The sequence below is a fragment of the Ornithodoros turicata genome, chromosome 7 (assembly GCF_037126465.1).
Source record: "Ornithodoros turicata isolate Travis chromosome 7, ASM3712646v1, whole genome shotgun sequence".
Taxonomy (NCBI): Eukaryota; Metazoa; Arthropoda; class Arachnida; order Ixodida; family Argasidae; genus Ornithodoros; species Ornithodoros turicata.
Window position 1 is genome coordinate 52,081,673 of NC_088207.1, and position 127,230 is coordinate 52,208,902.

The following is a 127,230-nucleotide window of genomic DNA, read 5'->3' on the forward strand; positions in this document are numbered from 1 at the left end:
AAACATGTAGGGGCACGTTTTATCTCCGTATCTAATATTCGACATACAGTGCTTTACTCTTTTCAAATTCATCATAAATAACCTCAGTAGTTATTCATTTACTGCAAACCTGTGTCCTTTTCTTCTCCTCTTCAAAATGCTCTCATAATACCGAATTGCCATTAAAGTTTGACAACCACGCTCAATAAACACAATCGAGACACTTTATACATAACGTCAATCAAACAGCATAGTAACGTGGTGCATTTCGAACGTGTCGTCTGTGTGAAATGAGTGGATAAGAAAGAGGTGCTTTTTAATGCTTTCGTCATCATTGCGAACCTTTGCACTTCTACGTATTCTTCACGTGATTTCTAGCCCGTGCATGTTGGCGTGGCACTGTAACATCCACCAAGGTGTGTTCATGGTGTATGTACACAGCAGGGGGAGACAGCAATCAAAACAAATATTACCCACACAGCGTGTTTCTTAGGCCGGTATAGACATACAAATAGAGTACGGACAACGGGAGGAGTCGAAGCGAGAGCTTGTCATTGGCCCGTCACTCAAAATACATCATTGGTGGCTCTTCGTTACGCAAGACCGTGCAGTTTGTGACCATAAAGTGAGACTAAAAATTTCGCGCGTGACGGCAACGTCCCAAACGGACGCCACCTGGGTACAGAAAGCATGTTTAATGCGTCCACTCGCGCCACAGAGTCGCCATGTGGCCTGCTTCAACCAATTGCCGCAGAGCCGGTACAAGCATGGCGGCTCGCCGCCATAGCTACGCCGGCTGAAATCACGTCATGGTTAGCTGCCTAAACAGAGAAAGCCTGCTTACTCGTCGGCGTGACGTAACAACTAAGAGTAAGCCAATGAGAATCGTGTTTTCAACAGCCGTAGCCAATCGCGAACGTGCTTTCAGCGGTCGTAGCAATGGAGACGAGCCACCGTCAGCCGTATCGGCAGCCACTGTCGTCTGCGAGTAATGAACGGCCTCGCGTACTAAATCGGAAAACAAAATAAAGCGCAAAACGGTCACATATTTTTCTCAAGACCGATTTTTCCGGAAAGCATGTTTCACCTTTAGTGTATAGGTATAAATTCGCGAAGTTAGCTGCAATCATTTGCGAGTTCTTGAACTGGCAGAATGGCGAATCGCCGTAGCAGACGATTTTCTGACTACATGTCCACGTAGCGAAGGAGGGAGAGGAGGCATTAAGCAGGCCGTCTGTATCTAGGTGGCGTTGGCTGCGTCACGTCATTTAAGCGATCAGGCTTTGTCTATCTATAGGTGGCGCTGCCTTGCGTCGATGACGTGTCTTGACTAATACCTGGAACGATCCTCCTTTTGTCATCTTGATGTCCGCACTCTTGATATGTATTGCTTTGTAAGCGGCCTCCTCATGTGTACACAGGCTCCATTCATGTTTCTTTGCGTGCAATATCTTCTTTCATGATGTATTATACAGATAAGTGTCGCGTGAAAGGCTTTTCAAATGTACAATGGAGTATATGCTATGTGTTTGTATATAAGATTATTTTCAGTAATAAACCGTGACAAAGAATGTTGCCCGCTTCCGTGAAATCTCTACTCACATTTTGCATCCATCGTACAGGGTGTGTCCCTGGTGTGTAAGTCGGTGCTGGGTATATATACAGCGGACCATCGTGCAGGGAGTCCGCTCATGCCGTGTACACACATGCATTTACGAGTACACCTGATTTCATCGCTGAAACATATGGTTGCGTTGTACTGTAGTTTTTCGTACTTAGTACATAGTACCAAACTTTCGGTAGCTATTTCCACGAAGATGCCTCTCTTTTTTCTTTCTTTTTTTTTTTTTTGTTCGTGGGGTGTGAGCTTTGTATGCCTACGTCACGGTAGACACCTGTGCTGGCTGAAAGAGTCCGCTCGTTCATTGCCCACTAGGCAGTGGTGTCACTAGGAGGGTGCGGTCCGCACCGGGTGAGGCGACGGAAGATGGTGACGCCCTGCACAAGTATCTCTCTATCTTTGGGGCGACATGAGGAGCCAACCCTCTGCAAGCACATGATTTTCCTTTTTTTTTTCTGTTGATTATGATATTGTCACTTATGACGTGCCCACTAGCATCCCGAAAAGGATCCATTATAGGGGGAGAGGCGACGCAAAGAGCTCCCGCACCGGGTGACGCGTATCGTACCAAGGTGACACCACTGTCACTATAGTCACGGGATAGGCTGTTTCCAGGCCCTTCCAGTGTTCATGAACATTCGCATTGAGGACCGACCCCTCGACGACAACGACAACGGTGTTTTCTCGCTGGTTGAACCGTTTTCAGTTATGGCAAAGACAGCTAACAACGACAGTGCACCTGCGTGCATCGCTGCCATTGTTCTTCTTGCACGTCGTCATGAAGAGCCTCATCGCATTTGTGATCCCCGGCACGGAAGCGTCTTGCGGCCAACTTCCACCTGCGGCAGGACGGCCGTCAGGCGCCCCCTTTCTCCTCCCCCCCCCCCACACACACACCTTTCCGTCTAGAAGCACTGTCTTAAGCTTGATCAATGTCCAGAAAAAATCTCGGCGCTGAGTTTACGTATGTGCCCTTCATCTTTGGCTGCGTAGACCACAATCATCATCATTAAAACAATGTTCTTGTTGATGTTGTTTGGCTGAAAAAAGATGTGGTAGGTAATTTATTCCGCCGCAGACAGTTGTGCACTTCAAAGGTCTGCCGAAAAATTCGAGTTGAAAATATAGAGAAATGGCGAAAATAGAAATACTCCAAATTCTACGGTGAAATTTATTTCGCCTCTCGGTTTATTGCCCAACCATTATGAACTCCCGGTAACGGCTCTGCCCCTGCTAGTCTTTCCACCACCCCTGCAAGCACGAAGCCCCCTGGGGGCATTGATAGGCAAAGTACTTCAAAATTGTACTTAAAGTACCAAGTACCTATAGCACCAGTTGTACTTTAGGTACAGTACAAAGTACTACACTACAAAAGTTCTTGGCTTTAAAGTGCTTTAAAGTACTCATCAAGTACATTACAAATTTAGATGGACGTTTCAACACTTGGTAGTGATAAAAGGTGAGGTAATAGTTTCGACTGTTATTTTTATAAAGCTTTTAGCTAGCATTTTTGCCAATAACCGCTAGCTAGAAAACATGGATAGCTTTTAAGATGAATCACTAATATGAATCGAAGGAAATTATTTTGCAAACAAGTTTTACGTTTGTATTGCCAATTACGTGCTTGAGTACTTGAAATGAATGTACCGAAGAAAAGTACTTACAGTACAATACAAACTACACAAATTGAAAAAAATTAAATACAGTACAAGTACTGAAAACGTACTTAAAGTAGTACTTGAGTACTTGGTACTTCAAGTTCTTCCTATCACTGCACCGGGGTCGGAAGAAGCTCTCAGTGAGTACTACACTTTATAGAGCTTTAGAAAATATATAATGCTACAACTTTAGGTATTGTTACACCGATGCAAATACATTCAGGGAATGGGCGTAACAGTACATCAATACAGATACTCTGAAGTATTATAGAAATACTATAGTACCACTAGAATTATAGTACTATATAATGCAATGTAGTATTACTGCCCACCATAGCTTTTCACTTACAGACGCAATGACTGCTTTGTAATTCACGGCTTTCGCTTTTCTAACCACATCCTTATATTATTTGCTCTGGATATCATGAAGTACATATCCTCGACGTACAAGAGTCGTCCAAGGTTGCCCGATACTTTTATGTCTTCAAATACAATGGAAAATTCGGGAAGCACCAAACAACGTCAGTTTTTCAAAGTATTCACCGTGCGCATCTAGACACCGCTGCCATCGCTGTGGCAGCTCCTTGATGCCTTTGGCGTAGAAAGAAGTGAGTGGCTGTCGTAGCCACTGCAGGACATCTTTCTGGAGGGCTTCATTTGCGTGGAACGTCTTTCCTCCAAGGTGATCGATCTTTAAGGATCCCAAACAAATGATAATATAGTTTAATAGGGGCTAAACCTGGGCTGCAAGAGGCACAAGGCAAAGCCCACCAACGCGATTCGGCCAGAGTCGCTACCATCAAAGGCGCCACGTGAGGCCGGGCATTGTAATGAAGAAGAATTACCCTTCCGGACAGCATATCCCAGGCCTTTTCTAGGGAATTGTGTTTCGCACGGCACCCTTTATCAATGAGTAGCAGTCCTGGGCATTAATTGTAACCCTTTGCTCCCTGAAGTCCATATGACACTCCCCATGCCCTACTCCGATGACACTCTGCATGTGCCAGAAGACAGTTCTGGTGGACTTCCCAGCAGACGGCGGCATCGTGCTCTTCTGTTGCGGCGGGTTAGCCTTATGTCGCCATTCAATGCTGCTTCTTTTTGTCTCTGGGGTAAAACAGTACATCCAGGTTTTATCAGATGTGATGATTGATCGCAAAAATTCGTCCCCCTCGATTTGAAACCGGTTCAGCAGCTGCTCAGAGACTGCCATGCGCGCTCCCTTCTGGTCATAAGTGAGGGGCCGGGGAGTCTATATTGCACAGATTTTACGGAACACACTGTAAGAAAAGTTTCCGTAATTTTATTGCACAAGTGACTGCTAACTCTGTCGCCGGCATATGCACTGTAACCTACATGTGCTGCACAAAATCCGTTCAGAGTTCACACTTCACAGTTCCGGAACGGACTTTCGCAGTTTAATATCCCTTTAATGTAAGTGTCATTCGTTTCGCTTATGGGAGCTGTACAGTGTGCACTCCAAATGAATTTTTGCAATAACTACGTTACGGCACCTATGCCGGCAACAGCGTTAAGAGTCACTTGTGAGTAAACTTACGGATTTTTTTTCTTCTTTTTGTATAGTGCAGTAAATGCTCGTGAATGATCGTCTCCACACTGTCGACACTAATCTTACGCTGGGCTGCAATATGTCTCGAACTGTTACTCGCCGGTTCTCCGAGGAGAGCTTGCTCAAAGCGCGAGATATTTACTGGAGTCACTCAGACGAACGTGTCCTTGTGGTTCATTCGCCACCATGTTCCGTCCTTCGCCAAACTGTCCGTACCATTCGTACAGTTTTCCCCTTGACATCGTTTTTCCCCACACCTTTTGCAAAATCTCAGCTGGTTTCATAGGGAACTTGATCAAATGATATGCATCTTAAGCGCTAGCCACTGCGCTGTAAAAGCCACATCGAGGCGCATTCGATGGGCTGTCCCCAATGCTGTCACTGCGGTGCTGTAGAAGATCAAGAGCACATTCTTCTCTTTTGCCCACAGTGCCAACCTTCCCGAACCGTACTCTCCAGAACCCTTAACGATCTGGACTCTCGCCCCCCTCTCTCTCACAAAATTGCTTGGTCCCTGGCCACATCCAGCCCACCAATGCTCTGCCCTCAAGGCTCTCTTCACCTTTCTGGACATCATAGGACTTCGATCCTTATTGTGGTAGGGGCTCATTCTTTCATTCCCCACATCACCACCAGCAATGGCGTAGAGTATCGCCCCTGGCGAAGAAACAACCCATCCATCATCTCACAATAAAGCTGTTGTTGTTGATTATGCATCGCCGCGCTACACTCTATAAGAAAAAAGGGTGTGAAAAGGTAGTAACTTCTATAGTTACCACCTAGGTCAACATATAGCCTCTGATAAAGGGTGTAAAGGGGTGGTAAAAGCATTTATCATATATTTATTTTTTGTTTATTTTTATTTATACTATTTTTAATTTTATGTACTTTATTCTTTTATTTATATATCGAAATTGCTACAAAAAATGCGTTCGCGCCCCCCTCACCGAACCAGAAATCGTAACACTATCATTCGTGGCAGAGAGTGAGGTAGCAGGTAGAACTTTGCAACCTTTTAGGCAAACATATGCGACAAAGATTACCTTCTAAAAGGTGTAACTGCTCCACCCTTTTTTCTAAGAGTGAGACTGCAATTTTACCCAACTACCCAATTTGTATTTATACAAAGTTGTCACAAAAAAAGATTTAAAAACACACGACAGCCTGCGTATAAGCTACCTGTAGGCTTCTCGGTCGCCCACGTGGTTCGAGCATTACTGAGAAGCAGAAAAGGAGAAGTCATCTAGACCTATTTCGCAAGCCAATTCCACACAGCACACGTGTCGCCCCGCCGCGGAAACTCAACATATTACTCCCGGAATAGAGATTTTTCAGCCATCCCTCGGTTTCTATCCGCCCGCATAAAACTGTCGCCTATCGATCGCCCGCTCGCGCGGGGTATGCTGGGAAGGATCGCAGTCTCCAACCTGCCACCGTCTGCCATAGACACAGCTGCCAGGGCCTAACCTCTGCTTACACTGTCACCATAGGAAACTGGTGAGAACGACATTCAATTCGCTGATTTTGTATCAGATTCATTTTAAAACCTCCCGCAGGAACCTTTACCTGGCATAGCGTCTACTGTCATCGCACCTGCTGTCTGGTTAGGTCTAATTCCGCACTGAGTTACCAGACCGGTTGACAGTGTTCTTGTCTGAGGTCGAACTAGTCAATAAGGATTTCCCTACGAGCGATTTGATGTGTTTTTGTGGTATTGTATGCAATCCTTCTGTCATGTTCATGTTCTGGAGGGATCGCTTTTGGATTCCCGGTTTATTATGTAATTATGGGATGAAAATACTTAATAGTGAACAGTAAAACGACCCTTTGCACATAAGAATCGAATGTGAGAACAATATATCTAGAACATGGACAACTCGAGAACAACTCACAAGCGAAGAAATATTACTAATTCAAATTCAAATGTCATCATTATGTCACTTCAGGTGTGATTGTTACGTTTTATTCTCTCTTTGGACGAGATGATAATGCTAATGTTTTCATAGTCTCGTTTTTCGCATTTTCATGAACCCTGTCTGGAGATTAGGAACAAACAAAAGAGAGAAAGGACAAAAATGAACAAACCAGGAAAAAAATAAGATGACAAGAAATGTGCTTCTATGCGGCCTTTCAAGTCACGAATATCTGGTATAGCATTCGCGTATGCCCTGAAGACGACGTGTGTCATCATGAGGTATCGTTCACAAGCCATACAGTAGTAACAGTATGTCTTGAAACGGTATCAAACCCAGGGATATTGCTCCCATTGATGATTGTGATACAATTATTGCAACACGTCCCCCTCCTTTTACTGTGGCGATCTGCCACCATTGGGCCGCAGGTCTCAGTCACAGACTACGTTGCGCTGTGGAGATGGTGATGACAGACGTTGCAGGCTTACTGCCAAAGAGTTTGAATAATCCAAATCGTGTGTGGCAAGTATACTGACCGAAAAGAGATCAACGTCTTGCGGTTTGGCTCGATGGCAAAGCCATCTTGAATGCTCACATACGCGCGCTTGGGCTAAAGGAGGATTATTGCAGCTCACTTTGCTTTCGTTCATTAACTTGACAGAGTTGAGAAACACCGGATATGCATCAAGAATGGCTCCTCTGCCTGTGGGTGGTTGGTCTATTATCAACCAGGACTCATGCCTGGGGAGAGCCCTACGACCGCCTCACGGAGGGGCTCCTTAGGCAGGTGATGACACGTTTGGATGCCGCTGGCCTTCCCGAAATGCCCGATGAAGATATGGGCACCGATGACTTCGTCGAAAGGACACAGCACCGTACAGGTTTCTTCCATTTCGTTGGTCATGTTTCACACTTAAGCCTAATCTGCTTACGATATGGCATGCGACTCGCAAGGAGTGCCCTTGAACTTAGCGAAGGGAGGTAGCCTTCGTTCTCAGTTTTTGTCCCTGCCCTGCTTAAGAAAGCTTAATGAGTAATACTATTTTAGCAGACGTCCATGATACGGTGATGGAGCAAGTCGCCCCAATGAAGTAAGGTATCACAGAAGATACCGCCATGTATTCTTGTTGCAGTGGCAGACGAAGACCTACTGGACCGTTATCGCAAGGAGGGCGATATCCTTGGTGGTCCATCTATTCGTGACCAAGAGTACTTGCAGCACAGCTCCCTGTGGGGACATCAATATGTTGCGGGTGAGAAACAATCTAAGACTTTACACAATGGCCTGATCAATGCGTGATTCTCGTGAATTCAGGTGGTGCAGGAGAGGGCGTGCAGCGGCTCAAGCCTGATGGCAGCGCGAAGAACGTACAAGTTGTGAAGACAGATGCTGTTCTTCCAGCATACTGCAACCCGCCCAACCCATGTCCAAAGGGATACACAAGTAAGTAGAGCACTGTACGCAAATAGCCATATGAATGAACATGAACTAAGGGTCCGTGTGAGAGCCAACCATGGTCGGCTGTGTCCGCACATGTGTCGATAAGTCGGAACAAATGGTGATAAAGAAGATATTATCTTGCAGGTGAAGATGGATGCCTAGAAGAGTTTGAGAACAGTGCCTCGTTCAGCCGCGAATACCAGTCAGCGCAGGATTGCATGTGTGATTCTGAGCACATGTTCGACTGCCCAGGGGCAACGAGAGAAAACGAGATTGACGCTCTGGCTCGATCAATCCACAACCAGGGCATGGTCTCTTCAGACGCCCTCGGACGCATCGTAGATCACATGGACGCGCATAAGGCGTCTCCGGTACGTACCGCTCCAAGGGAAGAGACCGTTACGAAGAAGGCTAACGAGTAGCAGGTGATGGGACTCGAAACTACTGTTTTCTGGTAGTGTCGTCCCTGTGAACATGCCAGGAGACTCAAATGCAAGGTCAAGACAGGCGCTATTACGCTACCCTCCAGGTAGCATCCAGATGCCACGCGCCACCTCTTGGGGGTTGGGGGGTTGCATTCTGGGGCTTAGTTGGTAGGGTGCCTTGTTGCTTTCCGGCAAGCGTCTTGCTCACGTATTTGTATGTACGTCTCCGATATATACAATATATCCGAGATACTTCTATACGCCAAAAGTCTTGTGCAAGCAGTGGCAAAGCAGTGCGTGGCGTCTATCCCGTCGCCCACGATGACTAAATCACTGTTCAGTTGTGAAAGTTGCGGCCTGTTCTGGTGCGCCTTTTGTCCTAATACCTCAATACGTGGTCACACTGAGCATTCTTGTTGTGTGGGGCGCTAGGCTACGAACTTGTTCACCAGCTGGCCTGCATCTATGCCATACTCTCAGTAAATGTAGATACGCGCGTTACTACTGTTCTTGCTGAGCAACACGTGTAAGTATTCCCATGTACTTCCAGGTGGAGGGACAACACAAGTCTGTTATGGCCAAGAAGTTCTTTAGAAAAGAGGTGAGCGCAAATCCTTGAAGATAAATAAAAGTAAATAGCATGGGGCACTTGTCCTAGATTTCAATCGTAATTTTTGTTGGCGTTACGATCACAGAGCCAGTCTCGGTGATGTGGGACATGCATCCAGAGAAGGTCTGGGGGCTTGTTCGAGCCCGGAATGGGACAAACATACCAAGGCCATCCCAGATATGGACCTTGCAATTTCCCGGTTGAGAGGGGCTAGTGGGTAGCAAAAAATGTCAGAGAAAAAAAATTGTCAGACACTGCACCTCATGTAGCCCACGGTGATGCCCGCCGGGCCAACCACAGACCTTCCAGGTTGAGATCTATAAGATTCGATCGTATATTGGGATTGTTACTGAGTGGCCACGAAGACAGTTCCAACCAAGACCAATCACTCGAGAAACACACCTACCCCTTCTTATCCGAAAGGTATTTCTTTATTCTACAGGACCATGAGCGTTTGCAGAAGCAGAGGCTCGAAAACGAAGCCAAGAGATGGGCGCAATCTAGCAGATTTGTAAGCACGTTCTTCTGCATGTGTACCAAGCTATTCTGATTTAGCGTTATAAGCACCCTCCAAAGTCGTTCTGTATTCGAGAGTGAATGTTTACGATCTCTCTTCTTCCAGGAGCGTAATCCATACCTGCAAGGTGAAAAGTTGCCAGTCGTCGCCAAGAAAGCGCCAGTGGCGCCACGCCTTTGATTTCCGTTTCGAATTGTAACGCCACATGTACGCGCACCATTCTATACTATATACTCGCTCGTTCGCACGTAAAATAAAGTTAATACTCGTTAATACCTGGCACGTGAATCCTCACTGGACCAGGAAACGTTAAGTACTCGTCTGAGCTGCTTGCTTTGGTCTATGTCATCGACACGGATACCTAGGATGGGAGCCGGAGGAAACCAGGTCCCAGGATTTTCATCTCGGGGGGGGGGGGGGGGGGGGGGGAGTTGGGGGCCCATAGAGCATATAGGTACCTACCGATGTGCAGTTCCTACTGGACCTAAGTGGTATGTAATGTTTAATCATGTATAGGTACCCCTCACTATCTACGAAGTTCACGAATTCATACAAAGGTGTCTTTCAATATAGCCTTTCAATCACAGCTTATTGACCATATCCAGGGTAGGTACCCATATCACTGGCCGCCGTATATCTGGTGACGCAGATGTATATTAAGCGTCGAAGAAGCTACTGGCGACTTGACCACAGGTCCACAGAACTTACTGTTTTGTTACACCGTAGTGTATGCGGAGCAGATGCGTATCAGAAATATTCTCTCACGGATCCAGCGGTCGTAAAATTCAGCCGTCGTAGATGGCAACAAATTACGCGGAGATTTAGGACGCCTACTTCAACATGTCAAGCACAGACTCACGTTTATCCAAGACTAAAAGCGTGCACCCTTAAAACAGACCTTCACCGCATTGCAGGCTCCTAGCCAACCATCATCCCGAATGATATCGTCCTCTACTCTGATTTGTTGAAGACTGGAGGTGGACGCCTTTTTGTGACACTTATGCAGTACATAATCGTTACAAAATGACCTACGCCCCCCCATTTTCAACAAATCAGGAGCGATAACGATGTCTTTCGGGATGATGGTTGGCTAGCACTGTGCGGTGAAGTTCATTTTTAATAGCGAATTCAGCTGGTCGTCTTCGTGAAGCGTGGTGTAGTGTACCGTAGTGTACCGGCGTGGGTTCAGGCTAGAAACGAACGAAGATCGAACGGAGGGACCAATGAAACGTGACGCACATTCGATTGAAGCGATCGCGTGACTTGCACACTTGAGAAAGCGCAACATTTTCTGCACGAAAACGACCAGCTGAATTCGCTATAAGAGTGCGCTGCTCTAGTGTTGCTGGCACACTCATTAGCCTTTCATTGTATATACGGACAGCCACAACATGATTTTCATGGCTGGTTTCGAGGGAGGAACGTAGGTGTTATGCCTATATGTATGTTTGCCTGGTATAGATACATTTCCAGACTGCTGTGTAAAAGCCGTGTAGTTACATGAGTATGTCGTAAAAACAGGATTAGCGGCAATATCTATCTCTAACCAACAAGCAACCATACTGGTCACTAAACACTCCGGAAACATCAAGAAATATTTGAGCTGAAAATCATTTTTCTTAAACATGCATCTCTCTCTTATACATATGTTTGCAAAATATGCATCATTGTCGCTATACAACTACGGTCGATATCGCCTGCACGTATTGGTGCAGTTCTGGACGCTGTGAAATTGGTTATCCCCTTCTAAGCACAAATGCTCCTTCCGAAACTCTTCGCACCTCCTCGTGAACGGGTTATAAAATGCCTTGCGTATCTTGAAGCTGTCAGGCACAGGCTGAAGGACCGCAACGCATTCAGCTAAAAAAAAGCGAAACAGAACATATCGAAGTACATCACACGCAACAGAAAATGCAAGTACCACAAAAGTACGGAGAAATCTCAACCAGGCAAGGGGGAACCCCGTTTTACCGGACACTCTTGAAACAGAACTTCACCGCATAGCACGCTGCGCGCCGATCATTGCCACGAATGATAGGGTTATATCGCTCCTGATTTGGAGAGAAACGGGGGCCTACGCCTTTTTGTGACAATTTGACATAGGATAACCGCCACAAAAAAGTGTCACGAAACGGCTAATTGTCACAAAAAGGCGTACGCCCCGCACTTTCCACAAATCAGGGGGATAACGGTATCACTCTGTACAACGGTTCGCTCATCGTGTCATGTGGTGAAGTTCACACACACGGCAGAACTTCACCGCATAACCCGCTGTGCGCCAACACTATAGCCACGAATGATAGGGTTATCGTTCCTGATTCGAAGAGAAGTAAGGAGGTCGTTCATCTTTTTGTGTCAATTTGGGTTGATAATCGAAACAAAAAGGCGTACGCTGCTTCTCTCTTCAAATCAGAAGCGATATCGCAATCATTCATGATAATGGTTGGGGCACAGCGCTGGGTTTTTAGTGTGTGCTACTACAGTGCGAAGTGTACTACACTCTAAAAACAGAACTTCACCGCGTAGCACATTATGCGCCAATCATTGCCACGAATGATAGCGTTATCGCTTCGGGTCTGAAGAGAGAAGGGGGCGTACGCCTTTTTGTGGCATTGTCACAATTGTCGAAATTGTCACAAAAAACCATACGCCCCAGTTTTCTCTTCAAATCAGAAGCGATAACCCTACTTCATATTTATGTTTAAAAAAAGTGGGGTTCGCTTGGCAATTTTCAAAGTTCAATTGAAAATAATAAATTTTTCTCAATTAAAATTGTCCACAGCCTTCCTAAATGGCGGCAAAAGTTAATTGCCGAAAGTCCCACAATCCTCTGGTGAGCGCGTCGCCAATTAGAATTTTAGGTGAAACACCCTGTATATATTTGTAGTTATTTGCATTGATGGCCACGAACTACTTCTACAGTAGTTTAACTATAACTACTAACTACTTTGCGATGGAGTAGTTTAACTGGTAGTTCAACTACTTTTCAGTGGAGGCAGTTAAAACTACTTCTTTAACTACTGTAGTGTAGTTTAACTACATCTATAACTACTTAACGTTGTCCATCAACACCAATCCCATTCTATAGCGTTCTTAGACCCCTAATTATGAATCACAAGCACTGATAAAAGTGAAAATTTAGTACACATGCACGACACAATTGCTCTGCACCTCCGTTCTCATCAAACAAGTAGCTCAAGGTAAAAGTCGGAAGCACAGTCATGCGGTAAAGCTTGCGGCAAAATCCGAAGTAGTTGGCGCCTGCAGTAACCTAACTACTGTAGTCAACTACTCGAAATAGTAGTTTAACTAGTAGTTGCACACTACATTTCTGCAAGTAGTCGATAACTACTTTTTAACTACAATCAGGTAGTTTAACTACTAGTTTAACTACATGTAGTTAACTACTGGCCATCACTGGTTATTTGTGCCCTAACCTATTGATGGGTCCGCTTGGCACTTGTAATTACATTCGGCTCTCGTGGCGAACCTCTTGTGGGCGGTGTACCATTTACCGTCGATAACGGGAGATTCGACGCACGCACGAAAGTAAGCGTCGTAGAAGAAAGACACTTCAGTGACGTCCGAACGGCGACAGGGCCTCACGTTCCAGCCCGTATGGCATATTTGGGAAACTGCAAAAATAATTTGCGTAAGTTTTTTTTTTTTTTTTTTTTTTCTGAAGAGAACGATATAATGCATTTTGAAAGACAAGGATCATCATCTGTATACGCGAAACAATACGTCTGAGGCGTGCACTCTTTAAAGTCTGGTCCGCACCACGACCTACTAGATTGCAGCCACCATGTCGTATTCGGCAAACCCAATGAGGGGCCCGTCCGCACGATCCACTAGGGGCGCTACTCATCAGCCCGCGAAATCTGCATCATGATTGGACGATGGAAATTTGAATTTTGAACGCGGAGAAACGGACGCACAATAACCGTAGCAGACGACAGCAACAGTCCCTATGGAAACGCGTGGAATGATGATAATCAACTTTAGAAGGAAGCATCTCTCGTCGTGGGACATCCACCGCTTGTACAAAAATGCTAAGGTAAGCTAAAGTACAGAGTACTGTAGATATTGAGGAAGCAATAACCGGGCCGATGATTAGCGCCACCGCTAGCTTCCAAATGCGGCGCTGGGAAGGGGTCCGTATGACTTGCGTTTCAATGCGTCCGTCAGCGTTGCGTCCGTCTGCGAAGCAACGCAAGCCCCCTTCGAAAGCGACGAACGCATAGGTTCGTAAAGCTCCATTTTTGGACGGAACGACGTAAGAAATGCCAGTCGTTGCCCTGGTAACCGTGCCAGCGCGCGCTCTTTTCTTTAACTTCACTTGACGTATAGTCTGCTGTTTGCCGTTTCTCGTACAGTATCGTCGCAAAAGTGCGGACGTGAATTGGAAGCCCGTGCGTCCGACACAGAGACACTGACGGACGGACGTATTGAAACGCAATAGTACGGACCATTTGACCACCAGAATTGACCAACAGAATTTGACCACCTTGGGTTCAGTACTGTGCCAGCAAGGGGAGTGCGATGCTGTTCTTTATTCTTTTTTTTATATTTAAACGTCGTTTAGGGTCGGCTAAGAGTGTGCTACGCAATGAAGTTCTGTTTTAAAGGCGTACTCGATAAGAATGCTTGAGACGTTGTGGACGACCGTCACTATGGTAATCGATATACACCTTTAGCAATATGCGAACGAGGTAAGAACACAAAGGCGTGAACGTTGTTCAGGAGAGTCGCCTTACTACCCTTCGTAGTAGTCCCCGTCCATAGCAATGCAATGTTAAGAAAGAAAGATAGTACGGGTCCTGGGAACTATGGGTGAAGTCCTCTTTTCTTAATGGTGTTCAGCACACCCGTCACACAGCGCTGAATGTCGGATACGTCGGCAAACCATTTAGGTCTGTTACCTCTTAGGGCGATTTTCAATCGTGGCAACAGAAATAAATCTGGCGTATAGCCAAATAAGGTGAGTATGCGAAGGGAGGGGGGGGGGTGCGTAAGTGACACAACCCCCTTTTCGGCCAGCATCTGCAGTCCAACTTTGACTGTGCGGGATCTAGCATTATCGCGTAGAAGAAACCACGGGCCTCCCTTTGCGTACTGAGAGAGTAGACGACACAGTCCCGCCCTTCTCGAAAACGTTTAAACCCGAAAAAGAACAATTCCCATATCTGGCCCGGCCACTGAGAACGAGAGTACGATATGGTACTTCGATAATGTTGGTTAGTATGGTGCGCCATTGGCAGAAGCCTCGCAGCAGGAGACTTCCACCAGAATACTTCAAGGGCACCACATCATCACCGTACACTTGTGTGGTGTCGCTCAGAGCCGATAGCGCGCGAGTGTAAGAAGCACCATGATGATCACTATCAATCAAGGATACTGGAATGGGATGTCTGGGAATGGGATGTCTTCACTATGGCATGAGTTTCTTTCAGTGATTTATCTAGACCCCCCTTACACCCCCCTAACAGCCCATGGTTTCTTTCGTTGATACCGTAGGTACACTAAATTGGTTCTTTGCTTCATCAGCGGGCTGATGATTTCAACACCCACTCATAACACAAGACCACCGTGTGTTGTTTTATCTGCCTTTGCATGCCCCTTACCAACGGGCAGTGCTCCGTTTACATCATTCACGAAACTTCAAATATGTGTAGTATGTATCAGTAATGATGGTGTATACACGCGCGTACGGGAATATTGGTTGTTCGCAGCAATGAATGAATTTTGTTTCGGTTGTGGCACGGTCGGGAGTTGGGTACATACCGATTGCTCCCTCGCACATTGTTTTGCATTCGGCGAGGTTTCGTGGTGGATAGGGAGCTGTAAGTGGGAATGGAAGGCATCCCAAGGGAAGATTGTCGTACCTGCGTAGAAGTGAGGTGCTCCATGTTGCTCATAGACCACAGCATGACTATGCAATACCATACCATACTGGAGGAGCTGCGACTATTCTTGCAGACGCCAATCCAACGCGTAACACACAATGTCAACAAGACGCGCGACGTGACAGCCCATAAACGCCGTCTATAGCTTTGGTTTGGCGGGCTCCATACGTCACTATCACTCATCCACTTACGAGCTCTCTGGAGGAGGGAAAGGGCTTGCAGAGTGTATGCAGATTCAATGTCCTCCCTCTTACGCTACAGGTCAGCTACGATAATAGTCGTTGCACAATACGAAAACTATATAGAGGACAGTTAGGACAGTTCTTCCTCTCTCACTTTGCTACACTTCTCTTAATGAGAATCACTCGCCATACAATTGTTACGTATACAATCTTCAAGCACGAAGGTAGCCGTTTGTCTATAGGATATAGCGTACTTTTCACAGTTGCCAAAGCTCTGGAAGAAGAATTGGTTCTCCCGCATGTGCGGTTCGCGATCTCGGCAGGGCGCCAGGAACGCATGGATCCGACACGGAGAGTCCTCTAGAAGATCACAATTTCAGTAATGACAGTATACGGTGCAGAATATGAGAGCAACGTCGGTACTTGGAATGGAGTCATGTAGCAACAAGTATTATACCTACCTCCCCAGGTTACATGCATGGCTACAAAAAAGAAGACCACGTTCTGCAACATTTCATATTTGGAAACAATTTTACAAAGTCAGAAAGAAACTTCAGCAGCGCTGTACACTCCCGGTTAATTTATTTTTATTATATTATTTATCGGGGTGACAATTGAATCGTACAGGCAGGGACCGTGCCAAAAAGCAACTAGAGATAGAGAGGTCTACCCCTACAGATACACTTCACAGCATTACACGTGCTGAAACAACAGGCATCCTGACTGACGCCGTTTTCTACTGTGATTTGTCGAAAAATGGGAGTGTACACCTTTTTCTAACACTTACGCAGTTACGTTAGTTGTCACAAAAAGGTGTAACCTCGCTCTCTCTCGTCAAATTAGTCGCGACAACTGTGTCATTTAATCACGACAGCGCGGTGGTGGTCAACCATTGCACAGGATGGTACCGTTACAACTTCTGTTTGTTTGTTTTTTTAAGCACAGGGAGAGGTTATGCGTAACGAAACTGCGTGAGTGTCACAAAAAGGCGTAGGCCTCGTGTTTTCAACACTTCAGAAGAATGAAAGATGTCGTTCGTTGTGATGGTTGGCCAGGATACTATGCTTTGCTTAATGAAATATGGCGTGAAGAGCTGCTGTAATTTACCTCGCAGAGCGTCCGTGAGGTGTGGGTAGCGTTAACTTCCAAAGTAACCTATATCGTCTCATCAGCAGGTATACAAGACCGAGACGCAGAACTATCAACAACTTATAACTTAGATTTATGAACATAACTACATTATCAACGCTTCCCTTCGAGCAATTTCTACTGTATTGATCAAATGCTTACTGCTCGCTTGAGGCGCTGTGAAGAAAGAGAAAGTTTAAATGTGACAGCGTTCGGCGTTACAAGTCTTTTTGAAAAGTCAGTGCCACACTTACTGCTGTCGGTGAACAAGAACAGCTTGGACTCGTCTAGAAAAGAAGGTGCGGACAGCTTAGAACGATACCATACATTGCGACGTTGAATCATAACAACTGCGCACACTGTGTTGAGAAGTGGTGATATCTTCGCAGCGTCAATCCTTAGTAACATGATCAATGTTCGACATTGTTGTGACAACGACGACAATAACAACAAATCGAGATCGTGTAACATACCAATGAGGCTGTAAGAGATGATGACAAAGATTCCGAAGATAACGCAAGGTAGAAGCCAGGTACAGCAGGCCAGACAAAGGTATGACAATGTGAACTTGAACTTTCCGTAATTTCTACAGCACGCGAGAGAAACAATTAAAAATTCGTGAAATCCAAGAAGAGCATTCTCACTACGGTTAAATTACAACTTACGTGTCGGTGCTCTCGAGAGGAGCTTCCGAGACCACATCTGGGGCGACTTCTGCATACAGAATGGAGAACACTTACTTCAAAGTAAGATGGCCACGCACACCTCTTCCCCAAACAGCATCGTCCTCGTTCCCTGATTTGTTGGAAGACGGGAGGCGTACGCCTTTTTGTGGCACTTCTGTTAACTGACACAAAAAGAAGTACGCTCCGTCCTTTCCATAAATCAGGTGCTGCGGCGGTTTCGTTTTTTACAATGTTACAATAATCCCTATGTTTTCCCTTTTTTCCCCTTTTTTCAATCTTATGTTTTCTACAATCCCTTCGAAGGGTTGGAGTCCTGGTTTGTGTGATCGATTAATTCAATTGTTCTATCGTTTCATCCATACAAATGTTGAATGTCAATGTATGCATTCTTGTTGGGTGACCTAAACCTGGAGATTCCAGTGTGAAAAGTATAGGTTGGGCAAAAGAACTGGGCATGAATGCCCGACTACATCCTAAACTTCAATAACGAACTTCACCACATAGCACGCTCCTAGCCAACGATCATCCGAAGTGACGTCATTCTTTCCCCTGCAGTTCACAACCACAAAAATGACGTACGCCCTCCGTTTTCATCAAATCAAGAAAGAGAACTTTTTCATTCGTGATGATGGTCGGGTACGTGCGTGCTATGCGGTGAAGCTCTGCTTTTAGAGTGCACACGCATGCAGTAAGACCTTTAATGAGGGAGATGCTTCAGAGACGACTAATTACTGCTGAGAGACCGGCTCGAACAACTTCCAGCAGATTGGCGTAATGAGCGGCAGGAAGCAGCGTATAATGTTAGCGGTAAAATCAACACACATGGACGAATACTATTCTGAATTCGGCCATATTATCGTGACTGTCTGTACGAACATATTGAGACAGGGGAAGTTAGGCTATAGGCTATAGGTGTTAAGACAGTGCTAGTTAATAGAGGGAAGCTGTAAAGTTAAAGATTGCGATTAATATCAATGGATGAACAAGACTCCACGGAATTCGAAGGTTCTGGCTTAATCACTCGCCGTTCGGGATAGTCGTTAAACAGTTAAGTGTAATATTGCTGATGGCTGTAAGATGCACAAAGCGCAAAAACGATAGAGTTGCATATAGTGCAGAATCTATCGAGAAAATCCTGACGTCATACCACCTATATCTATTGGGCGGACTGAAGGCCCAAGTGAAATGATTGACCTGTCCTCAATACATACACTTACCAATATCTTCGCCTGACATGGTTCTATGCTTTGAAGAGACCACTGTGCCTTCACAAGAAGCGAACAGAACATCAGCAGGAGATCACGCGAACAGGTCTTATTAAAAAATAGCGTGCACGCGTACTCTACAAATTGCGACGAAGAAAATGACATATACCGATTCGCAGCTCCATCGATATTTCTTTTTCTTTTTTTGGCGCGCCTTCGCACAACGGGCACAACGTGCTGAGGACCCTAAAATAAACATGGAGCGCCATCGACTACCCCAGCTTCTTCACCTTCACCGTGACAGAGTCGAACCCTCATGCAGAACGGTGTCTATATTATAAAAAGAGCATCAACAAGAATGGCCGATCTGTGCCCCCCCCCCCCAAACACACACATATAGTCGATGCCGTTTATCCCATAGGGAGCTTCCACCAACGTAATCCCAGGCACACAGAGTCTTCATGTGTATACAAACAACAACTGCAACATACCAAACCTCTACCCGTTCTTTCTAAACCTCAGCACTCGCGTTTCATGCCTGAGTGAAGCTGTTACATTTGTAAACGTGAACTGCAGTATTTTTAATCACTCGTAAACATTGCAATTCATACTGCAGGTTCAGGTTGCCACCAGAAAAATATCAATGATATCAGTCCTTTTTGGTGACCAAATGCGTCATCACAATCATAGAAGTTTAAGATTTATTTGCGGTGTTGATGATTAAAGTTCAGAGTAAGGGACGAAAATATAATGGTCTAAAAGCCTCCTCTCCTCCTCTTTCTCAGCGTGAGTAAGAGTGTCAATTCAAAAGACGTACTCGTGTACCTGCGTTTACATGGACGGAATACATCGACTGAAGGTTTCAGTTGACGAACATATAGCACGGCAAGATTCAGTCATAGCCTTCAATAATCAATTGTAACCATAAAATATAGAAACATTGCACACAATATTCTCATCGCGTAAATTAATAATTTTGCACCATTTCGGCACGCCGTCCTTTTCATAATCAGACAGCCGTCACTTGTATTCTTTTGGTTACACTTCATGGAGATCTCTTCTGAGGACGAGGCATCCGTCAGTGACGCATGGAAAGCGGCAGAGTTCAGTCGGAGACATTTGTCGTCAGAAATGCTCAAGCTGAGCGACTTATCTTCACTGAGTCGACTTCTCCTTATAGACCGTTTCATACATGCACACGATAGATCGACTTATTCAGTTAAGTCGACTCGTGTCGCCTTTAATTAAACGCAGCATCTAGAACGAAAAGGCGCTTACTCGTACAGGTGCATATTATTGTATAGGCGGTTTACCCAAAACGGATGTTTATTAAACTCAATCGAAGAAGTACTTTGATACGTGTATATTATCCCCGAAGAACATCGTCGCGTGCTCGGGAGAGGCACGTACTGGAGCAGTCCTCTAAACTGTCGAATTGGTTGTCGCCCCCGAGACACAGGTTTGCCGCGTCGAAAGAAAGGCATCTCTTTGTCACGGGGTCGTAGAAAGCTGAACGTCTCCGTTCATTTGGATAGACGTCCCGTAGTTCAAGTTGTTCGTAGCAAATATCTAAAAAAGAGAGAGAGAGAGAGAGAGAGAGAGAGAGAGAGAGGAAATTTTCCTTTAGCTTATGTATTTTTGACGCGCAATTTTGTTGCTCTAAAAAATGAACTTCACCGCGTAGCACGCACTGCGCCAACCCGTTGCCACGAATGATAGGGTAATCGCTGCTGATTGGAGGAGAGATGGGAGCGTACGCCTTTTTGTGTCAATTTGGATATATGATAATTGACACAAAAAGGCGTACGCCTCTTTCTCTCCTCGAATCAGAAGCGATAACCCCTAGCATTCGTGGCAATGGTTGGCGCGGAGCGTGCCATGCGGTGAAGTGCTATAAACAAAAATCACTCCTAAACTAGAACTTCACCGCACAACACGCAGAAGGTTACACAGCATATCGTTATCGCTATATACTGCACTCTAAAAACAGATCTTCACCGCATAGCACGCTGTGCGCCAACCATTGCCACGATTGATAAGGTTATCGCTTCTGATTCGAGGAGAGAGGGAGGCGTACGCCCTTCTGTGTCAATTATCATATATCCAAATTGACACAAAAAGCCGTACGCCCCCTCCTCTCTCTTCGAATCAGACACGATAACCCTCTCATTCGTGGCAATGGTTGGCGCAGAACGTGCTATGCGGTGTTAGTTCAGTTTTTAGAGTGTGATTTGTGGCAAGTGTCATAAAAAGCCGCCCGTTTTCAACAGAAGAGGGGGAGAGAAACGTGCGGGACGCCTGGTCGGCCGGCCAGGGGCGGGCTGTTGCGGTGAAGTATGAGGATGAGCACCCGCCGCACCCGCGAGCTCCGAACCCAGGGATTTCCCTACCCCCCCCCCCTGCATTTTTGCAACCCCCCCCCCCCCCCCTGGAATTTCTCAGGTGACCCCACCCAGCTCGGCCACCAACACGTTCTGGTAGAGAGTCCGGCGCAGCGAATTGCATCCTGTACTGTCAAACTTTGGCTGAACTTGGGTCAAACTTGGGAACCATTTGCGATTTGATTATGCATCTTAATGTTGAAATGCCGTTCATAATCAATCTGCATTCTAATGTCTGCGTTCTAACGTAATAACATGTACGAATAAAACGGGGAAGCTGTGCAGAGATGTCACCATTGTGCCACGATGCTTTCCCCCCCCCCCCCAGCAGTGAATTTCTGGAAAAATCACTGGCCGAACCTCGGCGCTGATCGCCGGTGAGGCAGACTCACCTACGACGTCGGCAAGGTGTTTGCCATCCGGACACATTTTCTCGCATTCCCCCAGTGTGCGAAATACGCCCCTGATCACGGAGTAGGAGTACCTGCGATGACCTTTCGGAACGGAGTACTGGCACCGCTTGGTGGTTGTGTTGAAATAGAAGACTGGATCTACGTCGTCTTTTTCGCAGCCTCGAACATTCCACATGACGTTACAAGTCCTATCTAAACAAAAATCCATTGATGTTACTTCTTCGTGGCAACACTCTAAAGACGTTATTTAAAGGTATGCACTCTACCGAAGACGTGGTTATACACTTACCAGGCTGTCGTATTGCGCATCGTTGGATACAATCCTTGAGGTCGGTAAGCGATGTGGGGGTTGCGTCCAGCCAAGGAAGACATCCCAATCCCAGCATGTTCTTCGGAAGGCATTCCGCTGTCTCAGCGTTGTAGAAATAATTGGAGGGCGTTCCAGCAACAGCTTGTCCCATTGCGAAACAGGGCAAGAAGAAGGCGCGTTCTCTACACTCCTTTACTGCGTCACAAATATACTCTGCGCTCATAAAACAGAACTTCACCACGTTCTCCGGCAACCATTGCCACGAAAGGTACACTCTTAGAAATGAACTTCACCGCATAGCACGCTCCTAGCAAACCATCATCTCGAATGATATCGTTATCTGCCCTGATTTGCTGAAAACGGGAGGCGTACGACTTTTTTTTTTGTGACAATTAGGAACAGCATAAATGTCACGCCTCCCGTTTTCAACAAGTCAGGGCAGATAACGGTATCATTCGAGATCATGGTTGGCTGGAGTGTGCTATGCGGTGAAGTTCATTTTTAAGAGTGTATGGATACCGCTTCTGATTCTAAGAGCGGGGTGGGGGGCGTGAGTCTTTTTGTAGCAATTTGGATATATGACAATTACAACAAAAAGGCGTACGCCCCCCCTCTCGCTCTCTCTCTCTTCAAATCAGAAGCGATAACCCTGTTATTCGTGGCAGTGGTTGGCGCACAACGTGCTATGCGGTGAAGCTCTGTTCCGAGAGTGTACGATACACTCTAAAAAGCAGAACTCAGAACTTCACCACACAGTACGGTGAAGGCTAACCATTGCCCAGAATGGTGCTGTTATCACTGCAGATCTGTGGCAGTGATAACGCGGGGCGTACGCGTTTTTGGGACAATTCACATAAATGCGTAAGTGTCCCCAAAAAAGGCGTACGCCTGCCATTTTCATCAAATCGGGAAAGTGAAAGATATCTTTCTGCATGATGGCTGGTTCCGAGCGTCTTTAGTCGCGGAAGGACCGGAAGTCTTCGTGGCACCGGAAGTTGTGACGGGGGCTCGTTTATGTTTACTCGAGAATGTCATGTATAGTGTAGTCCCGAAAGGCATCGTTGTGTCTCCCAGTTTGTCCAACACGGGAGGCGAACACCTTTCTATGACACATATGCAACTGGGACAATTGTCAAAAAAAAACGGCATACGACACGCGCTTCCCAAAAATCACGACTGGCAGCGATATTATTATCCCGTGCAATGGTCGGCCTTCTGCGTGTTTTGTGGTGAAGTTCTCTTTTAGCACTGTATGCAGTGTAGTGCAAAAACAGATACCTGCCTTCCGGAATGGGTATTCCTGTAAAGTAAAGGATAAACAAAGACATTAACGATCGATGCTGTAAAGTGTTTCACGACGAATCTGCCGCAATAGACATTGCAGCATGTTTCCTCCACGTTGGCAAACTCTAAAAACAGAACTTCACCGCATAGCACGCCTTGCGCCAACTGTTGCCTCGAATGATAGGGTTATCGCTTCTGATTCAAAGAAAGAGGGGGGGGGGGGGAAGGCGTACGCCTTTTTGTGTCAATTTTGATACACCATAATTGCCACAAAAAGGCGAATGCCCCCCTCTCTCCTCGAATCAGAAGCGATAACCCTATCAATCGTGGCAATGCTTGGCGCACAGCGTGCTATGTGGTGAAGTTCTGTTTTTATAGCGCAGTTTGAAATCTATATTTGCTAACGCCCATACCGCGGCGGACCCTTACCAGTTGTTGTAGTCGCTACATATTAAAGCAACGAGAGAAAGTCAGTTAGACGTCTACCAAGGTCTGCCTCCGTTTGTTATTTCCAAGTATCGATATTTAACGAAGCAGCACTTACGATCTGTTTTTGTTTGAAAGAGCTGAGACTCGTCTGAAAAGCGGAACGGCCACCTGAATGTTATCATTTTGGTTACATCGCGGTTTGAACCACGACCTACTAGGTCATAACGACCATGTCATAATAGACAACCCCTATGAGGAGGCCGTCCGCACGATCCGCTAGGGGCGCTACTCATCGGCACGCGTACTACATCACGATTGGACAATGGAAATTTGAATTTTGAACGCGCAGAAGCCGACGTACGACTAGCAGACGACGTACGTAGCAGACGACAGCAACAGCTCCTATGAAAACGCGTAGAATGATGGTGATAATCAACTTTAGAATGAAACATCTTCCGCGGGACATCCACCGCTTGTACAAAAATACTAAGGTAAGCTGAAGTACAAAGTATTGTAGAAATTGAGGAAGCAATAACCGGGCCGATGATTAGCGCCACCGCTAGCTTCCAAATGCTGCGCTGGGAAGGAGTGCCTATGACATGGTCGTTATAATCTAGTAGGTCTCGGTTTTGAACAGAACGCACGCTGCTCACTTAAGAAAGCGTACGGAATTATGATGAAGAAGATGAAGGCAAGGGGCAGTGCCCACGTCACACCCCACATGAAGCAGTAACGCCACGTCTTCGTCACAGGAAGTTCCTCCGGACTACAGATAAAGCAACGAGACGGATTAGGACTATTTATTCGGCATCCGACTGAACGAACACCGTTCGCATTACAGACCACATTCTCATTAATTTTATATTATGCTACGCACTACTGCGCGTATGTATTATTAATCAATCATGTGGTCACATGGTGATGTGCTCACCTCTCCACGAGTACCACGTCCCGAGCAAGCGCTTCTGCAATTTCAACCAACGCAATTTCGTTATCAGTGGTCTCTCGATCCGGGAGGAAAATTAATTTTACTCCCGGAAATTAATTAATGAAATTAAATTAATTAATTTCATCTATATCGAAAACTGTCGACATCCGTTTTCCCTCATTTTTGCTACACCTTACAACGGGCAGCAGATAATAGAGCACTAAAGTCACAGTTGAATTTCAACTAAACCGTGCATGGGAGTATTTGGTAGCGGGGTATTCACAGTGTATTCACTGACACGGTCAATTCACAATAGTGGCTATTTGCCAGTAATTTAAGCTCGGTCTGTGTGGCGCGGTCTAGGTGGGTATTCGAATGTTTCTATAATCAGCGTCAAGGTTTAATTTATTGACACATTTTCTTAATGAATATCAAATTATCACAGTGCATTGTATGTATTGGCATCGAGGCGGAAGACCATTGTCATCGAGCAGGAGGGCTACTTAAAAACACAGGACGTACCGATATCATTTTCCATGGTTCACAGAGCCTGGTAAAACACAAGTGTCTTCTTCTTCTCGGTGTGGCACACAGCCACGGAAGTTTGGTAGATGAGTAGATATCGATGTTGATGATAGTCTGTTTCTTCTTCTTCTTTGTAAAAGCCATATGGCACATACATAGCTATATATGGCCAAGGAATATTATGTGAATGACAACTGGTAGTGAAAGGGTGAAGGAAGGGTGAAATTGAATATTTGCAACCTTTACAAGTCGGCCCACGACGCAAATTCACCCACAGCGATAGCCGTGACGTTGCGCCCTCTGTGAGGCAGACAACGACGACCCTGACCCTGCGAACTCTTTCACTGGCACCACCACCAACAGAATATTTGCAACGGGAGTAGGTAGAAGAAGCCGACTCAGCGTCTGCATTGTGGCCAGGCAACAACAAATAGTAGATACAGATACAAGAACGGACAACGTACAACAAAAGATGGCTCCTCTTTCTGTGTGGCTTTGATTTATCGAGGGATGATAGTGTTACGTGTGACGCCTACATCGCCAACTTGAATTTACCTTTCCCGTTGACTGGAACATTGTTTTCTCCATTGATTTTTTTTTTTTTTAAATGGGATGCGTACGCCTTTTTGTTACACTTCTTGTTCTTATATTAACAGTCACACACACAAAAAAAAACTTTCGGCTTCCACTCTCCGCAGATCAGGAGGATGACGGTATTCGTATATCGGAGCGAAACGATAAGCTTTTGCGCAATGATTTGCCTTCAGTGTGTTACGCGATGAAGTTACGTTTCTAGAGTGCGCAGATGAGCAGACTTTAAAATGCATGTGCATACGTTCCGTAACACAATGCCGTGAAGCTAGCTTTCATTTTATGTTTCACTTTTCACCGCTGAGCGTTACGTAAGGCGAATGGCTAATAACAGGTCCTTAAAAACAGACACCGAAGAAATGCGTTGAGTATAGTGGCATTTTAACATTTACAAAACTTTGAATTCCATAAACGTGCGCATGAAACCTGGCTACACATTGCTTTCCATCTTTACATCAGACTATATGACCCGTTCCTTCGGCGCCCCTCACAATGTCTCTTCAGCAAATCAGTATCCAGATGCCATTGTCAGCAGGAGTAGCAGTCAGTCAGTGTTTCAACTTGATGAAGCGCGATCCGTGGCTCAGTGTGTCGATGATCCACTGAGCGTAGGCGGCCACGGGAACGTACACCCCTGGTAGATCTCCGGCGCAATTGATGCCGAAGGACACGATCCCCACCTGGATGTAGCTTTTCTTCTGTTTCAGCATCAGAGCGGAACCAGAGTCGCCCTGCGTGTACGTGACAAAAAGTGGAGGAGAAAATAAATAACAAGATTTGAGGACGATTAATGTAATTAGTTAATGCGATGACAATGCGTTAGCCTCTGATCTGACGTTCGTCTTGCTTCTAATTGCTTCTCGTACATTTCGACTAGTATTATAGAAGGTACGGGATCCACTGGAGAACGTTGCAGTTTAAACTGTCAAACGGCATTAGACACATACTCAGCCGCACGCGAAACCCTCGGAGAACGCACGACACAATCTGAAGGCGTCCAGAGACGAGGTGCAACTGACGTCGGCTCCAGCTCGCCGAGCTCCGCGATGGCTGCGCCGTCGATCCGCGCTTCCACGTGACGGAGGGCAGCGAATCAGCTTGCAGAGCGCAGCCTCGTTCGCTCTGCTCCGTTACATGCCGCGCTGTACACGGACACCTCACTTACCCCGCTACGACACCGGCTTTTCTTGAAAATCGGGCTCCTGATGCAACGCATTAAAACACCAAAGACTGGGCTTACCGCAACACAATTTGTAGAGACACATGTACATGACTCATCAAGAAAAACAAAACGTTGGATACCCCGAGTCATACCTGACAAGCGTCTTTGTCCCTTTGGTAGGCACACATCATTATCTTCGGATTAAAACTGTATTCCTGCAGTCGCTTCTTGCACTCACGTTGCGAAAGAATCTTGATGGTGGTAAACCGTAAATTGTCCGATGCTTGGAGGTCTGCAAACGAAGCAAAATCCAATTGCTTTGACGTAAACATGCATTCAGCACTAGCTCACTTTTTTACACACACAAAGTGCCACAAGGACGAAGATGGTTAATCTTATAGTCTCACGGGCCAATGGCTGGATTTTTTTTCTTTCGTCAATACAAGAGTTGACTCACAAGGCCCTACACTTTTTACACCCATAAACCCCCAATACCTTAAATGCCAGTGATGAGTATACCGGACCCAGTCCAAGAACAGTCTCTGTTCGAAACATCGGCATCCCCCGGCTTTTACTTGGCATGCTTACACTGTATGCATATCATTTATATATGTTGCAGTAACTTTTGAGTTCAAACGGCCACGCCTGCAGAGTGTTCATAAAAACCTTATACGATAAGAACGGGCATGGTCATGCATGCAAAACGCGAATACATGCGACAAACCCTGTTCACGTGAAGTGCGACTTACACCTGTTCGAGCTAGTACGTGCGGTCACTTGACATCGAAGCGGTGGCGGTTAGAGTTTTAAAGTTTTTCCATTATTTTAAATATCCTTATTTTTATATATAGCTATAAAGAAAAACAGATCATATGCTCTCTAAGGAGTAATCGCAGGTTGTGGTCCTCTCTAGCTTTATAGCTCAATGTCCCAATTTTACTCGCATGACCCTGAAATTTAATCCCAATCAACGCAAGTAAAACCTTAAACTTCCCATTGACTTGCATGCGTTTAGTCTGAAAGGGACGAACTCTTGCAATGCATCTAGTCCCCAAAAAGGGGCTAAAACTACTATCCTTCGTAGAGTGCAGTTCCTTACGTGCTCGCTCTACTCCCCAACCGGCAACGATGACCTTGTGACCTGTGAGGTCTGTTTCGTTCGTGTGGAGACAAGCAGGTCGCACCAGGAGACCATACTGGAAGGGCTTCTCCACCCGCAAGATGGCGATGTCATTGAAGAATGTGCTTTGATTGTAGCGTTCGTGGTGCACAGCGGCGACCACGCGTACTTTCATCGCCTTGGAGGACGTCGTAGTCACGGAACCAGAGATCACTTCAATGGAATCGAAGATCTTGCCGTCACTGCACAAAAATACTGGTATACGATATAAACAGGGTGGTCCACCAAACATGATAGAAATTCATAGTAAAAAAAAACGTAGCCCCCGGAGAAACATGCGGTCAAGGGATTTTTTTCTGCCAATGACTTTTGCCACATATTGGTAACATTTTTATTTAATTTCAGTTGACGGAAAGTTAATTTATTGAATTGAACTCCGAAATTTCCCAAGATAACCTTACGTTTTCTTTGCGGAAATGGGTTCCCCGTGGTCATTTTACTCAGTATTGCACAGAATCCCACTCGTAATGCCGAAATAAATTCGCCGAAAACTCGTGAAAATGAGCCCTTGGCTTCGCCTCTTTTTTGAAGGCTCATAGTCTCAGCGCAAAGCTGCGAAGAAAGGAGGTTACATTGACACGCCACACGAGGAGGAAAGGGTTACAAGCCTTACCCACGGAACATCTAGAACATCGAGAATCGGAGCTATCTTATCAAAAATGAGGTCACCCGACGGCTTGTAGCCCTTTCCCCACTCGGATTCGACGTTAAAGATGGATGGCATTTCGCGACACGCAAATTAGCATTTCTTTTTGTTTTTCTCTCTTTTTTTGTGTGTATGGAAGGGAGTATTCGACATGAATGGAGTGTGCTTTCCAATAATTCTTAAATACCAAAGAATCAGTTTTTGATAATATCGGTGTTGGTGACGTTGGTAACATTACTGTATAACGCAGTGAGCCGACGTCAAGACGTGCCAGGGCGTGATGATGGTTCCACCGCATGTTGCTGGTGTAACACCTTCCGTCATGTGCACCTGCAATCGTACCTGCGACCAATGACATACTCTTGTGATTTAATGAAGTTAGCCTTACAAGTGGATAATACAAGAGTCGTTGAAGGTTGACCGAGACTTTTTGGAGATGGTAGTCCAGAGCCACTCGGCCTTTGGCGTAGAAAGAAGTGGGTTGCTGTCGTAGCCACTGCAGGACATCTTTCCTCCAAGGTGCACTTTATAAGGGACCTAAACAAATGGTAATCGCTTGGGGCTGAATCTCGACTGTAAGGGGCATGGGGCAAAACCTCCTAGCGCTTTTCGGCCAGGGTTGCGACCGTCAAATTCGCTGTGCGAGACCAGGCATTGTCAGAAGAAGAACGACCCTTTCGGACAACACCCCAGGCCTTTTCTTGGTACTTGCGTTTCGCACGGCAGCAGTACCGCGTATTAATCCTGGCCCTCTTACTCCAAGAAGTCCACGTGGATGACACCGCGCATATCCCAGAAGACAGTTCCCATGGACTTCCCAGCAGACGGCTGCGTCTTGCTTTTCTGTGGCGGCAGGGGAGCCTTATGTCGCCATTAGATGCTGCTTTTTTGGAGGGTGAAATGATGCATTCAGGTTTTGTCACATGCGATGATTGATTGATTGATTGCAAAAAGTTCGTCCCCCTTGGACTGAAACCGGTTCGGCAGCTGCTCAGGGACTGCCATGCGCGCTCCCTCTGGTCACAAGTGAGGCGCCAGGGAATCCATCTTGCACAGTCTTTGCAGAACAGTAAGTGCTCGTGAATGACTGCCTCCACACTGCCGACACTAATGTAACGCTGGGATGCAATGCCCCGAGCCCACCGCTGCAGTCGGACGATCGTGTCCGCGCGGTTCATTCGTCATCATATATACCGTCCTTCGCCACTGTCTGCACCGTTCGTACACCCTTCCCCTTAACATCGTTTGTTCCCTATGCTAGGACAGTAATCTTTGCAAAATCTTGGCTGATATGACATTCTTCTTCGCGAGGAACTTGATTATTATAAATCGCTGTTCCACAGTTACAGACACACTGCTCCCGCCATGATTGCCGCGCTCGCTGCTGACCTGACAAAGATTACACTTCGTCCTCCGAAAGTTCTATTCAATTACATCTACTCACTGACTTTTCTCGAGCCTAAGTCTCGGTCAACCACGAACGACGCTTGTAGTAACCATAATGACGTAAATATTGTGAATGTCGTTAACTTTGACTACGTTGCAATTCGCTTTAGAAGTAGGAAACGGAGCTCACCATCCACGGGAATGCACCTTCCTCGGCTCTGCGACCATTGATGATGCGGTTCTCCAGTGACACTCCGCAATCTAACGTTTAAGTGTTCAGAACTTCAATGCTTTCGCTGAGTGTTTCAATTTATTTTTTTTAATTAGCCGTTTGTGAAGCATAACTTACGTTTTGGGTTTAATACGATCTTCTGTGCCGATACCTGTAACACGAAGAACACGTCCCCCGTGGCCATCACCGACACCCCGGAAACATCGGTGTGTGGCAATATGGCTTAAGAGAGTGTTGCAGCCCCGTAGTTCATTGCAGTGGCATACGTGGTCGTTATATGTATAACCAACTACTGCAACTGCTTCTTCGGCTTAGTTTATTAAAGGAAACCACACTTCTACAGATTTTATACTAGTACTTCAACAAAGTCGATATACTCGTTATTAGTTACAACCACCCAAGTGAAAAAGAAAAACATACGTATTCGAAGGAGGAACGTACCAATTCGAAGACATTCGAAGCGACAAAAAGGCTCGCGGCAACAACAAGGCAGAATCCCATTGCAGCCAATCTCTCTGCGGACTAGAAGTTGGAAACCATGGAAAGTCGACTTCTACGCTTGTGCATTTGCAGACAGCCGACAAACACACTTGTAAGGACGACATTCATGGGCGGCAAAGAAAAAGAAACTGCCTTTCGAACGGCAGGGGGAGCACAACAAAAAAGTCACGATTGGCAGACGACACTGACAGGCGACGTAGTTCGCAGACGACAAGCAACTGCGAGCATCTTGTTCCTATATATACTTCTTTATGCTTCCACCGTACAGTTGCGTAAAATATGAAAACAGCTTGTTGAAAGTTTCTGGGCAATGAGGGCGGGTAATAGAGTATGCAACGAATATCAATGTGATGGAGACGCGATGAAATGGAACCGAATGAGTTGCGCGAATTCTGGTTTTCAAAGGATATACTGTGTGCGTGCGCGGGGGATGGGGTATTGGTTTTATGCTGCATTTCATTTATTCACGACGTGTGCCACAAGAACGTGAATGTCACAAGTATTTAAAAACGCTGCTTCTCCAGTTGGACGCAGACCAACCAATAGAGGTCTCTGCATGCACCTAACAGACCATTGAAGATATATCATTCAGCTTACGCTTAGGTCCTCACATGACATCACATTTGTGATGTCGATAAGCAGGAAGGAGGAAAGGGTGTGAGGATCAGGATATATATGTATAACCAACTACTGCAACTGTTTCTTCGGCATGGTTCATTAAAGAAAACGCAGTTCTGTGGATTTTGTACGAATACTTCAACAAAGTCTATATACTCGTTATTAGTGACAACCACACAACTGAGACCAACGTTAAAAGCAAAATACACATATTCGAAAGAGGAACGTACCAATTCGAAGACATTCGAAGTAACAAAAAGACTGGCGGCAACAACAAGGCAGAATTCTGACTCAAGAAACCTCTTTCTTTCGTTTTGTTTTCTTTTTAACAAGCTAAACAGTGTTTCGTTCTTACTTATACTGTCTTACCAGATGCGCTTCTTAAGCGCCAGGTCTTGGTAAAGTTGACTGAAAAAAGTGTCAGCTCACTGACACAATAGCAACAGTGCCTCCCGGCATTGAAGTTGAACATGATGGCGATTGATGCTCTGGGACTGGAACACACAGAAGGGACGAATACATACAATGCATCAAGTGCCTAAGAAATTAATTATGAAAGAAGGAAGTCACTGAAAAGGTTAGCCAGCTGTATATATGACTCGAACTCACATCTTCTGATGATTACCGGTAATCCAGAAGATGTGGGTTCGAGTCCTACAGCTGGCTAACCTTTTCAGTGGCTTCCTTCTTTCATCATAGAAGTTGAGTGAGTCATCATTCCTCATTTGTGAGTCGTCAACCATGTTATTACCTGTAGCCGTACAAGCAACACGTGTAAGTCAACCGCGTGACATCATATTTGCATGAATGTTCGTTAATGGAAAACAAGCCTGATCCTGATTCGCAGCTGTTGCCGGACCACAGAACGCACGATTCTATTCTGTCTGTCTTACGCCCAAGAGGTGCGGTGGGCTTCGGCAACGAATGCGCTGTACTGTTCGATATAACGGTGTCTCCTTAATAAAATGAGGATGCGTTCGATATAATGGTGGTGTTCCCGAGACATTGTTGTACGTATGTTGGTGAAATCATTCAGAAGTACCACTGTCCTTTCGTTCACGAGACATTTGCGCGGGTAAGTAGGATCGAACCCGCACCCGTAGGTGTGACGCGGGTATACTCCCTCATTACACCCGCAAGCGGCAGCGTTTCTTTTTTTTGCGTGGGAAAGCAACTGACGTGCTAACAGCCGGTACAGCATGAGTCAGACTTCACTTGAACCCCATTCCGGCCTGCGGACCCTGTGGTGGTGCTTAGTAGAAATACCGGCGGACGGTGTTCGGGTCATCCCATTCCAGTTAGAGGGGGGGGGGGATGACCCTCGTTATGAACACGTTGTTTTCTGCTCTATGCGCTGTCAGGGTGGATCTCTTCCAGCTTTGCAGGATGGAGCGGTGTTCAACTTAACTTTATTGCGAGCCGTACAATCTGACACACCTTTCATGTAAATCTCCAATTATACTTCATCGCAATATTGTGACATGATCAGCTCTAGACCAAAATAAAATGGTACAAACGAGCTGATATATATACTTGGGAGCGGTAACATTTCCGGAACACTAAACAAACCTTTTGCTAGCCTAACTTACTAATGAGTATTGTCATTTGCCCCCGCTTTTATTGCGAAACACAGCCGCAAAGGCAAACATTTTTCCCACGGTGGTTCGACCTCACACTGAGCACCGTTGCTTCAAACTGTAATGTAATGTAATGTTGCTGTAATGTTATGTTCATGTTCATTTTTCGTTTTTATACCCCCGCTACTCTATGCCGCAAGGCGATGTAGCGTAACCAGCATAAATAAATAAAAAAAACAGCATTTCCTCGTGGAAACTTCTCCCGTTTTCTTTCAAGTCAACTCCATCCGGCAACATACCCTCTGGTCATCTCACAATATCGTGGTCAGACTGGACTAGAGTCACTAAACAGGGAGCAGAGTAGCGACAGTGAGCCACGCCGGCGAGCGAGACCGCCATTTTGGGACCAGCGCGGCTGCGTCGCCTAGCAACGGGACGCCAATCTCCCCGTTCTCCGCCGGAGAACAGCGCGCAGTCGAGCCAGCTCGATGGAGGGGACTCAACATGGACGGCGCGTTCTTATTGGAAGGAGAAACCACGTGACACGATCGGCCCAATCGCGGACACCGAATGGCGGCTCCGGCGCGGAAAAGGAATGCGATACTCTGTACCCTATTTAGCTACCCTAGACTGGACTAGCTGTTGCAATGTCAATCGCTTTACCTCGCACACTTTAAACGCAGTACTTGACCGCATCGCACGCTCAGAGCTTAATTAACCGTTATTAAGAACCTTCCTTATTAACAACCTCCATTAAGAACCGTCATTATGGATGATACCGTTCTCTTTTGTTATTCGCTTCGCAGCTTTGTTGTTTGCGAGTAGGAACTGCGTGACGATGCGCGTCGCGGGTGAACTGCGGATTTACTCGCACTGCATCCGCGGGTAGTGCGGGCTAGTAGCGCGGGTAGCGCCGAGCAAACAAGTCTTACGGCTTAGGCGGGTCCTTGTAACGTCTTGGTTAAATAAATGAAGAAAGTAATGGTTGACCCTCACCGTCTTGTCTGGTGAAATTCTGTTTTAAGAGTGCGGAATATGGAAGTAAAAAAAAATCTGTTTCCGTTATTTTTCTCGATGAGAACCGGGGAAAATGCAAAATTAATTAGTAAGGCAGGCTGGCAAAACGTTCATGTAATGGGTGAGGGTGATGCAGGTTACCAGGCGATACCTGCAAACGCACTGCAGGTTCGCCTTTACCCATTATCATCTTTAGGCGAAGTGAAGATCAACATTAAAATCGATGAAGTAAATATATTTTTTCAACGATTTATTTTTCCTCGTCACTCGTATTTGCTAATGTCCTAAGCAAGCCATAAAAACTCTGCGGGTCTAATCCTTTCAAAAGTTTCATCGAACGAGGACGACGTAAATGGTGTTTGATCCAGTTGTAGTAATGGTCGAGTCGGGTGTACACGCCTGGCATATCATTCATGGCGCAGCCGATGCCGTATGATACGATGCCCACCTGCAGGAACTTTCCCTGTCTTGTACGCGCAACCATAGGCCCGCCGGAGTCGCCCTGAAGAAGAGGACATGGGAAAAAGAGTTACTTCGTGAAAGTGGGACTCCGCAACAAAATCAACAGAATGGTTGTGGTATATCCGTAATCTATTACGAAGCGAGCGCTTCGCCTCTGTGAAGCCAGAGGGCGCTCAAAAGCATCACACGGCTGACATCATCCGGCATCCGACGAGGAAGAAAGAATGCAGGCTTCGAAGCAGACGACAATGCTGTGTGACGTCACGGAAACCGCCGTAGCATGGAGTTCTGTTTTCTGCTTCTCGCATTTCGGTTTCGGTTTGCTATTGTCATCATGTACGAATTACTCGCGCAAAATGAATGCGAATGTTGTATTCGGTATCGAAGGGGATGGTTCGTGTTCGGCATGAAGCTCGCCTAATTTTGTTCGAAACATTGCGAAGTCCTCTTTAACACGGAGAAAACGGCATATATGCAGGCAAGCTGGTGGACAGACACCATGCTAAATAAGCCTGAACACTGGGCGAACACTGAAGACGACACGTGCTGGTTGTGAGCTGTCTTGTCGTGTCGTCTTCAGTGTTCGCCTGCCCAAGGCTCAGGCTTATTTTTCATGTCACCGTATAGCAACAAAATAGTTCAGTAGTGCTGTTTGTCCGGTTATTCTGGTAGAAGAACGAAAACCAGCGAGAAGGCGGCAACACAAGAGGAAAGAGAAGACTGGATACCGCTTGACTTCCAACAGAAATAAAATACGAGGAAATAGCAAAAAAATATCACACATGTACATGGTGTGGAAGGATACTTGCCTGACAGGCATCAGCGTTGACACGATAGGCACAGTACATAAGTTCCTTGTGAAACCCTGCATCTCGAAATGCCGCCGAACAGACCGAGTTGGGCACCACTTTGACTAAGGTGTACTGCAATGTATCCGCCGTCGGCTTCATAAGACCTTCTGCAAGGTAGGAACAACAGCAACAACTACATGAATGACTATGGTATCAATCACCCCGTTTACACATATGCGACGAAAGCCTATCGTACCCACTTATCGCAACAAATCTTCTCCGACAGGGCCACATCGGCCAATCCACCGGTGCGAGGAGGTGCGATAACTCGATACGATACGCGCTTCTGCCTCATTCGTGTAATCGCGGCTAATGTAGATTATTATGTAAATTATTAGGGAGGAGACTTTAGCAGGGAGTGTTTCCCTCTGTCTCCTCCATCCTATGTGTTTGTGTATACAATGTGCGTATAAAATAAAATAAACCAATCAAGATCAATCAATGTAGCAATGTGATGTTGTTGGTCGTGTAATGGCTGAGGCACAGACATATCGACACTCTTGCCATCTCTGAGTATGTCAAAAATGCCTTTAGATTATTTTAGATTATAAGGGATTTAGATTATCTTAACTTGGTTTTGCAACAGGGAAAGCGAAACCTGAGGTTTTGTGACACAGTCACACGCTGTAAAAGGTCGAGTGTCTCCCGTTTTCACAAAATCAGGGGGAGAATGACGTCATCTGGGGTGATGGTTGACTAGGAGCATGTTATGTGGTGAAGTTCCGCTTTAAAATGATGATGATGATGATGACGACGACGGTGGTGGTGGTGATGAGGCTCGCCGTGGTCGATTTCACAGAGGTGGGCAACGTCACGACTAACGCCCTTGGGGAATGTGCGTCATGGGCCGACTTCTTCACCATACCTTATAACACGCTCTTAGCAAACCATCATCCCCCATCAATAACATCTTTCTCTCCGCTGACTCCTTGCAAACGGGATGCGCACGTCCATATGTGACACTCAGGCCATTATGTTAATTGTCACAAAAAAGTGTGTGCCCCGCGCTTTTCACAAAACGGAAGTTATAAAGGCACCGTTCTGCGCAATGCACTGTAAAAACTTGTACTTCACCGCATAACACGCTGCGCGCAGACCACTCCGCTGAACGATATGTCTATCGGTCTTGATTTCAGGAGACAGAGGGGCCCGTTCTGTGACAATTAACTAACTACATACTGCATGTAAGCGTCACAAAAAAAGTGTTCGCCTCCCGTTTTTAATAAATCAGCGAGGAAGATGATGACACCCGGAAAGATGGTTGGCTATACTCCCAGAACAGAACTTCAGCGCATAGCACGTTGTGCGCCAACCATTGCCTCGAATGATAGGGATATCGCTTGTGATTTGAAGAGAGAGAGAGAGAGAGAGAGGGGGGGGGGTACGCCTTTTTGTAGCAGGTATGATATATACAAACTGCTACAAAAAGGCGTACGCCCCCTCGCTCTTCGAATCAGAAGCGTAACCTTATCATTCGTTGCAATAGTTGGCGGAGAACGTGCTATGCGGTGAAGTTCTCTTCTGAGGGTGTAGGACCATGCTATGCGGTGAAGCTCTGTGTAACACGTTGCAGTTAAACAAGGCTTGAATAACAGATAAATGACCGCAGTTGTATGATATGAAACACTTTAATCGTGCTTCAGTTTCTCAGCCCAAGCACGAGTTTCTACGAATGGCAGAAGGACTTACCAGCTTTCATGCTGGTTACACCCCATCCTGCTACAGCCACGGGCACGTGAAACACGTCAACCGGATGGGATGGAATGCAAACCGGAACCGCGTGCTTTTTATCAAACGTGAACGGTTTCTTCAGCTGAAATTAGAGATGCAGTACGACAGAGATGACTATGTCTTGTCAGTCGCGCAGTCACACAGGCACAGTCGCAGTTATACGTGTGAACCACACTCTTAAAAATGAACTTCACCACATAGCACGTTCCTAGCCAACCATCATCTCGAATGACAACGTCACGGCAATTACGCACGGCACAAAATAGGCCCCGCCTCCCGTTTTCAACAAATCAGGGGCGAGAACGTTGTCATTCGGCATGATGGTTGGCTAGGAGCGTGCTATGTGGTGAAGTTCATTTTTAAGAGTGCAGGAACGGTCTGGTATACAGGGTGTTTCAGTTAAGTCCCCGGGCTAAGTTGTTTTTTTTAATTGCAAATACAATTTGAATTTGTATTTAAATAATGAGCGCCTCCCACTCCTTAAGTCGGTGCACAGCTTGTAGATGGTAACGGATGGTATGGTATGGTATATACTTGTAAAAAAGAACGTTCGGTGATTGGTGCAGCAGTTCGCAAATTATTTAGCCCGGAGATATATATGTGTATATATATGAAGGAAAGTAACATGATTCACGTAGTAAAAGATCACTGACTTGCATGATGGCGATGTCATTTTCAAACGTTGACGGGACAAATTTCTGATGCCGCAGGTATCTTTCGACTTTGATTGGTTTGCCTTTCTTGAAGTCCGTGTTCCCGTAACGTACTGTCACCTCGCCTGGTCCGCTGCCAGCGCTGTATACACCAAAAAGAAACGTCTGTCAACATAGTCAATACGATATTGGTGTTTACTGAAACTGTCTGCGAAAATCACTACCATCCCTTGGGTTCAGTTCACGTGGTTCAGTTGCAAGATACGGCCGCCATATTTTGATATGGCGCAAGACAGGCATCTGGCTCCCTCCTGGGCTCTGATTTTGAACGTCCTCCCGGACCAACTTTTAAGAGGAGGACAACCTGCCCATTCGAATGCCTCAATTGACATATCCCTGTTTGTAAAGAAATGACGTCATAGTATTCGACAGCGCCACCAATTTGGTAGAGCTGAACTACGCTCGAAGCTAGGGATGGACAAGGTCGCGCTGGAAAGCCACGGTCTTGAGGGGATTACGATGGTCCCTGAAAGGGACGCGACCTTCAGTCCTACTTTCCTTTCAATAGGAGGCAACGAACAAATGCTCATTCGTGGGACCCAGCTCTCCCCTTCCGATTTGTTACGGTTTCAGTCTGTCTACCAACGTCATGATGTTTCTCGGCTAGAGATCTATCGCGTTGCACAGTACCGACAAGAGGGGAGGAGGAAAAGCCAAAGTGTTCATCAATCCCTTCTCTCTCCTGAAGACTTTGGATTAATTGAGAAAGCCCTAAGAGTCTGGCATGAGAAAAACAATGCGGGAGCGACTGGGTCTCGCACGATCTAGATGCCGTTACTTCTGCACGCCCCTGAATATCTCACCAGTGACCCGGTGGAAGTACCATCCGGACCTCCCCTACCCCGCTAGCGAGTTTTCAAGGTGCAGAAGAGCAGCACTTATATGCAGAGGTCTGAAACCTGAGAGCAGCCACTGAGGGCACGTGGCCACGAAAAACTTGCGTGAGTAACCATTACATATAAATAAAGCTTTGAGCCTATAAGCCCCTCAGCTCTACGTGCTTGGCTCTGGCTACACACTTCTGAACAGCAGCTGTCCAGTGCTGGTATGGCCGCGTTCAAGCACTTATAAACACGTACACTATACATGCAGCCAAAGAGCTTCGGCTTTTTTTCTTTTTTCCTCTCAGATCAGACCAGTTACTCCGGATGTAAAACAAAGCAGAAGAATTGCCAGGTCTAACCGGATATTAGACGGTGTGGGTTCGACTAACGCCACCTACAAATACAGAAAGCTTCCTTGTTGCCTCATTTCACTGCTTCAGCCAACATATGCCAATCGTCGCAGACGACTTCATACACGGCTTTCTTTGGCTATCAGTGGCTTCCCATGCGGCTCATCTGCACGGCTTACGGCCATGATTGGCGGACTCATATGACTCGTTTGAATGATCATGTTTTGATAAAAAAAACCAGACGCTTTCAGACATATGTCGGCACAGTTCCCCTAGAAGTCGGCCCAGGACGCACATTTCCCCAGGGCGTCAGTCGTGACGTTGCCCACATACGTGAGGCCGACAACGGCAAGCCCTTTCACCATCACCACCACCACCACCTGTTTTGATGAACTGGATGACTCGACAGCCATTGCCGTTGCCTTTTCACCGATCGTTGCAACTGGACTTTGTGAGGCCCAAGTGTTTTGTTGGTTCTACTGTGTTTCATCAACCTCAAGTGCTACTACATTGGCAAAAAAAAGTCAATATACATACTACAGAGTGCAGTGTGCCGCCGTGACCACATGATATCGGGTAACGATACTCCCACCGCAACGTGTCGCTCCGGCAGGGAAAGAAATTTCCAGGTATACCTGCAGCGTTAAAGGAATGCCTGTTAGAGCCTACTCCAGCTGCAATATGTAACGAAGACCTCGAAGCAATCTTCCAAGATAAGGAAACAATCTACCGCGTTAACTGCAACGGTCACGCTGTCAGCACACCTGCAGTGAAAGCTCTTGCAGCTCTTAGTCGAAACCACTTTTACCCAAACGTATCACTCTCGTCACATTCAGGGCAAACTATACTGACATCACCTATAGATAAAGAAGGCCTGCGTCACAAGACGTGCTTTCGACAGCCATGGCTAGAGGGATGGGCTGCCTAAACCGCATGGCTGGCCACTGCGAGCCTCAGAAAGCCATTGTTCGGTATCGTCTACTGCGGCTGAAGTAGACGACATCGCGACTCCACGTATAGAAGAATGTGCGCGCACACTCTCTGCTCGAAAATCTACAGTCTAAGTCGACGGGGTCAGCTATAGAGAACCCGGCAGAATTAAGGGAAGAGAACCCTACAAATTGGTGCCCAACGTGGGGCCGAGCCACCCCCACTCCCCGAGCTTTCGAGATAAACTAGTGGCACTACGCCGTCAAGTTCTGTTTTAACAGTGCAGGTTTGGGGGCGTTGACTTTACTCACAGATACCTCGGGTGTTGTTTACCATGCAACCCCCAATAAACGGATTATCTCCCATAAACAGGAGGATTAGCCATCGTGTCGGGTACGCCACTAGAGGGCACTGCGGGGGCGTCGCCACTTGAAGGCGCTAACAGCATACTCCACGGATGATGTCCCTACTCTGTTGGGGATTATGGCTGGAAATAGCGGGAGAAAGGGGAAGAGAGATGCGAAGTAAAACGCTGCTCTGCGGTCGACGGCAGCGGCAACCAATGAGCCCCGTTATCATGCTCGTTATAGTCACGTGACCGCGATACGTTCGTAAACAACACCCAATTGCTTCCTATCTGTAAATGTATCCCGTGTGAAGTCAACACGGAACGTAGATTGCTTGTTCAGCATGTATATAGTGAGACGCAGTCTTTTGCTTCCGATACGTGAAGAAAAAGGAACCCAGTACTGGACGCTGATCAGCCGGCTTACCGCCCACGGGAATTGACCTTCGAGTGCTTCAGCGCCACCAATAATCCTTCGAGATGCGTGAACCTTGCCGCATCCTAGAAGATAAGCCAATAAGCGTTTAGCATACATTAATTAATGAAACCTTATTAGTTATTAATTATTCTGAATTGAGTCATTACTAATGAGGACAAACGCAATCTGTGAAAGTGATTTTTCCTTTTAGTGATCACAATGGTATAGTAAATTTACCAGCACAAATGACGCAGACAAAATTTCCCATCTCCACGTCGTAATGATGAAATAAATTGAATTGAATTGAAAAAGTAACTGCATCGAGGAACACACACAAAAACTGAACCAATACAAGAACGGAATATAAGTACTGTATAATAGTGAAATTTCCGTTCAACTAAGTACCCGAGTACGTCACCCGTTACGTCATTATTCGAAGTAGTATTTCGTGATTTATTTTCCATTTCATTTGCTACGTTTTACGAGGTGCTGCGTGATCATATTATTACAACTCGCCGACTAACGCACGAAAAATGACAAACATGCACCTAGCGATTCGGAATGATTATTAATGTGACATACCGCGTTCATTGAGAACTTGTTTCGCTGGATTGAGACGCCTCGCAACCACCTGCAGAAGGGACGTAAATCTTGGGTGTCACGAAAAAATGATCACGCGTGTCAAATCAAGAGCAAATGGCCGTTTACGCGCTATGAGTGTGAAGCTCTACCCTAGAAACGTCATCATGACGTTGGTAGACAGACTGAAACCGAAACAGATCAGAAGGGGAGAGCTGGTTTCCACGAATGGGCACTTGTTCGCTGCCTCCTATTGACCTCTACCCGAGAAACGTCATCACGACGTTGGTAGACAGACCGAAACCGAAACAGATCAGAAGGGGAGAGCTGGGTTCTACGAATGGGCACGTGTTCGCTGCCTCTTACTGAAAGAAAAGTGGGACCGAAGTTCGCGTCCTTTTCAGGGATCATCGTAATCCCTTCAAGGGCTTTCGGGCGCAACCTTGTTCGCCGCTAGCTTGGAGCGTAGTTCAACTCTACCAAATTGGTGGCGCTGTCGAACACGTCATTTGTTTACAAACAGGGAGATGTCTATTGAAAGAAAAGTAGGAACGAAGGTCGCGTCCCTTTCAGGGATCATCGTAATAGCCTCAAGACCGTGGTTTTCGGGCGCGACCTTATTCGCCCCATAGCTCCGAGCATATATAGTTCAACTCTACCAAACCGGTGGCGCTGTCGAACACTATGACGTCATACGTTTACAAACATGGAGAGGTCTATTCGGACATAGACGGAGTGTGTTACTTACCGCGGTAAGGAAGAAAACGAGTCCATAAAAACAAAGTCGGTACATGGTTCTAGAAAGTAAAAAAAAAGAAAGAAACATCACGTTCATTTGTATTAGTGCCCTAGTGTGACAAAAGACATCGTGTATTGGAGACAGTAAGATGCTCGGTGAATCGACGCGTTACTTTCAATGTTCCACTTTCTGGTTCCGCGTAGATTTGACTGATCAGTGTGATTAGTGATTACATAACCCATTGTCCACTTTCGGGCAGGACATGTCGCACACGTTGTCTTCTTTCTTTTCTCTCTCTCTCTCTCTCTTTTTTGTTTCCGTGTTAGCGTTTTACAAATGTGGACAGATGAAGAGAGGACAGCAGGGAGGAGTGGGGGACAGAGGGTTAGTATGCGTCCTGGGCCGACTTCAGGGGGAACTGTGCCGACACTCGCCTGCGGAAAGTCTTCGGAAAACCCAGGAAAAACCTCGGACAGCACAGCCGGTAGTGGGATTCGAACCCACCACCTCCTAGTCTTCAGCACGACCGTCTTGGCTACCATCAACGAGGCTCGGCCAAGCCGCTGATATATGACGGTGCGTTTTGTACCGCGCCGTGTTCGAAGTCGTGGTAGGGCGTACGCGGGCCTAATATGATGTCGGCCTACATCACCACATCCTGACAGGTCGCGTCCGAAGACTCTGGACGACTTGAACCTATACTCGCTATATAGTTCCTTCCGGATGCGAACACGTCGGGTGCCGCTTGTACTTTGCGGCGGAGGACATGTACATAGAGTTACCTCACATTGGTAATTAATCACCGTAATTAAAGTCTAGAACACGGCTGATATTAAATATCAATTATTCGACATCAACATTATCAATTGATGATAAATATACGACCGTTTTGTATATCAGGTACGAGAGACGAGGCAAAATTTTAGAAAGCCTACGTGCTGGTCTACGTGCTGAGCCTACGAACCTACGTGCTGGTCAACATTACAATATTAATTAGGGACTTCTCACGGGTGGTTGTCCTAAAGGGTTACCCTCTGGACAATGCTCGTCATCCACAAGGTCACTATAGAATCCCACATTCTACCGAGCATTCATTTTGAACCTCTTACAGTACAGGGAAGCCAGTCCGTGTTGAGCCTTCCGGAAGGCTCATCACGGGCAATAGCCTCCGTCTCGCAACATTTCTAAAGTACAAAAAGAAATCCCTGAACAGCGCATAAATGTCGAATCCATCTAGAAGCACTACGTACATACCGGTTGTTTCAACTCAGATCTTGGCAAACATTTGCGATGGCTTCGACAGCTTCTACTGGATACCATTGTCGTCGTCCCAATAGCTTCAGCTGCGTCGTTTTCCCGGAAACGTTGTTTGCTGGTTCTGTGACGCTCGCGAAGAATAAATCACGAGAGATATATATCACGAAGTTCCCTTTGAGTGCGACCGTATGCGTACGTTCCCTGCGAGCTATTATATAACGCGCACCTGATCACGCCCCCCCTCCCAGAGAATGGTCTTCGTGAAAAGGTTCGGAGATGAACGTGCGCGCTTCGAAAGGCGTGCAGTGTCTGTCCTTCAGCGAACAAACAATTGGGACGAAAATGCGAATGCATCTTGCAGTGATCATGTTCTTTCTCCTTCATTTTACTTTTCAGTTTATTTCTTTTTTTTTTTTTGTAGTTTAAGCCAGAACCGTACTTGCCACGGACGACACCCGTCGGCTGTGAACATAAAAAAGGGAGAGAGGATCAGAGACATAAAAGTGACAACTTAGAAGTTTACTGCTTGAAAGCGTCTATTAGCGTAATTAGGAGCGTCTTTAACGCGTTACACAGGTTGACTTTAGAGCACGTTAATGTTTCTCGCAGCAATTAGCTTCATAACTTTAAAACCCGAAACTGGGGGTACAAAAAAAGAAAAAAAGAACGACACCACAGACAAGGTCTGTTGTCGTTTTCTTTTTCTTTTCTTTTTTTTCAGTCTCGAGTTTTTACACACATCGCGCGCGCTCTGTGCGTGTTCTAGTCTATTCGTCTGGTTTTGGCGCGTTTAATTTCATGCACTCCTTGATTATTGGTCAATCTAAAACCAGTGAAGTGTATTTGCATTACCACTTCCATTTTCGTTTGGTTTCGACGTGATGAAACACCTCATCCCATCGCCATTAATGTAGTTGTTGTTGTTCCTGAAATGTTTCTGTTTTCCGTTTCTGACACCAGCCTTTCAATTTCGCGTCTCTGACACATGGATAACATTATATGAAATTGAGCAAAGAAGTAACATGGGCGAGCGAGTTGGGGTAATGAACTTGTAGGTACCATTTCCTTGAGTATGAGTAGTATACGATCCACTTGTGTCTCTTGTTTTCGTGTCTCCTCATACCACTCACCATTTGTAACAGGTCCTCAAACCTGAAGAAGTGCAGCCTACTGCACGAAAGTCTTGTTTTTAATGTATATAGTAAACAGCTGATGCTCTTAACCGTCTTTGTTATTTTTGTCTCCTCATACTAAGGAAATGTTACCTACAAACTTTCGCTGTTGTATAGCTGGTGAACATACAAGGGCGTCTCAGTTAAAACCCTGATTTATTTTTGTCGCGGCTGGTAGCAGCGAAGTGCAAAAAGACGTAATTCATTTCTGTAATGCAGTAATTGATTGGTGGACATGAGAGTGGAAGAGGGCGTCCTTTTGCGCTTCACCGCGACAAGCCGCGACAAAAAATATGTATAAACCGAAATCAATTAATTACTGCAACAAATGACCCGCTTCGGTGGCAGACTTTTCTCTAAAAGGTGTCCACTGAGGGTCCAAAAAGGGGTAGTACCCATTTTAATGACGACGGCGCCCTGCCTTAGAAGTCACGTTTTTTTCACGAAGCTCATTCGAATTTTTATTTAAATAATGAGCGGCTCCAACTCTTTCACACAGCGCGCAGGTTGTAGGCGGTATCGGACAGATACTTGCAAAAAAGAAAGTTCTTCGATCGTTCGCGAATTGTTTAGCCCGGGGATTTAACTGAGAGACCCGGTATAGTTTCAGCTAAGTTTCGGAATCGCTTGACCTGTACGAGGTCTTCCCGTTGTGTGGATATCTCTTGGTACGTACTCCTTCACGAGTTTTATACGGACTGGTTTTGCGGTGATAGCGGTAACGCTGGTGGTACAATAATTCGGGGCTTTACGTCGCGAGACAACTGCGATCAGGGCCGGCGATAGGGCGGGGGGGGGGGGGGGAGTAAGGCGACCGCCTTAGGCCCCGCGCTTGCATAGGCCTGCGCACAAAGCCCTCGATTACTTTTCTATTTTATTTTTTGTATCAAGTATGCATTTAATCGCACGCGCGATCTTCGACTAAAGCAGAAATGAGAGAAGAATATGTTATGTGCCATTCCGTCATGTGGTGAGAAAAAGTCCCACTTTTAAGAAAAATCCGCCAACCCTGCAAGCTATACCGGGGATTTCACATCCTTCTCTTCTGCTGCCATTTCCCGTACTGCTAAAATCTCCCATTGCAAAAATCTTATCGTTTCTTATCTTTTCACTGCTGCTGGTGTGAAACAGGCCCTGAGATGTGCCTTTGCCTCAGGCCCCGCACACCTAGCACCGGCCCTGACTGCGATGATGAGCGAAACACAGTGGTCGGGTCTGTGGATTTTCCTTTTTTCATCTTCTTTTTCTTTTTTTTTCTGTGGTGATAGAACTGCCATATACCAGCTCGCATGGAATTGTGGTTAGGATGACCGCTTTCCACGTCGAGACTGAGAGTTGACGCGGCTTCGAATTCCCGCACCGGCTGTGCTGTCTGTTGTGCACCGGCTGTGCTGTCAGGTTTTCCCTGGGTTTTCCGGCAGACTTTCCAGACGAATGTCGGCACAGTTCCCCCTGAAGTCGGCCCAAGACGCATACTAACCCCCCGTCCCCCACATCTTCCTGCTGTCCTCTCTCCATCTGTCCTATGTCTGTACGCCACTCATAGCCAGAGTCGCTTCGCGGCGCTAACATGAAAAAAAAAAAAAGCTGCCCTAACTAACTGGCCATAACAACCATTAGCCAAATTTAACACCAGCGTGTCATCTTTGTTTCTGTTTCGGCAGTGTTTCCGATAAAGGAGGAACGCGACAGGTGAGCGCCACGGCGTTACCATAGCAGCAATAACCACGTGACGTTGGAACGAGCAGCCAGCCGCATCGACACCGACTGATAGTTATGGCGCTGTTCTGGTGTATAGTGCGTTGTAAATAAATACTCGCGAAGTTGTAACGACGTTTTTGTGGATACCTTAGTACATAAATCGCACCGTATAGAGGTTGGCACGAGAGCATGGCACCCACGATCCAGACTGGCAGCGCCGCAGTCGAAAGGGATCGCAAGAAAGCCGGTGAACGCAGGTAAAGCGGAACACCGTTGTCCGGTTGTTTTTCCGTGTGTAGAACTACGCGTGCACGTGATTTCGTATTATGCACTCCACGCGTGTATTCGAGCGGAACAACAACAAAAGTCTTCTTTTCTTTTTCGTACCGTGGTGGCACGAGATTTGCCGCTATAACTTTACGTCGGTACATACACACTGCACGGTGACAGCGTAATAGACTTGCTGACTTTCACAATGCACACCACATAGTGTACATCGATTGAGCTTGCAGTGTACGCCACGCATATGACTATGCTGCAAGGAACACTCGGATACTTGCCAACTGAAAACCACTCAACTGTAAAAATGCTAACTGCACGATGTTTCCTCCGGACAAAGCTGAACATGAGTGCCTCCAGTACACCTCATCTCAATGTTCATAGACAGGGAATAATCAAATACGCCCTTTTGTGGACGAAAATGCAATAATAATGTCATTCAGCTAATTGTATAAGCAATTTGGCAATTGCTTTTTCTTTTCTTTTTCCAATACATACTTTCTTAGACACATAACACACACACACAGGATTTGACAGAAACTGCACATTGTTTTCTATATTGTGTTCCTTTTTTTTTTTTTTTTATGCCTCAGGTCTGAGCTGGTATGCAGGGTCCGCTACTGCAATACACTTCCCGACATTCCATTTGACCCCAAGTTTATATCATACCCATTTGAACCAAACAGGTAATTGAATTTTTGAATATTACATGAACGAGTAGTTTCATTATCGATTACGTCATGTTGACGTTTACACATTTTTTTATTCCACCACGCCGCAGGTTTGTTTCATACAAGGCAACATCATTGGAACGTAACTACAAGCATGATCTCCTCACGGAACATGACCTTGGCGTAACCATCGACCTTATTGATCCAAAGACATATGAAATCGACCCAAATGGTAATTTCTGTCGAATATAATTCAGAAATGAAATTGCTGGCTTACATATATGTTGAGATTACTGTTCACTTACACGTTAAAATGTAATGTGCTGATCTTCTCTGACCTAATGTGCGTGCCATGTTGGTGTGATCCAACAAGACAACCTATCTTGATATCTTATAGCACTATCGACAGCAGCATGACTTGAATGTAGATACAGCTGTTACTGACACACCCCTACTTAGCATGTTACATGTATATTTTTTGTGTTAGATAATATTATCATTTTTGCAGCCCAGGTTACTCTCCATAGCATTATTATTTTATGGTTTCTTGCACTATTGTAAGCGCTTAAAGTGTGCTGACACATTTAGAAAGCCATGTTTTTCATAGTTTCGTACATATAGTTAGTACACCTCTCAGGTGGTGCTTGTCACAATACATTTACAATTTGAACTGCTTTTAAGTGATTTCTGACAGCATCTTTGTTATTTCTTCATTTACTCGCTTTATTACGTCAAGCTACTTTGCACCCTGATGATGAAAAACTCCTCGAAGAAGAAGCTCTAACACCACAGGATTCAAAACGGTAATTTTTTTGTGTCACTTCAATACTAGGAGTACCCCGACACAGAAAGCAGAATAATGTTCACAAATGTACAGACAAGATCCTCAGAAGAAAGTGCCATTGTCTCTATGGCTTGCAGATCGAGGCATCACAATCTGGTTGTACCATGGTTGAAGAAGACAGAATACATTGCAACAGAATTCAACAGATATGGACAGACTGGAATCAACACAGAAACAAAGTAAGTGGATACTGCTAAGTGTCACGAAGGAGTCATGGCAGTTGGAGACAAGTTTTCGCACGACTCTTAACAGCTTTGCTTACTTCCAGGGTTGGCTACAATGTAAAGAAAATGATGAAAGAAGAAGACCTCTACATGGACCGAGAAAGCCAGATTAACGCTATCAACCGGACATTTGAAGAAGCTCAGAAACCAGTACGTACATTACTTGAGATTGGCAGCAACCCAGCGATTGGTAGAGCTTTGTAGAGCTATTAGTATTCTTGTCTAGCGCCTGCCAAGAGCTAGATCATAGCCTTCTGAGCAGAGCACCCAAGTAGAGAAATAAATCTAGAATCAACAAAACAAGCACACAAAGCACTTTACTTGCATTTGTTTTCAAGCTTTGAGATGAGTGTTCTGGTAGCTGACATTATCTTTGAATACCTTGCCAGACTGGGCTAGCTAGAGGTTCTGATTGTTGTCGACTTTCATCAAAAATACGTATAAAGGTTATTGTCTGGTAAATATGGCTTGTTAGTCAGTGAAATATCACTCGACATAGTTTGATGTGGCTGTTGTATTTCAGATTGAATGCCACTACAGCAAGCCTCACGTGAAGCCAGTTGAAATTCTACCACTGTTTCCCGATTCAGATGTGAGCAAAGTCTTAAATGCGTATTGTTATGCCTGTTTCTTCCACAAAATCCAAACACCATCCTAGAACACATTATTCTGTTGTAAGCAGCAATTTGTTTTTTGCAGCTGTGGAAGTATCCCTTTGCGCAAGTCATGTTTGATTCTGATCCAGCACCCGTATCCGAGCTTGAAGAGATGTCCCAGGCCATGATTAGGTGAGTGTTAGACCTGTCACCAGCCCAATTCCCAAAAGGACAATTCGCAATCAAATGTCTATGCAAGAGTGAAAGTGAGTCAGGCACCCATCCTATGTTACTGTTGGAGGCGCTAGCTCGCATATCACACATCTGTTGACATCTTTAGCATTTTAATCGTAATACCGGAAGCTTGCGTTACACATCACATGTTAGCACATTAAAGTACAAAGTAAATCATGTATCATTTCTGCAGAGGTGTCATGGACGAGAGCGGAGAGCAGTTTGTGGCCTACTTCTTACCTACGGAAGACACCATCCGCAAGCGAAAGCGGGACGCAGAAGAAGGCGTTGAGTACATGGATGATGATGAGTAAGTGTGCATACCATGTCTGTCCTGCACTTACGGCATGTATTGTAGACATTTGAAGAAAGTGTCCGTTCAAAATGCACAATGGCGGTTGCACACCAAAGTCCCATTTTCAGAACAGCATACTTGTGACGTGAGCAATTCTTTGTGGTGGTAATTTCTCCTGGAGGAGTATTGGGTGTTTATTATGTAGCTTAACTGTGGAGTTCCTAGATTGCAACACACACAGGTCTTACTTTGAAGAGCGCAACACTGCTTTCGCAGTGCACACTGGAAGTGTTGAGAATGAGTGTAACTGGTAGGTCTGTCTAAGGCCGAAGGTGTACATGGCTGCCTACACGTACAGACTAAGAGGTTGTAAATGCTGACACACAGCTCTTTTCAGGTACGAATACCGCATGGCACGTGAGTACAACTGGAACGTCAAGAACAAAGCTTCCAAGGGCTACGAAGAGAACTATTTCTTTGTCTTCCGCTCCACTGGAGTCTTCTACAACGAACTTGAAACAAGGTAGGTCTTAAGTTTCCTCCAGGCACAAATATTGTTGCTCAACAAAAAGAATGCAAAGGATAGGTTGTAGTATCATTGTGAGTTACATATTGTAACTCTAAAACAAAAGCTGCCAATAATTCGAATGGAGGCAGTTCTTTTACTGCTCTACACTCTCTGTTCCAAATACCGGTGGCTCCTGACCGGAGACTTTTGCTTCAATCTACATTCACTGAATCCTTCACTTTTTGACTGTTGTAACTTTTTTGTTGACAGGGTACGACTCAGCAAGAGGCGGTTAAAACCTGGAGTTCAGCCGAACAATTCCAAACTAGTCGTGCGGCATAGACCTCTCAACGAGCTGGAACACAAGACGCAGGTGGGTGTCATGGAGTAACTCTCTCTTCCATGCTCAATATTCAGATATTCGCAACGTCCACTGAATAGCTTTGAAACTTATTACCACGGGTAATGTCCATTAAACAACAACACCTCGATAAAACATGTAGTTAATGGAGCAAACAATTTCCAGAAACTGACTTGGTATCTGAGTGAAAGGAAGTTGTGAAAAATCGTTTACATGAATCATTAAATGTCATAAATAGGATGCAAATGAAAATTAACTCTTGTGTACAATAATAAAAAGTGGGCCAGAATGTAATTCAGTAGTAGTTAGTTGTACATCACAGGAAGCCCATATGAATTACTAGAGGCATGCTTGACTACAATGCCATTAAAAGCCTGTAGGTGCACTTTGAATTAGAATATGAGGGCAATTCTGGCTGCTGGGCAGGAACTGGTTAGTCTTAATACACAAGAAGAGGGGTGCCAAAGTGAACCATGTACAACTGTTTCCTTTCTTTGCAGCAACTCAGGCTAACTCAGTTGGAACCTCCTCAAGAAGAAGAAGAGGAGGAGGAAGAGGAAGAGCAGAAGAATGAAGAAGAAGAAGAAGAAGCAGATGAAGAAGAGGAGAAGAAAGGTGTGTACAAATCGCAGGCAAGCCTCAACAATAGATACCTGGGTAACAGTAACAACTGTGACGACTTGAATCTACTTGTCAGGTACTGGGCTTGCTGAGTGACCTTATTGTCTCCAGCTCATTAAGTTTCTAACAACCCATTATTGATTATCAGCTTAACAACCCATTATTGATTATCAGCTTAACAACCCATTATTTAATACTGCCTATTACATCCTTTCTTGTAATTTTATGGGACATTTTTAGTGTGGGGTATATTTTAACTATTCTAACAGCAAATTAGTCTTCAAAGATTATTCGCTTCGATTCTGATCTGAAACGAAAATACACTATTTTTGAAAAAAATAATAACCCAATTAGTACAGACTTCACCTGCAATGACAGATCTAAGTACAGCACCCGATTTTGCAAACCAAATCTTGGAAAGGCATTTAACCAAAGAAAGTCAGGCCCTACCCATAATAGAGAAGCCAATACTATAGTGCCAATTAGCATTGATACATTTAATCTAGACTACATAAGTGCCCCCATGGAGCTCCACTGCACCAACTCCAACTTCTCTGGTATCTCCGCAGAATCTGAAGCTGAGGAGGCAGAAAAATCGGAGGAGAGCGACGTGGAGAGGGGAGTCGGTCGCCGCTCAGCGAGCCAAAGTCCGTCTGCCAAGAAGTCCCGCAGTTCAGGGTCGTCGTCCTCTTCGTCATCAGCTAGCTCTGGGTCGTCCTCAAGTGAGGAGGAGGAAGAGGAGGAGGAGGAGAAGAAGAGGCGGGACGAAGAAGAGATCTTCGGAAGTGGGAGCGATAGTGACTAAACTGTGTGCCACCGACGTGGTACCTCTTTGTAAATTGGTTTTTAAAGTAAACAGGGATAAACTACAGCGAAATACCTGTGTACTTGAAACGTATGGAGTTGCTGTCCATACATCCAGAATGCAGTTCCTCGTGAACCGTTGTGTACCCGATCGCCAGTTACAAAAGTGAGCCATCTTGTGCATCACGCCAAAATATTCGTACATTTTGACTGATATTTTGAAGACATCTCTTTTCTTGTTCGGCATATAATGCCATTTCCAGGCATATTATGCACATGAGTGAGTGAGTGGTCTTGAACATCCACTGATGGAGCATTTGTGTAGGTGATGTTTAATATTTGCAGTAGTATCTCATCTGGTGAAGAATTTCAAGAAAGTATACTCCGAAAAGCAAATCAAAACTATAAGCACAAAAAAACGTACAGGGTCATGCAGTATGGTGCATAGTTGCCACTTCGGTTTTAGGGGCACACATTTACAATATATTTAAGCCATAAGGTGTGAAGGCCATAAGGATAAGAAGTGTGTGGGAGTTCATATTTCAATGATGGATTTCATGCGTTGTGGTGCTCCAAATGCTGATTGGGAAACAAGCTGCTGTTCATCAGAAGTAATGAAGATGGAGGACCACTTTAAATGTGCCCGTATCCGACTTTACAGTGCACCGTAGAAGTATGAGGAGAGAGAGAGACAGGTCAACAATTTATCGAGACCCCCCCCCCCTACAGTCCATGACGCCCCCAAAATCTTTGGCAAAGCCACCTTGCCTTTCTTTCACATGCACCTCTCATGAGGAAGGGGGCTGTCACCAATGATATATAAAGCTGTTGCAAAGTAACTGTACTAATAATTATTAACCCCAAACTTTTTTTTTTTTTTTTTGCAATGCACCCTGTGCTTGCAATTCTGGATAGAGTACTGAGATAGGCGCAAATCATGCAGAGAAAAGCATGCTGTATCTCAACATCAACACTTTTGAGGGTGTGGTAATCAGCCTTTTGGACATTTATTGGCCAGATGCATTTTCCTCAGCTTCAAGTATGCAACAGGAGCGAAGGCATCATCTGAGTGGACAACAGTTTCTTGCTCATCCCTGGAAGTCAAAGTGCACATAAGCAAATAATTAACCATTTTATACACACACACACACACAAAAAAAAAAAAAAAAAGCAATTGAAAGCTACATTTGTGTGCAAGGTAGTCTATAGTAAGCTCTTGGTCACTTGCAGTCCAGCTATTCTTGGCACATTTCAGTCACTCAAACAGCATTCATTCTTTCTTTCTTTCTTTCTTTTTTTCATTTCTTATTTTACCCAGCACAACAGCACCCTTTTACGCACAGTACTTTCAGCATATTTCATAAGGGGGCTTTTGTGCTCACACAACTAAACGTTTCTTGAACAGGGGGCAATCCAAGGTCAACGTCTCATATTCCCCACCTTCTCCGCAGACGTTTAGTCCATATTTTGCTTCCTGAAATGCAGTACAATACTTTACGTAATTCTGTAACCCTTGCAAGCGGCATGTGCTACGATCGACAATGACAATCACCATTTTCAGCATATGCGGAAGAATTTCTTGGATGGTCATTCCCAAGTGCTTGCCTGGATCCAGCCCTGGAAAGGTAAGTTCTGTGAGCAAGTATGCCAGATACTTTACTTTGGGTTGCTTGCATACGGTACTAATGGTGTACTAACTTATTGATCTGATCGATTCCGTCTGGTGCTCAGCAGCACAATGTTATCTTTGAGCATTTGACAGTAAAAGTGAATTGGCATTAGTATTGAAGCCCAGAGTTGTGTAAGGTACTTACTACATGCTGGCTATTTACAGGAGCAACATTAAAGCAATACAGTCAGAGTGTTCTACCGTTCAAGCATACATCATACGTGGTACTGACGTGGACCATCAGCACTTCATCTAAGATAATGTTGTACGTCAAGCATCATACCCATTGCAGCAACCTTGATGATGATTGCATGAATCCCGCTGTCAACCATTTCTTTCAGTAGTTTAGCTTGGTCCCGGTGCCAAAGGTATGCCAACATTTCAATGTTGAGTCGATTGCAGCTGTGTAAGTAACAATATTTAATTTCATGGAGTCTTTTTTACCCATTGTGCTATGAATTTAATTTCCAGAACTCTTTAATAAGACTACTCACATGTTCTGTACCCTTGCTCGTTGATAGTCGGAAAATATTGCCCCAACCGAGACAGCGTCATACGGGATTTTTTCCTACAGTTTCACAAAAGATGGAAGCCTTTGCAAAGGGTAGTGCAAGTGATTCATACTCTTTCTTCATGCCTAGTACTGCCAACAAAAATCTGCGGAACCTTTTATGTGTTGTAAAGTAATGTAAAGGAATGTAGAGAAGGAATGCATTGGAAAAAGAAAAAAAACTGGCTGCATCTTTGGGCATTGTGCCAAACACATTTAAATGTGATAGCTGTATAATGGAGGCACTTTTTTTTTTGTTGTTGTTGTTGAAAACACAGTATGGTGATCATGTGGTGGTGGTGGCAATGTCACATGGTGAAAGTGACCTATAAAGCTATCCACAGACCTACACGGTGGTTGGCCTTATCAAACTGTCGCTTCAGAACCTAAATCCTAAGAAATTAAACGTGTGTGCAATGTGTGTATCCTAACATCTCGCATAAATTCATATGAGTCCTCCATTTTGTCACCATCAGTCGCGCTGTGGTCACCACTTTGATTACAAGGTTTTCCTGTGATTTCTCCCAAGGGTATACCTCCACCGCTTCCGCGCACAAGGGAATGGCTTCATGTCCAACGGACTGATACATGTAGTTGTCTAGCTTTAGTACCTCCTGAGAAATTAAATCCGCAATGTGCAATCCGCTCATACCCTAACATTCCGCATAAGCTCGTACAAGTCCTCCACTTCGTCACCATCTGTGGCACTGTAGTCGCCACTTTGATTACAAGGCTTTCCCGTGATTTCACCTTGAAACAAGGGCACCTCCATCGCTTCCGCGTACAAGGGAATGGCTTCATGTCCAACGGACTGATACATGTAGTGTGTCTAGCTTTAGTACCTCCTGAGAAATTAAATCCGCAATGTGCAATCCGCTCATACCCTAACATTCCGCATAAGCTCGTACAAGTCCTCCACTTCGTCACCATCTGTCGCGCTGTAGTCGCCACTTTGATTACAAGGCTTTCCTGTGATTTCACCTTGGAACAAGGGCACCTCCATCGCTTCCGCGTACAAGGGAATGGCTTCGTGTCCAACGGACTGATACATGTAGCTGTCTAGCTCATCTGCAAAGTCACAGAATAGTTTTTACGTAATTTACCACACGCGTTACAGGGTACTTACCGCTGTCCCTCGGTCTCAAGTGTGCCAGACCAACCACTTCGTGACCATTTTCAACACATTTCATGAGATTAAAACAGCTGTCCTTGCCTCCGCTGGAAAAGAATCAGACGAAGATGGGTGTCTACGCTAACATGCATAGTTCGTTCGTACCCCCTTACCTTATTAAAGCAAGTACTTTCATGGTACTTTGTTTGTGATACTATTGTAGTACGTAGAAGAGCATGTACAAGTATCCGGCGCAGAGATTCTAAGTTAATGAAAACCAAAAAAAAAAAAACATCTGTTGTTCGGTGAAACTGAAAAGACACTCGAGGTCATTTCGTGGTGTATTGTCATTTAGAGTTCGTGGAATGAGAGAGAGAGCGTGTGTCCTGTGCAGATGTGCATAACAACACACACGCTACTTACGTTATGGAAACTTGCACGCTAGTCATTTAAAAATGGCCCCCCCTGTGGGCTGTTGTTGACATCGATGAAATGTCTGCATTACATGCGCAAGACATTTTAAAAGAACCTGCGATTTCATGTCTTTCGCGTATAATGACTGAACATACCGTAGAAAAATGTAATACGAATAAATTAAACGTTCTAATTTTTAAGTTTTTAATTCCGAGTGCTCCGGGCAAACATTTTGGGTGGACATTTCGAATTCGAAACTGTTGATATTACACGTCGGACGGTCGAAGTTTTTTTCTTGTGGTTCCCCTCCGTATCTACTGTTATTTTGTATCGTTCTAGTTCGACTGATTTAATTTCGGGGCAATTTTACGACAGAGATTGCGATCGGCATTTTCTGGACGCATGAATCCACGAGTATCCCCTGATCTTTCGTTGAAATAGCTCTAGGTCAGTGTACGTAGTAGATATGTTTACAAACATCGCCGAGCAAAAAGCTTGCGTCAATAAATGTGGCATGGTGCATGATATCAAGCCGGGATTTAAGAGAGCACAGCGATCGTAGCGTACCGCTTGCACGAATTTAGCTCATTCTGTCTGAGGAACGTTTCTCGAATCATTAGAAACGGCACGGTAGTTGATATATGTTGTATCTCCCGCGGACAGTGGCGTAGACGGAACGAGGGGGATTCGGAGGTTAACCGCCCCCCACCCCAAAGTGTACCGTTAGTAGTGCATTTGGGGAAGGGAAAAGGGGGTGGAACCCCCCTCCCCATGCAAAGTTCCCACAGAATCCCTCCCAAAACGTTTATTTCTGGCCGTGCTACTGTCCGCAGAAGGTACCTTCCCCTTAATTGTCATGGTTTAACTGGAACAAATAACGCATTAATTTCAGACCATGTCCTGGTTCAGCGAAATAGCTGGAAAGGCGGAGGATTTCTTGACAAAAGTCGACCAAACGGCTGCATCTGCCCTTCAGAAGCCGTTGTTGCCTCAAGCTACGTCAACGATTCTATCCTACACGAGGACTCCGGAATCGAGCCCCGCTCGAATGGCGAGCTACAAGTCTCAACTGTCGAGCAATATTTTAGGAACTCCGAAACCGCCCTTGCCATCGACGTCGAAAGCAGCCTCCACGACACCGCCAAAACCAAATGTCGCGAAGAAAGATGAAGACGAAAAGCTTTTCGAGTTTTTGAACAGCCCTGAACCCGCAGGAGTGTCAACGAGGAAGTCAACTTCGCAGCAAAACCTTCCCGTTGCTGCTACGAAGAGACGCGCAAGCTTGTCAAGCGTTGAGGAGAGTACGGCTGCTTCACAACCCCTGAAATGTAGGTAGTATCTGTTTACGCACAGGCGCTCTCTGCTAGAGGTGTCTGGTATGATAAAATCTACTAGGTATGCTAGCTCGGGTAAAGCCTTCTGCTTTTGTCTTTCTTCAAGCTACACAAAATGAAACCTCATTGAACAACGATGACAAACCCCCTGTCAACGAGGAGAAAGCGGAAGATCCGGACCCGGTAGCGTCTGGAGACTCCGCAGTCAAAACTCCGCCTGCAGGTGAAGACGCGAGAATGGAAAGCGCAGAAACCCCTAGAGACGGTGCTAGCCTGCAACTCGGCGCTTCTCAAGAAGAAACAAAAATGTTGCAGAAAGAGGTCACGTCCTTAAACCAAGAAATCGCAGCCGTGCTTCAGCGTGCAAAGAATGCTGAACTTGGTAAGCATACACAACATGCATAATGGCTGGGAACTGACTAGCCGACATCAGAGTTAGTGTCAGCTAGTCAGTCCCTTGAGCACTATCACCTAAGCATCCAAAACCAGCCTGCATACGTATTTCTGCGCAGCAAGAACTATTCCTCGGGGGTTATAGCATCATTAATGCGAGAATTTGCGCGAACTTAAATCGTGTAAATAAAAATTTAATTCATGGACTACACTTAAGGATCAGATCTAGTGCACAAAATGAGCGACAGATAAGTTCACGGTTTGGAACATTGCCCCCTCTGTTCTTGGCATCAACAGCTCTCATTTTGTGCATTCTGAACCCTTTTATAGCCACTCCGTGCCACTCCGAATTCAGAAAACTGCGTTTATTTTATTTAGTCCATGAAGAGAAGGTGCCTCGAGGATTCTATATGCGAAATTTCAATCTTGTTTTACGTAACGCTGCGCATTTCTGTCAATTTTTGAAGATCTGCTGAGCCTCCTCTCCCTGCTTTGTGTTTTCTCCAAGGTCGGAGCGGTAGGATGGTATGTCATGTGGGGCTCCGCTAACGGGGCGCAAAAAGTGAGCCCCTCCCGGAAGACGCGAAGGGCAACAACGTTGCCAGATGAGAGCCGGACGCTCCGTCGGAGCGTAACACGACGTCACAGTCCTAAAAAATAAAAATTACTTTTCTCTAGCTTTCGCGTCATGTAGAGCCAAAATATTTTGCAGGAATGTAAAGTGAGACAAGAAGATTGCAGTAATATGACTTTGGTGGGATTCTGAAGGCACAAGATTTAGTCCGTAGTAGCACTTTAACGTTTCCATGTACAGAAAAGAAGCACCTCCAAAATCGTCTGGACCACTGGAACAGCCAAGTGTCGTCTAGCGACTCGACGATCCGGGAGCTGCAAGCGAGGGAACGTGATCTGACAGCCGTGCTGGACGCAAAGGATGCACAACTGGCCGTTCTCAGGGTACGGCTGCAGGAAGCTGACCAAGAACTGACCACGAAGCGCCAGCTGGTTGACCAGCTGAGAGATGAAAACCAGAGGTAGGAGGAAATTCACCAATGCTTCTCGCTCTTTTGAATGCATGGGTGTGGTAGGCAGAACACACACACAAAAAAAGAATATGTATGCAATTTTGTATCATGAAATCATGTTGGCAGACACAATCTGCTGACCAGTCTCATCCGATGGGGTGAACAGTATCGGTGGGTGCCCTGATGCTCATCTTTTACAGGGTCAGTTAAACACACGCTTTGTAGGAGTGATGCATGAGAGATTTCTGGGAAATGTGTTGGAGGAAAACGGAAGGTTAGGCCCCCAAATGTGGCCAATGTTTCAGCATATTTCTGCCTGTTTCCCAGTCGATTGCAATATATATCCATGCTTACCACTACAATTCTTATTCCCCACCATCTGCAGTGTCTTATCAATGGTTGTCTCTGTTGATCAGTTTATCCAAGGAACAGACCGATACCAGCCAAGTACAGCGTAAAACGGTTGATGCTCTGCGAGACAAGTTGGCAGAAACGGAAGATGCGTTGAGGAAGGAACAGGAAAGCCATCGGCAGTTTCAGGTACGATCTCTCTGACATCTGGCTTACACAAGCATGTTTGTATAATAAAATCTGCATACAGAGAACTGAGTAAGGCATAACAAAAGAATTGATGGAAGGTGGACCTTATCATTCTTGATCACTTACTGTAGGCAGAAATGATGCAAAGACAGATAAGGCTTGAAGAGGAACTGAGGAACCTCTCAGATAGTCTCACTCTGACACAGAGGCAGTTATCAGATCAAAAAGGTAACGTAACTATCTCAGTGTCACAGTGTACAACAGGGGGGAAACTCGTAGTGAGCTAATATCACTCATCATTTCGTAGCTCAAAACAAGGACCTCACCAGTCAGCTTTCAGCATCACGAAGCAGCTGTGAAATGGCAAGGCAAGAGCTGGTAGACTACAAGCAGAAGGCACAGAGAATATTGCAGGTACGCATAAACAAAAAGTGTGTTATCGATGGGACAGCGTATAAATGCTAGCAAAATTTGAGACATTGGCTCATACGTATTACATAGGTATTACATAGATACGTACAAAGTAAAGAGTGACTGTTTGAGGTGTGAGGTCGCAACTTTTTGACACTGTTATGGCAAGTTTTCCGACTCCATATCTTTGCTACACTCTCTTTGATCCTTAGATCGATTGCATACCTGCCAAGTGTTGTACAGCATAACTGACGCACTATGTTTTGTTACAATGCTTGTTCTTGAGAACTACAAGATCTATGAAAAATTTAGACAATTTCTTCACTTGCACGTGTTTGATTTTGCGTATCTCACCGAGGTGTATCCACAAAACTTACATGGGTGTTATCAGAAATTTTGAATTTATCCTTTCAAATTCGTACATTTGCTTTCAGTCGAAAGAGAAATTGATTTCAAGCTTGAAAGACGCTGCGAACTCAAGCAGTCTGTCGCTCGACGTATCCGATGCGGATGTGAGTCGCGCAGCGGCAGAGTTGGAGTCAACGAATCAAGAATGCGAGCTGCTGAGGGAAGAATTGCGAAAGGCGCAAGCGCAGGTTGAGGCTGCAGTGTCCGACCTGCAGGACCAGGAAGCAACCTTCCACAAGGAGACAGAAGCACTGCAGGAACAACAGAGGGCGCTGCTAGAGGAGCTCAGGACAGAGCGAAGACAGCGTCAGGAAGCCGAACTTGACGTAAAGCAAAATGGCGAGGTGGGAAATTATATCTTCTGTTGGGGATGAATTCAAACGTGATTGCAAGTGCCAGAACCACAACGGCAAGGGACGAAAAAAAAAGGACAGACATACAGCACTGAACTTTCAAAAAATACTTTTATTCACAAGATGACAACAATTTATAGTCTGGTTTTCCCTTTGTTCAACAAACAGATTACACATGAAAATGTTTTCCTAGCTAATCTTTTATTAGATTTAAAAAAACTTTTTCACATGTAACCTGTTTGTTGACAGATGGAAAATCAGGCTATAAATTGTTGTCGTCTTTTCAGTAAAAGTATTCTGTGAAAGTACGGTGCTGTGTGCCAGCTTTTTTGTTTTGTTTTTGTCCCTTGTCATTTTTAAAGACTGCACTGATAGGTGTTACCAGTTTTAATCATGTATAACAACCAACAAGCCCGCATTCTCTCTTCGACATTCTTACACTGTTGGCAATGGTGTTTGAGCATTATATACAGAATTTATGCCAATAATTTCAGGCAAAAAAAACAGTGATTCCATGAAAGTGCTGTACCACAACCAATTGCAATGTAAACGATTCACGGTTCATCCTGTCACAGGTGGAGAGAAGTTCACTGTTATCCGCAGTTTACGTTGTTCTGGGATGAAGCTAGGTATTTATTTATGAGAGGGTGTCCTCAAAGAGTCCTCGTAAATTTTACCCACTGCTGTTGGAACTCTATAATGAGGTGTATGAACGCATCTTGTATGTGTATAACTTGTCTTTAGGATGCATAGATATGCTCTGGAGCATGCTGACATTGCCTTCTCACAGGAGGTGGCATTTCTGAAAGATGAGCTGCGGAGGACCAAGGACAGCCTTCAGCAGCGCCTATCCGAGCGCGACTCTGAAGTTGAGAGACTCCGAAAACAGGTATTCAATTAGAGTACCACTTGTGTGTAAATGCAGTTATTGGTATCATCTGTATAGTGTTAACTAGATAAAAGTCTTCCAATTTTTGCTAATAACTAAATTACAGTCACGTACTGGCTTTATAATACCTTTGCATTCACGGCTCAAAAATCCACGAAACTGTTCATCAACTTCTTAAAGAATCGTCTCATTGGGAACACTTTTGTGCTCACTAAAACGTGCGCCCCAGATTTGAAAATTGAGCACTGCCGAAATATCCTCCATTGCTCACCCCCGGTTCAGCTGATACCGTAAGCCCTTTTCATTTACTGCCGCAGTTTTTCGTGAATTCACAGCCTGCAGGACACATATTTATGGCTACAAAATGCCACATATTCTCTAGACTAAAATTTGCGACTTCACTGGGGCGCTTCGAAGTAAGACCAGAACTGGCCGCGATGCACTCGATAAAGGCAGCATTGCACATGGTCGAGCTGCAAAGTATAGTTCAAATGCGCGCTAGTAACCGGTACAACCAGTTTGAATGTTCTTACGATTGCAGCATAGATTTTTGTGTGTCAGTCTGTGAAAATGTGTCTCTCCAAAAACACGAAGTGTTTTACGGTATCCATAACTCTCGTTATAACTTTTTCGGTACTAACGTATTTATTCAGCTGGAGATAATTTGCAAAAAAAAAAAAGATTCATAAAATCAGTGCCGTTGAACTCCTTGAAATAAGCACCACACAAAATATCAGTACTGTTAATCTTGTAGATAGCAACAAAATCCATGAGTACTACGAGTGAAGCGGAACTGGAGGCTCGTCTGCACGCACTCACTGAAAGCCTGATTCAAAAACAGACGCTTGTTGAGGCATTAGGCACAGAGAAAAACTCTTTAGCCCTGCAGCTAGAAAGGCTTGAGGTAAGTATATACATTATTTTCTTACCTGTCTCATTTTTTGCATGCTTCAAAGATACAAACTAAACATGAACATACATCAGAACGATAAAAAGGACTGCCAGGTACACAAAACACAAGAGTAAAAACGGGGACTAGTGTACCCAAAAGGGGAAAAAAGTGGGAGGACGATACTTAAGGTGCTTGACGTTTCGAACGGACGCTCTTCATCAGAAAAGAGGGATTTTTTCTGATGAAGAGTGTCCACTCGAAACGTCAAGCATCCTAAGTATAGTCCTCCCACTTTTTTCTCCTTTTGGGTACACTAGTCCCGGTTTTTACTCTTATGAACAAACATCAACTGCGCTTAAAATGTGTGGATTTGTTCTCGTTTATTTGTAGCCATGCCTTACTGTACTGCATTCTGTCACAACAACAACTTTGTTTTGAGGATAATGGTTATTTTGTTTCTGGCACTAGTGACATGTTGTTCTACTCTGTTTCAGAATCAGTTGAAGGATGCTCACACACATAATTCACGAAACCACACCGCTATTGGGGGCTTCACTCAACCTGAAGAGAGTGAGCATTCAATTAATTCTCTCAGTCTGAGACTTCACAAGTTTAACCATATCGAGCTTGTCTCATTGAGGCTTTAGAACGCAGAAATCTTGCTTGTTGAAACCCGACATGCCCCCCATCTTTGTGTACACGTTGATGCAAGTCCATTCCTGTAGCTCAGCTCCGCCCACAAATCTAAGGATGTCTGTGATTGGCCTAGGCCCCATCTTTGTGTGTGCCGTTTGTGCACCTTTACTGTCACATGCCAGCATACAGACTGTTCAGCTTATCGACTTATCAACATTGCCCTTGATGTAGGGCACAGATTGTGAAGTTCCCAGGAACATCCGGCCCCCCTCAACAGCACACACGTTCTACACGAAACATGGCGTGAGCTCACTGAATGAGGCATTGACTACAAGCTTGAACCACGAGACATGTAAAGGCATAGTCTTGGTGACAACGGACTGAGACGTTTGTCTGTATTATGCGTGTAAAGATAATTAAAATCTGAGAGGTTTTGGTCACAGGATATGCTGAAATCAAATCAATAATGTTGTAGCTAATTAGTGTAGCATATTACAGGAACCTTGTTTTACAACATTGAGCATATATCATTAAATATCATATAACTCTACAAAATAGGGATAAAATGGTGGTGCAATTACAAGCAGTAGACTTCAGCATAATAGGCAGATAGGAATTTGGAAATTTTATGTATAATTAGAGTGATGTATTTGTGATGGAGCAGATTGCTACTCGGAGTGGGAAAGCCCTGAATGCTACACAATGTGGCAGCTTTCATAATTGACAAAACAATAAAATGAGCACTAGTTCACTGAGGCTGCAACGAAAGATTTATGTGCTGATTACATTTTTAATTTTTAATTTTTACACTTTGCTCACAGTCGATGATCTTGGTAAGTGCCACATGTCCAAGCAAGTGTTCCAAAAGTTATTTGAAAAAAAAAAAAAAAAAAAAAAGAAAGTGGTTTTCTTTTTTCATCTGAACCCTTTTAGATACAAGATCGAGGGTGCCCGGAATGTTCGTTGAATCTCCATTTGACGGCTCTGTTACACGGAAAGTAAAAAGGGCGTATGGAGTCATCGACTCGTTCAGGTACGATAGCATTATTAATCAACAGCCGATCATTATTATAAACATTTTGGACGTGGGATATGTACAGCGATAGGGTTTTTTAATTATTTTTAGGTATTCATTAAAATGAAGCAAGTGCAGAACAGAAAGATGTTTGTCTGTTCAGCATAAGAAAACTCGGAGATGGAATTGAAAGAATAGTGGGGCATAATAGAAAACAAATAGCACACTTACATTATATTACCTTACGAGGTTGTTGCTAGGTGCTACGGGAGTACTATAGGAGGCTTACTACATTTTGTACGAAATGTCCGTTAATTTATGCTACAAAAATTATGTGAAGTCAGTAGCAGGCAAGAAATGGAAGGAACAAACATCTGCTAGGTTTGGTTCAAGGTAGGAAGGAGAAATGGGTTGCACATTTTTACTTTCAGTGGATGTTTCATAAAGGATGTTACTACCGGATAGACGACTAGACTGTTGTGCTTTTGAGTAATTTGAGTAATTTATTCTGCAGCGTACGAGCAGGCATTTTTTTGAGGAGGTATCCACTGGCTCGCATCTTCATTCTAATATACATGGTACGTAACTGGAGTGACTGAACGATGAACTCTCTGCCATTCAGTGAAACTTTTCTCAGGGCCTATTGCATTTCTGGGTGATGATCGTCCTGTTGACGTACGAGCCTGAAATCCACGGTCCACCGACATCCAACAAGACGAAGTTGTAAGGCATTCCAAATACAATGTTGTTCATTGTTGTTGAAGACTGTTCCTGTAGGAGGCATTATTTATATGGCAGGCAGTTCTGTACAGGTATTACGAAAATAAAACAAACCATCCTTCTTTCACAGTGTATTGTTGAATCCTCGTATCGGCTCTTGAAAATTGATTACAGAACTGATGCAAGTACATAACGAAGTGTTGCGTTTATTTGCCATGACATGTCAAGCCAACCACAGTCCAAAGTGCTGGTCAATCAATGAAATCCTCAGCCGAACAATGTCTTGAGCACCTAAGAGCCTCTGACTAGAAGACCAAGACCCAACATATTAGAGCACTCCACACGATAGTTATGAAATGGCACGCAGCGCGAAATACATGTAGTGCACCTCAACACCGATCCTTCGGTACATTCCACTCAAAATAACTGCATACTCCAAGGAAAGTTTGTAAGCAATGCAGGAATGGACCTTTAGCAATCAGATTGCCAGCCGATGATAAAGCCCCAATGTGCCGCGTTGAAGAGCAAAATACACGCAGCGCTCAACCTCTTCCTTTCCATACGTTGCTGGTACAATCGGCATTAAGTGTCCCGACGCAACACAGAGACGATGTACACACGCATGTGGAAATGGGACATACAGTTGAACCTCTCAATAACGAACGTCCGTTTAACGAAATCCTCCGTTTAACGAAAAATTTCCGTTGCACGAGCGCGTCCCCATAGACGCCAATGTATTTTTGAGCTCGATTTAACGAAATACGTTCGTTTGGTCACCTCTATTTAACGAAGTCCCCGGGCTCTCCCGCGCGTGTCTTTACCCCTTAACCACAAAGAAAAGGAGGAGAAACTTTCCTTCTCCGTTGGTTTTACGCGAGTTTTCGTTGGTTACTTCGGTTGTCACGTGCTGGGGGCGCGAACGTGCCGACGTGTGCTTCGCCTCTGCCGGTAATCGGTGCGCCGATGCTGTGCGCCGCGCCGGTGCGTCGCGCCGGCGCGAGGCTCTCTTCGCACCCGTTTTCGGAAAAGAAAACACGCATTGCTGACATTTTTTGCTCACGCCTCGCGAAGTCTTATCTGCTTGTGTTGATGACGACGACAGTACCACAGTACGTTGTGGTTTTGTGCCTTTTCATTACTTTTTTTTTGTTCGCGCCGCTAATGCTGACGGTGGTAAAATGGGCATGATGCCGCTGCCGTTCAAGGTTCCATCGGCGCAGGCGTCTACGCGACATGTACCCATTTCTCGTTCTTTTCGGCGGCGTACTATTGTTCTTTCCGGACGTCATGAGTGAAAGTGAACCAAAGAAACTTCGATACGCGAGCGCGTAGGAAAAAGCAGTCGAGGTTCATCCGGAGTTACGAAGGTAATGAACGCTCAGAGCGACATTGTGCACAAATTACGTGTTACCTAGCATTATGTAATGAATAAAGCTTGATATTTTGTGCCCTTCTTACCTTAGTACCTGTTTCACGACAAATGACGTTTTGCGGAACGCGCGGCGCTGGTAGTGCGGCGGCCATCTTTGTTTAACTTGGCGTGTTCCATTTAACGAATATCTCGATTTAACGAAACAAAGAGTCAGCATTTACAAATTCGTTATATAGAGGTTCAACTGTAGTAGGACATTTAGAAATTGAAAAGAAATATTGAGCTAGCTACTATGTGTGTGTCCCTTTTACATGATTCTCACATATAATGTACTTCAAACTGAATTTTATTTTTATATTACGTGCTAAAACACATTCCTCTGATTACTATACAGCAACAGCACTTTATACATATGTACATGAAAGCTGAAATGTTAGTAGTCCAAACAAGAGTGGCAAAATGTCAACTGGAGCTGCTAACATACAGCGAGACGTAGAGGTTATACATGTGCAGAAGAACTGCGTCGCTCTTTTATTCAAATACTCATCCTATTATGTGCTACAAAGCTTTAGGGAATGTACATAATTGAGTTTGTGGGGAAGCATACTTATTTACCCACATAAACCTGACCTCTACTTTCTTCGCCCCTGCATCTGACCCAACTGCAATGCCCCACACAAAATCTCCTCACGTAAATTGGGGGAGAGAGGAGACTGCAGCCACATAATTTACAGGTGCTCGTACAGGACAGGTAAAAGCCAGGCTTCAGTTAATGCAGTCGAATCCTGTCATAAAAGATGCATCTGTAGCAGACAAAAGTAGTGACGCACATTTTGGAAGGGGGCGTGTCAAAAGGTGATGAGGTATTCCAACACAGTTTGCTTATTCGCTACACAAATAACGTGTGCATGTTAGCGACACCGGGTCAATGCTTTGCAAGGATGGTGAAGCTGGTGGGTGCTGAACAAGACGGATCGATTGGGTGTCTTCCCTATGTTATGTAAAGCACACACGTATATTATTGTTATCGAAATATAATCTCTAGCAACCACAGTAAGGATGTAACCTGCCTTGGGAAAGCGCGCGTACGTGAAAAGTACGACAAAGCTGATGCAACATGTTACCGTAAACTAGAGGTACACATCAAAATCATTAATGCGAGGACAATAACCTTAATGGGTGGCAGCCACTTATTATTAGGGCCTGACTTTTTCGGGTTTTATTTTTGGCCAAATTCGGGGGGTGAAAAATATCGGGTGATATTTTTCATTTGAAAATTCGGGTTAAATCCCGTTACGGCATATTCTGTCGTCAGGAATTCGATATAGTTCGAAATAGTTGTTAGTATGGATCGAGTATTGTTGCAAGCATTAGGGTCACTGCACGCATTCACATGTAGCTCAGGATACTTTCACTGAAATGTATCTTCTTTAACTACATGAAGGCTAACTTAAAATAGCAATAGCCTTTGTTAAGTGAGCTTTCCATCCGAAAGCAAACATAGCGCACGCTCAAAAAGCAAAAATTAAGTTTCCCTGATCTGTCAACATTCAAGGATTAAAGGAACGAATGATAATGATGACAGTATAATGATAACAACATGACGGGGAACAGGCTGAGAAGAAATATGACAAACAACAATTAACGTTATGTACACTGGTATTTAACCATGGTATTCAGGAATCACAGCTGCAGTGCAAGGATCAATGGAGGAGGCTCGTCATCAAGAATCAAGTCATCAACTCGAACCATAAATAAAAAAATGAGCTTTATCTCAGCCTGCTGTTGGCTCCCAATGTTCTACCAATTTCACAACTCACTGCAATCAACTAGTTAAAAAAAAATTCAAAATTACTGCACTCACATCTAAAAAAAAAAATCCACCTCAACGCAGAAAACTGTCACAAAGATTTCCTGACCCTATGCAGCAAATTGTGACAATTCATATTCGAAGAAAGATTCCTGCACGCATAAAACACATAAAAAAAAAAAAAACGTACGAGGATAGAATAAAACAAACTATATTACACATCATACATCGAAATGTCTCCTCCTTTGTGAAGACGGCAGAAACTGCAGCTCGGCAACCCTTTTTAGCGCAGGTCAGGCGTCTCCTGCAGGGTCTTCTTGATGCGGAGCAGGATGTTGGTGTACCACTGGTCCAGGCGGGAAACTGCGTCGTACTCCTTCACTGTGTCAGTAAATCCATCGACATCCTGATCTTCCAGCTTTCCAATCAGGGCCTAAATTTGTATATTGGAGCTATGTACTGGTATCCTTCACAGATATCAAAACGTCGGTTGCATCGTTCCCCACAGACCCAATACATCCGTCACATTAGATAACCTTTTATTTATTTTATTTATTTATTCATTCATTCATACTGCAGACCCAGTTATGGGTCCTAGCAGGTGTGGACATTCTTACTAATCCATGAACAAAAAGCATTATAATTAGAGCCTGAAGTTTTCGGGAAATATTTTTTTCTAAATTCGGGGGGTAAAAATCGGGTAAATAAACATGTGCAGTAAATTCATGCAAATTCGGGTGCAAAAACTTCCATTACGCTAAAATCGGGGAGAAATCGGGCTCAGTTATTCAAACTAACTGTAGCGGTTTGGTACAAGTGGTGATGTAACTGCATTTTTCTGCCAAACAAGTAAGTTTGTGCATTCCTACAGACATCCCAGAGAGGGCAATTTGCCTGGTAGAAATCGGGTTTCACCCTAGAGAGGCAACCTTCAATTCGGGATGCAAATTCGGGTAAAACAACTTGAGGCTCTAATTATAATCTTGAATGAGGATAGCTTCCTCAGGCAACCTGTTCTAATTCCCCACTGTGCGTTGCAAAAATGGAAACTTGTGAGCATCGACTTTTGATAACTGTACTTCTAGAGTGTGTATTTGGGTGAGGGAAATGAGGGGAATCCTCCTCTTTCATGTAAAGTCCCCATAAAACACCGAAATATTTTTCTGGCTACGCTGCTATCCGCAGCACGTACTTAATGCACCAAGTTAGTCCCTACTTCAAGAAGCACAAGGTCCGAGGAATGCGTAAGGAAAGTGATACAAAGCACATACAGCGAGCCTAGCACGAGGAGAAAGAATTACTTCAAGATAGGGGGACTTAACATTAACGAAGTTCTCTACCAATAATGAACGCATCCGCATCGGCCAGATACTGTTACGGGTAGTAATTTTGGCGAGCACTTAATTTTCGCAGAATTAAAGTCCCGTGAAATAAGTGACACCCCTATGAACTCCGAGGTACATCATCGACGCAGCGCGAAAATTAATGTCCCGTGAAATTAACCACTTATGCCAACAACGACAGTGTAGAACTCAGCAACTTACCTTGATAAGCTTGTATTCACGAGAGTCACAAAACGAGGGGCACATTTCTTCATACTTGTTGAGGGCATGCTGCAGGTTGAGAACGTATGAGTGCGACATCATTATGTGTTGCATAACAATATTTTGAAGTTTTTTTTTTTTTTTTTTAAAAGGCCAGTGTTGTTCTTGTTACCTGTGCATTGAGAAGGTCTACACACATATGACAAAGTGCAGCTCGAAAGAAGTACTCCTTGGAGCTGTACTTCAGCAGAGCATTTTCCAAGGAGGTGGCTGCAACCTAGAGAGGAATACGTGACATTGCGATATATTCGCATAAATTAACACGGTGCAAGTGAAATCGGCTATGTTTAGGAGACTGCCTGGTGCACAGGGGCAGCATCAAACAGTCACGCTGTCGCCACACTCCCGAATAAGCATCTCTGGGTTTTTTGTCTAACCCACACCTCCACCAGCACACAACGGAAGGATCCACAGTTAAAAAGATAAAACCTTGAGAGCGGGGAAAGACGAGGACGATACACGAAAAGGAAGAGGACATAGCACTGAACATTCACGGTAGATTCAAATTTTCTGTACCATGCTGTTTGATCATCATCATCCTCATCTCTTACATTCTGTGCTTGACCTTTGCTCCTTGAAAGGTTACACACTCTGAGAAGAAACATATACCTGTTCATAAATCTCGATGGCCTTTTCATACTGTTCCAACTGTGCTGCATAACGGGCGACATTCAGTAGACATTTGTTGGCTGAGCTGGAATTTCAAAGAGAAAAAGTTGAGCATAAACAAAGAAAACATGAGCATATGCTTCCCCCCCCCCTACACACACAAAAAAAGAAGAAAAGCAATACAAAAGATACGTTAACAATATCTAACCTTGTTGATTCCTCTCCCTTGAAATAATCGGCAGCTTGCTCAAAGTGAGATATTGCCTGCAGGGTGATAGTCAAGAATGACACAAGCAAGTTCCAGTCTCCGTTCAACCCACAATGGCATACCTGCCAACCTGACGAACTCGAAATTCGGGAGATTGCCCCCAGCGCGACCGGAGAGAGGGGGGACGTTTTCATTTTGTGCATTCGAAATAGCATTGCCACTGTATTGCAGTTCCTCTATGTCATAAGTAGCACTATCGGGTGGAGGGCATGCTGCAGGTTGAGAACATATGAGTGCGACATTATTGTATGTTGCATAACAATATTTTGAAGTTTTTTGTTTGTTTGTTTTTTTGTTTTTGAGAAGGCCAGTGTGTGACAAAACTACCGTACGACACTGGACTGACGATAGCCTGTCTTCTCGAGAAACATGGACACAAAGAAACCCGCCACCCGCTGCCACCTCCAGCCATGGGTTGCCATGCCGCGAAACACGCGTTACGGGCTGTCTAATTCTTCGGGAATACGTTTGCGCAGCTCATAAAGGAAAATTAGAGAAGAAAAGCCCAAGGCCCCAATTTTCTGGGAGATTGGAGATCGCCTCTGTACAATCGGGGGACCGAACGAAATTCGGGAGTCTCCCGGATAATCTGGGAAAGTTGGCAGGTAGGCAATGGTGGTGACGCTCAACTTACAAACCTTCTCAATATCGATTGCTTCGCTTTCATATATCTCGGCAATTGTCATGTGGTGCTTTGCAGCTATGGTGAACCGGCCCTAAAACACAAAAGGAGCGTTGGTATCGGTGTGGCATGAACTACAATAGATTATCAGTAATATGCAGTACATTCAAGGTATAGTAGGCCAGTAGTAGTCATTCTGTTGATGTTATTTACTTGTCCCGTTTCCATCAGCGTCTTTGCTTGCATTCTTCCACATCGAAACGTTTCAAGATTTCATCGAGGTACTTGCTTTGACTGATATTCAGTGTGTTTCATTGCTTGTCATGGCTAACTTTGATTCCCACTATGTATGATGGTCATCCTAAATCATTGAGTGTGACTTCCTTTCCCTATAGCTGCCTTTAAAATTCCTTGATTTGGGGCCATCATAAGCATGCCATCTATGTACATGCTCAGGCTAACTTTTCGTCTTCCTTTTTCAAAGATGTGCACACATGTGTCTGCTGTTCATTCCTACTCATCCCCAAATTAGTTCCGATTATTTTAAAATTACACTCTCTTTACACTTCAAATGAAAACATCAATACAAAATTTTAGAAAGTTCCCAATAAAGAAGAGAAGAGAAAGAAAGAAAGAGAGAAAGAACTATAACTGCACACAAACCATGTCAGTGTAGATCTCTATAGCCTTCAGCAGGCAGTTGACAGCTTCTGCAAATGCGAGAAAACACAGATGGTCTCTGTACAACAAACTGAAGGGCATCATTTTTTTTTCGCTAAGACGTCTGAATAAATACAAATAAAAGTAGGTGATAAAGTTTGAATGTTACCTTGTGGATCAGACTTTTTATAGCAGTTGCCAGCGTCCACAAAGCACGTAGCAGCATCGTGACGGCTCCCATTCTTCACGTGCAAATTAGCTGCTTCACAGAAGGCGCTTCCAGCAGCTGTGGTGCAACATTCAGAGAACTTATATTGCCACCAATAAAAAAATGGCAGATGATGAAGAGGCCAATAGTAGGGATTTTCATAAAATGCTGCGCTTAAGCCGTAATGCCTCAGCGATGTCTTTATCCGTTTCATTAGCCTAGCTACTATGTTATTTTGCTGTCACACCACTTTGTTCAGTGACATTACTACATGGCACAGTTATACGGTTCAACTATTGTATATATGTAGGATCTGACTCTTTCGGGTTAAACCCAATTCCCCCTCCGACTACCCCTCCCCAAACCAGTTTCGGACAAATTCGGGTTAAACCGAGTTTGTCCTGAATTCCAATCACTATCGTGTTGTATCACTTGTCACATCCACTATTTAGTAGCAATCTGAACACATGTCTGATGTAAATATTATTTTAGTGCAACAGTCAACTATGCAAAGCAGGTTTGATGTTATGACATGTGGTTCTTCCTAATATGCTCCTGCGATGAACGAACTTGAGAGAATATTCTATGCCCCAAAGTATCACACTATTTTTGTTTTTTTTTTGTGGTGTCAAGAATGTTGCTGCTGTGCCTGAAAAATTCTTAGATCTCAAGTCTCCTCGAAAGGAGACGTCTGCCTAGACCAGAAGTTGTGGGACTGGCGATTTGTCGAAGAAATGCATTGTGTGTTCCAGTCTGTCATTGTGTAGCAAATGATACTTCTTCCAAATGCTGTTTTCGATTGCAAGCTGCTAAATGAGAGCGCAGTGAACAATACATTTCTGATCAATCTGACAGCCATCATTTCAAATGTGTAGCTCGAAGTAGCTCGAAGCTGACAGGTCAGGGTTACGGGTATTCACAACGGCAAGCACACACAAAAAGTCAGAAACGATTTGTCAAACGCCATAGAGAAACAAAAAGTGAACATACCACTCCATTTCTTTGCCATTTTGAACATGTTTGCAGCTCGTGCATACATTTCACATGCCTCTTCAACCCTGGACGAGCTCCTGACACGAAGACATGCAAATAAATGCAAGACATTAAACACTATTCGGATGGCTCTCTGCACAGCAATGCAGTTCTACAAAGAATCGATCATCCTCTCACAAGCAGGTATTCATAGATTCCCTCCCTTACTGCCTGAACAGCTCGAACATTTTAGAATCCACGTATAATCATAACGAGGCGGCGTTAACAACATACTGAGATCTGCTGTCACGTCCTACTCGCAAGTTGTTCAATTGCATCATGTGTTTAAACGACGAGGAAAGCGTCCAGCTACGCGCAAATGTCTAGTTTTAAGCGTGACACACAAGCTTGTGCAGGAAAACTGAAGGAAGGCGCTAACCCTTAAAACTGATCTTACCCAAAGAGCGATCCGAAGAACCCCTGAGCAGATTTCAGCTTCTTTTCAGCGTCCGCAACCAATTGCATAGCTTTCTGTTCATTGTCCGCCATCTCGAAAACTGGGAAAGTATGCTTCTTTTGCCCTAATTGTGAATAAAATTATTCCGTAGTGGAAGTAAACCAACAAGCACACCAACTGCTACAGCAACCAGCAACCACCGACGTCGGTCGATTCCTAAACCGGAAGCCGTCGTTAAATGCGGCAAATAAAGCCAATGAAATGTAGCCGAATTTGAACACTAATCAGTGAATAAAAATGCTGGAAATAAAATAAGAGTTGGTATATTATATTTTAAGGCAGTCAGAAAAAGCTCAAACGGTACTCCCCATTTTAAATCTTTGCCCACTTACTTTCTGTTTTAGTTTCGTATCCTCTTAGGGATTGTACGCAATTTGCGATGCAGGAATATTCTCTTTGCTATAAAATGTTCGCGAATTATAAGAGGGTATAACGAGCTAAATGAGCCCGAGCATAGCGTAGACTCGTGAATTTCCCATAATCAGTAGTTAGATATTTGAACCCCTCCTCCTCCTCTACTGTTTTTGAGACCTATGGCAGTAGGACTGGAGCGAAAAAATGATTTATTTACGGCTTTGGAGTAAATTTCCAGCTCAAGGTTCTCCGAATACTTTGAAAAAGACTGGAACAGTCAACTCAAGCCGTCAACAGCGCTGGAATTAGCTGCAACGAGCTTGGCCCATCGAAGCTTCACTTCATTGCTACGAGCCCTCGATCTTTAACTTCCAAGTGAAGTGATGCCTTCCAACAGATGTTTGTCAGACGGCAAATTCTGATTTGAACAGTGTCGCTGTGTATGTGCTACGGTGAACTCTTTTGTGTCTCTCACGAGTCGACGAAGGCTTTCCGGAGCATCCGGATGGATAATTCTACCCGTTCCCGTATGGGAAAATGACGTTTAAAGTCGGGGACTATGGCTGGGTATGGGATGGCACACAGTGGACGTCCTGGCGAAATCTGACCGCTAATCGGGATCAAGAAAGACCTCTGCTCGGTTGCACGCTCTTCATTTGGATTAATCGTGTCAAAGTCGACGAGGCGGAGATACTGCAGAACATTGACGTGCTCGGCGGGAAAGTCGCCAAGTTCCTCGACGATTCCATAAGCTTTGTAGTCACAGATCAGGACCCTACGAAAGTTGCCTGTGCCCGCGACTCGCTACCGCTTTCCCGTGGCCAGCTGATTCTTAGCAAGGTCCAACGGCAGGAACACGACAACGAGAGCACCTCTTCGGGCGTCCTCGACAAAGTCAAAGACTGGCGCATTAAACTTTGGAATGTAAGTCAGTTTCTTCGATGGATCGAAGTTCATCTCAACATACCACCGCCTGCTGAGAGTTCTCGGAAACGTAAGAGCTGCCGTTTGCCCAGACCGCTGGTCAAACTTGAGGACGAACAGCAGGAGTTCAAGCCCGTGTACAAGGTATTCAAGTCTGATCCTTCTGTTTACGTGAACCCGTTGTATCCCGCAAGCCCGTTTGACGATCCGGTTATTCAGGACCGATACGTGCAGTTAAAGAAAACACAAGAAAGTCGGCAGGAAGAACAGAAGAATTCGTCCGATGCTTCGGTGACTGTATCGAAGGAAATCAAAGACAGCACCCCAAGGGGCCCTCCCAAGCAACAGTACTGTGAGGTGTGCAATGGTTATTTCTATAATCTTCAGCAACACATCACAACTCAACACAGAGAGTTTGGAGAGGACAGCTTCGAATGCGTGAAAGAACTCATCGACTGTTTCCCAGCGATAGAAGATTTTATGGGCAATGCCGACAATGGCGAGAAAACAGTGAACGGCGACGGCATGCATCCCTCCGCATATCTCGGTGCTCGGCATCACGAGCATCACCTGTCCATGCTGAGCGCGGCAACGTATCGCGGAAGACCCGGCTTCGAGGCACCAGTCATGGTGAAGCAAGAACCGATGGAAGAGGAAATCCCGCCTGTGCACCCCGGCATGATCCCACACCCGGGTCTCCCCGAATCTGCCACCGCTGTCCCGTTGGACTTTTCTCGAACGAGCCACATGACTGATGGCTTTGCGCGGGACTACACGCATCCGCATCATCATCCCGGGATTGCGCATCAACCTTATCTCCCCGATAAGGAAGAGGCGTCCCACCAGCCTCAGTGTTGGTTACCGAAACTGGACGGTCACCCGGCACCTCCTCCACCAGTGACGAGCCATCTGCCGTTAGAAAACTTCAGTTTCCTGGACCAGCCCCACCAAGACTCCATGTTCACCAGTGAGATGCCGCAGCCGGACTTTTCGTTTGGACTTCAAAACCTTCTTCATAGTATATGTGATGAGACAGAAGACGAAGCACAGCGCCGCGGAGGCACGCGGAGCATCGACAGCAATAAGGAGAACGTGGAGCGAGCCGCAGAGGCTGCGGGTTACCCATCTCGGCAGGCGCCGACCTACTATCCGGAAGGTCCGCCACCCGACCCGTGGCAGTTCGGGTCCGCGGAGCTTCCGCAGGCTCAGGGCCCACCACCTTCCGCGGAAAGTTCCTCGTCACCGTTAGAACTCACCACGCACACTCAGTCCGAACCGTCCTGTTCAAAAGTTCCGCGAAGACGGAACAGTAGAGGAGCATCACTCGAGGAAGATCCCGGAAGCAACGGACTTGCGGAGAACAATCCGAACCGATGGACCGTGGAGCGGACGCGGAGGGGTGTGGGACTCAAACTTCGGTTCACGCCGGCGAGGAAGCAGAGTTCGTCGTTGATGAGTCCTCCTCCGCCGGTAACGCCGCGAGAGAAATCCAGCGGATCGGCCTCGGCAAAAGGAAGTAGAGGAGGAGGCGGCGGTGGTGGTGGTGGTGGGTCGTCGTCGTCGTTCGACGTCTACGACTGGAACGATGAAGATGACGGTCCGTCGTGCGACAACATGGTGAAGATGCAGTGGCGTGTGCTGCACACGGAAGACACAAAGGTGATTTTGTGTAGGACCAAGCAGTTTGCACTGCCAAGAAAGTCTAAGCATGCAGGGGGCAAGCAGTTGGTCTTTTAGTGGCAGGTACACAACAAGTGAGAACCCATGGAAAAAACCACCTATGGAAAAAACGTGAGATGTCGTACTACTAGTCCACGGCAATCGGAAAAACGGCTTATCCCCCATACCTTCCGCAGAAGTCTCCTATTGAGTTGGCTGAGCTTTCAACGCAGATTGTTTTTTCTTTCGCCATAAAATTTTTTTATGTGACTCTTTTATTGTTTCTGAGGCATTTTTCATGCAATTTTTAAGTACTAGTGCGCAGAGAAGCCCAGAAAGTACTAAACAAGCGGGAGTTCATTGCAGTTAAGTCCCTCTGGACAGAAAATGATAGCAGGTAGCCATAAGCGGGATGTATGAAGATTAATAAAATTATTTACTACGATTTACAGCATCGTCAGGCGAACTGTTTTGTGTGAAATGAAATGCGGACAGCATTAATGAAACGAGACGTTCTTCGATAGATGAGGTGTATAGCCATTTTTCCGATGGTCGTGTCGTGAGGAACCTGGACGGATTATGTGAAAAGGGATTTGTAGAAGGCTTGTGAAGAGTTGTCATGATTTGGCAGTATGCTGGAGGGTGTGTTCCTTTTTATTTTATTATTTTTTTTCTCTTGTTGCAGTGTTGTTTCATGCAGTGCAAAATATTTCCCTTAAGATACGGATTACCAGCAGGATATGTCATCATTAAAACACTGAGGTGGTGAATACTCCTCCTCTGCCCAAGATATCCGTGTTCACAAGGCATCATGATGTTCAGCTAACAGACGACAACAGTTCAGTTAGTTCTTTTGTTTTTTTTTCTCCAACAAAACCTTTCATCTGCCCACTTAAATTCGCTGCATTTACTTGTGCATGTAACCAACAAATACTGCACCATTCTCGAGAGCATCCAGTATGAGACAATGCGCAGGTTGTTCTTTTTGTTGTTGTTTTTCAGTACGTTTCTTAGGTTTAATTTGTTAAGACTTTCTGTGTACTTTTTCTACTTTGCTTTTATATCTATTATTTGAACCCAGGGATACTTCCAGCTACCCCCCACACCCCCCAAAAATCTTGCAACCCCCAAAATACTGGCCGGAAAAGGCCAAAAACGCCAGAAAAGCAGCAACAGACATCTTCCGTCGCAACGACCGACACAGATCCAACTAAAATCTCTCGAGCTTCGATATTTATTCTATTTTCCTGCCTACTGCCAAATCATTTCAATCATCACTACTGCAACACCAGCGAATATAGAATGGGAACCACGTGAAAATACTTGTCCCGCTTGCCCTCAACGTTCTCTTGCTACGTTTAGCAAAAGTTGCCGAGCACGTGACTCTTGCCGATTGATCACGAGCGATCCTCAAGCGGACATGAAATGCCACAAGAGAACAGTGCTCGGTGCTAAGTATTGACTGACAATGTGTTGTGCATGCCACGCTTTGTGGCACCTTCGAGCATGAGACTTACGCCATGTCAAAAGACAAAGTGGGAAAAGACAAAGCTGCTGTGCTCAAAAACAAATGCATACTCTGCTGTGACAGCCCTTCAGGAATCTCTTTGGACGTCTCTTCTTTTTGCTGTGTTGCGTACAAACTCGTCAAGGACCTGCCACGAGACCATGGTCAGCATCCTCATCGTAAGACTAGTCTTTCGTAAAAGTATTCCTACGGTGCTGCTATACCACAGCTGGACACTGTCAGCTCCCAGCTGTTGCGTTGATACATGCTTTATGCCAAGGGGTTATGGTTAACAATGACTTGTGGCTGTTGGAAAGAATGCAAAACAATTCATGAGGATCCTTTTGCAAGAATATTAGGTGCCTAACAATCCGCTCGTTTCATACGATGTGTCGTTTCGCAAAACATTTAATCTTAAGACCATTCTTTCAAAGTACTGATCTCAGAAACGTGATAATCTACCAACCAGATTGCAACCAACATCTGTCTCATGACACAGTGCATCCACGAGATTTCGATAATTTGGTAAGGCTGTTAAGAACGAGCCTTTCGTTAAGCGTGCTGTGTCACAGGAAATCTTCTGCTGAGTGAGATCTTGTGAGTGGGAGCTTCGTTGGGCCAGTACATCTCTTGACACTGTATGTCTAATGGACAGCAATGGACAACAGCAGCACCGTGACACTAGTACGGAAGACTAGTCTTACGATGCGAGTGTGTGTCTCCATGTTTGTTTCATGGGAAATGCATTTGCACGTACACGAACATCAGTATTGGAATAAGGTGCAAGAACGGAAAATACCAAAGATGCAAGACTTCATCATCGTGCTTCGAGGTGTTGTCCATCTTCTATCGGGGAAAGAAGGGAACGATGTTTCAAGAACGAAAAAAAAAAAAAAGGCTGGTGTAATTGCGGGAAAGGTACTGGCTACGAATCGATTCAGTTCCTAGGACAAGCGACGTGCAAAATCTCGGCAAAATTGATGCAACACGTGCCGCGTGTGTACTTTTCTGTGTGTATTAATTGTGATCGCCATCATCATCTTACAGTGATGCTGCCATTTTAGTCTGCCACCGTAATGTGGGTTGTACCTAAATAATGTACCACATTTCTAATGTGTAAAAAAAAAAAGTGACTTGTTGAAAGTCCAAACAGGGACATGGGATGTGCTGTTGGACTCCCAAAAATGGTAACGCTCCAGGACAGAAATACAGTTTATATGTAATGCCGTGCTCTACAGAATAACGCTGTCTTGGCCAATGACTACTCAAATTCAGGACTAGTGTGCTTTTCTTTTGTCTTTTTTTTTGTCACGTGACACTTTATTCGGCACAAAGTTTTTATTGGCCATCAAAAGCCCCCTCTCAAAGCTGCTGATCACCGCAAGTGTGCAGGCATGCTTTCCAAGAGGTATGCCTACCATTACCATAACAAGAGTAATTAGGATTTTCCACTTTGTAAGTACAGAACATCTGTGATACAGTTAGTAGAACCTCTATATAGTGAACCTGGATATAGTGAAGATATGGTTATAGTGACGTAAATCTGCGGTCCCGACCTGCTGAAACCCCAGCCATGAACTGCTTATGTAGTGAGGATACTGATACATATAGTGAAGTTTTTTTAGCGACCCGACCACCTTCACTACAAAGAGGTTCTACTGTTTACAACAGCTCCTCTACAACTCTTCTACACTTTATAAGGAATGTGGTAACTTATCCAGGCACATACTGCACAGCATTTTTATGGACCTTCGTTGTTGCTGACCTTGACAACCGCGGATTGTTGGGTGTTCCGTACAAGTTGTATTCCTGTACCTAATTTAAGTGCTTTCTCAGGAACTTTTCATGTACGGCCTGAGGCAAAAGAATGCTGAAGCGTACAACAGGTTCAGTTCACAGGTGGTGGGCCATAGCTTTGTGGGAGACGTATTTATTTTCCTCGACTGTGCTCTTGGTTTTTATCCTAAGTTATTTCAGCAGAGATTCTTAGAACCTTGTTAAGTTATATTCTCCTTTGTTGCATCTATGAGGTTGCCGAGGTTTCTTATCGCTTTTAGTGCAAGTTCCTCTTTGTTGTTGTTTTTGCTTTGTTGACGTTTCATTTACAGGCTGCAAAGATCACTATCGTGGTACCACATTCGGTATCGCCACATTTTATTTTTTGTTTGTTAAATCTGTCGACTGACATACATGCTCCAAGAACATGACATTTAACCTAAGCCACAAAACAGATAACCCAGTTGTTCAATGAAATTGGACATTACTTGAACATAACCTCAAGTACAATCTAAAATTGAACTGAGAGGACAAAGTAAGGCATATGGATATTGATTAAATTGGACCCCACTGACATAACGTCAATATCATATCAAGGTGCACCCAGTGCACATCGTTAACTCGAATTAATAAATTTGATTATGAAGCAGGTGAATTATTACACACAAGGAACAAAAAAAATTGAGCTAGGAATAACAATTGCTGTTATTTTTCTCAGTACAAAAGTGGTGCTTGTTTACATGTTGATACCTATTTTATAGCTTCAACTCTCAGTTGTAAACTGACAATGCACATCTCAGTCAATAGTACACCAAAAGCTGCAATGATTTATGTGAGTTAGCAGGGATTTGCGTTCCTCTCGAGATGTTTAATCAATTTCCGTTCAACCAGCCATAATTTTGTTTCACCACCAAGTGGTCGCTTGATGAACAGATTGTGGAAATATGATATGGGCAGCCCAAACCACTTTCCATCTTCAAACAATTCTCCCTTGGAAACACCTGCATAAGTCACATGCACACTATGCAGTTTGAGGGAGCATGTATCTATCTGTACATAGGTGCTTGTGTTGTGATTTTTTTTTATTGTTATTTTCATGCAGCAATCATGTGCCATGTGTGTGCATGTGGATGTCGAAGGGTTCAAACTGTGTAACTTTTTTGTCATACATGCGAATGAAATGAGGCTCGTTGTACATAACTCATGGCAAAGGATGACGGTGGCATAACGTCGGCACAACGTCGGTGCTGACGTGTCCCAGCCACCAGGGCAGGCTTGCCATTTTGAGTGCTCAAAACCCTTTCTCGCGTTGGACGACAAAGCTTTCCGAGACTTTGTAACCTCCCTCCCTACCTTCCTGTTCCCAATCATGTGCATTCTCCATTAACAAAAGTATAAAAGTGTCCGTGTGTAAATATAGCTGTAGTTTTTGTTTCGTAGTGCTATATTAGTGGTAAATAAACTTAGTTTTTTGCCATAACGGTTGCGGCCGCTTCCTGTGTTTCGACAAAACGTGCAACTTCACTTCACATTGCCATTCACATTGCCGTTCATAGCCACAGTTGCGTCGCTGCGCTAATACGGAAACTCGAGAAGAAATGAAGATGCCAATCCTCATCTCCCAACATTGCCACAGGAATGTGTTGTAATGGACGTACAGTGAAACCTCCCCATCTTGGACACCTGCATTTTAACGTAACCGCAAACGTAGAATGAACAACATGGTTTCTGCACAAGTTTTACTTCAGGATTTCACATGCAAAATGTACGAGCAGAAATCACGTTGATTTATCGCACGTAAAACAACTGCGTTTTTCACACGTTGTTTTAGTGTGAACTGTATGAGTGAAACTAAATGTCGATCATGAGTACCACAACATTCATATACCAGCAGTGTAATGGAGCACGTTATGACAGCGTTGACACTTATGATGGAATTTAACATAAACGCAAACGTAGAATTAAGAACATGGTTTCTGCACAAGTTTTACTTCAGGATTTCACATGCGAAATGTACGAGCAGAAATCACGTTGATTTATCGCACGTAAAACAACTGCGTTTTTCGCATGTTGTTTCAGCGTGAACTACATGAGCGAAACTAAATGTCGATCATGAGCCGAAATGTGTCCTACTGAGGGAGGTGTCCGAGTTACAGAATACAAGGGAAGCAAAAAATGGAAAAAAACACAGCTGTGTTCCGCTGTGACTGAAATGTCCCTCTTCTTCAATTAATGGTCATTAGTGGTACCTGGTACCTCTCTACCCACTCTTCACCGATAATGAGTGCTAATTTTGGTAGATTCGATTCTGTGTGGATTGCACTCAATGGCATTACCCTTGGAGCTTTTCGAGCAGCGTGCAGCTTGCTTGAGAGTTTAAACCCACTTGGAATCGAGCTGAAGGACTTGCCTGTGAAGCGTCAGCCCACTTTTGATTGCCTTGGCGCAGTGCACGTACAAAGGCTCTAGATAAACCGAATACAAGTGCTTACACAAAACGGTAGTTACAATATAGACTGGCAGTACCCCCTTTTTGGACTCCAAAAACTAAAACAACAAAATGCTGACACCAGTATAAGAAGAAAAAAAAAAGGTGAAAGTCAAGGGCTCTAGCCCATTTTGGGTCTTTTTGGTGCAAAGATGGACTGAAACTGAGATAATTTGGCCAGGCTTCTGTCCGACTTAGCAGGGAAGGTTTCCGACTTTGGAGGTTTTGCTGTACGTGCTTCAGGATAAGCAAGATACGGTTGAACCTCGTTCAAGTGACCGCGACCACTCTCGTAGATATTGGTCACAAAACGAATCGTCATATTGACGAACATTGTGCGATATGCACCAATGAAAACCTTCTGCACAACACAAGGCTGCGCTACGACTTAATACAAACACGGAGGCATTGTCCAAGAACACCTTTCAGCGTGTATGTTTTCAAAGTTTATCCCACAGAAGTGTTTGCTTAGATATGTTATCAATCTGTCGTTTTTCCAACGATACTCTTGCATGGCCGATCGCAAAACACATTCTGCATGTTTCTTTGTTGCTCGAGGGGATGGCTGCTGTACGTGTCCTGCATGACCGCAGCAGGTCAGTGACCTGCGGATGACCTGCAGTGACCTCAGGATGAGTTATCCTGAAACTTGGAGTGAAGCCTGGAAAAACGTTGTCCGAAACCACAAGGTCGCTTGTAGGTCAGGAGCACCCAGTAGTGGACCCAGACCCTCACTCTGTTTGTGTGTGTCTGTGTGTAGGGGGGAGGGCAGTTTCTCTGGCAAAGCACATAGCAGGAGAGAGAGAGGGAACCTGATTATTACTATTTTTATTTTTTGTGGGGAGGTGGGGCATCTAACGCTTAGGTAACCTTTATTTTACAGTATTTTTTTTTACGCCAGTTGCCACTGGTGGTGCCATTGGTTTCCTATATACTGGCCTATTTTAGCTCATGTTTTTATCTTGCTATAATTTTGGATATACAGTTACTCCTTTTTAACAAAAATACCGCGACAGCTAATTTTTTTTTTTTTTTTTTTTTCAGTCCCACTGGAGCCCTATAGGTCCAATAATGGACATATCCTTTCTAACGAAAATACCTTTACTGCAAATTTTTTCGCTGTCCCCCCCCCCCCCCAAGTTTTGTTGTAAAGGAATTTTACTGTAGTTTAACTTTAAAAAGTGGTAATACCCCTATGGGGGTATTTTAAAATATGAATAAAAATACCTCCTCTTTATCCTCACACTGCTGTTGAACAGCGCAGACATCGTCCTGAGAATTAAGGTAAAAGGCTTTTGTTCCGTCCCATACCACCACACAGGTGCAACAGGGATGGATTGCTGCGAAAGGCACGGAAAGGAGAGGAGCCACGTGACGCTCTTCTCGAGTGGAAGTATACGTCGAGAAAGACTATCCTGGAACACCCCAGGTGTCCAATACAAAGACGGATAAGCTGGACAGTGAGGTCTCTAACAATGGGAACATTGTGTCACTTCGCTGCAACTGTCAAACAGAATTCAGGAGCCACCCCCTTGCAAAGAAACTGCACTACCATTGTCCTTCCAGACTCCTGCCAGACACTGATGTGCCAAATCATTAACAAATGTGTACAATGCTACAACAAAACATGACACAGCCATTGTGGAATTGAGGCTATTCCTCAGAGCCGTTCTCCCGTAGCTTCGGCAGTGCCTTTTGCACACGGTACTGTCCTCGACACTTTCCTTTTAACACGACAGAAGCTACGAAGTACAGCACTGAGGAACAGCCTCAACGTTAGTGCGAACGGGCCCTCGAACAATGCTACACTTGCACAGATAAACGTTTAAGACAGTGGTTCTCAAACTGGGTTCCGCGGAACACAGGGGTTCAGCGAGCTGCCTTCCCGGGTTCCGCGAGAAGGCTGCCGCCTCGGCCCCTATCTATTCACAGAACTTGAATTCCCCCGCCCAAGCTCGCTCGGCAGGCCAGAAGCGCGTGCACCGCGGCTGCGGAGTTCGTTCGCGGCCCCTTTCCGTTGTTTATGGGCGCTTTGACCCGTTGACAGACCCCTTACTAGGCAAAGGAGTAGGCCTGGAACGTGCCAGCGAGAAGCTCCGTGACCTCTTCGCGGAGGCCTGATGTACGTGATATCTGATGTACTGCTCATGTTTACGAACAGGGGTTCCCTCGTCCTTCTGGCTAGGTCCAAAGGGTTCCCCGGGCCAAAAAAGTTTGAGAACCACTGGTTTAAGAGAAGATCATCACTGCCCACAAGTAACTAGAGAAGCCAGCAGAGACAGAGCTTTTTTTAAGAAAAAAAAATTGTTGGAACATATCAAGGAAATGGAAATGTAGTACAGATGGACACAGACACAAAGCATCATATGTCAGGAAGACAATTAAGGCTTCCTATGCACCATGTTAAAAATGTTCAGCAATCAGGTCAGAGCAGAGAGGCTTAGGGTTGTCACAGTTACCTTCACACTGGGTGTGTGTGAGGTTTTTACTCGGCAAAATTACCTGCAGTCATGTAGCAACCATTGCCATCTGTTTGCAACAGCCCCCCACCTCCCTTTGCAGCTCACTGCCATTACTTACTGTTAATCACTTGCCATTTAATAGACACGACGTCACGAGACAATTTTTTGTCATGAACGGCACCACAGTAGCCTGTCCTTGTAATAACTTTGCCCACAAGTATACGGTGCACCCAGTTTAACCTCCCTCATGAGTGTCTAAGCAACCTATGCACTGCCACTGCTGCTGTTTTCAGCTAGGATCAAGCCTGCAACAATACCAACTGATCCAAGGAAGCCTGTGCATTTCACTGCAACTGTCACCACCTTTGCACACAGATGGAGCCACATAGTGACGCAAACAGTTTTATTTACTCAATTTATACACATATGCGACACAGCGCTAAAAAGGAAACTAAAGTCCCAGCAGAGGAACTGCTATTTACAATGCCCAGTGGAGGTCCCTGCCTTCTTCGGTGGCCTTGAACCCCTCCCCCTTCAGGGGCGATCCCATCCACGACCATCAAATGAGCAAACAATGTGGGAGTAGAGAAAACCGGAAGAAAAATGAGTGAAGTGAATTGCCCGCGCGCTGGCTGGAGCACCAGGCAATGGTTTTACGGAAACCTCATTCTCGGATGTGTTGAATGGGATCAGTGCGTTGGGTAGTACGACGTTGCTGGATATGTGTTCCACTGTTGCTGGTAGCCGTAAGCCTGTAATTAAGTTATTGTATGGTATAGCTCCTCCAAAAGCTGCTGCGAAGCTGAAGCACATTTGAATACATCCACGTAGCCACAACCCTCAGCAAGTTAAACAACTCTTGAAGCGGAGACATGTTTTCAAGCGATAGCTTTATAGGTAGAGCCTGAAGTTTTAGGGTTTAACCCAAGTTTTCCCCAAATTCGCACCCCGAATTGAAGGTTGCCTCTTTAGGGTGAAACCCGATTTCTACCCGGCAAATTGCCCTCACTAAGACATCTGTAGGAATGCACACTAACTTGTTTGGCAGCAAACGCAGTTACATCACCATTTGTACCAAACCAGTACGGTTAGTTTGAGTACCTGAGCCCAATTTCTCCCCGAATTTAGAATACTGGAAGTTTTCTCACCCGAATTCACATGGATTTAGAGCACATGTTCATTTACCCGATTTTTATCCCCCGAATCTAGAAAAAAATATTTCCCGAAAACTTCAGGCTCTATTTATAGGGCACACCAACGTCAACAGCCACGTATGTCCGTCCATAACAGTTGTGGAGAGAGAGAAAGAGAAGAAAGTAGCTACAATGGAAGGTAAAAAATCAATCAACATTAGAAGATGCCCCTGTAAAGATACTTCATTCAAATGTGTTTTGCAGAATATTTAAATTTTTTTCCCTTAAATTACTTCAAAAAAGCTTGCAGGTACAAAAATGCCTCGTATTTCGGACCCCCCGAGAGCAGGTCATATCTAGGGCCTGACTTTTTAGGGTTAAACCCGTATCCGCCCCCCTTTATTTACCCCCCGAACGAGATCTGTAAAATTCGGGTTTAACCCGAATCTACCCGAAAACATCCGGGTCGTGTGGCACACTCATAAGCGCGCATTAAAATAAAGTTTGATAACATTGCTAAACATTAGTTCCATGTTAAGACAAATTTTTATTAAACAAAAAAAATTCACCCGAATTCCTGACGGCAGAATATGCCGTAATGGGATTTAACCCGAATACACCCGAATTCCTGACGACAGAATATGCCGTAACGGGATTTAACCCGAATTTTCAAATGAAAAATATCACCCGATATTTGCCCCTCCGAATTTGGCCAAAAATAAAACCCGAAAAAGACGGGCCCTAGTCACATCCTCACCTGTGGATAGCTTCCCCACGACTGCGCATAATTGTACTGCGCGGAAGGGTCGGTCGTCGCAGTGGGAGCAGCTGCAGTAGTCGCCACTGCGGTTGCAGCTGTTGCGTCGCCGCCATTCATCTCAGACTTGACTTTCTTCTCTCCACCTGCCGCGTCGTCTCTAGAGGGACACATCGAGATTTATGTGAAAAACGCAAAAACTAAAAACAGGCTAACTAAAAACTTACTCTGCCGCACGTTTCTTGGCCGTTGCTTGAACCTTGAACATCTTGTTGTACTCCTCAAACGTTTCCTGAATCCTGCAAAGCACAGAGAAGGGTAAGAACACGTAAAAGTTGCCTTTACATTCTCACTACATATGCACTTGTAACTCAGTAAAACGTTGAAGGAGCAGACAGTACAATCTCACGTTCCGATTATGCAATACACGTTCAAACGCCTCAGGTTCTGTAACATTACATTATGTTTAGACCCTGAACTTTTAGGGTTTTATATTTTTCCAAATTCGGGGGGTAGAAATCGGGTCAATAAATTGATGTCGAAAATTCACGCAAACTCGGGCAGAAAAATTACCATCAGACTGAGTTCGGGGAGAAATCGGGCATTATTGTAGAATAAACGCTCACTGTACCGTTTATCCAGAGTGCCAGAAGTAAGGGGGCAGTCTCATATTTTGTGAGAAACTAGTATGTCGATGCCTCGAGGTGCCTAGCCTAGGTGCAGTTTTGCAGGTAGAAATCGGGTTTAACCCTAGATAGGTGAACCTCAATTCGGGGTGCAAATTCGGGGAAAAATCGGGTATAACCCTAAAACATCGGTCTAATTATGTTGCAGAAAAAAGAAAAAAGTGCTGTGTCCACACCGGATGTAGAAAAATAACAAACAGTGCACTGAAGTGCTTTCACACTTTATTTAGCGGAACACGAACCCTTGCGCATAAATTTGTGCACACTACAGCATCACTGGAAGGACACTTACTTATCCACGTCAGTGCCGAAGTCCTCGAGGAACTCGAGCTTGCGCTGCAGGAAGGTCAGTTTCTCGCTGGGGGTGAGGTCGCTTATGAGCGCCTGCTCGAAGGCCTCAAGCACCATGGTCTCATCTGGTGGACTCTTTTGGTAGCCCAAGTCTGCCAACTGCATGTACAGCTGGCCATTTGTCTGGACAGGGAAGAAAAGGTTACAACGGAAGTACAACACAAGAAGCCGAGAGCATCAACTTACAGGATCCCGTTTCAGTGCCTCCTTCAGTACTTCAGCCGCGCCATCCACATTGGATCGTACCTATGCACCACAACAATAACAAAAAAAAAACAAAAACATATGGCTATGTTTTGTCATGTTGAATGATTTATCACACCTCATGTGAAGCAAGGTGCACTGCTTAGCCACACTCAGCACTATACTATACGTAGGGCCTGACTTTTTCGGGTTTTATTTTTGGCCAAATTCGGGTGTATTCGGGTTAAATCCCGTTACGGCATATTCTCTGTCGTCAGGAATTCGGGTGCATTCGGGTGATTTTCTTTTTTAAATAAAAATTTGTCTTAACATGGAATTAATATTTAGCAATGTTATCAAGCTTTATTTTAATGCACGCTTACGAGCATGCCACACCACCCGGATGTTTTCGGGTAGATTCGGGTTAAACCCGTATTTTACAGATTTCGTTCGGGGGGGGTAAATATCGGGCGGATACGGGTTCAACCCTAAAAAGTCAGGCCCTGACTATACGCTATAAAAATATAATACTCCATATACTCTGCAGCTCCATAACACACGCAAAGTCCCATCTCGGTGGTCATTGTTTACCTTTGCGATAAAGCGAGCCAGCTTGCAAGCATAGTGTGTAGCCATACGGTCCGAGGGTGCCTTTGTCACCAGCTCCCTGTAGAGTTCCTCAACTTTGTCCGGGTTGCCGCGGCGTCTTTCCAGGTTGACGCGACGGAGTGTCGCCTCCAGCAGGTCTGGAATACGCTCCTGGACTCCGGAGAGGACCTCCACTGCTTCGTCGTAACGGCCTGGCAGAAAATTTTTTTTTTTCTGTACGTTAGGTACTTTAACTGATACCGTTTCAACTCGCTGGGATTACTTGGCTGCACAAGCCAGCAGCTCCTGATGACTAGATAACTCGACACAGACAGCATAAGTAGGGTTCTTCCGTCTTCAGGTTTTACGATTTTTCAAATTCGGGAGGGAAAAAATTCGGGTATTTACGCGCGAGAATTCGGGGAGAAATCGGGCGCTACGATCTCTGTTTGGCATGTCGCCGGGGAATTTTCGGGTGAAACGAAAGGCATATGAAACAAGCCACTGCTGCGACACGGGGATGAGAAACAAGAGTCTTTACATTTCCGCTCGGAACTGGGGCCAGTGTATGACTGCGGTATTCGAACACTTGCCCGAGCTCCACAAAAGCTCGTCTTTGACTCCTGCAGGAGGGAATCATAAAAGGAGGACAAATAGGCTGTCACAAAATAGCTCTCTTTGCTGATATTACGATTCACTTTTCCCGACGGTTTATACCGAGAACGACAAGTTGAAGGACCCCGAGGATTTCGGGTAGATATCTTATTTTACCTGAATTCTTGCAAATTTGTTCAGGGTGGGGTTAGGGTTGCCACCTTTCGGAGTGAAAAATACCGGCTGAGCGAGAGGAGGTGGAATATAGGGAAAGGAGGAAAGGCTCGTGGGAAAGGGAAAGTGGGTGAGGAACGTTCTAGCTGGCTCGACACAACCACCAACCGCTTTGCACAACCACTGCTCTTGTACCCTCCGAACACAAGACGTAATGAATAACAATGATAATAATAATAACAATGAATAATAATAATAATGAATAACTAAGAAAACGACCGGTGACTGTGGAGTTTGGTCTGTGCTCCAAATTTATTCAAGCTGTAGCGGAATGGTGAAGGGAAAATCCCGTAAGAAAACCCTTACGAAAGGCCTTGAGCCACAAATACCGGCAAAAGGCTGCCGGTATCACCTTCCTACCGGCAACCGGCAGAGGAAGCAAATAACCGGCCGTGCCGGTATAATACCGGCCTGGTGGCAACCCTAGGTGGGGGGGAACTACCATGAAAAATCGGGTTTAACCCGAAAACGAAGAACCCTAAGCATCAGAATTACCCTGTATATGTTGAGTATGTGGCCCCCCTGCTGCTTTTACATTAAAGCCGATTTAAGCGCACTCACCCTGCTTCTCTTCGTAGGCTGCCCAAGCCAGGTTGATGTTGGGCTTGCGCATCAGATGGATGGTGCAGGCCCGACGGAAAACGTCGTTCACCCGCTCCGGATCCGCTTTGTCCAGGTATTTCACATACTGTGAACATCAAAGGCACTCATCAAGAGGGCTGGGACACAAAAGTTGGCCCGTGTACCCGCAAGAAAAGAACTGTACCTTAATCCACATATCTTCGTAGAGGGCGCAGGCAATCATGCACCGTTCAAACAATATGATGGTGCGAGTGGCGTTCCCATTGCCAACCTCGAAGTCCAGGTAATCCCGCCAGTTCTTGAGCTGTGATCTCTCCAGGGGCTTCACATGAAAGTATGGCCGCTTGATCTGCATTGAATCGCGCTCATGTTTAGTTGACACTGGAACAATGACACCCATTCTTAAAGGGTTTGCTACACTGTGTCCGAAACTATTCCTGATAAACGTAAAAGACAGTTATTAGCATCAACGTGAAACTGCGTTTTTTCAGCAAATGGGGTAACAGACGCGTAGAAAACCTGCCCCGCGAATACCGAAACTCATCCGGCACTGACATCAACGCAGACGTCTCTGCCAGTGAGGCGGCGCAAGACGTCACCGTGCTCAACACTATCAATGGGAATGGCAGTAGCTCTGGCTCTTAAGAGAGCTTGATATGATGTTTTATTCATTGTTGCGATGCTTGCATGATGTAATGAATCACATCGATCAAAGTATCACAACACATTTAAGCATGCCTCTCTAAGTACATCACTCTTGGTAATTTGTTCCTTGAGACATTAACTGTCCTGAAGTAATCGTTCACTGTCCATGTCCCCAGAGTTCCCTTTATTTGAATGTTACGTCTATCACCTCTATTACAGATCACACGAGATTGCTTCTATAACTCAGTTTCTTCTATAGCCCCTTATCAGCAATGAGTACAAAGTCACTTGGACAAGTTGAGCGACCTCAAGAGCTCGCACCACATCAACAGTGACCACTTGATTAAATGCACCAGTCTTACCCCTTCTTCAAAGGCCCAGCGTCGACCAACTTCTTCCTCATTGGCCTTGAACAGCGAACGGCGCTTCTCGACGACTTTGTCGCGGATGTACTTGGCCTCGTTGTCATTCTTCTGCGCAATTTCCATGAATACATTACGCACAAATAGACGCTATGGTCATGTTCAACCTAAGAATGATACTTAAGATAAGATAACAAGATGATACTGATAAGAAGGACAAGAAGCTCCACCCTACGCTCGTTCCCATTGGCTGCAATAGCTAGCCGCACATCATTCTACATCACGACAAGTACTGTGTAGGAGCGCCAAAAACTGTAGGAGCCCCACAGGCAGCATGTGGTACCCTGGATTATAATTTCTCCTGCAGAGTAACTCCGTCAGGGTTGATGGATTACATTTTGAACCAGTCTTAGGTTGAATATGGGTGTAAATGATCTTGTAAGTCACAAGCTTGATGCAAACCCAGCCCAGTTGAGCGGACTTCGGCACGAGAATTAGATTAGATGACCTCATGCAAGCTTGTGCTTCGCAACTGAATGAAAAATTCAGGGGTGTCCCACACCCCAGCCATATACCAGTGCTCGTGTGTCTTCCTTCTCTTGAGTCGGGTCATCCACACCAGGGGGCAATGCGTCATCTACCCCCGGGGGCGGTGCCTCTCCCTCGTCGTCATCCAGCTCCATGTGAGAACCGTCCTCTCCTGAACCCCCAGCACCCTTACCCATGGACTCCATGTACTGCTGACGCAGGGCTAGGAACTCATCTGTTGACAGGATGTCTTTTGGGGCATGGGATTTCACGTGTTCCTGGAACCTAGAGTGAGCACAGAGCTTGAAATATAGTTCCTCTCTGCTTTTTCTCTCGAGAGCTTGACGAGAGCACTACGCAATATTGTTGCTGCTTTGTTCACTTATAAATGTGTACAATCCGCCTTCATTTTATGTAAAGAGTTTCTGTCCTTACGATCCTATTGTACGTTGCCAAATGTTGCTGAATTCAATTTCAATGTCACGTGACATCTTCTCTCCTTCCTTTGTGTCCTTTAAGAGAGATATTACCATGTGCCTATCGTAACATCTACTACTTTGATAATATTTCATGTCTGTTTTTTGAATTTTTCATATAGTTTCTATGTAGGTTTCCTTTTTATTGTTCTCATCTTCTTTAGTTTTGTTCAATTATCTTGCTTTCCTGTACAGTATTTTGTATCTCATTTTAACGTGAGTGATGTTGTGTGCGCCAATACTAAGGCCTATGAGGCTGTTCTTGGGCACCAATAAAACAACAATTTCAATGATTTGAGGATGGTCCCATGGCAAGATAAAATGTCACCCTAAAAGGCCTATCATGGCCTCGCAATAACAAGAAGTTAATGCAATGCCAGATGCATTTCTGTGAGGGTGAGGACATCAACAGGAAGGTGGAACAGGGGCATGACTCCTAATAATACAAACTTAGCAAATACAACATGGAGACATGAGATCGGTATTGGTTGTCTCAACATAAACTGGATTCTATGTGCGAGCATCTCAGATTTGTTCACTGGCAAGAACAACAAGTAAAGGAGGAGTTCTTTGTAATTAGGGTGTCGTTTCGTTTCTTATATGACACACGGGACTCCGTCCCGCTACATGTTTCCGTGTTGGGGTGACGTTGCATGTCCAAGGAGGACGTCCCACCCACCGTCCAAGTAGGGTCGACGCGAGAGTGAAGTGACGTATCTCCTCGTTCCGGTCAGGCACACGACAGTCGACGTTTGTTTTCTGGACTCTATTTTGTTCGCAGTCCAGGGCACAGTGAAATGGAAGCAAAGGTCTTGGACAATGTAATGTTCTTGCACGTAGGTGGCGATTTTTTTAACCAATTACACAACTGGCTTCTCGTTAGCATCTAGGGACATTGGAACATTTAGTGAGCGTATTCAATACTGCAGAAGCTTCCTGCGTTGTTGCTATAAAACCTGGGAGGAGATATTAAAAATACTTAGAGCCTGAAGTTTTAGGGTTTTACCCGGCAAATTGCCCTCACTGGGATGTCTGTAGGAATGCACTAACTTACTTGTTTGGCAGAAAAATGCAGTTACATCACCATTTGTACCAAACCGCTACAGTTAGTTTGAATAACTGAGCCTGACTTCTCCCCGAATTGAGCATACTGGAAGTTTTTTCACCCGAATTTGCCCGAATTTAGTGCACACGTTTATTTACCCGATTTTTACCCCCCCGAATGTAGGAAAAAATATTTCCTGAAAACTTCAGTCTCTAAAAATACTGCGAAAAGGGAACACATCGAAAAGGGAAGCCGGAACAAAATGTAGCACAAAAAAATGTAGCACAAAAACGAAGTACTACCGCTTCGGAAATCGCTGCTGAAAGCGGCTTGCAAGAGAAAAACGGAAAGCTACGAGACTCACTTTTCGAAGTGGTGTCCGTACAGCTGCGTAGGAACCTGCAGAACCCGCTCATAGATGGCAGTCACCTCCTTGAGGTTCTTGTTCTCCTGCTCCCAGGTGACAAACATGTCCCACAGACGGTCCGAACGGAAGTCCTGCCCCGACGACTCGATTGCCCGCTCAAACAGGCTGCAGAGGCAAAAGTGGCGCGTCTCGGTAACGATGTCACTACGGCGGCCCTGGCCAGCCAGCGTAACTCGTAGTTGTTCAAAACTGAGATCAGACTGAATAATACTGTGGTATTTACCTTCGCTGAGTAGCCCACAACAATTTTCATATGTGACACATTAACGAGTTGCCATGGCGACCTCATTCAAAATTATAATGGTTCGAAACCCTGCTTCGAAACAATGATGTGCGATTTGCTGTAAACGCTGAATAACACAGCACAGGCCCTGCAGTTCCTTGCTGTTCATGGCATGTCTGTGGCACAACCACAATGCTCACTTTTTAGCCACACTGCACACCCAAAATCAACTCACTTCTTAACCTTGACGTAGTAGTAGTCTTCATCTTTGAAATGGGTCTTCACAAAGTTGATGTAATGAATCCAGAGGTCCACACTCAACGGAATCGCCGCCACTCCGCGCTCGAAGGTCTGAAACCAAATCGGCCCCCGTTGAAAAACGAAACTTTCCGTCCACTCCTCAGGGGGACGGAACGAGTCACGATCGCGACCAAAAAAAGCCACTCTATTGGAAGCAACTAACTCAGACCAATCAAAATGTCGAGACAGTTCTCCATCTCCCAGTGGTTCGGTCCACTATCATTCTGACACCACACCCCCAGAGGTAGTAGTTCCTTCAATACCGTCTGCAAGACAAAGATCTTAAGTTTTCGCGCTCTCACAAGTGGCCCTTCTCTCTCTCTCTCTCTCTTTCATTTTATGGGACGTGCTTCCCCATGGCCGTGCATGCCAACGCAAAAATACTCCCACCACTACTACTACTACTACTACGTGCTCGAGCGGGGACTGCAGCCACCCACCTCCTCGGCCTTCGAGATGGAGTCCAATTTTTTCTCCATGTCGGCGTACTTCTTCCAGTAGCCATAGCAGTAAGGGTAGTAAGAAAAGAATTTATCGAAGGCTTCCCGCGCCGCCGTCAGGTTGTTCTGAAAGTCAAATTGTGAGATCGTTTAAGAACGTTGCCATAAAAATGGTGCAAGGATGGACGCAGTGCTTATACTAAGACACGCCGAACAGTGCACCGTGTAGAGATGCTCGATCTACACTATGCTTTGCCACCCATTGCCATTTGCCACCCAACGGTGGCAAATAATTACAAGGACATTGAATAATGGACCGGAAATGGCGCAAAAACACATTGCAGCGGAATTTTTTTGAATCCCGGAAAGATTCCACAACTAGCAAGGTGAATTTTCATCATTTTCAAATTATATTTAGCCTACTTCAAAAGATGCCTAATGTTTACAGCTTTGTCCCCTCGGATTAAAGTCGTGCAGCATGAAAAATTGCATATTCTGGAGTTACGACCTGCTTTGAGCAGCAGCAAGTACACATGCAGTAACAGTTTCATAGCCCTACAATGCTGTCTCGCTGCACGATAGACTAGACAAAAGAGTGACAAAGGAAAAAGGAAAGCAAGAATGACAGCAGATCAAGCACTGCACAGACACAGAAACTGTAATGACCATTACCCTTCTATTAGATGGACCAGATATTTTTTTAAACTTAATTTTCTCACCCCCACTTTTCTATAGTGCAAGCAGAGCCAAACACGCACTAACGCAATTCATACATGGCAGGGTGTCGATGTTGCTCCGCTACTGCTGCAAATGTGTAACTGTGATGTGTTTCTTAATTCATCTCTTCTCATATTCTAAAGGTAACTCTCTCATGACCTAACCACAACTGCAGTAGGCCATCATTAGACCCTGAAGTTTTCGGGTTTTATATTTTTCCAAATTCGGGGGGTAGAAATCGGGTCAATAAATTGATGTCCAAAATTCACGCAGAAAAATTACCATCAGACTGAGTTCGGGAAGAAATCGGGCATTATTGTAGAATAAACGTTCACTGTACCGTTTATCCAGAGTGCCAGAAGTAAGGGGCCAGTCGCATATTTTGTGAGAAACTAGCACGTCGATGCCTCGAGGTGCCTAGCCTAGGTGCAGTTTTGCAGGTAGAAATCGGGTTTAACCCCAGATAGGTGAACCTCAACTCAGGGTGCAAATTCGGGGAAAAATCAGGTTTAACCCTAAAACATCAGGGTCTAACCATCAATCAATCACGACGAAACGACGATCTCTCTAACCTCCTGTTCCACAAACTGCAGCAGGTACGTCCATCCCGTAAAATCGGCCGGGTTGCTCCTCACCACCTGCCAGTACTTCTCCAACTCCGTCGTAGCCGAGTCCGCCTTGGTCTTGGCGTCTGCCGTCCCACCTGCAACACCACACACAGACACACACCAAGACGAGCGTGAGGCAAGACCGAGCCACTCGCACCTCCCTTCGCCCTTTGCCGAGTAATAAAAGAGAGTCGAGCCCGTCGTCGTTCATTACCTGACTCGTTAGCTTACTAGAACCCATGCTCCATTTGCTAAGGGTGGCACGGCGGCACACTGTTGTGGGCGGAGCATCGTCAGAATGCCGACAAGCGAGGCACAACGGAAAAAAGAGAGGAAGACACACACTAAACAAAAAGGGACCAGAGATTTCTGTTTTTCTCTTTTTTTGCGACCTTCGAGCTCACACTTTCGGTCACACACACCTTGTTAAAACGGGGGCCTTTGCCGGCCACATCGAATGGAAGACCACATTCCCCCGTTTCGCGGAATGTGGCAGTAGCCCTTTGTGCGCTAGAGTGGGGGGAGAATGGGTTATAAAAGGGAAGAAACGAAGACATACTCTTGGAGTCTCCGCCGCTGGCGTTCGTGGCTTCAGTCTTGGACGCGTGCATGGCAGATCTGGAGTAGGGAGGGGAATGAGATGTGATGCATGTTGGATGGAGAGTTTGTACACACAAAAAAAATATCACTCAACAAATTCTAAAATATTAAGAATGTTCTCTAGCCTTTTTTTTTCATTTGTCCTATTTCACTGAAGCTTTTGGTATTTTTATGCTGCAGCAGTAACCCGTAACTTTGTTATAAAACTTGGTGGTGTTTTTTTTTTTTTTCCTCTTGGCTGGGGGGACTAACAAAATTGCGTAATGCTTGCAGGAACAGGGGAAGTGCTCTGAGCAAGCCTAGTATGAGCAAGTGCGATTCATTCAACTCATTCTGCTGCCACGAGCAAGGTTATGTACAACCACACTTGCATTCGATATGCAAGCTATGGCCTGACACAACTGAACCTCTGTATGCAATAAGGGGATAAGTCAAATTATCCCCTTTTTAGTATTTTTGTTGCAATGACATCTACGTACCAGTGTGTACCTGTCAAATATTATTTAGGACCGTATTTGCAATTTATTAACTCGCGATAGGAGGATACGAAACGGGAAAGGCATGCGTGTCAACGGGATGGACAGCCAGGTCAGGCCCCTTTTCTACACATGCATACAAATGGAGTAGTTTAAATTTTAAATGAACTTCAACTTCCACTCAACAAATATGTTCCTCCTACCTCACGTGACCACGCCAGCAGCGTTACTGAACCTTCTAATTGGAAAAACGTGTGCACTATGCTAATAAGTCATGTTTTGCTGACCATACGTAACATTATTTTCAAGATTGTGCTCGTTTAGCAACACGATAATCACGATCTAGGCTGCTCCACTGCACAAAGTAAACTTTGCCAGTCCTGGCATCACCATGAAAGTCCGACTCGTGAAAACTGTTTTTTTCCTGCACGAAAACCCTGCGCGTGCGGCGTTATACAGGGTGTGTGCAGAAAAACATGACCCGCATTTAGGCACATAGCTTGTTGCCTACCTAACTAACGAACTTCCGGTGGTGCACGATGGTGCATTTATGCGTGCGAAATCTGTAGAAAAATTGTGGAAGCCATACCCAGCTTAAAAAATAAACGGAACAACGAAAACGTCGGCTTCCGTGCATCAGAATAGGGCAACATGGTGGACAACAGGGTGTATGTGAAAGGGTAACATGGTGCACGTAGGAGAGTTGTGTTCAAGTACCGCTAGGGGAGCTATCGGTGCATAAATCGAAACGATGTCCCACATGGATGCTCATCGGCAGTACCCCTAGCGGTGCCTGCACATAACTCTCATGAGACGGAAATGCACTACAATGCACTGTCATGACCGCCCTATTCTAATGCATGGAAGCCCATGTTTGCGCGCTCTGTTTATTTTTTTACACTAAGTATGGCTTCCAGGATTTTTTGTAGCTTTCGCACGCATAAATACGCCGTCGTGCGCCACCGGAAGTTCCTCGGCTAAGTAGACAACGAGTTACATGTAGAAATGCGGGTCATGTTTTTCTGCACACACCCTGTATAGAAGGAAGGGGTTATGCCATGCTCCTGGGTTTTGTTCAATTTGTGCTAAGTCACACACCCAGAAACAATACTAGCGGGACATGCATGTAAAGCAGACACATGCACATATGTTACACATTTTGCGTTTGCATTCAAGCATTGATGTGCCACTGAATATCAACTACCGCTGGGCCAGAAACGTACAGCAACACGATGGCAGTGTCAACAGAGTGGACAATGAAAACATTTATCTTCAGTTATGAGTTGGGTAACAAAATGCAAACGTTATCTTCTCCTGCTATTGCTCCAAAAAATACGCCAAGAACACATCATTTCTCCTCCAACGCCTAGAGGTTCTCTTTGCTTGCCCCTTATCAACATGTAGCAAGGTGGTTGTAGCGGTGAACACAAATAGTGTCCATCAGTTGATACGGTACGATACCTCAATGCCACGAAATACGATTGCTACGCAACACACAAACTCAAATTCTAGCACTTCTTCAACTCATAAAGAGCTCTTCACATGAGACAAAATCTTCAAAAATAATGAAGTGCAAACATTGATCTGCGGCTCTTTCCCACAGATAGTAGCCAGCGACTTTCGCCGGGCATTAAAATAATCACATTACATCAAACACCTTCTATGGTAGAAACGCTATTTATTCACCGTGATAATCAAAGAAGAAAATGTGTGACCCGATGCGCTGGATTTCGTTTCTGCTCTACAGTAACGCTGGGAGCCATTCACAAAGGCCTCATCATGGAACCGGGTTGCGTAGAAACCGAAGAGAACACTCCGAAATAAAGAGAACTTGCGCCGTATATTCAAATGCCAGACCCCGTGCGTCAACAAGTGCAACAGTATACTGAACACTATCTTACCTCACAGTAATACGTTCGTTTTTTCACAAATTAATCGCAGTTAAACAACGCAGATACAACTGATTGAACCCGAAACGACTACAGCGCCACCTCTGCAAAGCGCGAACTCGCGATACAAGATTTGTCAAGAATTGTGCAGACAAATACAGCAATCCTCTGAAGCCATTCTCAAGAATTTTCTTAATTATAGTATATAGTGTTCATCGACGAAATGTAATTTAGTTTTTACATCACGTAAGCAGCAGCTTCATATCGCTTGCTCCATCCTTCGTACTATGGCATTGACTATGGTCGCTATGGTAATCGTACACACACATTGATCCGCTTTTCCACATGATTCGTATGCAGGTCACACAACGCTATTCTACCGCTACTTCTGTTTGTGCGACGCATAATTGTCAGATAGGCTCTGCGCTGCAGCAGTTTATTTCATAATTGCACACCGGACAAAGTCATTTCTGTGAAGCCGGCCCTAGTCGCGCAATGCCCCTTAGCAACATGTCACCAACCAACATTATTTGAACCACCACCATCTGACAGCGTTGGGTACGGAAAGGTGATATCAGCCTGTTCTAAACGGACAGAAGTTGATGGATTTGCAGTGACTTTTCCAGACCCCTTCCTACACGCCAGGGCTTGGTTGTGGTTTATAGCGATATATTTCTCTGACTATAAGGCGGGACATCCAGAGCGCGTTGAGGCACATGTTGAGGGGCGGGTCCTGTCACTCAACTATACCTTTTTTTTTTCTTTTTTTTCATTTTTACATACTACCTAGCATGCACAGAAATTGTTTCAGTACAATGTATTCGCTTCAGTGTTTCTTCACACTTGCAGATATGAAGGGGAACTCCCGCCCAAAATTATTCGTTGGACTTGCACTTCCATTTGACAATAATCATTGATGTGATGAATGATGACAAACCTTTATTCCAAGACCAAGGCAGCTCCATGGGCAAAGTTTTCACTATCAAAATGGTTCATTTCCATTGGCTGAATCTACCAAAGATGTGAGCATCCATGGAAACCGGAAGTGCTTCTGTTTAATCTGCTCATTCCTTCATCTGGAGTTAGTTCAAGCCAAGCCATGAAGGAACATCCCACAGGCGGGGTTGAGGGACAGTGAGACCTCCGGTCACCACAGTTTTTGGTGAGCACTTCAATGCAAACAATTGAATTCCACACTTCCTTTTGTTGCATAAACTACAACAGAACTCTAACACTTCTTGTACCTCTTGCAAAGGGTTGGGTCAGTAACAGCAATATAAAACACTGAAGCTTTCCTTTAAAGGGTACAAGCTTCCATGCAGTGGACTGCATTTCGTCAGGTACCTACCTACCTGACGAAATGCAGTCCACTGAATGAAAGCTTGTAACCATTAAGGGAAAGCCCTATCGAAATTGCTTGGTCCCTGGCCTAAACCAGCCCAGCCACGCTCTGCACTCAAAGCTCTTCTGAACCCCATCGGACTTCGATCGTTGTTGTGAAGGGGCTCGTTAATTTTATTCCCCACATTCCCACCAGCAATGGGGTAGAGTATTGCCTGTGGCAATGAACCTCCTCACTCTCCAAAGTCAAATATAAATATGTTGCTTCAGTGTTTTATATTTTTGCTGTTACCGTTGAATGTTGTCAACATTCTATTGTCAACAAAGATGAGTCACTGTGACGCCCGCGTGACAGACATCGCGATCATTCTAGTTCCTTTCAACGGAATAAACACCATCGTCATCCCTCTGTCCTCTCATCTCCAACAGTTACCTCTTGCAACGAAGATCCTACCCCAAATGCACTTTCACACGTCATTGACAGGATTTCAGTAAGGAGTTTTTGCAAAAAGTTTCCACCAAAGTGTTCCACCTCTACATGCCGAGACATTTTAACATGCTTGACACAATGCCCAGATTTTTTTTTAGGACATGAACATCAGATTTTCTAAACCATTTGAAAGAATCAAAAATTTTTTTCATGCCTTCTGAATTTGGCAAGCAGACATCCTTCACATGAAAAATGATTTGCAAATTAGACAAGAAAGTTACTCAATGTGTTGCAAGTTGTCCAATTCACAACCCTGTTTTTATAACTGCCCATCCATATTTGCTTACTGGACTGACAATGCACTCTCACCTTTGGTAGTACATTTGGGAAAGGGAAATGGAACTTCACATGCAGAGGAGGATTTCACCGAACTCCTCTAGAAATATATTTCTGGCTACATTACTGGCATTCAACACGCAGAACACTAAATGAAGAGAAAGCACCTGAAATTTAATGTACAGAATGAAAATCACACACAAATTTAATACACAAGAAGTCAATCATTATACATTATTTAGGTAGCATCAGCACATACAAAAGCAACTATTTAATACACAAAGAAATCTCACGCAATAATCAGATAGCATCAGCATGTACAAAATACACATCATGAAACACTCACAATGAACTATTCAATACCAGAAAAATCCTGGCACATTATTTAACCATAATATAGTGCACCTGAAGGCACACACAGCATCGAGGATATAATTTAAAAATTGCATTTCAAATAACCAGGCGGATCCAACCTGACCATTTGAAATAACCGAACCGAATAATGGCTTCACTGCAGCAAAGTCCGCCCGGCAAATGACATTCAACCACGAAGTTTAGTAGCGTTAAAAACGGACACATCAACATTTGCGTACGTACGCACATGCACATACACACACATGCTATACACACACACACAGGCACGTGCATGTTGCAATACCATACCAGAATCTTTGAAACTGACGATTAAATAAATTTGTACTGGCTAAAAGTAATGATTCATTTGTTTCCCGACTTTAATTTGGTGTGGGTCCTGGTTTGGTATGTACAACGTGCGCACACATTCAAAACATCCACGCAACATGCAAAATGGTCGACTGTCATTTGCACGGTGCGAGCCATGTCGCAGTGAAGCTTAAAGGGAACGCAAAAGATGCGTCATGGACGTTTAGAGCAGGATTACGTCCAAGGCATGCGGTGCCGCCATTTTGGGGGGACGAAATTGCGGCCTGGGCCGACTTCCTGGGAACTGCACCCACATTCGTCTCTGTCTGCGAGGAAAACCCAGGAAAACCTGCAGAAGGTGCAGCCGGTACAGAGCAATGCCCCATACCTCCCAGCTCGGCTGGTCAAGTTTGTTCATGATACAAAACAATTGCGTACTTGTCACACACACAATAAACCTAAACCACACAACAATATAACAATATAACAATACAACAATACAACAATACAACAATATGTCACAACAATATGTATATGCACTATGTTGTCCATAGCGTGCTAAGCACTTGCAGCATTACGTCCTGTGGGATGGTACATAGCTGTTGACTGAAGGTGCTTGAAGCACAAAGACAATATCCACGAGTACATGTTCACTTGAGGTTGACACTTCGATGTTGTACCGTTGACGGAGTCTGGTAGTTCCCGCGCTCCTGGCTCTTCGGAAAGACCTGCACTGGTAACAAAAAGTAGTCAATGTAGGTGTGGTTGCTTATGAGGTGCTTAAATGAACCACCACAGGGCCCAGAAATGTGTGATAATTCAACGTGACTATCTGCCGAAAATTATTTGCTTCAACCTCGCATCACATTAGAATTCCACTCCGTGCAATACCGCAATGAACTACCGTGTACCGAACAAGTACCGCGCAGGCATTTTGAATGACAGTGCATCCTTACAGGGTGCCGGTAAGCAGGCTTCCGCTGTTGACACCTGTGACACGCGGCAGAGCTCCCTCCGCGTATTGTTCGAGGGGTACCGGCAGCGTCGAGCCGCGCACGTGACCAGCGCAAACAGGGAAGAAAAAAAACAAGTGTTTTCGAAAACCAGCCTCTTCGATGTTAAGCAGTCGGGGGCATTCACTTCATGTTGTTTGACAATTTTTGAAACTTCAGTGATTTATTTTTGGAGGTCGAATCTGTTTCGTACTCAGTCACAAGTATGAAATAAATCGGTGGGCGATTAGAGTTATTCGAAATTTCCAACATGAAATTAACATCTGATGCTAATTAAATGCTGTTCGCAACCTAGTTTCAGTATTCAAAGTTTTCGAATATTTTTCCAACAGTTCTGAAGCGAGATATCGCTATAGCAATTCTGCAAGTCGGCTTCGTCTTATTACACCCAAGCGTTAGGTGAAGCCCACTTCACGTTACCGCCCTTGTTCTTTTGGTGTGCGGCTCCATTCTGCAAGTCGGCTTGACCTCATTACACTCGAGCGTAACGTGAAGCCCGCTTTACACTGTTAACGATTTTCTGGCATGAAAGTCTACAGCTTTTGGGAGCTCATGGTACAACACTGAACTCTTGACACTGCAGGTTCCAGTAAATGTACTCCCAACTTTCGGAGTTATGTTCAGCAGCAGATGGAAATACGTGCAAGTTTCTAAAAGCACAGTAATGATAGAAATGAGGAGATTCACACAAAGCAGGCCGCATGGAACATGACTCTCTCAACGTAGTTCATCCCACTAATGCACTTCTCTTACAATATGTTATGCTGGATGTTTGGAGCAGAACAGCATTTAATCCATGCACCACCACAAAATATTTCATCATGGGGTATGTACACAAAATTACTCGAATTTGGCCTTTTCTGATTTTTTTAAATTTGATTCGCCATCTTAAGAAATTGAGAGAATTTATGTTCTGAGGCTGGAACAACGAGAAGGGAATATGAAATTATTCGGGTTCCATTCGCAGTGCAAGTGAAATATTCGTAAACTATACACAATGGAAATTTTGCTATTCGCCCGGCTCTACTATGTATCTGTGACAACTGCGAATAAAAACGAGCCTTTTATAGCAGGAGAACATCAAACAGGCGTTACCAGTTTTTGAGTTTTCCTCAGACACTTTAAGGCAGTTGCCGGGACCGATCCCTGTGAAGTCTGCCCAAGACACACCACGTGAGCCTATAGTTATAAAGGCATCACTCACGTCTCACTGTCTCCTTTGGCTGCACTCCCACAGATACACTTCGATTTGCCCCCCCTGGGAAGTCCGAGCTAGTCGCCCCTGTGTCCAAAGCTTCCAAAGGCCAGTTAAGCGAAGCAGGGAAGATGCTAGATGTGCTTGATATGGCTCCAGTTGTATTTGCTTCTGAAATAGAAAAAAGGTCAGAAACAGCGAAACAAAGCATTTTAAAATGCCTGGCCTTTAAGAATGCTCATTAATCTATGAACTGTGAAGTGGCAGCCATAAAATTATCCTCAATGGTCAGTTCAGTCCGTTCATTCCCAGTGTCCAGTTCGTTCTGTCAGTGCCCTTTGCGTTTCAGGCTCGAGAAAATGATGCCTATTTCATCTACACACCAGCTATCTCGCCTTGTTTTATGTTGGTCGACATTCATTGTTGTTCACCATTGCTCATCACTAAGTGATTAATTCTTCTGGTGGAAATTGTGCAGAGCGGTCTGCCCTGCCTCAATAAACACTTCTTCCCATTTCTGTGTCCTTGCCACAATACTGCTCTTGATGGGCAACTAATTGCATGAGAGTTCAACCTATCCTAAAGATGCAGCAATCATTTTCTTCCATGGAGCATTTTCTTCCAGAAGCCTCAGAGGCGTTTCAGTATAGAATCTTGGCTGCCTTCTAATCTTACGGAAGGAAAGAAAAATATCACCACACCTGTCGATGCTAGAGAACCAACGGCTGCACTCCATAGTGTGGTATCTTCCGAGACCATGGGCTGGTGGAACCATCACTCTGGAAAACGAAAAAGAAAAACCAAAAAGGAACACCACACCCATATCTAACCTACTTATCATTATCAATTATAAAAATGATTTTTTTTAAGTCAGTTTCTTCTTCCTCTGGTCCAAAGTACTTGCTGTGGTTGAATATATCTCTCAATGAGTAAAAGCTCAGACATGTTGATATTATAAGGCAGAAGATGTACTATCGTGAGCATCATATCTCATTGTGTGCATCATCTCGTTTGTTCCCTTGGTCTCTTGCTTCTTCTAGCTACTCTGATCTCAATAAACAGTTCCTCCGATCTCTGTGTCCTTGCCACGATATTGCTCTTGATGGACAACTAATTGCATGAGAGTTCAACCTATCCTAAAGATGCAGCAATCATTTTCTTCCATGGAGCATTTTCTTCCAGAAGCCTCAGAGGCGTTTCAGTATAGAATCTTGGCTGCCTTCTAATCTTACGGAAGGAAAGAAAAAATATCACCACATCTGTCGATGCTAGAGAACCAACGGCTGCACTCCATAGTCGGGTATCTTCCGAGACCATGGGCTGGTGGAACCATCACTCTGGAAAACAAAAAAGAAAAACCAAAAAGGAACACCACACCCATATCTAGCCTACTTAACATTATCAATTATAAAAATGATTTTTTTTAAAGTCAGTTTCTTCTTCCTCTGGTCCGAAGTACTTGCCGTGGTTGAATATATCTCAATGAGTAAAAGCTCCGACTTGTTGATATTATAAGGCAGAAGATGTACTATCGTGAGCATCATATCTCGTTATCGTGAGCATCATATCTCGTTATTGTGAGCATCATCTCATTGTGTGCATCATCTCGTTTGTTCCCTTGGTCTCTTGCTTCTAGCTACTCTGATCTCAATAAACAGTTCCTCCGATCTCTGTGTCCTTGCCACAATATTGCTCTTGATGGACAACTAATTGCATGAGAGTTCAACCTATCCTAAAGATGCAGTAATCATTTTCTTCCATGGAGCATTTTCTTCCAGAAGCCTCAGAGGCGTTTCAGTATAGAATCTTGGCTGCCTTCTAATCTTACGGAAGAAAAGAAAAAATATCACCACATCTGTTGACGTTAGAGAACCAACGGCTGCACTCCATAGTCGGGTATCTTCCGAGACCATGGGCTGGTGGAACCATCACTCTGGAAAACGAAAACGAAAAACCAAAAAGGAACACCACACCGATATCCAACCTACTTATCATTATCAATTATAAATTTTTAAGTCAGTTTATTCTTCCTCTGGTCCAAAGTACTTGCTGTGGTTGAATATATCTCTCAATGAGTAAAAGCTCCGACATGTTGATATTATAAGGCAGAAGATGTACTATCGTGAGCATCATATCTCGTTATCGTGAGCATCATATCTCATCGTGTGCATGATCTCGTTTGTTCCCTTGGTCTCTTGCTTCTTCTAGCTACTCTATGATCTCAAACAGTTCCTCCGATCTCTGTGTGTCCTTGCCACAATATTGCTCTTGATGGACAACTAATTGCATGAGAGTTCAATCTGTCCTAAAGGTGCAGCAATCATTTTCTTCCATGGAGCATTTTCTTCCAGAAGCCTCAGAAGCGTTTCAGTATAGAATCTTGGCTGCCTTCTAATCTTACGGAAGAAAAGGAAAAATGTCACCACACCTGTCGATGCTAGAGAACCAACGGCTGCACTCCATAGTGTGGTATCTTCCGAGACCATGGGCTGGTGGAACCATCACTCTGGAAAACGAAAAAGAAAAACCAAAAAGGAACACCACACCCATATCTAGCCTACTTAACATTATCAATTATAAAAATGATTTTTTTTTAAAGTCAGTTTCTTCTTCCTCTGGTCCAAAGTTCTTGCTGTGGTTGAATATATCTCAATGAGTAAAAGCTCCGACTTGTTGATATTATAAGGCAGAAGATGTACTATCGTGAGCATCATATCTCGTTATCGTGAGCATCATATCTCGTTATCGTGAGCATCATATCTCGTTATCGTGAGCATCATATCTCGTTATCGTGAGCATCATATCTCGTTATCGTGAGCATCATATCTCGTTATCGTGAGCATCATATCTCGTTATCGTGAGCATCATATCTCGTTATCGTGAGCATCATATCTCGTTTGTTCCCTTGGTCTTGCTTCTTCTAGCTACTCTGATCTCAACAAACAGTTCCTCCGATCTCTGTGTCCTTGCCACAATATTGCTCTTGATGGGCAACTAATTGCATGAGAGTTCAACCTATCCTAAAGATGCAGCAATCATTTTCTTCCATGGAGCATTTTCTTCCAGAAGCCTCAGAGGCGTTTCAGTATAGAATCTTGGCTGCCTTCTAACCTTACGGAGGAAAAGAAAAAATATCACCACATCTGTTGACGTTAGAGAACCAACGGCTGCACTCCATAGTCCTTCCGAGACCATGGGCTGGTGGAACCATCTCTGGAAGACAAAAAGGAAAAACCAAAAAGGAATACCACCCATACCTAACCTACTTATTATCAATTATAAAAATGATTTTTTTTAAAGTCAGTTTCTTCTTCCTCTGGTCCGAAGTTCTTGCTGTGGTTGAATATATCTCAATGAGTAAAAGCTCCGACTTGTTGATATTATAAGGCAGAAGATGTACTATCGTGAGCATCATATCTCGTTTGTTCTCTTGGTCTCTTCCTTCTTCTAGCTACTCTGATCTCAACAAACAGTTCGTCCGATCTCTGTGTCCTTGCCACAATATTGCTCTTGATGGGCAACTAATTGCATGAGAGTTCAACCTATCCTAAAGATGCAGCAATCATTTTCTTCCATGGAACATTTTCTTCCAGAAGCCTCAGATGCGTTTCAGTATAGAATCTTGGCTGCCTTCTAATCTTACGAAAGAAAAGAAAAGAAAAAATATCACCACATCTGTTGATGATAGAGAACCAACGGCTGCACTCCATAGTCAGGTATCTTTCGAGATCATGGGCTGCTGGAACCACCACTCTGGAAAACGAAAAAGAAAAACCGAAAAGGAACACCACACCCATATCTAACCTACTTATCATTATCAATTATAAAAATGATTTTTTTTAAAGCAAGTTTCTTCTGGTCCCAAATACTTCCTGTGGTTGAATATATCTCTCAAATAAAATCTCCGAATTGTTGCCATTGTGAGGCACAAGATGTGCCATCATCGTTATCTCGTTCGTCCATTGCTCTCGCTTCTTCTAGCTCTAGAGCATGAATAAACAGTTCCTCCAATTCCTGTGTCCTTGACACAATATTATTCTCGACGGGCAACCAATTGCATGGGAGACAGTTCCAGCGAAACATAGCGGATAAATTAAAACATATGGGGAAATATATGGTGAGAACCTGGAAAATACAAGCAGAACGATTAGTGTACCACATCGAAACAATGTGGAAATGCTGAAAAGGAGGAAGAGGTTAGTACAGCAGCCGCAAATTAATCCAGCCAAGCTATAGCGATAAGCCGACTCGCACGCGCTCCGTCAATCCTTCGCCGGGGACGATTCGGTATATATAGTTGCAAAAAAAAAAATTATATATATGATATTATATTATATATATTATATTATATATATTATATTATATATATTATATTATATATATTATATTATATATATTATATTATATATATTATATTATATATTATATTATTATGTATGTAATTATATTATATATTGAATCCCCCCCCAGCAATACAAGACGAGTAAAGAGACACAGACACACACTTTTTTTTCCAAACATCACACATGAAAACACACTTCAATTTTTATTTCTATTCAATCGCTATGTTCGCACTGAAAGAGAACGTACGCGAGCTAAGCCTAACACGGGCGGGCATCTATGCCGAGCAGTCCAACTCCACCGCCTAACACACAGATGTTTGGAGAGGATCTAGGCTCGACCGCATACGCAGATACAGCTACAGCTAAGCATAAATGAGATAATTTTGATGCATATGTGTGTGGCGATTAGCAGCTATACGGAGGGATCATCCACGGCCAGAGACTCGTCCCGAAGGTACGAACCCAAGACACGAGCACAGCAGATGTGCTCACTCGCGCTGGTGTGGACTCTCTCACCGATAACCACTAATCGAGACCGAGCTAGCGGGGTTCCAGCGGCGGGAGGTCCGTGCTTCCATCCAGCGCCGCCACGTCCGCGGCGAAATGTCCCACGGCGGTACAACTTACTGTTGCGTTTCCCAGTGGCCGATTGACCAGTGTTCCTCGAAGGAGATAGTGTACGAGTGGAATCGTGTTTATATTAATTAATTACATTACTAATTGTCACACTACGAAGTCAAAGCAACACTTTGCAATTTTTGTTTGCTATAGAATAAACTAATAATTTCCACTCATAACCATCTCCTTCCATTGTCTCGCTTTTCCTGTCATTCCCCTATCATTTGACACCCTACACACGCAACACACTCTGAAAAACCCAGGGACGAAATCTTACTCCCTAACGACAACCGTCTTTACTCCCTACGTACTCCCGAACAGAAGACACCCCAGGACCGCCACCGCCACGGCTATCATTAATACAACCATAAAAGCTAACCGGTCGCAGTGCGCACCCGTCCGCTTTCCCGTCTACCTAAAGTAATCCAGACCCTGCCCTAAACGGCTGCCAGAAAAATATGCGCCCGTCCCAGTGTTTCGCGCCTACACCTACCCAGACCAGCGGACGAGCCCGGTATGACGGTGACGGCCCTTCCATTCCCACGTATTCCCATGGTAGTCGTAGCCTAGTGTGTCCGACATACTTACCGACGAGAGACGACCGCGAAGGTGCCTCTGTCGGGGTACCACGCGGTGCGAGCTATCGTAGCTATATTTAGGGGCCCACAACCCCGCAACATCATTACACAAGCACTATATGAATTCGCGTACATGACACTCGTAATTCCCAAAGTAATATATAATACTCCCCTCACTGTAGCCGCGAGCCGTGCCCTTCTTCGTCTTTGCAGACAAACTAATGGTAAAGCTAAAAGCTGCACCTATCCTTATTATATACGGCTGTATGTATATCTTCGTGGACAGCCTCTCACCCAACCCGTATACCCCAGAGACCAAGTGCGTCATTTTTCAGACTTATCATAGCTGAGCGAGACAGAGCTGACCGTGTGATAAGCCTCGCACATGGCCATGAACGTTTTTTTTATTTATTTATGATAAAAACGAGTAATCGGTAAATATTACATTTTATGCTAGTATTACTGGTATAGAAATAGACTCAGAAATGAGTTTCACTTATGGCGCATTTATTTAGGCGTGAATGAATCCAGAAAGAACGCCATGTGCCAGGCTCACGTTTCCATCACTGTACCCCAGGTGCTCCTATTCTAATCCTCATACAACTTAACGCGATAGAGTATGGTATTCTTACAGCTAAACCTCACTAGCCTATCTGATATTGTTCAGTGGTGCTGTTCGAGATTCAAAAGCAGAAGGTTCCGACACAGGCTAACGACCAGAATGGGAGGACATTACGTGGAGAAAGATAGGGATATCCCGATAAGAGAGAACCGAAGTCGAACCAAAGAACACAGAACAAAGAAGGTCGGAGGATGTTATTAGCGGACGCGCCACGCAACTGATAACCAACCTGAACATGCATTGCACAAGATTCGACCAGACTGATAATGGACCCTTGATATGCACAACTTTAGGGAATGTCCAGCTTATGAGGGAATGTCCAACTCATTCATGGACGACCAAATGCGATGCGCAAACCTAACCACAAAGACGGACAGAGAGGACACAGTGTCGGAACCGATACCAAATATCAATATCGTGAAAGGATTGAAAACATCCGAGCTAAGCCTAGCATGAACGACATCCACTGAAATGGATCATATTCTACTGGCGGAGAACCTCTTTACAGCAACCACTGAGACAATATCCTGTAGCTAAATGCTTTCCGCGACATACACAGTGCACTTCAGATACCGCAGTGCAATTCGTTACCTGTCTATCCTAGCTGAGCTTGTACCTAACCAGCTACGGCTGCACGCGATATCCTGACACTACTCCTGTCCTAAATACACTTCAACTGCTGTGGCATTAACAGTTAAATTGTAACGATATACAGCTCTTCGTGGCTTGTCTCCTTTCAGCTCTCCCCTCCAGGCTTTTCCGATCGAGTCCTTCCGCTCCTCCATCCGCTGGCTGCTCTCTTCCAGTCGCGTGCCCGACCTATCGTTTAACTATTGCACGCAGCAGTTGGACTACGTTAATTTTAATATATTGGTTATCTATATAAGCGCTAGTGACGAGCAGGAAGTTTCTTCATCCCTGGATTCCGGCAGTGCAGCACACTATAGGACTATGTCTAGGCTAAGATAGTAAGCTAATTCCCTTGCACACTAAGCCTGAGCTATGCTGCGGAGAGAACTACTCTAAACACTACGTTCTATAAAAAGGAAGGAAGTAGCAAGAGGAATCGCTACTGTGCATTTCAGGGAAGTTACTGGTTTTGATCTGGATTTTTTAGATTTTATGAAATTGCGTGGTAAGATAAGAGACAGTAAAAATAAGAAAGGCGGTGGGTCCAGTGAGCCATTTAATTTAAAAAAATGTATACGGAATGTCTTAAAGTATTTATATATAATCACCAGATTACATTTGATTCTAGTTACTTATTTTAAACGGAGTAAAGCTAAAATGCACAGTAAGCACAGAACACACCGTATATAGCTACAAAATCCCTGAAGCTAAAAGCTAATGAATAGCACCTGAGGCACAGCGAGCGAAGAACCCTGCTCGGAACACAGCATCCGCTCCAAGAAGAGGCCTTCACTATCCCAATCACACAGCAATCCTGACCAGCGAAGAACACAGAGCCTAATACACAAACATTACATATAATTGTTGAGGTTTAAAAAATACTGAAATACAATTTTGCGAACAAGGAGACCAGGCGCACTGAACAATCTCGCACCAGACCGAAGCTGTATCCCAACCCGCGCGCACAGAATCCCCAAGTTCCCCACGAGGGCCACGGCTTTCCCCCTTTCCCTCATAAACACTCCTGTAACTTAGCACAAAAGACATACTAAAAGCTGACATACACTCTATCGTGGGTACGAGATAGTCAGAAACGCCTGTCGGACTCTGCGTCTCCACTAATGCTACAGCTAAGAGTAAGAAAAGGGTATTTTACCCATCACATACCGATCTTCTATGCGTCGCTCGAGGCGCCACAAAACCACGCACATCTTCACCTACCCTACGTTACACTTTCATCACGGTATCAACGTTAAATCTATAGAAGTCTTCTGCATGTTCTGATGGCAAGTTTGCTAAAAAAAAAGAAAAAGTAGGTAGTCATGTGCCTAAAATCTAGGCACTGCCCTGAAAAGAGAAAGAGAATGTTGTTACACAATTGGAAAACAATGCATGTAGACAATGCGAGAGCCTTCACCTCCATTTTTGGATCAAGTGTGAAACTAAAATGGCGAGAAAAAAAAGCCCGCCAAAAGTAATTTCAGAATTCGAGCTACAAATTTGGTTGAAATTTCCATTCTAATATTACACAAATGTAAATGAATAATAAATGAAATAAATTACAAATAAAACAGCAGCTAACATTTAAAAAAAGAAAAACTCACGGTAAACTCAGATCGACCCCATGCTGTACAAAGCAGACGAACACCAAATGTGCGTCCAATCATGGGCGCTCGTCATCAGAACCTCACCATCCAACCAGGAGGAAGCCCGCGAAAAGCATTAGGTCACGCGATAAATCGACGCCATGACAGTACAAACGCGTTTGTGCCAATAAAAAAAAAAAGGAAAAATAAGAACAACGAGAACAAAATGCATACTAACGAGAACAAGCGACCAGTGGCACCAAGAATTCCAAATAATACCGAAAGAGATTAACTCCACCGAATTACAACAGCGAGCAGCGTCGCAAAGAGGCGCCGGACATTGAGTATCAGGTCGTCTGCCATGGAACGCGTTCACGTAAAGCTAGTCCGGACAATTGGTAATACGCGAAGACTGAAACTGCCAGCAACACTCCCAAACTTACACCTCATGACGACATTAAAATTGGTTTAAGACCAAACAATAAAAAGTAATTCGTACCGTGGTTGCTGATAACGCACCCGATGATGCTGTTAACGTCCTCACGTAACAGCGACCAGAGGCAAACTGAAGGGAGATAACGGGCGCCTTGGGCATCCAAACACTAGCGCCCCTAGCGGAAAGGTAAATTTTTCGGTTAAAAAAACGTAAACTAACAAACTAATATTGTCCGTACCACCAACAATGAACAACTAATAAACAAAGAAGAAAAACTATAACGTTGCAATAATGATCCATTCAGTATTTACGAAGTCGTCTGCTAAAACTACTGGAGTGATTGACATCGCCGCCAAAAAAATAATAAAGAAAAAAAATGGCCGAAATTTGATTTCACTACCACCCCAACTGAAAACAAATATTTGGCTGGCTAGAACGCTGAGTGGTTAACGAGGGCTGTTCCACTTGATGCCCCGAACATCAAATAAAGTTGAAATGACACAATTTATCTGAAATAAGACGATATAATAGTCGCGGAAGCGATAAAAAGCAATAACCCTAACGCGATCAGGCGACGGGTCGCATGGTGTTAAGTTCGTCGGCACGATTTCACCTGAAAGTTTTTGGACAAGAAGAGGTGTTCAAAGTTGCCCTGGATTATCAAGCTAATCAGATCAAAATATGTTCGATCTTTATCCGGTTATTCTAGCGTTTACTATCCACATTTCTTGCCTAGCGCCTGCCGTATCTGCGTCGAAGTAGAGATGGGAGTAAATTGAAATCCACTGTCCATGTTGTCGACATGTCTCAAAGGCAATCGAAAAGATGCTTCGAATGTCCCTCAATAGTCTATCGCATGCTATATGTCACAGAAAACTTCGAAGGATGGCAAAAGCGATTCAGGTTTTGTATCTCAGCCCAGTGCGGCTCGCTTAGCAGGCAGACGATGTTGTCGATCGAAAGCATGAAAACAGTTCGAACGCTGTGTATATAGCGTTGTCGTAAGCAAAGGATCGCCTCAATTAAGCAGTTTCACGTTAATGTACGTTCAATTATAGATGGCATGCACGCAGAGTCTGCGTTGGACCTCCAAAAACATCATCCGCTGCTATATGAGTAAAGGATTGAATTCTCAGCTTCTGAAACAACTGGACGATTTATAAATTTAAGGAGTGAGAGGTACACATATGAGTCGGGCTCCACCTGGGGAACACAGAGAAATATATGCAGCCTCACTACAAGCATAGCCAGTCGAAATTACGATGAAATAACGATGAGTCAACCAATATGATTAGTTTAATTGGCTTCAGTTGCTGCTATGTTCACGGATATCAACCACATTATATACTCACCTGAAGTCGTTGAGATGTGGACTCTCGCGTTGTTATGTGTGGCAGAGTTGAGTCCTTTGATTAATTTCAAATACGTACAGGAGACGAACTTTGATATGGCCAAGACACACCTTTATTCGAAAACATATCATGCGAAATACGGGGTAGCAAGAAAGGCAACGTAATATTTCTACTAGCGAACTGCTTGCCGAGCTGCTGAACTTGAATGCTAAATTCTACAACACACCTGACAAGCTCATCACACCGTAATTGCGCAATAAGAATACAAATCGACCTGCAAGAGTCATATCTCGCTACCATAAGCGTACTGGAGTAGCCGACCCAATGTAAAGTTCGGCAACATCTCCGTATTTTTCTTTTTTATACCAACCGACTAACCAGCATCACATGTGTACTCCAACCAGGGTAGAGATTTGTAGGGATAACCAGCTCAACTTCAGCCCCTTACTGCTAAACAACAACTTTATTTTGAGAGCGGAGAAGGTACCTCTCCAATCCAATTTAAGTGATACATCTACACAACCGAACGTTGCACTCTGGCTCATTAGGTTACATCATTCACTGTACACATGAAGTGTTACTCCTCCAGGACCTAGGTAACCGCAGTAACACTGCAAATGAAGCCTTCCAATGTCGAGCGCGACCAACCTTGCAGAGGGAATGTTATCCATAAGACGCACACACTGCAGCAACCACTGTCGATCAGCTGTTCAAGACGACACACACGCCTTCAGCAAGATATCATGCACCGATGAACTAGACGGTGACATGAAATGACGTATTACGCGATGCACATTGCACACTTCTTCAAGAACATCAAGAGAAGCAAAAGGTACGAAAGAATCAAAGGACAACGAAAGTGGAAACATCAGCCATGTGCGATGCCAAATTGCGTTCTTCGAACAAAGAGATCACGTGAACAAGGAATATAGGGGAATTTCGGATTTTTGAGCACGGTATAGGGAAATCTAAGAGAGAGGGTGTATACTTGCCCGCGGGCCCATGCGATAGATGGAGTGACTTACGCGTAACAGAGGAGATTTGTTTGTTTTCTGACACCGAAAGGTTTAGGCTTTGAGGGAGAAGACGGAAGGTTGGCGTTGATTTGGTTTTCGTGCCGAATGCGCTAGGTACATACATGAGGGCGAATGAGGGTGTGTTCCCACCCCAAATTCGGGCACGATGAAATAAAACTGCGCACTAACTGACCATGAGCTAATTAAGTATGCTTTTGCCCATATCGCTTGGCGGTTCCAAATTAGGACTGGAGATCCAGCGGTGCTCAATGGTACCAGGGACTTTAGCAGTACCTTCATCTCAGCTAGAGTGTTGCAATTCCTCAGGTCTTTGTGACCCCCGATGATGACGGAGATGGCAGATTTAAAAAAAAAGGGGGGGGGGGGCGTATCTGCTGCATGTTTGGGCATTTGGGGCTTTTCTGACAGGTATATATACCAGGTGTTTCAGTTAAATCATCGGGTTAAATAACTCGCGAACGGGTGCACCAATCGACGAACTTTGTTTTTTACAAGTATCTGTCCGATATCACCTACAAGCTGCGCACGGTGTGAATGAGTGGGAGGCGCTCATTATTTAAATAAAAATTCAAATTAGTTTCGTAAAAAAACGAAACTTCTAAAGCAGGGCGCTGTCGGCATTAAAATGGGTACTACGACTACTACCCCTTTTGGGACATTCAGTGGACACCTTTTAGAGAAAAATCTGCCACCGATAAGCGGGTCATTTGTTGCAGCAATTAATTGGTATCGGTTTACATATTTTTGTCGCGGCTGGTCGCGGTGAAGCGCAAAAGGACGCTCTTCCACTCCCTTATCCACCAATGAATTACGTCCTTTTGCGCTTCACCGCGACCAGCCGCGACAAAAATATGTAAACCGAAACCAATTAATTGCAGCAACAAATGACCCGCTTCGGTGGCTGATTTTCCTCTAAAAGGTGTCCACTGAAAGTCCCAAAAGGGGTAGTACCCATTTTAATGCCGACAGCGCCCTACTTTAGAAGTTATGTTTTTTCATGAAACTCATTTGAATTTTTATTTCAATAATGAGCGCCTCCCACTCATTCACACCGTTGCGCAGCTTGTATAGGTGGTATCGGACAGATACTTGTAGAAACGAAAGTTCGTCGACTGGTGCACCCGTTCGCGAATTATTTTAACTGAAACTTTTAACTCCCCTTTAACCGGGGATTTAACTGAAACACCCGGTATAGCGGTAGGGGAGGTTGTAAGGCTTTCGGAAAAAATCCCTGGCTGTGACTTATCGGGGTTTGGCTTTTACGGTTGGCCCTTTTCGTCATGTATTTTGGGGAAGCGTTGTAAAATGTTTACAGGGAAGGGGTTGCTAGAAAAATCCCCGAAGAATACATTACTCCTCCCTCAACAAGGTTTCTTTCTTTTCTTTTTTTTCAGCTGATCACTTCAAGCTTTTCAGCAGCCCGTCATTTCGAACCTCGAAGTATAGCAGCAGTACAGTGTATTAGCTTTTTTTGTGTGTGTGTGTCACTTGCTCGTCTGTTTCCATCAAGGATTTAACAAATCAGTTTTTTCGTTTTGATGAATAAAAATGAGGTCGATAGACTTAGTACCTTAGTATCTTTATACCTTACACACTAGTACCGACTACCGAACGTGCCATCGCCTCTCTCAAGATGTTTTTTACGTATTTTTTCAACTGCGGATTTTTATGTTAAGGATTATGATTTTCGATTGTGATTTTAGGGTTTTTTCTAGGGTGTGGTTTTGTACTAAGGATTTGGGGATCCGTCGCTGTTAACGTTCCGTTATTTCTCCCTTTCCTGTTTCCTCCTTGTCCTTGGAGAACGGCACGGTACGTTCGTGTTGGCACGACGGGAAGCCATGCATTTCTTCCTTTAATTGAAATAGGTTTCGACGATTGGTTCCAAGTTATGCGAGATAAACTGTATGATACAATATGCATATGCATGTGTTCGTGCACGTGCGTGGTTGCGTGTTTGTCTGTGCACGTGCGTGTGTGTGTGTGCGTGAGAGAGAGAGGCGTAAAAAGGCCGGATTTTCAAAACATTCCCGACAACATTCCACACTGCTGTAAAATATTCCTGTCATGCGTGACAGCATGCTATGCAGTGAAGTTCTTTTTTCTAGAGTGTGTTCTGAGCGCATTCTCTCATGCCGATCCACGTACCGACCAAAGTGGTCCTAATACGTAGACCATTTCAGATTCTAAAAACAGAACCCAGTGATTTATCGAGAACCCCACTACACCCCCCTAACACCCCCCAAATGTTCAGTGACACCCCCCCCCCCCAACTTTTTCAGCTATGTACCTACTACAGGGGGTGCCCTTGCGATTTCAGCTTTAGGCACATGTCGGTAATGATATGTTAAGGTGTAATGACGTAACTACAATAATGACCCCCCCCCCCCCCCAATTTTTTCTAACACCCCTCCGTGCTTGGGATTCTTGACAAACCACTGACACAACCTCACCGCATGTAGCACACTCTACACCAACCTCTGATTTGAGGAGAGATTTTTCCTCAACTGCCACTTTTTAATTGAGGAGAGCACAGGGATTACGCTTTTGTGTGTGTGTGTGTGTCAATTAACAAAAAGTCTGTAACTGTCACAAAAAGGGCGTACGCCTATCATCATCCAATATGATGTCTGTAGCGGCAGATGTATCACCTATATCGTGCCTCGGCGAGCAGCTGCAGCAGCGAAAGGTGGGGCGTATCGACCCAGAGGGTCGACCCCGTCGGAGAGTTATGTTTACAAAGTGCGGCGCGGCTCCTTCGCTGCTCCCCCACGGAGCAGACATGTTTGAGGATAAAGGCGAGAATTTTTATTGGTCGAAAGCCAGCCAATTGCAGCGCTGCAGGCGGGTAGAGCGGAAAGGGAGTTCCTCGGCCTCTTTTATTGATGGCTTCTTTCCACTGCTTCCGACTTGTTCCTCCCTGACGACGACTTTTTATTCAGGGGCCGCGATATGGTTTTTGTTGTTTCGTTGTTGTTGGGTTTTGTTGTTTTGTTATACACTTTCATCTTTCATGGTTTTTGTGTTTGTTCAAAGAAAGCATGGCAGTGCCGGTGTATCTTATTCTGGCTATATAGATATAGTCAAGCACTGAAAGAAATTTATAATAATGTACGGGGGGAAACCAAGATGAAGTACGGAGTGTGCGATGCAGATAGAACGAATAAAAAGTGTGTTTGGGAGCCTTGGAGGCAGCCTTGGAGGAATGGGATCGCCCGTTCCATTCCAATTCCATTCCGAAGAGTGAAGATTTATGATAATTCAATTCCTTTCAGTTCCTCGGAATGAAAAGGTAAGGTCAATTCCCACTCCTGGAATGGCTTGGCAACCCCATTCCATTCCTTTAATTCCACCAATAAAAGAATTAGGACCGGTAACCGTACTAGCTAGCCCAGCAGTGCTATAGAGGAGATTACCCAGCGCGGAAAAAGCACAAAGACAAGGTTGTATTTCGCCCTCCTCCTCCTCCTCCTCTTCATTGGCATAATCATTACATGAGTTTTCCACTAAAGAAACTGGTGCAAGTGATGTGGGGTTGCGGGCCTCACACTAGTGAAGCCAAAATCTCCATTTTATTTTTTCTTAAAACCAAACCATCGCCCTTGACCGTGTGGCACCCACCCTGACCATTACATTCCAATTCCATTCCGCCTGCGAAAAAATACCCTAATTCCATTCCCATTCCATTCCCAGGACAGTTTCCGCCATTCCATTCCAATTCCATTCCGCCTGCGAAAAAATACCCTAATTCCATTCCCATTCCATTCCCAGGACAGTTTCCGCCATTCCATTCCAATTCCATTCCGGGCTCTGATAAATCTGGAATGATTCCGGAATCATTCCAACTCCGGAATGGCAACTCCGCAACCCTGCTTGGAGGACGCTAAAATTGTACGTAAAAATTGGCACTTGATCCGGTGCCGCGTAGAACATATCGTGAGAGAAAAAAAGAAAGAAGAGAAATAAACGGGAATGCCACGCTCAGGTGGACAACATCTCGACTATATCGCAGTGCGGGATTGCGAGTCCTGGGCCGGCTTCACAGGCCGCCCGCATTATAGAACCTGGCTGTATATGACGACATGTGTGACGGTGCGTTGAAGTTGAGTGCAGGGCTCGCTGTAGTTTCATAGCAGAAGAAACTTTCTTACTGTATTTATTTTCCCGCTTTTTCACAATTTCGAGGCATACCACACGTTGTTGGAGTTATACTTCCGGTAAGTATGCTTCACAGAATGAATTTAAGCGCGTCACACATGGCACGACAGCTCTGGATAGTGGTGGAATTATGTATTTCCGATCTAGAGGGGAAAACAACATGGCGAAATGTGTCGAATAGTGGGTTTATTGTGGCGCCCCCACAGTCGTGTAGGGAATGAAGAATGTAAAACATGACAGCATCACCTACGTGATTTTTTACGTCATCTGAAACGCGACAATCCTGCATGGAAACTTTGTCCTAAAGCGCCTTCCAAAAACCACGTGCAAAAAACGAAACTCTTACATGCCCAATCTAGAGGGGAAAACCGCATGGCGAAATGTGTCAATAGTGGGTTTATTGTGGCGCCCCCGCAGTTGTGTACGGAATGAAGAAAGTAAAATATGAGAGCATCAGCTACGTGATTTTTTACGTAAACTGAAACGCGACAATCCTGCATGGAAACATTTGTCCTAAAGCGCTAAAGCGCCTTCCAAAAACCACGTGCAAAAACGAAAGTCTTACATGTCCAATCTAGAGGGGAAAACCGCATGGCGAAATGTGTCGAATAGTGGGTTTATTGTGGCGCCCCCGCAGTTGTGTACGGAATGAAGAAAGTAAAATATGAGAGCATCAGCTATGTTACTTTTTACGTCAACTGAAAAGCGACGATCCTGCATGGAAACATTTGTCCTAAAGCGCCTTCCAAAAACCACGTGCAAAAAACCAAAGTCTTACATGTCCAATCTAGAGGGGAAAACCGCATGGCGAAATGTGTCGAATAGTGGGTTTATTGTGGCGCCCCCGCAGTTGTGTACGGAATGAAGAAAGTAAAATATGAGAGCATCAGCTATGTTACTTTTTACGTCAACTGAAAAGCGACGATCCTGCATGGAAACATTTGTCCTAAAGCGCCTTCCAAAAACCACGTGCAAAAAACCAAAGTCTTACATGTCCAATCTAGAGGGGAAAACCGCATGGCGAAATGTGTCGAATAGTGGGTTTATTGTGGCGCCCCCGCAGTTGTGTACGGAATGAAGAAAGTAAAATATGAGAGCATCAGCTATGTTACTTTTTACGTCAACTGAAAAGCGACGATCCTGCATGGAAACATTTGTCCTAAAGCGCCTTCCAAAAACCACGTGCAAAAAACCAAAGTCTTACATGTCCAATCTAGAGGGGAAAACCGCATGGCGAAATGTGTCGAATAGTGGGTTTATTGTGGCGCCCCCGCAGTTGTGTACGGAATGAAGAAAGTAAAATATGAGAGCATCAGCTATGTTACTTTTTACGTCAACTGAAAAACGACGATCCTGCATGGAAACATTTGTCCTAAAGCGCCTTCCAAAAACCACGTGCAAAAAACCAAAGTCTTACATGTCCAATCTAGAGGGGAAAACCGCATGGCGAAATGTGTCGAATAGTGGGTTTATTGTGGCGCCCCCGCAGTTGTGTACGGAATGAAGAAAGTAAAATATGAGAGCATCAGCTATGTTACTTTTTACGTCAACTGAAAAGCGACGATCCTGCATGGAAACATTTGTCCTAAAGCGCCTTCCAAAAACCACGTGCAAAAAACCAAAGTCTTACATGTCCAATCTAGAGGGGAAAACCGCATGGCGAAATGTGTCGAATAGTGGGTTTATTGTGGCGCCCCCGCAGTTGTGTACGGAATGAAGAAAGTAAAATATGAGAGCATCAGCTATGTTACTTTTTACGTCAACTGAAAAGCGACGATCCTGCATGGAAACATTTGTCCTAAAGCGCCTTCCAAAAACCACGTGCAAAAAACCAAAGTCTTACATGTCCAATCTAGAGGGGAAAACCGCATGGCGAAATGTGTCGAATAGTGGGTTTATTGTGGCGCCCCCGCAGTTGTGTACGGAATGAAGAAAGTAAAATATGAGAGCATCAGCTACGTGGTTTTTTACGTCAACTGAAACGCGACAATCCTGCATGGAAACATTTGTCCTAAAGCGCTAAAGCGCCTTCCAAAAACCACGTGCAAAAACGAAAGTCTTACATGTCCAATCTAGAGGGGAAAACCGCATGGCGAAATGTGTCGAATAGTGGGTTTATTGTGGCGCCCCCGCAGTTGTGTACGGAATGAAGAAAGCTAAATATGAGAGCATCAGCTACGTTACTTTTTACGTCAACTGAAAAGCGACGATCCTGCATGGAAACATTTGTCCTAAAGCGCCTTCCAAAAACCACGTGCAAAAAACCAAAGTCTTACATGTCCAATCTAGAGGGGAAAACCGCATGGCGAAATGTGTCGAATAGTGGGTTTATTGTGGCGCCCCACAGTCGTGTAGGGAATGAAGAATGTAAAACATGACAGCATCACCTACGTGATTTTTTACGTCATCCGAAACGCGACAATCCTGCATGGAAACTTTGTCCTAAAGCGCCTTCCAAAAACCACGTGCAAAAAACCAAAGTCTTACATGTCCAATCTAGAGGGGAAAACCGCATGGCGAAATGTGTCGAATAGTGGGTTTATTGTGGCGCCCCCGCAGTTGTGTACGGAATGAAGAAAGTAAAATATGAGAGCATCAGCTACGTTACTTTTTACGTCAACTGAAAAGCGACGATCCTGCATGGAAACATTTGTCCTAAAGCGCCTTCCAAAAACCACGTGCAAAAAACCAAAGTCTTACATGTCCAATCTAGAGGGGAAAACCGCATGGCGAAATGTGTCGAATAGTGGGTTTATTGTGGCGCCCCCGCAGTTGTGTACGGAATGAAGAAAGTAAAATATGAGAGCATCAGCTACGTTACTTTTTACGTCAACTGAAAAGCGACGATCCTGCATGGAAACATTTGTCCTAAAGCGCTTTCCAAAAACCACGTGCAAAAAACGAAACTCTTACATGTCCAATCTAGAGGGGAAAACCGCATGGCGAAATGTGTCGAATAGTGGGTTTATTGTGGCGCCCCACAGTCGTGTAGGGAATGAAGAATGTAAAACATGACAGCATCACCTACGTGATTTTTTACGTCATCCGAAACGCGACAATCCTGCATGGAAACTTTGTCCTAAAGCGCCTTCCAAAAACCACGTGCAAAAAACCAAAGTCTTACATGTCCAATCTAGAGGGGAAAACCGCATGGCGAAATGTGTCGAATAGTGGGTTTATTGTGGCGCCCCCGCAGTTGTGTACGGAATGAAGAAAGTAAAATATGAGAGCATCAGCTACGTTACTTTTTACGTCAACTGAAAAGCGACGATCCTGCATGGAAACATTTGTCCTAAAGCGCCTTCCAAAAACCACGTGCAAAAAACCAAAGTCTTACATGTCCAATCTAGAGGGAAAAACCGCATGGCGAAATGTGTCGAATAGTGGGTTTATTGTGGCGCCCCCGCAGTTGTGTACGGAATGAAGAAAGTAAAATATGAGAGCATCAGCTACGTTACTTTTTACGTCAACTGAAAAGCGACGATCCTGCATGGAAACATTTGTCCTAAGGGCCAGTTCTCACTTGGCGACGCCCGACGCGACGTCGCGAGCGGGCGGCGGAAATAGACGTGCATTTCCGGCGTTGGAAGAGGAGAGACGTCGAGCCAAAAAAATTGCCATGCCGGTCTCTTTCACGACGTCGGCGAGAGGTGGCGAGAACGATACACTGACGACCAATAAGATGACAGAGAAAGGCCACGCCTCTTCAGTTTTCGTCTGCTTTGGGCGACGGAATGCCACTGTGGTGGGAACATGAAAATCATGCGCCTTGACGGGGCGGCGGAAATGCCCGTCTACTTCCGCCGTCCGTTCACGACGCCGCGTCGGGCGTCGCCAAGTGAGAACTGGCCATTAAGCGCTTTCCAAAAACCACGTGCAAAAAACGAAACTCTTACATGTCCAATCTAGAGGGGAAAACCGCATGGCGAAATGTGTCGAATAGTGGGTTTATTGTGGCGCCCCACAGTCGTGTAGGGAATGAAGAATGTAAAACATGACAGCATCACCTACGTGATTTTTTACGTCATCCGAAACGCGACAATCCTGCATGGAAACTTTGTCCTAAAGCGCCTTCCAAAAACCACGTGCAAAAAACGAAACTCTTACATGCCCAATCTAGAGGGGAAAACCGCATGGCGAAATGTGTCGAATAGTGGGTTTATTGTGGCGCCCCCGCAGTCGTGTACGGAATGAAGAAAGTAAAATATGAGAGCATCAGCTACGTGATTTTTTACGTAAACTGAAACGCGACAATCCTGCATGGAAACATTTGTCCTAAAGCGCTAAAGCGCCTTCCAAAAACCGCGTGCAAAAACGAAAGTCTTACATGTCCAATCTAGAGGGGAAAACCGCATGGCGAAATGTGTCGAATAGTGGGTTTATTGTGGCGCCCCCGCAGTTGTGTACGGAATGAAGAAAGTAAAATATGAGAGCATCAGCTATGTTACTTTTTACGTCAACTGAAAAGCGACGATCCTGCATGGAAACATTTGTCCTAAAGCGCCTTCCAAAAACCACGTGCAAAAAACCAAAGTCTTACATGTCCAATCTAGAGGAGAAAACAGCATGGCGAAATGTGTCGAATAGTGGGTTTATTGTGGCGCCCCCGCAGTTCTGTACGGAATGAAGAAAGTAAAATATGAGAGCATCAGCTATGTTACTTTTTACGTCAACTGAAAAGCGACGATCCTGCATGGAAACATTTGTCCTAAAGCGCCTTCCAAAAACCACGTGCAAAAAACCAAAGTCTTACATGTCCAATCTAGAGGGGAAAACCGCATGGCGAAATGTGTCGAATAGTGGGTTTATTGTGGCGCCCCCGCAGTTGTGTACGGAATGAAGAAAGTAAAATATGAGAGCATCAGCTACGTTACTTTTTACGTCAACTGAAAAGCGACGATCCTGCATGGAAACATTTGTCCTAAAGCGCCTTCCAAAAACCACGTGCAAAAAACGAAACTCTTACATGTCCAATCTAGAGGGGAAAACCGCATGGCGAAATGTGTCGAATAGTGGGTTTATTGTGGCGCCCCCGCAGTCGTGTACGGAATGAAGAAAGTAAAATATGAGAGCATCAGCTACGTGATTTTTTACGTCAACTGAAACGCGACAATCCTGCATGGAAACATTTGTCCTAAAGCGCTAAAGCGCCTTCCAAAAACCACGTGCAAAAACGAAAGTCTTACATGTCCAATCTAGAGGGGAAAACCGCATGGCGAAATGTGTCGAATAGTGGGTTTATTGTGGCGCCCCCACAGTCGTGTAGGGAATGAAGAATGTAAAACATGACAGCATCACCTACGTGATTTTTTACGTCATCCGAAACGCGACAATCCTGCATGGAAACTTTGTCCTAAAGCGCCTTCCAAAAACCACGTGCAAAAAACGAAACTCTTACATGCCCAATCTAGAGGGGAAAACCGCATGGCGAAATGTGTCGAATAGTGGGTTTATTGTGGCGCCCCCGCAGTTGTGTACGGAATGAAGAAAGTAAAATATGAGAGCATCAGCTATGTTACTTTTTACGTCAACTGAAAAGCGACGATCCTGCATGGAAACATTTGTCCTAAAGCGCTAAAGCGCCTTCCAAAAACCACGTGCAAAAACGAAAGTCTTACATGTCCAATCTAGAGGGGAAAACCGCATGGCGAAATGTGTCGAATAGTGGGTTTATTGTGGCGCCCCTGCAGTTGTGTACGGAATGAAGAGAGTAAAATATGAGAGCATGAGCTACGTTACTTTTTACGTCAACTGAAAAGCGACGGTCCTGCATGGAAACATTTGTCTTAAAGCGTCTTCCAAAAACCACGTGCAAAAACGAAACTCTTATATTTCCGGTCTAGAGGGAAAAATAGCATGGCGAAATGTGTCGAATAGTGGGCTTATTGTGGCGCCCCCGCAGTCATGTACGGAATGAAGAAAGTAAAACACGACAGCATCAGCTACGTGATTTTGTACGTCAACTGAAATGCGACAATCCTGCATGGAAACATTTGTCCTAACGCGTCTTCCAAAAACCACGTGCAAAAACGAAACTCTTGTATGTCCGATCTTAAGCGCGGACCCCATAACAAGCGACACGCGACGCGCTGCAGAATATGTCGCTGTCGCGTCTGGTCATGGCGCGACTTCCTGGTCCATTTGAGCAGCGACATTTCGTCACCGAGAAATGATGTTTTTGGAGAAGCAATGCTTATTTTATTCGAGCTAAGTTGTAAATTGCCATAAATATACCAAAAATAGTATTTCATTCGTCAAAACGAGGAGAAATTGTAATGAAGTTGCTATGTAATATTCGCCGTAACGCAGTGGCGCTGCGGTTGAAGTACCCAACGCCCCGCCCACTTCTTCGTCTGCTAGTTTTGTTGGTTGCCCTCTCCACCCTCTCCCTTGCCCACGCGTTCAGTTCTTGTTTCACGCCGCCAAATCTAGCTGGTTTTGTCAAACAACAGGCAACGAACTCAGCGACATGCTACAAATATCTACTGGGAGTAGATGCAGAAATATTGAGCCGCGACAAAGCTTTTTTGACGCTCGTGTGGCGGCAGTGACGTCGATTTTGTCGCTTCTCGCGTGTATCTGCCGCGTGTCGCTTGTTATGGGATTCGGGCTTTAGAGGGGAAAACAACATGGCGAAATGTGTTGAATAGTGGGTTTATTGTGGCGCCCCCGCAGTTGTGTACGGAATGAAGAGAGTAAAATATGAGAGCATGAGCTACGTTACTTTTTACGTCAACTGAAAAGTGACGGTCCTGCATGGAAACATTTGTCTTAAAGCGTCTTCCAAAAACCACGTGTAAACACGGAACTCTTACATGTCCAATCTAGAGGGGAAAACCGCATGGCGAAATGTGTCGAATAGTGGGTTTATTGTGGCGCCCCCGCAGTCGTGTACGGAATGAACAAAGTAAAATATGAGAGCATCAGCTACGTGATTTTTTACGTCAACTGAAACGCGACAATCCTGCATGGAAACATTTGTCCCAAAGCGCTAAAGCGCCTTCCAAAAACCACGTGCAAAAACGAAAGTCTTAGATGTCCAATCTAGAGGGGAAAACCGCATGGCGAAATGTGTTGAATAGTGGGTTTATTGTGGCGCCCCCGCAGTTGTGTACGGAATGAAGAAAGTAAAATGTGAGAGCATCAGCTACGTTACTTTTTACGTCAACTGAAAAGCGACGATCCTGCATGGAAACATTTGTCCTAAAGCGCCTTCCAAAAACCACGTGCAAAAAACGAAACTCTTAAATGTCCAATCTAGAGGGGAAAACCGCATGGCGAAATGTGTCGAATAGTGGGTTTATTGTGGCGCCCCCGCAGTCGTGTACGGAATGAAGAAAGTAAAATATGAAAGCATCAGCTACGTGATTTTTTACGTCAACTGAAACGCGACAATCCTGCATGGAAACATTTGTCCTAAAGCGCTAAAGCGCCTTCCAAAAACCACGTGCAAAAAACGAAAGTCTTACATGTCCAATCTAGAGGGGAAAACCGCATGGCGAAATGTGTCGAATAGTGGGCTTATTGTGGCGCCCCCGCAGTCATGTACGGAATGAAGAAAGTAAAACACGACAGCATCAGCTACGTGATTTTGTACGTCAACTGAAATGCGACAATCCTGCATGGAAACATTTGTCCTAACGCGTCTTCCAAAAACCACGTGTAAACACGGAACTCTTACATGTCCAATCTAGAGGGGAAAACCGCATGGCGAAATGTGTCGAATAGTGGGTTTATTGTGGCGCCCCCGCAGTCGTGTACGGAATGAAGAAAGTAAAATATGAAAGCATCAGCTACGTGATTTTTTACGTCAACTGAAACGCGACAATCCTGCATGGAAACATTTGTCCTAAAGCGCTAAAGCGCCTTCCAAAAACCACGTGCAAAAAACGAAAGTCTTACATGTCCAATCTAGAGGGGAAAACCGCATGGCGAAATGTGTCGAATAGTGGGTTTATTGTGGCGCCCCCGCAGTCATGTACGGAATGAAGAAAGTAAAACACGACAGCATCAGCTACGTGATTTTGTACGTCAACTGAAATGCGACAATCCTGCATGGAAACATTTGTCCTAACGCGTCTTCCAAAAACCACGTGTAAACACGGAACTCTTACATGTCCAATCTAGAGGGGAAAACCGCATGGCGAAATGTGTCGAATAGTGGGTTTATTGTGGCGCCCCCGCAGTTATGTACGGAATGAAGAAAGTAAAACACGACAGCATCAGCTACGTGATTTTGTACGTCAACTGAAATGCGACAATCCTGCATGGAAACATTTGTCCTAACGCGTCTTCCAAAAACCACGTGTAAACACGGAACTCTTACATGTCCAATCTAGAGGGGAAAACCGCATGGCGAAATGTGTCGAATAGTGGGTTTATTGTGGCGCCCCCGCAGTCGTGTACGGAATGAAGAAAGTAAAATATGAGAGCATCAGCTACGTTACTTTTTACGTCAACTGAAAAGCGACGATCCTGCATGGAAACATTTGTCCTAAAGCGCCTTCCAAAAACCACGTGCAAAAAACGAAACTCTTACATGTCCAATCTAGAGGGGAAAACCGCATGGCGAAATGTGTCGAATAGTGGGTTTATTGTGGCGCCCCGCAGTCATGTACGGAATGAAGAAAGTAAAACACGACAGCATCAGCTACGTGATTTTGTACGTCAACTGAAATGCGACAATCCTGCATGGAAACATTTGTCCTAAAGCGTCTTCCAAAAACCACGTGCAAAAAACGAAACTCTTACATGTCCAATCTAGAGGGGAAAACCGCATGGCGAAATGTGTCTAATAGTGTGTTTATTGTGGCGCCCCCGCAGTCGTGTACGGAATGAAGAAAGTAAAATATGAGAGCATCAGCTACGTTACTTTTTACGTCAACTGAAAAGCGACGATCCTGCATGGAAACATTTGTCCTAAAGCGCCTTCCAAAAACCACGTGCAAAAACGAAACTCTTGTATGTCCGATCTTAGAGGGGAAAACAACATGTCGAAATGTGTCGAATAGTGGGCTTATTGTGGCGCCCCCGCAGTTGTGTACGGAATGAAGAGAGTAAAATATGAGAGCATGAGCTACGTTACTTTTTACGTCAACTGAAAAGCGACGATCCTGCATGGAAACATTTGTCTTAAAGCGTCTTCCAAAAACCACGTGTAAACACGGAACTCTTATATGTCCGATCTAGAGGGGAAAACAGCATGGCGAAATGTGTCGAATAGTGGGTTTATTGTGGCGCCCCCGCAGTTGTGTACGGAATGAAGAGAGTAAAATATGAGAGCATGAGCTACGTTACTTTTTACGTCAACTGAAAAGCGACGATCCTGCATGGAAACATTTGTCT

The 127,230-nt window shown here is 44.8% G+C and overlaps 11 protein-coding genes and 1 long non-coding RNA gene across 26 annotated transcripts; 4 read left to right on the plus strand and 8 right to left on the minus strand.

Moving 5' to 3' along the window:
• Positions 1–6,216: 6,216 nt before the first annotated feature.
• Positions 6,217–10,014, plus strand: LOC135400074 (neuroendocrine protein 7B2-like). 2 transcript variants are annotated; one of them, XM_064631805.1, is made up of 8 exons: positions 6,217–6,325; positions 7,403–7,622; positions 7,875–7,994; positions 8,057–8,185; positions 8,327–8,553; positions 9,158–9,208; positions 9,660–9,728; positions 9,840–10,014. In XM_064631805.1, exons 2-8 carry the CDS (start codon positions 7,421–7,423, stop codon positions 9,912–9,914), a joined length of 873 nt encoding a protein of 290 aa, XP_064487875.1. In that variant the 5' UTR covers positions 6,217–6,325; positions 7,403–7,420; the 3' UTR covers positions 9,915–10,014. The 2 variants fall into 2 exon arrangements, with proteins under 2 accessions (XP_064487875.1, XP_064487876.1); XM_064631806.1 differs by having other exon boundaries at positions 7,403–7,616.
• A 1,323-nt stretch (positions 10,015–11,337) lies between these two features.
• On the minus strand, positions 11,338–19,013 carry LOC135400075 (uncharacterized). 3 transcript variants are annotated; one of them, XM_064631809.1, is made up of 10 exons: positions 18,854–19,013; positions 17,616–17,664; positions 17,424–17,536; positions 17,205–17,237; positions 17,113–17,127; positions 16,284–16,304; positions 16,077–16,182; positions 15,519–15,619; positions 13,250–13,369; positions 11,338–11,594 (listed from the first exon to the last, which is right to left on the minus strand). In XM_064631809.1, exons 1-10 carry the CDS (start codon positions 18,870–18,872, stop codon positions 11,416–11,418), a joined length of 756 nt encoding a protein of 251 aa, XP_064487879.1. In that variant the 5' UTR covers positions 18,873–19,013; the 3' UTR covers positions 11,338–11,415. The 3 variants fall into 3 exon arrangements, with proteins under 3 accessions (XP_064487879.1, XP_064487878.1, XP_064487880.1); XM_064631808.1 differs by having other exon boundaries at positions 13,172–13,369; XM_064631810.1 differs by lacking the exon at positions 13,250–13,369.
• A 1,176-nt stretch (positions 19,014–20,189) lies between these two features.
• LOC135401508 (tissue factor pathway inhibitor-like) lies at positions 20,190–25,868 on the minus strand. Of its 7 annotated transcripts, XM_064633957.1 has the most exons (9): positions 25,109–25,868; positions 24,590–24,623; positions 24,312–24,424; positions 23,774–23,806; positions 23,659–23,673; positions 23,224–23,245; positions 21,925–22,140; positions 21,615–21,827; positions 20,190–20,410 (listed from the first exon to the last, which is right to left on the minus strand). In XM_064633957.1, exons 1-7 carry the CDS (start codon positions 25,122–25,124, stop codon positions 22,128–22,130), a joined length of 246 nt encoding a protein of 81 aa, XP_064490027.1. In that variant the 5' UTR covers positions 25,125–25,868; the 3' UTR covers positions 20,190–20,410; positions 21,615–21,827; positions 21,925–22,127. The 7 variants fall into 7 exon arrangements, with proteins under 7 accessions (XP_064490027.1, XP_064490024.1, XP_064490022.1 ...); XM_064633954.1 differs by lacking the exon at positions 24,590–24,623; XM_064633953.1 differs by lacking the exons at positions 20,190–20,410; positions 21,615–21,827; positions 21,925–22,140 and having other exon boundaries at positions 22,425–23,245.
• A 94-nt stretch (positions 25,869–25,962) lies between these two features.
• LOC135401507 (trypsin alpha-3-like) lies at positions 25,963–31,022 on the minus strand. Its single transcript, XM_064633950.1, has 7 exons — positions 30,750–31,022; positions 30,426–30,459; positions 30,267–30,337; positions 28,929–29,032; positions 27,964–28,226; positions 27,017–27,156; positions 25,963–26,433 (listed from the first exon to the last, which is right to left on the minus strand). Exons 1-7 carry the CDS (start codon positions 30,807–30,809, stop codon positions 26,251–26,253), a joined length of 855 nt encoding a protein of 284 aa, XP_064490020.1. The 5' UTR covers positions 30,810–31,022; the 3' UTR covers positions 25,963–26,250.
• A 3,232-nt stretch (positions 31,023–34,254) lies between these two features.
• Positions 34,255–43,318, minus strand: LOC135401509 (trypsin Blo t 3-like). Its single transcript, XM_064633958.1, has 9 exons — positions 43,219–43,318; positions 41,974–42,022; positions 41,229–41,277; positions 40,656–40,729; positions 39,490–39,587; positions 37,719–37,860; positions 37,024–37,147; positions 35,293–35,441; positions 34,255–34,523 (listed from the first exon to the last, which is right to left on the minus strand). Exons 2-9 carry the CDS (start codon positions 42,016–42,018, stop codon positions 34,272–34,274), a joined length of 933 nt encoding a protein of 310 aa, XP_064490028.1. The 5' UTR covers positions 42,019–42,022; positions 43,219–43,318; the 3' UTR covers positions 34,255–34,271.
• Positions 43,319–46,135: 2,817 nt separating this feature from the next.
• On the plus strand, positions 46,136–51,596 carry LOC135400076 (RNA polymerase II-associated factor 1 homolog). The gene is made up of 13 exons (XM_064631811.1): positions 46,136–46,351; positions 46,967–47,059; positions 47,155–47,276; positions 47,781–47,847; positions 47,966–48,067; positions 48,157–48,262; positions 48,636–48,704; positions 48,812–48,900; positions 49,136–49,252; positions 49,635–49,760; positions 50,016–50,118; positions 50,607–50,721; positions 51,297–51,596. The coding sequence occupies exons 1-13, from the start codon at positions 46,284–46,286 to the stop codon at positions 51,530–51,532; spliced, it is 1,413 nt and encodes a 470-aa protein (XP_064487881.1). The 5' UTR covers positions 46,136–46,283; the 3' UTR covers positions 51,533–51,596.
• Positions 51,597–52,514: 918 nt separating this feature from the next.
• Positions 52,515–55,376, minus strand: LOC135400077 (diphthine--ammonia ligase-like). Of its 3 annotated transcripts, none has more exons than XM_064631813.1 (9): positions 55,285–55,376; positions 55,035–55,123; positions 54,877–54,968; positions 54,634–54,818; positions 53,695–53,768; positions 53,484–53,602; positions 53,084–53,148; positions 52,914–53,005; positions 52,515–52,625 (listed from the first exon to the last, which is right to left on the minus strand). In XM_064631813.1, exons 2-9 carry the CDS (start codon positions 55,055–55,057, stop codon positions 52,523–52,525), a joined length of 753 nt encoding a protein of 250 aa, XP_064487883.1. In that variant the 5' UTR covers positions 55,058–55,123; positions 55,285–55,376; the 3' UTR covers positions 52,515–52,522. The 3 variants fall into 3 exon arrangements, with proteins under 3 accessions (XP_064487883.1, XP_064487882.1, XP_064487884.1); XM_064631812.1 differs by having other exon boundaries at positions 55,035–55,172; positions 55,285–55,314; XM_064631814.1 differs by lacking the exons at positions 54,634–54,818; positions 54,877–54,968; positions 55,035–55,123; positions 55,285–55,376 and adding an exon at positions 54,403–54,603.
• Positions 55,377–55,540: 164 nt separating this feature from the next.
• On the plus strand, positions 55,541–64,016 carry LOC135401510 (golgin subfamily A member 5-like). Its single transcript, XM_064633959.1, has 14 exons — positions 55,541–55,722; positions 56,168–56,603; positions 56,716–56,991; positions 57,817–58,036; positions 58,444–58,567; positions 58,699–58,795; positions 58,875–58,981; positions 59,413–59,730; positions 60,530–60,628; positions 61,383–61,532; positions 62,015–62,090; positions 63,090–63,189; positions 63,686–63,749; positions 63,809–64,016. The coding sequence occupies exons 2-14, from the start codon at positions 56,171–56,173 to the stop codon at positions 63,896–63,898; spliced, it is 2,154 nt and encodes a 717-aa protein (XP_064490029.1). The 5' UTR covers positions 55,541–55,722; positions 56,168–56,170; the 3' UTR covers positions 63,899–64,016.
• A 1,575-nt stretch (positions 64,017–65,591) lies between these two features.
• Positions 65,592–72,700, minus strand: LOC135401511 (alpha-soluble NSF attachment protein-like). The gene is made up of 10 exons (XM_064633960.1): positions 72,474–72,700; positions 72,035–72,114; positions 71,006–71,122; positions 70,840–70,886; positions 70,193–70,270; positions 69,495–69,550; positions 69,287–69,371; positions 68,790–68,894; positions 68,618–68,686; positions 65,592–67,506 (listed from the first exon to the last, which is right to left on the minus strand). The coding sequence occupies exons 1-10, from the start codon at positions 72,563–72,565 to the stop codon at positions 67,357–67,359; spliced, it is 879 nt and encodes a 292-aa protein (XP_064490030.1). The 5' UTR covers positions 72,566–72,700; the 3' UTR covers positions 65,592–67,356.
• A 200-nt stretch (positions 72,701–72,900) lies between these two features.
• On the plus strand, positions 72,901–80,233 carry LOC135401513 (uncharacterized). The gene has a single exon (XM_064633961.1). It carries the CDS (start codon positions 73,425–73,427, stop codon positions 75,546–75,548), a length of 2,124 nt encoding a protein of 707 aa, XP_064490031.1. The 5' UTR covers positions 72,901–73,424; the 3' UTR covers positions 75,549–80,233.
• Positions 80,234–84,089: 3,856 nt separating this feature from the next.
• On the minus strand, positions 84,090–97,648 carry LOC135401514 (pre-mRNA-processing factor 39-like). 4 transcript variants are annotated; one of them, XM_064633964.1, is made up of 16 exons: positions 97,560–97,648; positions 95,142–95,200; positions 94,547–94,677; positions 93,258–93,383; positions 92,753–92,868; positions 92,232–92,399; positions 90,394–90,631; positions 89,819–89,926; positions 88,996–89,160; positions 88,791–88,917; positions 87,405–87,613; positions 86,817–86,876; positions 86,572–86,753; positions 85,821–85,892; positions 85,594–85,753; positions 84,090–84,455 (listed from the first exon to the last, which is right to left on the minus strand). In XM_064633964.1, exons 2-16 carry the CDS (start codon positions 95,191–95,193, stop codon positions 84,393–84,395), a joined length of 1,977 nt encoding a protein of 658 aa, XP_064490034.1. In that variant the 5' UTR covers positions 95,194–95,200; positions 97,560–97,648; the 3' UTR covers positions 84,090–84,392. The 4 variants fall into 4 exon arrangements, with proteins under 4 accessions (XP_064490034.1, XP_064490032.1, XP_064490033.1 ...); XM_064633962.1 differs by having other exon boundaries at positions 89,819–89,929; XM_064633963.1 differs by lacking the exon at positions 97,560–97,648 and adding an exon at positions 97,345–97,363 and having other exon boundaries at positions 89,819–89,929.
• Positions 97,649–99,807: 2,159 nt separating this feature from the next.
• LOC135401515 (uncharacterized) lies at positions 99,808–111,462 on the minus strand. The gene is made up of 4 exons (XR_010424834.1): positions 111,402–111,462; positions 103,227–110,663; positions 102,535–102,696; positions 99,808–101,050 (listed from the first exon to the last, which is right to left on the minus strand). It is a non-coding gene; the product is annotated as an uncharacterized LOC135401515 (long non-coding RNA).
• Between the last annotated feature and the right edge of the window lie 15,768 nt (positions 111,463–127,230).

Coding starts and splice junctions, on each gene's coding strand:
- LOC135400074 (XM_064631805.1), top strand. CDS start 7,421: ATGCATCAAGAATGGCTCCTCTGCCTGTGGGTGGTTGGTCTATTATCA. Junction 8,554..9,157: donor ACGCGCATAAGGCGTCTCCG/GTACGTACCGCT, acceptor ATGTACTTCCAG/GTGGAGGGACAACACAAGTC. Junction 9,209..9,659: donor AGAAGTTCTTTAGAAAAGAG/GTGAGCGCAAAT, acceptor TTTATTCTACAG/GACCATGAGCGTTTGCAGAA.
- LOC135400075 (XM_064631808.1), bottom strand. Junction 13,370..15,518: donor AATGTGCGAGGGAGCAATCG/GTATGTACCCAA, acceptor TTATTTTTGCAG/TTTCCCAAATATGCCATACG. Junction 11,595..13,171: donor CCAAGCGGACCCATCAATAG/GTTAGGGCACAA, acceptor GCTTTTTTTTAG/CTGAATGCGTTGCGGTCCTT.
- LOC135401508 (XM_064633951.1), bottom strand. CDS start 25,264: ATGTGCCATATGGCTTTTACAAAGAAGAAGAAGAAACAGACTATCATC. Junction 22,141..23,223: donor ATACCCATTCCGGAAGGCAG/GTATCTGTTTTT, acceptor TTTGTGACGCAG/TAAAGGAGTGTAGAGAACGC. Junction 20,411..21,614: donor ACACCTTGCCGACGTCGTAG/GTGAGTCTGCCT, acceptor TCTCTTTTTTAG/ATATTTGCTACGAACAACTT.
- LOC135401507 (XM_064633950.1), bottom strand. CDS start 30,809: ATGGGATTCTGCCTTGTTGTTGCCGCGAGCCTTTTTGTCGCTTCGAAT. Junction 30,460..30,749: donor CTTCGAATGTCTTCGAATTG/GTACGTTCCTCC, acceptor TTCGTGTTACAG/GTATCGGCACAGAAGATCGT. Junction 28,227..28,928: donor TCGGCTCACTGCGTTATACA/GTAATGTTACCA, acceptor ATTTTTGTGCAG/TGACGGCAAGATCTTCGATT.
- LOC135401509 (XM_064633958.1), bottom strand. CDS start 42,018: ATGTACCGACTTTGTTTTTATGGACTCGTTTTCTTCCTTACCGCG. Junction 37,148..37,718: donor ATGACATCGCCATCATGCAA/GTCAGTGATCTT, acceptor CTCTAATTTCAG/CTGAAGAAACCGTTCACGTT. Junction 35,442..37,023: donor TGTAACCAGCATGAAAGCTG/GTAAGTCCTTCT, acceptor CCTACCTTGCAG/AAGGTCTTATGAAGCCGACG.
- LOC135400076 (XM_064631811.1), top strand. CDS start 46,284: ATGGCACCCACGATCCAGACTGGCAGCGCCGCAGTCGAAAGGGATCGC. Junction 48,068..48,156: donor GGAATCAACACAGAAACAAA/GTAAGTGGATAC, acceptor GCTTACTTCCAG/GGTTGGCTACAATGTAAAGA. Junction 49,761..50,015: donor TACAACGAACTTGAAACAAG/GTAGGTCTTAAG, acceptor TTTTGTTGACAG/GGTACGACTCAGCAAGAGGC.
- LOC135400077 (XM_064631813.1), bottom strand. CDS start 55,057: ATGAAAGTACTTGCTTTAATAAG. Junction 54,969..55,034: donor AAAGTACTTGCTTTAATAAG/GTAAGGGGGTAC, acceptor ATTCTTTTCCAG/CGGAGGCAAGGACAGCTGTT. Junction 53,149..53,483: donor CATCAAGGTTGCTGCAATGG/GTATGATGCTTG, acceptor TTACCTTTCCAG/GGCTGGATCCAGGCAAGCAC.
- LOC135401510 (XM_064633959.1), top strand. CDS start 56,171: ATGTCCTGGTTCAGCGAAATAGCTGGAAAGGCGGAGGATTTCTTGACA. Junction 58,037..58,443: donor CTGAGAGATGAAAACCAGAG/GTAGGAGGAAAT, acceptor TCTGTTGATCAG/TTTATCCAAGGAACAGACCG. Junction 59,731..60,529: donor ACGTAAAGCAAAATGGCGAG/GTGGGAAATTAT, acceptor GCCTTCTCACAG/GAGGTGGCATTTCTGAAAGA.
- LOC135401511 (XM_064633960.1), bottom strand. CDS start 72,565: ATGGCGGACAATGAACAGAAAGCTATGCAATTGGTTGCGGACGCTGAA. Junction 70,887..71,005: donor TAAAAAGTCTGATCCACAAG/GTAACATTCAAA, acceptor TCGCATTTGCAG/AAGCTGTCAACTGCCTGCTG. Junction 68,895..69,286: donor CCATCGAGATTTATGAACAG/GTATATGTTTCT, acceptor ATTCCTCTCTAG/GTTGCAGCCACCTCCTTGGA.
- LOC135401513 (XM_064633961.1), top strand. CDS start 73,425: ATGACGTTTAAAGTCGGGGACTATGGCTGGGTATGGGATGGCACACAG.
- LOC135401514 (XM_064633962.1), bottom strand. CDS start 95,193: ATGCACGCGTCCAAGACTGAAGCCACGAACGCCAGCGGCGGAGACTCC. Junction 92,400..92,752: donor TACTACGTCAAGGTTAAGAA/GTGAGTTGATTT, acceptor TTGCCTCTGCAG/CCTGTTTGAGCGGGCAATCG. Junction 86,877..87,404: donor TGGCTCGCTTTATCGCAAAG/GTAAACAATGAC, acceptor TGTGGTGCATAG/GTACGATCCAATGTGGATGG.